The sequence below is a fragment of the Sebastes fasciatus genome, chromosome 19 (genome assembly GCF_043250625.1).
Source record: "Sebastes fasciatus isolate fSebFas1 chromosome 19, fSebFas1.pri, whole genome shotgun sequence".
NCBI lineage: Eukaryota > Metazoa > Chordata > Actinopteri > Perciformes > Sebastidae > Sebastes > Sebastes fasciatus.
Window position 1 is genome coordinate 9232188 of NC_133813.1, and position 144179 is coordinate 9376366.

At 41.7% G+C, this 144179-nt stretch overlaps 1 protein-coding gene across 2 annotated transcripts; it reads right to left on the reverse strand.

The window, feature by feature from the left end:
• Positions 1-262: 262 nt before the first annotated feature.
• On the reverse strand, positions 263-78895 carry LOC141757221 (ephrin-A5b-like). Of its 2 annotated transcripts, XM_074617566.1 has the most exons (5): positions 78077-78895; positions 10443-10735; positions 3592-3657; positions 3382-3462; positions 263-2648 (listed from the first exon to the last, which is right to left on the reverse strand). In XM_074617566.1, exons 1-5 carry the CDS (start codon positions 78199-78201, stop codon positions 2524-2526), a joined length of 690 nt encoding a protein of 229 aa, XP_074473667.1. In that variant the 5' UTR covers positions 78202-78895; the 3' UTR covers positions 263-2523. The 2 variants fall into 2 exon arrangements, with proteins under 2 accessions (XP_074473667.1, XP_074473669.1); XM_074617568.1 differs by lacking the exon at positions 3382-3462.
• Positions 78896-144179: the final 65284 nt, after the last annotated feature.

Sequence of the window (144179 nt, forward strand, 5' to 3'; positions counted from 1 at the left end):
GAAAATCTTCAAGATTGCCACTTTAATATCGGCAGGAATAAAACAATTGGTGGTGGTCTCTTCAATCGTCGAGCTGTTCGCTAGTCAGCACAAGAAAATATATGTTTACCGCTTGGAAAACTCGACTATTGATCTCAGCAGGAGCACTACGAAGCTTCACATCTCACTCTTTCCCCTCTCAGGTCCTCCAGTGCAGAGTTTCAGTTTGCCCCGAGAGAACAGGACACCTCGCTCTGTTTATACCATCTCCGCTGGAGGTCGATTTCTTTTTTTTTCATTCCAGAAATAACCGGTACGAGGGTGCCCCCGGTGTATTTTCTGTACGGACGCCACTTTACACGACATCAAAGAGGGCTGAACTGACTCACGCACCACTCCCTGCCCTACACATACTACTACCACCTGCTCTGGAACTCGGTCACTGTCTCACTGAAACATCTTTAGCCACGGAAAACTTGTGCTGCTTGAGTCGAGGAAGAGTAACCCTCCTGATTAAAAAAACAAAAAACATATTTTTTTTACCTCCTGTTAGGCATGGACACATCCCTGAACTTTGTAGGAAATTTGTCTCTATATACAATAGTTGTGTTATGACAGTGATTCACGAAAGCAATAGTGTAATAGTAAATCTACATTTGTGACATTTTTAATGACAAAATCGAAACACAAATATTCTACGATTTCTACACCCTGATAGCACATCAGACTTCTTTTTTTTTTTTTCTTCCTGGACTTTGTTAAAAACAATTAAAAGACCATCATCTGCGATCAATCCAAACAGATACATAAACCGTTCTCAGTGTTTTCAACCCGATCTCACAGGAAGGTGTATAAATACCACGACATTACGTGGACATTCCACGTGTCATGAGAACGCATTTTTGCCTTTTTTGCGTGTCATTTGTACGCCACAGTTAGGTTCAGGCAAGAAAACCACTTAGTTAGGGTAAGGGAAAACGTCATGGTTGGGCATGGTTGAGTAAATTAAGTAAAAGTACGGAAACAACTAGGGCTGTCAATCGATTAAAAATATTTAATTTTGATTAATTGCACATTTTTATCTCTTCAAAATGTACCTTAAAGAGAGATTTGTCAAGTATTTAATACCCTTAGCAACATGGGAATGGGTAAATATGTTTTCTTTATGCAAATGTATGTGTATATCTATTATTTGAAATCAATTAACAATACAAAACAATGACAAATATTGTCCAGAAACCCTCACAGGTACTGCATTTAGCGTAAAAAAAGATAAGAAAGCGTTAAAGAAATTATTGGCGTTAAAACGAATGTGAATCATGTGACAAACGTCGCTAACGTAACTTAAAAAACAAAATAACGGTCTCCTGGTTAAAAGCTCCGCCCATAAGTGGTCTTTCTTGCTGTTTATACTACGCCACTAACTCTTACCGTAGCATTTATACGTGGATGCGTTTACATTGCATCAGTACAGGATACACGGCGTACAAATGACACGCTGAAATCAAGAACATTGCATGCTAAACGCTTTGCACATTATCGTGGCATTTATACACCTTTTTGAGCGAACGGGCTGGTGTTTTTGTATGATTGTATCGAAAAAGACGGTGTAATATGAACTAACTTAATGGGTAAGTGTATTGTTTTTTTATTGCCTTTCTACTGTACTAAAACCAGAACAGAAAAAAACACAAGGACTTCACACAATAAATAGGAAAATACATTTTGCCTGGCAAAATTACCATATCCACTTCTACGCTCAGTTCAAATATTTTACTGTACACCCGTGTTGGCTGCTACAATTGAATTAGGTGACTTATTAAAAAAACAAACACATTAATCGATCATTAATTCGGCCCTATCCAAACACTAAAAGATGAGTGCCTCTTCAAATTTGTGTTACTCAACAAGGTTCCTCCACAGTCTGAGACGATGCATCCGACTCCTTTTTATCCTGAGAGGAAGGTTAAGTCCAAGGCCAACGCCCTTGGCAACCGTCTCCTAGCGACAACATCCTTTTCGAATTCCTTTCCGTTCTAACCACTTTGATGTGAGATATAATCATGTTACATGTCGGGGGGTTACGTGATGTTTTCCTGAACATAAAAAAAAAAAAATGTAAAAAGTCTGTAAACTTTTGAGGGATCCTGCTGTGCTTCTTTGCCATTCAAGCTGAAGAGTGTACTGATTGTGTAGTTTGTGTTCTGCATGTGTTTGAAAAGCATGTATGTGTGCTTGTCTTTAATATCTGCATACTGTGAACGGTAGCGAGGCGAACAGGGTGAGAGACTACACCTCTTTCACCTCGGGGCGCCTCGACCATCGGCACCCACCAGAAAGTCACTCTATAGTTGGCAAGTCACAAAACAACGAAGGCTTCGGCGTCGAAGTCCCTTCCTCTCTCTTTTCATCTGGAGAGATTGTCAGTGTTTTTTTTATTTTATTTTTAAAAAAAGTGCTCCTTGAGGGGGAGGGATTGTAGGGGAGGGCGGCCTGTGGTCCAATCAGGACAGTCCATTCCTGGGGGAATCCTCAGACTGGGCGCTATAAAGATAGGATGGCAGCCAGGAGTATGAGGGCGGAGCTGAGCAGGAGGACTGAAGTCTGGCGCCGACCGACGGAGTTCACGTCCCTCCGAGCCGGCTCTGGCGACTCGTGACCGATGCCGTCTGAAGGTAGAGAGATGAAAATGATCATTAATGGTTAGCTTAGCTATTTTTACAAAACATGTTTGAATAATTTGTCTGCATTTTAAAATAACTGTTCTATTGGAGTTCATGATTATGCTAATAATATTGCACCTGATTTCACTGTGGTCAGGCATTTAAACAGGCATTATCAGTCGCTATAAGCCCCATAGATGTGGGTCAATAGGGGCCTACTACACCCATTAGTAGGTTTTATCATCTATTCACATGGTAGGTCACCGAAAGAAGGTATGAAAGAAGACGACAGCGACCTTTAGTGACCGTAGCAATTTTGACAGGAGCAGAAGCAGAAGTCAGGCGCTGTAGTATAGACAGTGTGAAACTCAAGAAGGGGTGGAGGTAGGGGACGATGTATGACACACTAAACACAGGGATTTCACCAAGGAGACTGGAGTTTGCATCCTGTGTGAAACCAACAACCTGTAGTTGTCTTTGTAGCAACAGTTTAACGTGTTGCTTTTAAGTTTCACTTTCACTTTTTCAACTTGGTAGGCGTAGTAGGCCCCTATTGACCCACATCTATGAGGCTTATAGCGACTGATAACGCCTATTTAATGGCCCGATAACAGTCAATGTGGTCTATACTAAATGTCATGTCAATTCAAGAATCATGATGAAAGAAAGTTCTAAAAATAAAAGAATAATACCAGCAGACATAACACACAAACACCATGTACTGTATATTCCCACCAACCTCTGGGTTCTAGGGAGTTTTGACTGTTGTCGTCAAAATCGACCCCTTCCTGCACGGTCCCAGAGTTTTTCACACAATTGTCTTTAGAAAACAAAGAGGAGAGAGGATATATGGAGATTAGAGATCTCGGACGTCACTCGTCCACAGCCTGATCACAAGCTGGTGCACAACAGAATGGGCAGAGTGTAGACTCAACAATCTGTGACTCACTTTGAGGCCTGACGTAGACTTTGAGTCGGAGGCAGCTCCTCCTTCCCTTTTCGTCGGTGATGGAGGCTGTGGAGACATCGCGCAGGAGTTGAGATCAAAATGCTTTAAACACATTACCCACACTTTTCCATTTCAAAATACCTTCCTTCATCTTTCTTGAGTGGATAATAAAGGAGAAAAAGTATGGATGCTTGCGTTCAGACATTTAAGATTTTAGAACTTTGGCTACTTTTGTTAAATAAAATGGTATCAATACCAAAACTCAGATATTGTATTTCAAAAAATTACACCCAGTTTCAACCAAGATGTACTCAAACTTCTTTTTGCAACCAGAGGAGTCGCCCTCTGCTGGCTATTAGAAAGAATGCAAGTTTAAGGCACTTCCGCATTGGCTTCACTTTTCAGATCCGGAGGTCGCTGCCTGGTCTCTAGGCCAAGTCACGACCCCATGATCATCTGATCTGCATCTCCAAAGGCAATAATATTGCGTAGTCTGATTCCAGCCTAAGTTTTGTGGTCCTACAGTTCTGCAAACCTCACTCAATATTCTTCATTCACTTCACAACTTCACCTGAGGCCTCTTCACTCTCTAAAATCTACCTTCATTCATAAACATCGGCTAAACCGTAGAAGCGAACAATCTGACAAGGTCGATTGTTTCTCCATCAGAGGTATTCCACACTTATCCCCTTTTAAATACAGTCTGAAGAGCTTTATCTCGCCTTCTGAACTCCCCTCTCATCCCGATGTGAAAGCCTTTCTGCTCCATATTTCATGATATGAAACAACTCAATGTCACCCTCATATTTCCAAGTCTAATTTGGCCAGGGGCAGTCATTTCTGCAGATGAGTGGCATGCTGTTATGCTCACCTGCAAAATCTAATTTCCTCTTGTTTCCCGATTTTTGAAAGGCAAAGATTAAAAACTTTTTTTTTTTTTTTCGTGGGGTTTGCTGTGATTGTTTTGCGGAGTTTACAAAACTAATTAGTTTTCAAGTAGTGCAGGGGACCGAGTCGCCAACTGGGCGCTGAGGGTGTCTCCAGCTGTGACGAATTACTTCGACTTCTGTGTGCACTTTTGTCAAGAACATTTTTATGTTTTTGTCTGACCTTACATTCATACCACTATAGATTTTCTCTTTTCTTTTTCAGATTTTTCCTCATGGGCCTCGGTACTCTGACCTCTGTCATTTCCGGCTGCCTGCCATGCTCTCAAACTGCTCTTAATCTGACCACACACACAACCTGGAGTGTGTTTGGATGTCCGTGTTATGTATGTAGACGTGGTTGCATCCGTGCACGACATGTCCATAGCTTGTCCACAGACACCCCTCGGTACTTTCCACCCAGACGCTCCGTGTGATGGATTCTGACCGTGCGGGGAATTCCTGATAAAAGTACACCCATGTCAGTGTTTCCACCGTCGCAGATGACTCTTATTTCAAAGGGCACTTTATCAGATGCCGAGCGGCTGCGAGAGGAGATAAAAATCATCTTTATAACTTCGCCATGAGAGGGATATTGGAAGTGAAGCAGCAGAGGGAGGAAATAAACGAGAGAGAATCGGTGTCAATCACGCCGCTTCTGTCTGTGTCAGCGGGTATCGAGTAACTTACCTCACACTCCGACGGTGGCTGGAACAGACGGGGAAACTCGCCGTCTCCCTCTCTGTCTCTGAACTCGACTGGTCAAAGCTCTGTCTTTGTCTTTTTCTTTATGCCTCTCGTGCTCCTTCTGTTTCCTTGGCTGTCATTATCACTCTATAACTTTCTGTGACTGCTATAAAAAGTGTTCTTCTGCACTCTTGCACGCATGTCTTGAGGGACTATAGTACAAGACAAAGCTCTGATCTAGGACGTTTCATCAATCTTATGAAATTATTCAGATTAGGGCTTCAACTAACAATGATTTTGGTTATCAAATAAAGTAGTAGGAGGAATGAGTCCTAAAACACGGAAATGAGTTCCCTCGTCTGGAAGTTAGTGTTTTTTTTTAATTGGTTTTTAGTTAGATGCTTGAAATAAGGTCTGTGGTTAACACATGCTTAAGAGATTTTAACTAGAGCTGTCAATCAATTAAAATATTTAACCACGATTAATCGCATGATTGTCTACAATTAATCATAATTAATTACACAATTCAAAATGTACCTTAAAGAGAGATTTGTCAAGTATTTACTGGAAATCAATTGACAACACAAAACAATGACAAATATTGTCCAGAAACCCTCACAGGTACTGCATTTAGCATAAAACAATATGCTCAAATCATAACATGGCAAACTGCAGCCCAACAGGCAACAACGGCTGTCAGTGTGTCAGTGTGCTGACTATGACTTGCCCCAAAACTGCATGTGATTATCACAAAGTGGGCATGTCTGTAAAGGGGAGACTCGTGGGTACCCATATAATCCATTTTCATTCACATATCTTGAGGTCAGAGGTCAAGGGACCCCTTTAAAAAAGGTTTTCCTCTCCAAAATGTAGCATAAATTTGGAGCATTATTTTAGCCTCCTTTATGACAAGTTAGTATCACATGGTTGGTACCAATGGATTCCTTGGGTTTTTCTAATTTCAAATGATACCAGTATCTTCACTCCTGGTGAGCCTGGTGCGTTTCATACAGACGCTAAAGAGTGAGTTAGTATCAGACGTCGAGGGGCATTGACCAAGCGGCAGTATTTCACTAGTTGGGAGTGAGAATGGGTTGACGTTTCAGTTATTTGGATTATTTGTCTCCTATATGACATGTTTTCTGGATCTGAGGATGATGCTCCATGCTTCAAAATGTTGTCTTGTCTGTTAATAAAATGTCCTAGTTGCAGCTCTGAACGCTGTGCAAAATGTTTTCCTCCTTCTCTCTCTGTTTTTCTATTACTCACTCTCGTTCTTTATCTTTCTCTGACATTGTGTCACACTGTCTTTCCCATCCCTTCGCAGATTCCAACGCACACACACACGCAATTACCCAACTGTCTCTCTCATGTCTGCCACTGAGGTCAGAGTCTGGGTTCTCTATCCTCGAGCAACACAGCCGTGCTTCACCGTGACTGTAACTGCAGCTCTGCCTGCAACTCTAGACCCCAGCGTTAGTCAGGTCATCCGGCCGCCGCCTCACCATGACAACGGTAAACCTCTCGGTCACACGCTCAGACACATGTTACACATTCAATCATGTGCTGCGGGGACTTGTGATCGTCGCGATCGCACATTTCGGGACTGGCAACACATATCACAGCTCACTAAACAGGCTGGGATGCCGGTGCGAGGCCAGGCTTTGGTGTGACTGTGAGGTGAATTAGACAGATCCTGATTTAAATACTGTGGGATCGGATGTATTTCTTGTGATGATTGGTTTATCTTGGGAGAACAAAGCCCTTTGTCTTTGCTTCAGCCGCGAGAAGCTGAAGGGGAACTGTCGGGGCACTGTGCTGGCGGGGTTCATGTCATTATCGATGTAGATCTGCGCTGGCTGTACAGAGCGGGACCCGGGCGTTTGAAGCGCGAGGGCTTTACAGGGAGACAGTCCTCTCTCTCACACAGGGAGAGCCAGACTCTCAACTGTCTCCTCTGAAAATTGGATTTCTATCCCCTGAGATTAGGATCAGGCTTTCCCCGCTCCACTGAGGCTCTATTAGAAAAACACGCCGCCCTCTGAGGCCACGAGGAGCTCGCAGCGCAGACCCCGTCGTCATCTCGGTGACCTTTGACCTTCTGGGACTAGCCGCAATACTGATCCCACACCGGGGCCGGTTTCCTCGGGGTGTTTGTCTGTCTGCTAGACGGGCAGGCCCTTAGCCAACCGCAGGTGTCGTGTATTTGACGTCTCTCCTCCCCCTGCCTGGGGCGAACGATGATCACCACGCAGGAGGACAAAGGAGTGTCTGTCTCCACTGAGACACGTAGACATGATCCCCCCTTCAATGTGTCATTTACATGCCCACTTAACAGATTCCAAAACCATATTATATGTACGACACTGGTATTAACTATCAGCTATTGTTAGGCTTTGTTAGAGCAAGACACAGTCAACACGGGATTTGACACCAGCAGCTGATAAAACAGAGTTTACTGTAACGCAACCGGCATTTCTGAAATTGGATGATGAAGAAAAAACAAGGATCCATCTGGAAAAATATGTTTTTCATGTGTGACAGCAATACTTATTTTCTCACTGACGCCAATATAAGCTTCAAAGCTCCAAGAAAGACTCATTTTTGCAGAGACATTGTTAGGCTTGCAACTGTATTTGTTTTTCAGTTTTTTTATCATTTTTATTTTATTTTTTATTTATTTACTTTTTTGTTATTTTATTTCATTTTCTATTTATTTACTTTTTTAATTATTATTATTATTATTATTATTATTTTTTTATTCTATTGAGGTTTTCGAATGAAGCTTTGAATGTCTGTCATCTTTATAACATCATCACCTTAAAAAAAAAATCCTCAATTTGAATAACCCATTAATTGGATTAAGTTAGTCATTTTTTTATTAAATAAATGTTCTTTAATGATTATAACGCAATGTGTCTGTAAGTTATTAATGACTTACTCCGAACGCTACTTCGTTGCCTGACCCGTGCATCTCTACTACGCAGCCCCCACTGGAATCTAATCTTACAAATAGTATAATAATATTAGTGTAGCCATGTGTAGAAACACAGCAGTTATTATTAAAAGAAAACTTTCAGACGGGAATTTATTTGGCCTATACATAATACCGGAAGCATCTCTTCTTTCCGACCACGCAACTCTATACAATGTGAGGACAAATCTGGGTATTATGTGAAATGTTCTGACAACAAGGCTTTGGTATTTTCCCGGAGGTGTCTTTTGTTATTTCATCTCGTGCTCAGATCATGTGTTCTCAGAGGGAAAACAAGTGTCTTTAGTGAACAAGGATCTGATGGATGAGTCATGAATCTGAGTCAGCGAGAGATATGGTCCATATGGCCTGAAACTGCTCGAAGCCATATGGACTGTCTCTCTGCCTTTCTCTCTCTTCCTCTCTCTGAATGATCAATCATCATCAAAGTCTACAAGAACATCGTCTTCACTCAGTTTCACATCACCCAGAGCCAACGCAACAAGTGAAGCAAGAATTAGACAATCTATGATTTTTCTTATCGACATCCAAAAAATGGCAACAACATCAACAATGCTCTGGCACGGCGAGCAGCAGACCACAATTTCCCTAAACAATACAGACGTATTTATGCAACGGAGACGAGTAGACTAGCCAATGGATACAGAAATCCAACAGAAACATCTAGTGAAGGGTAATACATCACGATGCAAAATACTGCAACAAAAATACAGCTCTTGTATTTGTTTTAACTCACATGAGGAACATCTTGATGATCGTGTGATCCCAGATGCTCGCTTGTAGCGGCGTCCAAGATCAGTGAGACGAAATGTGTTGAAAGACGTGAGGAGAACAGAGTGTCCAGTGATGGATATTTTATATCAACCTCACTACTTCCTTGTGATCTTAAACTCCACTGAGCTTCATTACAAACCAGAGACTGTATATAAAGATGGACGACATGACAGCTCCCCAAAAGTGAAGCCAAAACATTTTATATAACTATAAATAGTTTTTCCCGAAGATGGTTTCTGTCATTTTAGGTAGTTCTTATCATGCTGATGTATGTTCAAGAGTATTATGGTTAGCTACCATGGTGCAAACTAGGTGCCAAATTCCAAGAAGGCGACGGCCAAAATGGTGAATTCAAGGCTTCAAAACCGCAATCCACAAATCAATGGGTGACTACATCCACTTCTTATATACAGTTTATGGAGCAGACTCTGGCTCCAAGTGATGTCAAAATCTCGAGATGGCAGATGTAAAGATGGAATTACGGGGGAAACCAAGCTGGTCACTAACGGATACCAAATCCTGATTTGAATTTCAACAAAAAAGCATCTTCTGAGATTAATCAGATGAGCCAAATTAAGAGTTTTAGGCATCTTCAAGAAACCTCCGTTCTGGGTCTGGAAGCAAGGCTGTAAAGTTACATTAAAAACCAGACCAACTTTCTCCATACTTCCCCTATCCCGTCACCAGTCTCTTTGGATTTGATATCTTTATTTTGTACTGTATTGTAATGTCAAGGTTGTGCTCTCTTTGCACTGACTTTTAAAGTATATATAAAGTTCCTCTGACTGGTGCCAGCGAAATACCTCAAAATCAACCATGGAGAGCACTGTATCTCTTTTAGTCCATCTCTTCTACCCCTGCAGGGCACTGACTTCACTTATGAAAACACGATTTCCCAGCTGTTTGTTTTCCCCGAGTCTTCTCACGAGGAGGAGAAAGCTGAGCTCAGCCAGTCAGCAACAAAAGACACTTCAGACGAGACCTCAACGGTAGAGATGTTTTGCTCCCTCTGGCTTGTATTTTGGCTTGGCCCTCATTCCAAGGACTTTGCAAAACACAACCCGAACATTGCTGCTGTCTTTTTTGCAAGATTCCAACATGAAACTGATATCGATCTTTTGATATAACTTCCATTTTAAAGCTGGGTATCATTGTAAACCTTACTTTGCTTGTGCTGGTATCTGAGTTTCAGTACTGACACTAAAACAATACTTTTAGGGCAATTTAGTTTGAGAAATATGAACATGTTTCATTAACAAAAGAAGCCAAAGTTCAGGTAAAATTGGCATAATTTTTGTTCAAATCAGTAATTATCTAATTAAACAAAAAGTAAATAATTACAAATCTGACCAAATATTGATTGCCAAGTTTTAGTACATGACAGTTTTTGATACTATGGTATGGACACATCTCGTACAAAAAGTACAATCATTTCAGTAAATAATACAGGGAGGTAAGTTCATACTCACAGATATAATAATACTCTCTGCCAGGGCGAAACTCAAAGCCTAAGGAGAAGGGAGTAAAGAGCTGGAACTTCTCTGAGAACTTCAGCGGTCCGTTCGGCGACAGAGGTCTGTTGCACTCCCAGCGTTTGAAGCCCTTGGCGGTGTGGTCGCAGGAGCTGTAGCCGTCGTAGTTCACCATGTAGAGGATGTAGCGCTCGGCCCGATCGTCAGAGACCGGGCCTACGTAGTGCGGACAGTAGACGTCAAGGTAGTCGTTGATGCAGACGTCGATGTGGTAATCGCTCCGGTAAAACCTGGAGGAGAGACAGAGATAGAAGAAAGGAATGTGAGTATGTTGTTTGTGCAGAAAAACATGATATCTGTGTAAAAATACCAAAAGTTTTTAAGTATTTGGGGGTTAATGTGTCATATCTTCATAAACAAATTACAGTCTTTCGGGTCTGTGAATGTTAAAAAGACATTTCAACATTCAACAAACACATTTCACGTTTGTTAAACCTCAAGGATCTCACACAACACTTATAGTAAACAGAACAGACAAACCAAACACCGGCTCTAGATAGCACCATTTGCATTTTCACACACGGGAGAAGTTTCAGTTGGTTGCAATCTGCAACCTCATCGCTAGATGCTGCAAGATCCTACACACTGCACCTTTAAGTCCACAGCTCTTAAAGGTACATTAATAAAATCATGTTTAAGAAGCATGTGAGCACTTATGCTTACATGACTGGATTTAATTGTGTACAAAATCCACAGTGAGGACGGTTTTCTGTAGCTCAGCAATAACACTAATAAGATTAATCTGTTATCGGCGAGGTGGTTGTTCTATAGGTTTATGTATGCAACGATAATTCCCACAATAACATCATGCGATCTCTGATCTTGACCTTTTAATGATTTATTTACCCAATGAAAATATGCTGAGTGTGCATGTTCTCTCGGCTGCAGCCTCCTTTGTGTTTTGGACACGTTGAACATTCAGATCCTTTTGAAGCAGTGCTTTTTTTTTTTTTGCTCAAGGGTACATCAGTAGCAGCTGTTTAAGTGGGAGGATAGTTACTCATTGATTTGTTTGGGGAGTCTCTCGCCATCATGCTTCTTGATGATGCGTCCTCCAAAGAGTTATAAGTGCTCCAAACACCTGATGATAAGATACTTCGGGTGTCTTGGCGAGGCCACTGCAGCTGAAGGAAAAAGTTCCCACAGGTGCTGGGAGACTGGGGCCGGACTGTGAAAGAGACATTCTGCAGCTCTGGTTTTGTTTACAGGATCTCATCATGTCAGTCTCAATCACGCCGAGCCTCTTGTGAGACTCGACCGAATTCCCCCTGCAACACACCCGCCCCGGCAGACACCTCTTACGACACACGCTAGTCAGTCCTAAGCCATATATCAATGTTGGTGCTCGTCTGCGATGACTTATGCTGGTGCTGAAATTAAAGTCCCCTAGCGTCACAGGGCTAATCCCCTGGTTAGCATGTGCCTTGAGCAGCTTTAAGAGGATCCCTCTGTAGAATGAGATTTTCATTAGCCCAATATGACAGCTTGATGTAGGAGCCCCTTGTGGAATCTCCGAGTCTGGGAAAAACGAGGGCCTGCTCTCGAGCCTCGCCTTGAAGCAGCCCCAAGATTTTTCGCCTGGTGTTTACTGTAAGCTGAGTGGACGCAGAAGGAGGGGGGGAAAAAAGTGCAACGGCGAGATATGCCAGGTATTCATTCCTGAGGAGAGCGATTGGAAACACATATTCCCATAGGCGCCGTATAAGGTTGCGTTTTGAGGCTTTTAGCGGAGACAGATTATGCTTGGACGGCCGGCTGGTCGTGTCTCTATAGCTGCTAATGGCCCGCGGTTCAGTATCACTGACATACTGCGGATGTCTTCAATACTCCACCTCTGTTCATTGACACAGTGAGCGCCGTCAGGGGAGACGGGCCAGAGACCGTGTTGGAGCATGCAGCAGGCTGATACGGGTGAGCCATGACGTTTCACCGGGCCTCGCTGGCCGCGGATCAGATATTACGCATACTCCTGCTCCTCGCCGAGGGAATAGGAGCACCAATCAGCTGATATGTGGCAGAGTTGCCAAGTCTGCTTATTATAAGCGTCTTTGGGCTTGTTTTCCTTAAAAAGAAAACACTTTTACCAAATATTGATAGTCGCAGGTTGCGTTTTTTGGGCTTGTTTCTAAAGTGTAGTTGCTTTTTTGGGCTTGCTCCCTTTTCTCTTTTCTATACATGTCTAGTTCGTCCTGTTGCTGAATCCGTACACAACCCCGATCTAAATCTAGATCTAATCTTGTAAAATTACAAGCTAAAAATTGATGTAAAAATGACATGAAACGTTCAACTTTAAGTTTATAACAGGAAAAAGGTAAAGTTACAAGCTAAAAATGGATGCAAAAATGCAATGAAATGCATGCTCTCTCTCATATTGTGGTAGGCAGGTAAGATCACTTGTTTGGGGCTTTTTTTGGGGGGAGAGTTGCTTCTTTTGGGCTTGTTTCTAGAGACCTGGTTGCTTGTTTCTCTCGCGAGATCTGGCAACACTGATCTGAGGCCAGGTGAGACAGGGAGGGAGTTATTGAGTCGCAGCTGCTGCCGCTGACACGCACATGTTGGGGTTTCGGGAGGAGCGAGTAGCATAAAGGGAGGTGTGTGCTTGCCGCGGCCTGCTGGGGGTATCATGTTGTCGTTACACAGATTGTAAATGCGCTGCAGGATTAGTGGCCGTCCTACCGGGTTCGCCGCAAATGAGCGGATGTGTGTACGTGTGATAGCGGGGCATCAGCAGCCATATTCTAATCTTTTTCTCTGTCTAATTATAGTCTGAGCAAACGTGAAACCAAAGCCCTTGTTTTCTCTCCCACTATTTCCCCCCCCACTCCCCCTTCAGCACCAGCTGAGCGCTGTGGCTCCAGGCAGGCACAGCATGGCCTCCCTTAGCCTCTGGTTTCAGAGCTGCTTGCTGATATTATGACTACCAGGGGTCAACCGACTCCACAGTATCATGTCCTCAGCCAGAAGCACCGTGGGGTAGCCTGCTTTGTCCTCCCGTGTCTTTACTAAGCCTCAAATGTTAGCTTCAACCCTGCGAGTGTCAGCGGCTGTCAATCAAATGTGACCCAGGAGCAACAGTTAAGATTAGTCAGGATTATGAAGAGTTTGTAACTAAAGTCTTTGTGAGAGAGAGAGGTGGGAAAAGGTTTGTGAAAGTGATGATGAACGCTGTTCAGACCTGGATACTTGTGTTTAGATACATCCAGATGTTGGACAGCGTTTACTCCTGGCATCAACATGCATCTCAGAATCAGTCTCCAGTGACCACTCCTGATTGGATTTCATTCTCCGCCTCAGAGCAGAGATTTGGTTGTCATAATTTTGTTGTTCTAGCCAAATGAAACTACTTTCTTCCAAAGAAATAGGCCCCCTTCAGTCCTGGTATTAACATGCGTCCTGGGTGATCCAATCACAAGTGAACAGCTCTAAGTAAAAGTTTGAACGCACTCAAGATGCATTGAGATCCGATCGCTCAGACCACATTCAGAGGTGGTCTGGGCCAAATATGGCCACTAACTAAGTAGGTTTTGTCACGTAACTTTGACACTTAAGTTAAGTTACGCCACTTTTGGTGTTATTTTAACCCAAACCACAGTCTTTTCTTAAACCTAACTAAGTTGTTTTTTTCCATAACTTCCATACCTAAGTTATGCAACTTCCGGTGTCACGTGACCACTTCTGGTGTGGCGTAACTTAAGTACGATCTTTCTTAAACCTAATTAAGTGGTTTTCTTGCCTAAACCTCACAAAGCTGTTTCCTGTGAAGACGGAGCAGAATTTGACACTGGATATTTGTAGGAAAATGCACAAAAAATGAGGAATGACCTTTCGTAAGATATCATAAGAACCATTGTATGAGAATACGTTGCCGAGGGCGACGTGTCTCGGTGTAGAATCAGTGTTTCCCTGTCTGCCTGCAAATGTAGTTTAGCCGATCAGTTTCTCATTCGTGCCTTGGGAGCACATTTATTTTTTCCTCCCCATTTATGATCACTTCACCAGAAAGGGATTTGGATGGCAGTTCTGAGGAGGGTCAAATGTGGCTAAACATATGTGCAACCTAAATCTAAAATATGGGCCGTAGGTGTTTGTTACAAAAGACGATAAAATGCACAGTGGGAGTAGCGAGATGATCCAGATGTTTGCCAGATGGGGGCTGTAGGGGAAGTTTCTGAGTGGAATGAATGAAATATATTGATAAGACACAGGAGCCATAAACACGCAGCCTGACTCAAGATGTGGTCGAATAAGACTTTTTATCTCTGTGTCTTTGGGTTTCTTCTTTTGAAGAGCTAGACTTTCCCTTGCTGATCTCTACTGTGATCTCTACTAAAGCCGTGTTTCCACCAAAAGTTACTGGGACTTTTTAGTCCCTTGAACTACTTTTAAGGAAGTAAAAAGTTCCTTCAGCCCACTGTTGTGTGCTGTGTGTGTGTTTCACCAATCAGCGACGGTCATCCCTTTCAGAAAGTACTACCCCGACCATTTCCTTATCTGTACCCTGAGACTCTGAGACTCTTACCCCACCCTACCGTGGGCTAAACTGAAGCGTGAGAAACCTCCGTTCATTTACTGAGCTATAAACCGTCGGCAGTATTCACAATCTTAAGCATCAGAGTTTCTTCATTTCCATTACGAGCAAGATTTATTCATCTGTTCTTCTAAATGGCTTTGTTGTTACAGGCTATTTAGTGAGTCATTAAGCCTTCACAGGGCTGATCGAGGCAATTTCAACAGTTGTGCTTTCCTCTTGGCACCGTTCCGAGCAGCAGGACGCACTGAAGGTTGATCGAGGGGTTCGGGGGGGCTTTTGATGGCAGGAAGTAGAAATAACAGGAGCACGGTTCAGCAGTTCTGTGTCAGTTATAAATGTGTCATAATGAGCCATTAACAAAATAAAAGCACCTAAATCCTAAATCCATTTGTCTTGGGGATTAATGATCCCTGATTGGCTGAGTTACTCACGGCCAGTTGGAGCGGGCTTATCAATGAATCAGAAACCGGAGCTCTTAACAAAGCACACATCTATGGATAATCCCTCTTTTCAACTGAGCTCCCACGCTTGTTTGCTTTCTTTATCCCCTTCTGTTGTGTTATTGTCACTCTGTGGCCTGGCACAGGTAAGCTATAGGCAGAGCCAGTACTGTATGGAGAGGGACGCACAAAGTGGAAAGAGGAGAGCAATGGGAGGGAGAGAGTGGGAGTAAGTAGAGGAGAGGAAAGGAGAGAGGAATTGTGAATACAATCGGCAGAAGTAAAAAGCTATAACGTTAGGCTATAAACGTACTACACCACGGTCACGCGAGTATACACAATGAGGCTGTAAAGTCTCTTAAGCTTGTGTTAACCACAGACCTTATTTCAGACATCTAACTAAAAACCCATTCAGAAAACCCATCGACTTCAAGACGAGGGAACTGGAAGTGCTAAAATGAGAACTCATTTCCGGGTTTTAGGACTAATTTCTGTAGCACTCTATTCAAACAGCCATTAACATTTACATTAAAGCATGTCAACTTGTTCTAGTAGAAACCCGAAGTACAAGAATGAACCTGAAAATGAGCATATTATGTCACCTTTAAATTCTGGTGTAGAAAAATGAAATTCTCTGTGTATTTAAAAAAATTTAAATAAAAGATAAAGATGAAACACAGCCACACAGTCTCTCTTACAACTGGTTACTTTATATGTTTACGAAATGCTCCTGCTCAACCTAAATCAGGCACGAGATGAAGTTGTGCGTCACATTTAAATGTTTTGAGTCTAAAAATATTGGAATCAGCCAAAAATATTTAGGTAAAACTGTAGAATGTACAGTAAATCCCTCATGCACGGTCTGCTGAAAACCCCAAATTTCCCAGAAAAATTACAGCGGACTTGACCACAAGTGTGGTCAATGACAGCTACAGTACGTCCATGAATGGTAGAAGAAGAAGGAGAGGAGCAAAAAGAGAATACAAGGGAGTAGAATGGGGAAGAAGAGGGGACCAAGGGAAAGGAGGAGAAAAGAGGACGAATGTAGGTGACAAGATGGTAGAGGAAAGTTAGTAAGAGATCAGAGGAATGAGAAGAAGAGGAAAGAAAAGAGAATAGTAGAGGGGCAAAAAGAAGCGAGGAGGAGAGGAGAAAGCAGAGAAAGACGAAAGAAGATAGGACAGAACAGAGAGGAGAGGAGAAGTGAGAAAAGGAGCAAAAAAAGAGACAGAAGAAGAAGAATGCAGACACAACAAGAGGGCAGAGGAAAGTAAAAGGAAGGAGGAGGAGGAGGAGAGGATAAAGCCCTCCCGTTGTTTTCCTTATGAACACAGTTGGGTCAGATACGGGGCAGCTTCCCAGGGTTATTCCACAAAGAGAGAGAAGAGGAGATGCTCTCAGCCCACAGAAACACATGAAGCTCCTGTCTTAATGTCTGCACTGAAAGACAAGAGAGCGCGCAAACCACAGACCTCACGCTGCTGCTGCTACTACAGCTACAGTCCCTCAGTTCACTCCTCCACAAACCCATGAGCACCACCATCGCAAATCTGTAGCTCCTGATTAGAGCCTCCAGGGGGAGCTCTTTACGGGGCCCTGGTCATGTGACGTGATGTCACCAGATGGGGTCCGTCCATCCCGTTGCCCTCGGGGTTGGGAGGTCTCGCTCTACCCTCCCTCCACCTGTCCCATCATTCATAGCTTTTCCGCCGCTGGGAAGTGAGAGCCATTATTACTTAGTTGGCTAATTATATACACACATCTGTCCGTGGACTCCCAAACACACACATAGAATGTATTTAATGTGTCTGCCAGGGGGGCTCGGTGCGACCGGGCGCTGACAGCAGAGAGATGAGGGGGAAAATGGAGCCCGTAAAGTAGAGACGGTTCTGTGTTTTTTTCCTGCTGGGAACACAACCAGGGGAGGTGAATAATTGACCTCAGATTGAAAACACATTGCTGCTTGTGGGAAGGCACCTCGGATAGTTAGAAAATAAAACAGAGGCTGGAGTGAGTGAGAGAGAGAGAGAGAGAGAGAGAGAGGCAGGGTGAATGAGAGCGGACGGTCTTGTTTATGGATCCTGGTGGTCCTGACTGTGCCAATCGCTAACTCGTCCTTCAGTGCAGCTGCAGCCGCGCTGTGTGCCAGGCTTAGAGACTCCACGCAGACAGAGAGTCTTATGTAAAGCTTCATGTATATTCTAATCTCTTGCAAATTAGGCCTTGTTGTCTTTGTTGCCTTCGCTGTGAGAAAACTGGAAAGTGACAAAACAGTTTTTTTTTTCAATACCGTATACGTCGAGAAATATTAAAGAGCATACTTTTTTTTTTTTTCATTAAAAAAAAAGAAGCCAAATGTTAAATGTTGTCTTAACACAAGCACTCTAGGTAAGGCTTTTGTTTTTGGTTTCTGAACAAGTTTCCTGGAAAGAACTATAATTTAATTCCATTAATTTTAAATAACAAATAACAGTCTTGACCTAAAGTAGAAGGAAAAAAAGGGCAAAAAAACCAAAGAGCCCTTGCACTTACTTTACGACTATAAAACCACTGAGACGTTACCTCCCACTGAACTAATATTGTCAGCTGACCACTGTGTCTGTTTCCACAAAAACATAGCAGGCAATCAGAGCGCGAGTTGCTTGATTTGAGTGACGTGGCCCTTTTAAGATGAAGATTTCTGACGGAGTGCGACAAGACATTCTCCTTCTGTCTTACATGAATGAGGCAGGTTAATTACTGACAACGCTATTCTGGTGTCAAAAAGGTCAAAGCAGCAACAGCAGCATGGGGTTAGTGTCAGTCAACACACACACACACACACGGCAGGGCTCCGTCATTCAGTCAGTGTAAAACCCCAAGGGGCCGACAGAGCGAGTCATAAACCCCCTCTGCCGTTCAGGTTGCCACGACGGCAGTTTACAACAACACAATGTTCCCAACCACAGAATCTGCGCTTTTGACAAACACATAGCGTCCATACCTGTAGGTGTATACATGCAGGCACGCATATGAAACACACCTCGAGCACCCCCGATGCCACATAACTCCAGGAGGCCCAGAGCGGCTCCTGTTAAAATAACCCCACTGAAATATGTCCCATCAGCACCTGCTGGACATTCTGCACGACGTTACAGATATCTGTTCTCACACATATAGTGATAATGATAATGATTTTTTTTAATTTCACTTCATGTGGACGCTCCTGCAGAGTCGGTGTAACCTCTGAGAGCGTCTGGCAGAACATCCCAGGACGCCTCCCGTCACACGAGAAGCTCGACGCGCTCGCTCGGCTGATATCGATCTGACACTTTAGACTCTGAGCTGAGGTCAGGGGTTAGTGACAGCCCCATTATTCAGCCTGAGAGCCAGTGTTTGGCCAGTGTCTGAGCCCAGGTGATGGGCTGACCTCGCTGTCATCCATCTTAGGAGCTGCTGAGGGACGGAAGGTGAAGTTTAAAAAGTCTAAAAAAAAAACTCTGATTGATGCTTCATTCACGTCAATATCGTCTTCCTGTAAACTGGATCCCTGCTCTCTTCTTCTTCTTCCCTCTCTCTCTTCATCACATCCCCCACTTCTTGCTTATTTACAAAAAGTTGTCTGGCTGTATGGCAAAGTTGTAATATTAGGGCTGTCAAAATTAACGCGATAATAACGCGTTAACGCAAATTCGTTTTTTAATGCCACTAAATTCTTTAACGCAACTTAGGTTGTAGCGGGCTCAGTTGCCTTTTGGGGCAAGTCATAGTCAAGTCAGCACACTGACACACTGACAGCTGTTGTTGCCTGTTGGGATTGAGTTTGCCATGTTATGATTTGAGCATATTTTTTATGCTAAATGCAGTACCTGTGAGGGTTTCTGGACAATATTTTTCATTGTTTTGTGTTATTAATGATAAATATATACATGCATTTGCATAAAGTAAGTAGGGATGCACCAATACCGATACCAGATTGGATATCGGGCCGATACTGACTCAAACAGCTGGCATCGAGGCCGATCTATTAAATTCAATTAATTCTATGTTTATGTATATTACAGGAATTTTAATTCCTGTTGACGTTTTGACCAATTTGTTGCTGCATTAAAAAGGTTTGCCCTTGAATTATAATTCTTGTTAATTTTGAATATTTTTTACCAAGTTGTTGGTGTACGATTTTATTATTTTAATAATCAATAATTCAGTAAATTTATATGTATGTATTTATTTGTTACATTTTTTATTTTTCATAGTTAGGAAAGCAATGTTTAAGTCAAGCCTGATGTTGCCTTACACATACAAGAATGATCCCAGTCACACAGTGAGGCATACAGCTTATTAATGAAACACTGGTATCGGATCGGTTCTCTGTATCAGCCGATACCCAAAGCCCAGGTATCGCTATCAATATCAGGACTGAAAAAGTTGGATCGGTAAAAAAAAAGCAATTATATTTGTCCACTCCCGTGTTGATAAGAGTATTAAATACTTAACAAATCTGCCTTTAAAGTACATTTTGAACAGATAAAAAATGTGTGATTAATTTGCAATTCATTCTCTAACTATGGACAATCATGTAATTAATTGTGATTAAATATTCTAATTGATTGACAGTTTGTACTGCATTGTCTGTATAGGTGGACATGTTCACATGTGTGCAGTCGGTCTGCGTAGACACCCGTGGACGCGGGCTGATGATGTGCAAACGCAGAAAGTATCATTTGAGAAAGACGAGGAAAAAATTTAATTGTTACAGAAAAATAATACGAGGAGGAATACGTTAACTCAGAGGAACAACTAATGCACCCCCCGCACGCCCACACACACACACACACACACACACACACACACACACACACACACACACACACACACACACAGAAACACAGAAACACAGATGCAATCCAGCCTCAGCAGCAGTGAATTCTTCAGGAAGGCCCCACCTGAAGCGTGCTTGACTAACACGGCACCGATCCTCGCTCTGCAGGGCCGAGACTCCGACCCCTGACCTCCCTCCCCAGTGCCGACCAGAGCCCCCTGCGCTGCCATATCACTTTACTGCACCCCAGGGAGCCGTGGCCCCGCCCGCCCCGGGCCCAACACACTCTGAACCCACAACTAGGGGGGGCGGGAGGTGGGGGGGGACGGCGGTGAAGAGAGGAACCCACAACGTCTGGACTCAATCACCCGCCCATGACAAGCCTGCAAAGCTCTCACACACACCACCGCTGCATGCACACACACACGCACCAACACCAGCACTTATCCACCAGTGAGGTCTCACACACATCAAAGCGCGGTGGAGCTGACTTGGTTGAGTAATAGGCGTTCTGTGGGGAGATGGTGAAATGCTAAAAACTCCGGCTCGGAAAATGTGTTGTGTTCAAGGCTCTGAGAAGAGAGGGGGAGAGAGAGAAAGGGTGAGAGAGGATTAGACTCAAGGTTCGAAAGAGAGAGAGAGAGAGAAAGGGGGGAGGGGGGAAAGATTGACTAGTGAGAGAAATGTGAAAGAAGAAGCCAAAATGATGTGAGAAAATTTGAGGGATGCGAGAGAGGGGAGTGGGAAAAAGCACATCCTTGATTTAAAACTCCCATAGGTCCTGTATAAGAGCTAGGAGGTCTGTCTGTGCAGGCTTGGTTGGGAGAGTTTACATGTATGGCCCAATATTGCATTCTTAGTCTCAACGGGTTCTATCGGCACAACGTCTAAAAGAAGACAAACTCCTAGAGAAGACAGAAAAGAATGAAAAGTTTGGTGTCCATTCACACGGATGTGTCAGAAATACTTTTTCTAGGCATTTCAAGGGAAAAATGTAACTCATAAGTTTCGGGCAGCAGCACTCAGACATGGCAGCACAGCGGGGTGTTTGACAACAGGAAGTCTCTCAAGGAGCTGCTACCATATGCAGCTGAAGGCAGCTGCAGGTTACTTGTAATACTGTACAATATAAAGGCAATAAGTGGAGAAGTGGACATCCAAACTGTCATCAAAATCCAACATTTATAACTGCATCTCAGCAAAGGGAAAATAACACGTTACTCAGCTCTTCTAGCTCTATACTTTTTGGCTGGACCGCAGAGGGCCGTCCGACTCATGAAACTTGGACCAAGCTGTCATACTAGGAGATCTGGTTTTCTAAAATGAAACGAGATTCAGCAGTGGCATCGCTTATTTCTCGCTTTTCAGAAGTAGATTTTGGTGTATTTTTTAGCAGAAAACCAGGGACCAATCAGGTGTGTTCAACGATCGGGTACGTCACCGCTTGAACGGCCAGTTGAATGGAGCAGCACATCCCCTAGTGTCCTTGCCGGACCTGGTGGACATGTACCGCTGGATTTAACATTACAGACATGACCACTGACTATTTGTGAAACAATTTAGCCACAAATTCACAGACTGACCGTACGCGGTCCAGACATGTACTCGGTTTTGGAGTCTTGTTCTATGATTAGTGTGACTCTCATGTCATGGTTGTCCTTTGAGATTCTCCTGGTGAGAACACTTCACCTTTTTAGGAGAGTGTTGACCTCTTGTAAAATCGTCAGCTTAGTGACAAGAGATGAGAGAAAACCAAACTGTAGTCCCTACCTTCATTGTTTTTATTACCATCAGAGGAAACAACCACAACTTATTGCACTTGATGTAACTAAAATGGAAGGAGTCTGTCTGTCTGTCCTTTGACTTTCTCGAAAACCGTTCATCCGGTTGACTTCACACTTGATCTCGAGTGTCGGACTCATGTGTAGTGTATTGAGAGGGGACCTCTTAACTGTTACACCACCGAAAGGCAAGCAAGAACTCAAGTCAGGTGAAGTCTCGTTGTAAATGAAAATGAAATTGAATTAGCTTGAAATTAACAAAACTGTGTATTTTCATTAAGTCAATGATACATTTCAATATGACGTTTCACAGTGTAAATGTGACACTCAAGTACAGACTAATACTAATGTTATAGATCTAATAAAAGAAGTCTAAAGTGTCCATTGTAAAGGGCTAGAACCACTTAGAGGCACAGCTCTGCCCCCTCTACGCCCGACAGCAGGCCCAGAAAAAACAGCACATGTAACATCATGTAAGGGCTAAACATAGAAGCGCCCTCCGAGTGCCCCGCATGCCAGCGCCAAGCCGAACCACCTGGTCCGCTCAATCTGCCCCTGCAGGGCCCCCCATCACACCCCCCCAGCCCCCTTCCCCTTGACACAGAATGTCTGTCAAAGTCTCGTCCATCAGCTCGCAAACCGGACACTATCTCAGATCTGCACATACCGCCTTAAGAGAGGCCCAGCTCGGATTCACACGCGCCGCCTTTAGAAGTCCCGGGCCTCACATTCACGCGCTCCACCTTAAGATGCTGTATTTCATATTCACACCGGCTGTGGCATTCCAGTGTCAGCGAGCGCCGGCGGAGGCCATGTTCCTCATTCACATATTCAGCCCGGTGCGAGGGGTACAGTCGGTGAGGTAATGGCCCGTCTTTTGGGACCTCCAGTGGGCAAATTTCAATGCATATAAAACGGTTTCCCACTGCTACAGAGCATAAATGGACCTGAGAGGCGCACCAAAATTTCAAGCACATGTGAATATATACAGTGCCTGCAGACACACACACACAAACACAGAGGCAGCAGGAGCTAAAAGTTTGGGACTTATGACTGAGAAGTTGCAAGTTTGAATTCGTCCTTCAACAAACAAAACAATGACAAATATTGTCCAGAAACCCTCACAGGTACTGCATTTAGCATAGAAAATATGCTCAAATCCAAAACATGGCAAACTGCAGCCCAACAGGCAACAACAGCTGTCAGTGTGTCAGTGTGCTGACTTGACTATGACTTGCCCCAAACTGCATGTGATTATCACAACGTGGGCATGTCTGTAAAGGGGAGACTTGTGGGTACCCATAGAACACATTTACATTCACATATCTGGAGGTCAGAGGTCAAGGGACCCCTTTGAAAATGGCCATGCCAGTTTTTCCTCGCCAAAATTTAGTGTAGGTTTAGAGCGTTATTTAGCCTCCTCGCGACAAGCTATTGTAACATGTTTAGTACCAATGGATTCCTTCGATTTTCTAGTTATATCTGTAACAGTATCTTCACTCTAGCTTTAAAACTGAGCCCGTGACCATCTCTGAAATTGCAAGTTGCGTTAATTATTTAAAGAAATTAGTGGCGTTAAAGCTTTGACAGCCCTAATATTTTTGTTATTTGGGTGAACTGGCCCTTTAATGAATCAGTATATTTCACCAATTTGGAACTTAATCCAAAATAAATCCACCTCAGAACCCGACTAGCCACTTTACCATCTTTTAGACAGTCTATCTTTGTGAGCCTAAAGCAGGGCGTTGCCAACGAAAAAAACTCCCTGGATAAATAAAAGTTAAGAAAAAAAACACACACAAATCCATCCGCCCACGTGCACTTTGCCGACACAGCTCATATTATTGTGAGCAAAAGGCCACAGAGAGCTGCAGAAATCTGGCCCGGGACAAAACAGACCGGTCCGACAGGCCCAAACCAAATAGGACCAGCTGCTATCCAACAGCTGATCAGCATTAAACAAACCAAGCGCACTCACATACAGAAACACGCCCTTCAAATGTTTGAATAAACTCACATCCGCATCACATCCAAGAAGCATCATGTGCACGTCCTCCTCCGCATATGTTTTTGCAACACCTGACACTATCCACATAGTCTCTTATCCGCCGCTCTCTGACCCCAGATCGCCTATCAGTACGTTCCTCGCCAAGATGAGCGCCACCTCGGCTGAATCCAGGCCAGTTGTGAAATCATTTAGATGGGAACCACATGTCAGCAGCTACATGTCAGTTTGAGGAAGGATTTACTGCTTCGATGTGATGATGGAGAGGGCCATAAAGGAGAGATAGAGCCGCCGTTGATGGATCGCCTCACCGCCGGCCGGTTTCCATCTCTGAGAACACAAGCAGGCGGCTTCTTCGCCTCCACGCTTCGCCCAAGGGAAGGACACTTCACAAAGATGTGTATCTATTTTCTGATTGTCCTTTTTCTTTCCATTCACTGTCCGCCACTGTGTGTTTGTTTTTACACGTACAGCATGCGCCTGGGTTAAATTAAGCAATTCGAGGCAACCGAATCCTCCCCTCCGCCCGTCATTATCGCCGTGTTTTAGGGAGCAGACTGCAGCGATTAGCCCCAGCCGCTGAACCGTGGGCCACCTCATTTAACACACCACTTGATGTAATTGTTATTGGAGTGGAGATACTAGCCTGCTGTTCAAACTCCAACACTTCTCTCCTCTCTTTCTCACTCTGACAGTTGCTGGCGACGCCGTCGCCACCTGCCCTTGTTTGTGAGTCAGGAGATTAGAGGATGAAAAAAAAAGAAGAGAAATCCAGATTTGGCAAGCGAGCTCTAACAGCGAATGAAATGTATGAATGGAGGCCAAAAATGCCATGATTAAAAAAACACTGTTTACAGTTTTGAACATAAGTTTGTGGTTCTGCACACCGTTGCCATATTGTGACAGGCTGAATTAGGCTGCCATCAGTAAAATACCCATATTAAAGGAGACATATCATGCTCATTTTATTGGATACCAAATGTACATGCACAATTACTGAAAAAGTGATTTTTTTCATGATATGTCCCCTTTAATATGGTAAAATTATTGGTTTTATTACACTTGCAAATCACCAAATCAGTGCTTCCTGGATTTGGGACAGGGGGAGTTTCAAAGACAAAGAGACAAAGGCAGATATGAAGGTGAAAAAAGAGGGAAAAAAATGAAGGGAGAAAATTGAAAATAAAAGATTTAAAGAGGAAAGAGAGGAAGCTCAAAGAGGGATAGTAACATTCAGTGGGAGTCAGTGGAGACAGTGGGGTGGAGGATTGGATAAATATACTCCCCTTCACTGAATGACAGGCATTCCCATCTCTCATCTACCCCCTGGGGAGAGAGAGAGCAGAGCAGGGCTGGACCTGCCATCTTAACCCTTCCTCTCTGCTCATTTTACACCACCATCCCTTTCTTCATCTCTCCGCCAGCTCTTCTTCCCACTCGCGCTCAGGGCTGCCATCTTAACCCCCGCATTTCTAATCGTTTTAATACAACCCCTTACCCTCTGTCTCTCTCTGCCCTTTCACTGCTATTACTAAACTCTCTCTCGCTCTCTCATCCTAAATGGTATGTGACCGCCATTATCGCCTTGTGGAAAGAGCGGCGTCATCATGTGTGCCATAATTTTCATCCATAACCATTAGGAACGTTGTAAAAAGATACGACCACTCACACAGCCGTCTTCAAATAATGGAGCGTAGGCACACAGTTGGACCGGAGCTGCTCGCCAGCCTCAGCAGACGCTGTCATTACTTTTTACGACTTTGAGTACTTTGGCCCTTAATGTACATCCTTCCTGTCCTTTAGCGTCGGAACCCGAAGGGAGGGCAGATTAGCGGCGGGAGACACCGTCGGGTTATCAAAACAGCCACAGGTTCGATCTGTGCACCAATTAGCAGGGCTTCTGTGTTTGAGCTGAATCTGTGCAGACGTTATTTGACCGGGGCGTGGCAGCAATTCAATAAACTGGTGATCATGTTTCAGTAGAATCACATCATGATGTAGTGCTGGTGTCGACTCATGGTGCATGATGAAGCAGGAAAAATGCTGATACCGTACTGCGTTAATCGCGTTGTAAGAAGAGTCGTTATGAATCTTTTACTATAGTCATTGGGTGGAAGTTGGAAATTAAAAATGTGACTTAAAGATGGCATTAGCTGAAAAGTTACGTGACGACCAACGTTTGGCACCCGATTCAACTGTTATCAGGCCATTAAATGGGCGTTATCAGTCAGTATAAGCACCATAGACGTGGGTTAGTAGGGACCTACTACGCCTACTACATTGTGAAAGTGAAACTTAAAAGAAACACGTTCTAACATGTTGTAAAACTGAATGAAACGTCACATTTTGAAAACACACAAAAATACTTTTTTAGGTTTAGGCAATAAAACTACAACTTCTTTAGGTTAAGACAACAACACATTGTATTCCCGAAACCCTAATAATCCCGACAGCTCATTATCCTCAACAGAAGCACCTGGTTAATTATTATGCAAAATTACGTCATCAGACCTTACCGGTCTCAAAATTTTTTTTCCCTACCATGACTTAGCATGACTCAAAACCCAACTAATCTCACTCCTCATGCCTAAACCTAACCAACCAACCCAACCAACGAAGGCATTCAAGGCAACAAGACGGGAAGGTCCGATGATGATTTATTGATTCAAAATAAGGCAGAATAATAAACCAAAACACCTCAACAATTCCCTCAAACATCAGCCAGCACAGAGTAAAATCAACATGAGTGAATCACTAATTAATAAGAGAGTATATGAGAGATACCCTTGATGAGGAAACACCCAGCGAAGTCCTGGAGAACACTCAAACATATGGTATTCACTGGAAGTTGGCGTGAAAAGTCCAGAATATCTGTCGTTTTCCAAGGCTAACATATGAAAGCCGCAGTGTTTCTGCTGACATTCAGCTACCAAAAAACCACCAAGTGAACTACGACCACTGAAAGAAAACGTCTGTGCGCGTGAAAGAGACAGTTTAGGTAAGAGGGCCGGAGTTTAAAATCACTCTGAACCACCGTCAGTCAGCACACACACTGCTGAACACACAGTAGGCTACACACACTGCACTCAGCACTCACACGAACACTTCACAGGCTCAACACTTCTCAGATAGTGTTTACCCTCCGCACAACGGCCAATTACACAGACAGGGAGGCTTTGAGCGGTTAAACCAAAGCCGTTATAATCATTGAGATGCAAATGTTTGGACATATTTCATAGTATTCTACACAATACTGTCTGGGTTGAATTAAATAATATCAAAGAGAGCATAAGTCAGTGTAGGAATACTGTATATAGGCTACACTGTTGAAAACATTTTTCATCTGAGGCTTCCACACACTTAACTAAACATCCTGAACTCTGTCAGAGTTATTTATCAAATCTACAATTTTCTGTTATTTTTATACTATTTGAAAGGCACTCTGGTGAAAACTGTCACATCAACAAGAAGAATTATTTTGCCATGTACTGCCTGAGTCTCAATTGTTCACTATAACTGGTAACAAATAACATTTCTAGAAGCAATCTTAAAGGCCTTTACACACAAGGGCGTGGTGAATAAATGACACAAACATGCTATTCATACAGGCAGCTATGCAAATTTGCAACAGTTGCAACACTTTTTCAACAAAGGAACACTATTACTAATCATATGAATAGACTTGTGCAGGCAGAGGCTGAAAACCAGGATCCTATTGACCCAGAGCAGCGTCTGGCAGTCTGTCTGAGGTAAATTGTTGTATAGCCTAAACTACTGTAAGCTATGTTAGTTTCCTTTTAGCAAAATGCTCTGAGTGAATTTGCCTCTAATAAACAGTTACACAGTGTATATGCCTAGGGCTTTTATTGTGAAGAGAAAGAACAGAAGGAGAGGATCTGGTCTGCTCTGCCTTTGTCAAGGCTGAAAGGAGTAATTAAGTTTGCCATTTTGATTCTGACTAAAGAGCCTCTGTGTTGCATCTACACTTCGGAAATCATAAAAGTGATCATTTGTGAAGATTATCTTGCTGAAAACGTGTAAGCATCATAAACGTTTGTTTGGCAGAGAGTTTATTTTCTGCAATAATCCAATAAACCCAATGGAAAAATCACATTGGCTTTTTGTTGAGGGGACCCAGGGCGCTGCTAACTTCCTAGTTGGCCTACAATAATACATCATCCCTGGAGCACTGTATATTCGCTCATGACAAAAAAAATATATTGACGTGTGAATTAATCGCAGGAAGAAAAAAGAAGCCCCCAGTGTGTAAAGACCTTTAATAGTTACATACCAGTTCCTTTGTAGGAAACTCCGGGACCCTAAAATAAAGTGTTACCTCATGGCCTCTTTCACAGATCCATCTCTTCAAATCTAGTTTTCCTGTAATGACTATTGACTATTCCCTATAAAAAAGACCATTAAAAACGGCTAAAAGTTTCTTGGTCGAGTGAAGACCCTAATGACCAATTAGTATAGTAATCGACCGAGAGGCAGCCGCCCTTCAGTTCACTTTAAATGAACTACTTTATATTTTTTGCTTACATAGATAAACTACTGTTTTTACTTGTTATTGAACAAAGTAGTCTCTCCGTCACTGCATTCATATCAACTGCTGGGTGTTTGAGGTCACTCACATGGGAAAGCAGTTACGTGTCGAGAGTTGAGATGTCTCCTCGCACATTCAACCTGTCCGATGGCAGAGAAGAGGTCCCAGTTTAACACCTACAGGTCGCAGTGTGCACCTTTCCTCTGTCATTAGGCGCTAGCTGAGCCTAACCCAGGGAGTAACCCGAGTCCCGGCCTGCAGGCGGCTAATCCACCTCAACAAAGCCTCTCTGCCGCTCTGACAGCCTGAGCGATCATCAGTCAGGTAAAGCAAACTGCTTCGACCTGACCACTATTCACACAGGTGGCTTTGCTGACCGCACTGTGTTTGAGTAGGTGTGTATTTGTGTGTGTTGGGGTGGTATGAGGTCGCAGGAAACACATTTGGTAAACAGTTTGTCCCTCCCTGCCTGGTTGTATGTGTGTGTGTGTGTGTGACATGTTAGGTTTCATACGACATGAGACGATACGAGGCTGCAGCCGTCACTGCTAGACAGACTGATTAGGTCGCCTTTTCTCACGGCCTGTAAAGACTCAAATCCCCATAATCCCTCAAATGATTAAGCTCGAGACAGGAGTGACAGCACACACAGGTACTCCAGAGAGAAAAGAAAAAATTGCTTTTTAATGAAGCTTGACAGCTCATTCGTATAATAAGTAATAGAGATGGAAATTTCATTTAAATTAGCGTTTAGATTAACGTCACTTTTTTCTGATTAGTCGGCAGACGCCCATTAATATTGTATGCTATAGGGATGTTGATCAATAGTGTGTGATCATTATTTGAAAGAAACTGCTGTGGGCATGTCCAGGAGACCGTTCATCTTATCTGCTGTTTGAAAAAGTATTGATTGTCTGAACTCTCATTGTCTGCTGCTGCAAGACTACGATCGAAATAAGTCTGAGACTTCACCATTTGATCCCTGACAGGTATGATATGTTGGATCTTATAAATATAGTAGTATCTTGTCAATAATCCAAACCAAAATAGAAGGGTATTAAACTGCAGATATGGCAAAGATACTAATACTTCATGCTTTGTTATAAGTTACTACAGGTAGGCTGGTCTTATATGAAAAGACCACAACCAACAAGGTGCTATTAGCCCGTCTTGTGACACTTTCCTACTTCCCTACCATCTGTGATATTCAGCCCCAAACCCGGTGGTTTCTACTGAAGACGCAAGTCTAATAAAACAGCTCATAAATGTAAACTTTCATTTTAAAAAAGGACTCGGTAATTACCTAAAACACCTGGGCACTGTAGTTTTTAGCAAACATAACTCAAACAGGAGTAAATAGCACATTTATTAGGGACTATTTTCAAAAATCGTATTTAAATGTCTAGTGTTTTTGACATGAACTAGGGTGACACTAAACAACTATAAAATCCTAATAAATAATAATTAAGGTGCTTAAGGAGGAAAGGGCAACAGGACAACTGGTGTGACATAAAAAAGAAGTGAAAGGCTTCTTCAGCAGGCTGGTTGAGATTCTCGTCTGGTTAGCCGGAGGCGAACGAACTAAGAAAACAACAAGAACAGCCTTCAACAAGCTAGTGAGGGCAGTTCTTCCATTCTTAACTCGTACAGGGACTGGGAGAAACGCACACACACACACACACACACACACACATACACTTAACACACATACAGAGAGTGTGTGCTGCATTCCTGTGTGCCTCCTGGCTCCCGTCCCTCCACACTTGTCACCGGACAGCGCAGCAGGGCCCTGCAGTGTGTACCGGCCGGGCCTGAAGAGGCTCTCACAGGCCTGTTAGCATGCAGATGGTGTCAGGTGACAAAAGCCGGAGCTGGATGGAGGCTGGTGGCTGCTGCAGCCTGAACACTCAAGTCTGTTTCCAAAATGCTAAAGGGGAAAACACTTAAACTAACTTAAGCTCAACCTGCCACTTCCAGGGTGCAGGTCTGGTTTCTAATTGTTTAAAATTAAACGACAAAAGCCTTAATTGAACTTTTGCTCTTTACTAAATAACCTTTTTCTAAAATTGGGCTTCAAGAATTTTGCAATAAAAGTGTTGTAGCCAGAGGTGGAAAGTAATTGAGTACATTTATTCAAATTCTATATTATAACCTGGATTTTTGAGGCCAAACCTTATATTTGAGAGTTTAACAATTTTAAAATAATTTACCGGCCAATATTTGTTTTAAAAATAACAAAGACACTGTTTTGACATGGATTATCTACATTTTCTTATTGAAGAATAGTGACCAAAATATGTGCTGTGAGGGATATTTTACAGTCGAAATGCAGGTGAAATTGAATATTTTAAGAAAGTAAATTATTTTTTTTAAATATTAAATTATTTTTTATAATATATTCAATAATAATAATAATAATAAATGAAAAAAATAACAATTATAACAGATTTTAACTTTCAAAAAACAGTGAATGTTTTTGGTTGATAAGTCAGATTTGTGTCGGATATTTTCTAATTTTACACGTAGTATATAGTGCACCTTCAGAAACAAAATAAAAAACCTCAAGATAAAAAAGAAGCAATATTTTGAGCGAAATGTGGCAGTAATAATAAAATGTATTCACACAGTTTAATAACAGCACAGACAGACAGACGGTGACATCTGGGTGGACAAAGCCAACGCCAGACAGACGTACACACAGCAGTCAGTGGTGGTGGTGATGTGTGTGCGTTGGAGGGTCTTAATTGGATGGAACAACGTTGCTCTTTTCAGCTCAGCAGAAGACGTGAAGAAGGTTTTAGACAGACGGCACATGAGGGGAATGTAAATGACCTTTCTGACCTTTCTCACCTGTCAGACTGGGATCTCTGTCTCTCTGTTTTTTTTTATGGTACATCATTTCCTTTGAGAAAAATGGTATCAATATAGTCACTGTTTCTGTACCAGCACTGAATCTCAGGTATTCTACTGGCACCGATATGGTTCTCTATGGTATAAAAGTCATATCACATGCTGTATTTAAGAGAACAAACTTCCTAGGGTTGGGTATCATTTAAAAAATGACAATGCTAGTATCAATACCGGTACCCTTAAAGAGGCCCTATTATAATTATAAAAGCCCAGTCTGCTCTGATTGGTCAGCTTGCCTACTCTGTTGTGATTGGTCGACCTAACCAAACTCTTCAGACTCCGCTCCAGCTCCGCTCTAACTAGCTTTTTTCTAGATCTGGGCACCGGAAAAAATCGATTAAGGGTATTCTTTTTGACTAGAGAGGTTTTGATACTACTTGGTACTGGGTTATTTTTGTTGATACCTCAAAGGTACCTTGAGTACCTACACCTAAAAATGCTGGCACCTGCACACGAGTGTCGGCCTCCGTGTCCAAGTACTCGCTCTGAGACGGTACTCGCTCTGAGACGGTACTCTCAGCTTAGAGGAGGACGAAGAGGGGGATCCTACGAGGAGATGGAGACCCTACTGAAGGGTCACAAACAAGCTGTGCTCACTTGGCTTCATCACTTTGGAGAAGAACAAGGAGAGGGAGGAGAGACATTACCGGAGATAATAGACTTTTCAGAGGTTTAAGAGCGCAAACTCTTGTCAGTTCTTGTCAACTAAAATGTTTATACAAGCTATAATAAGCACGCTGTTGCAGAATATTGAATATTTATATGTAGCAGTGTATGTATAGTCTACCCTGCATGGTACAGTATGTCTTGCCATGTCTTTGTATATTGTATGCGGGGTCCCGTTTATATTTCACCATATGTTTCTGTATAAACTGTTGTCAGAAAGTCCCTGTGGCAGCGTCATTAAGACAAATTCTTTCCTATTTAATGTTTCCCGGTGATGAATCGACGCTTTAATCATAAAGCGCTCGCTTGTCAGGCGGTTTGTTTGCATTTGTTCTCAAATGGAACGCAAGACGGAAGATTGCGACGCAGTTGATTAAAACTATTGCATCTTAATAACGGCTAATGAATCTTTGAGAAGGTCTTTAATTGTGAAATTCTTCCCGGCGTTGTTTCATCCTGTGTTTGTCTTCATAAAGAGGAATTTCCCCTCTTTGGAATAAATATTCACCTCTCCGCTTCCTCTCTTTGAGGCGATGATCTGACACCGGAGATGAGAGCTCATGCTCGTACACACACACACACACACCTCCAGGCTGTTCTGCTTCTCATTAACACTGAAGTGAAGTTCACAGATGTATGCATACAAAGGCACACACACACACACACGCCGAGACATTTGCATGCACGCACACACACCGAAAGCTCGCGAGTTGCCAAATGAGGCGTCTTTCATCAGACTCAGTCAGCGTGCACATCGCTGATATTTGACACAATTCTTTGCTTCTGATACGCACATCACAGAAGGCTGCGTTCAATCACTCACTAAACCTACTCTCACAAACACTCCTGGGTTCTGCCAGCTCTGCCTCTGGGCCTCCCGTCTTGACTGAAGCACTCACTGCCTCGCCGTGAATGGATGAGAGCGTCGGGGTGGCCCGGCGGTCAGCGAGACCGTCCCGCAAATGACTTGTCACAGATTTGGTGCCAACGGCGGCCGATATGCGCATCTGTGGCCGCGCTAAGTGGATGGTGTTGACAGTAAACGCCGCACAATGGGATGGCTTTACAGTCGATGAGCTTTTAAATGGCCCCGAGTGGATTTCTCAGCACAAGGCGTCAGAGTTTGTCCAAAAGGTTGCTACGACACCGCCGACGGTGGTGAAAGAAAGTGCATGCGCCTGAGAGGAAGGAATGAACTGAAGCAGTGATTCAATACCAAATGAATTCTGATATCAGTATTGATTTAAAGACATACTGAGCAGGTAATATGGAACAAGAACCGTGTGGTGCGTTTTGAGATTAGAGATGCTTTAAAGCTAGAGTCGGTTATCTTGAGAAGCCAGCAAGAGAAATTAAAAAGGATCCAACTTAAAACCCAGCCCAGTGTTGCCAACTCTTTTCCAATGGAAGTAGCTAGCAGCACTAGCTCCAAAAGTCCCTCAAGAGAAAGTCGCAAAGTCAGCAACACAGACAGTCCATCCCTTTAGGCCTTTGGGTGCAGCACGCACTGACAATATGCGCTGAACCTAGCGGCGAGCGCAGCTCAAACCGCGAGCATCTCTCTTCCCACAGGAAACGACAGTGGGTGTAGCTGTATTGTTGTCTGGGTGGAAACAGTAGGGGTTTTACACGCTGTACAGTGTCAGAAACAGGTGGAGATAACGAAAAGGAAAAAAAAAAAATGTGAATATTTGTGATAAATCGGGAGAAATATGACCCCCGGGGGGAAACCGGGAGATAGCAATGAAAAACGTGAGTCTCTCCTGGGAAAATTGGGTGGGTTGGCAAGTATGGCTATTGTTAGTACTCACAGCTGTCAAGCTAGCAGCTTGTGGAAGACTCCGATGATGCACAATGAGTGCACGGGCAGAGTGCACGTAGGTAGGTAGACAGGCAGAATTTAATTATTGAACGGGCTTATTCCAATCCTGCAACAGCCACAGATACCAGATTTTTTTTCTCAGCGCATTTGATTTATTGATTGCTGTCGGGATGTAATGAGAATTTCAACTACTATAACAAAGAAATGTTTCTAAAACCTTCACCAACACTATCTTTAAAATGCTGCTGAAGCATAGCATTTGATCAAGCTGTTTTTGAACTGACCCCCAGTATGATGTCACTAAAAGGTCTTGTTTTATCTGACAAACAGTCCAAAACCCAATGCTAACTGAGCAAAAATACAATGAGGGTCTTTCGGGGTCTTTTTTATAACCTATTTTGTTCACTTTTGGCCCACCCAAGGTGCAGGAAACTTGCTGAGCCATCTTTAATTTAAGCCACGATGTGCCAGCTTCAGTTTCCATTCAGCTGAATATCACCAGAATGCCAGGCACAAGGATTTTTTTTTTAGTGCGACAGCTGCGACTGTACCCCTGAGAGTAAAGAACGATGGCTGGTTGAAGGCAGAAGAGGAGGGAGGACTAGCTGAGAGGGTGGGAGTCACGAAGGAGGGGCTTCCTGGCCTTTCACTGAGGCTCTAATCCGCCCGGGCTCAGGAGAAGGTGTCGGCGTGGAGAGCGGGCCTGTCAGCACCCGGGAGCTCCATCCTCTCCCGTTTATCCCTTCATCCCTCTTTCCCTTGCCCTCCGTCCCTGGCCTCGCTGCATTCCCACATTCCTCAGATAGAACGGCAGGTAGAGAGAGGAAGAGGAGGGAGGGAGAGTTGAAGGGGCAGCTGTGGCTCGGGGCAGCGGAGGTGCGTTGGGTAAAGCCCTCCACTGAAGCCCTGATAAGCGTATCTCCCTCCCTCATGTGTGCCAGACAAAACCCATTTGTTTCTCATCTGTTCCCCTGATTTGGGCCTGACAGCTCGGGGTGAGCTGTGGAGGACCTGCGACAGAGTGATGGAGGAGGAAAAGGAGAGACAGAGGAGGAGAACATGCCTTCCATTTGCCATACCTTGTTGGTTGGCATCTACTCCGTCCATCACACTCAGTATCAGACACCACTGACAGGACTGGGATGGGGTAAAAGTGCATCTCATGGAGTGAAAGTTGAGTTGAGATTATTTTGTCACACCTTATTTACTCCTTTTTTTCTATCAAACCTGCGATAATGCGATAATAACACGTTAACGGAAATTTGTTTTTACGCCACTAATTTCTTTAACACGTTTATACAACTTGTGATGTTCAGTTTGTAGCGGGCTCAGTTTTAAAGCTACAGAGATACTGGCATCATATGAAGCTAGAAAACTTAAGGAATCCATTGGTACCAACCATGTCATACTAGCTTGTCATGAAGGAGGCTAAATAGCTCATTTTGGTGAAGGAAAAACTGGCATTGCCATTTTCAAAGGAGTCCCTTGACCTCTGACATCAAGATATGTGAATTAACTATACAATTAACAGTCAATTCATCACGATTAAATTTGGAGTCCTGTTTCTGGCCACCCAGTGAATGAGGGAAATATCATTTGATGCCAACAGAAATGTTATGAGCACTGTGAGGGTGAACTAAAACAGTAAAGTTAAGAGCTTGAAAACTTAAACAAGCTGAAAGACGCTATAAAGATCTCTAGAGCATCACTTTTAACACTATAGAGAGACCATCTGACACCAGCTGACGCAGCAACGCCAAATCGGACCTGGTGCCAATGGTCCCTTCCCCATTTCCTATCCCCCTACTTCTGGCGCATTTTGTGACAGCATCTTGCACGGTTGCGACGCTATTACGATGACAAAATCTGTCCACAGACAGAAATATAAACACCCGGCAAAGTGCTCAAAACCTCCTCTGTGGTAGTTCCCGCTACAGTAGGCGTCTCCAGGACCACATTCTTAAAAGTCTAAAACTCAGAAAAAACTGAATCTGTAGATGAAAGACCTGGTGCAACCGTGACCGAGGCAGCTGTCAGGAAAAGCAGGACATTGCTCTAATAATTTACAGGAGCGACTGCAGGGAAGAAGGCCTAACGAGGAGGAAAGAGGTGTGTGGTCCCGCATAGCTCAACTGGCGGAGCATGGCACCGCCTCCGCCAGGGTGGCAGTGTTGAGAGGGGGCTGGCGGCGCGGCTCCCAGCGGAACCACCAATGCTAAAAATGCATGCACGCCTGGTACGGTGAGGGACTTTGGATAAAAGCGCTCGCTTAATGGCGCAGGAGAACAAAAGAGACGAGGAGACAGGAGGAGAACATGCCTGCTGGAAGTAAATGGACTCTCTCTCCATCTCCGTGTTTCTTCCCTTCATCCTGTTTTGTGTGGATGTAGGTCTCTCATCCCTCATAATCCCTTCCCCAAACACCGATGAGTAAGTCCTGACACACAGCCGCACTGCCAGGCTCGGCCCTGCCGCTGGGGATTTACTACCTAAATAAACACTCCACACACACACTGAGAAACACACACGCATAAAAAATAAATTGAAGCAATAAATTCCCACTGTCATCTGTTACTAGGGCTGGGTGTCGTTGTAAACTTGCTGATTCTGGTGCCAATATGACACCTGAGAATCAGTGCCGATAGAAATACTTTTTGTAATTCCCCCACTTCAAAGGATATAAACTTCTTTTTCTACAAATTAATTTTTTCCAGTTAATTAAAGAAGCCTGAGTTCCTGAATGATAAATGTTGTCTGGATACCAGGATTTACTAAATCCTCATGCTAACAAATGTCTTATTGAACCTGTTATCTCTCCTGGCTCACAGAGAGTGATGCTGGCATTAGTTTTTCCGGTTAATATGATAAATATCACCGACAGCTGATTATATCAGCTGTAGCTAATTAACTTAAATTCCGTAACGGCTAAAATGCAACTTTGGCTGTTGTCTGCAGGATGCCTTAGCTGTTGTCACGGAAGGTGTGTTTATAACGCTCAACAAGACTGAACAAGTACCAACTCTTCACGAGAGCCTCCAGTTAAACTTTCATGCATATCATATCAATATTTTGAATTGGTCATGCTTGGTAGTTCTTAATTAGCTTAATTAGACCTCCAATATTTGGAAGAAGTAGCATCTCATATCTTCCTTTACTGTATCTACTGTACTGTAGCTACCGGTTGTGAACATTAATTAGGCAACCACTCAAAACTGCAGTGTTTCTGTGTTCTCAACCAACCAAAGCTGATAGGAGTCAATTTATTTATAGTTCCTTGCACATGTTAAAGGTAGGCTCCGTAATGCTGAGAAACTAGCAAGGTGTACACCAGATTAAAAAAATTATTCAACCAAAAAACCCAGCCCAGTGTTGCCGACTCTTTTTCAATGCTAGCAGCACTAGCTCCAAGTCCCTAAATCTAGCGAAACGTCGCCAAGTCAGCAACACAGCCCCTCCCTTCAGGCCTCCCTCCAAAGCCACGCCCCCCAAAATTGAAGCCACTCCCCCAAATTTGTCATAATGAATGTAAACAACAAAAACAGCTATTGTTAGTACTCACAGCTGTCAAGCTATAAGCTTGCGGAAGATTCTGGCGATGCGCAATGAGTGCATTCAGCCCAAATGAAATGATTGGACTGGCTTTACAGTCCTTCGACAGCCACAGATACCAGATTTTCTTCTTTTTTTGTCAGACCATTTGATTTATTAAATGCTGTCGGGATAAAGAGAATTTCGAACCAAAAATGTATTTGAACAGCACTACCAACCCTACCTCTAACAGCTAAACCTAATTAGATGTATTAAAAGTATTTGGATTCAGTGAGTGTAAATTGATACTGGATTTGATGAATGCAAACCTCAACCCTTCAAAGATGTAAACCAGATTACAAATCTGACTAGACTGTTTTGTACTTAACAGTTTTGGACAATCTGTGCTACACTGTTTACGGTACCAAACAAGCACAGAGGTTTAACACTATCCATTATTCTTACACATGAAATAGCTGTTGGCAGAAAACCGGCATCCACTCCAGCATCCCTCAGCACTTAGCAGTCTGCACCTGAGATGTCACACCGCCTGAAAGAATTTAATTAGCATCGGTCTCAGTGGAGATTTTTAGTGGTGCATCAGCTCGATGCTTGTCCAGAGGCCAACATTAATTCTGGGGGCGAGACCCGGTCTGAAACAAAGTTAAAATCTCATCTAAGACAATATAAAGTTTTATCTTCCTCCTAATGTGATACACAGAGCCGGAGAGACAAATGGCTCCCAGGAGGTTTAGGTTTCCCTCGCAGTTTTACTTCCTTCTTCCTCCCTCCCTCGCCCTCTTCCCTCTAATGGCCGTGCCGCTTGCTGGCACACGGCCCATGTCGATCCATAACCACCCATCTGGCATACGTGCTGTTCGCGTGGGTTTGTGATGAGCCTATGATGAATCTGAAGGTGCACATGAGGAGTGTATGAATGAATGTGTATGTTTGTCCGGCACACCTGCTCCACATACAAGCAGTGCACAGCCTGTTAGCTCCTCTCAACACTCGGTATTGTGCCGTTAGCCAGCGTGGCGTTGCTAATCCGCGGTGTTCGGGGGTTAGCTGGAGGCTACCGTGCCGCTGTCTTTACACTGGGAGAGGAATGCGACACAGATGTTCGCTGTGTGGACCTGGCTGTTGGACTGCATTCGCATTTGGCTCAGACATGGACTGTCAGTGTACTAACCTGTGTCACCATATTAAACAGTAATGGATTTTTTAACATGGTGTTGTTGTCCTTTTGTGCTGTGTATGAAGACATGATTTACTTGGTAGTTGCGTGTCAGGATTTACTGTTAAACAGCGATACTTAAATTAATTTCAACTAAGAAAAAAATATTATTTTGTTAGCATTCATCTGCATGATAGACCCTGACTTTACTTCTGTATTTTTTAACCTGGATATTGAGGGATAACACTAGAGCAGTCAGCCGCGAAACAGGCGGCAATGTAAGCACGCGGGGCAACTCCTGACCGCCAATGTACGTCCACTAAAAGTGCTTGCTTTTGCCACTGACAGGCTCAGATTGTTATTAGAAGTGTCTGACCACATTATGGAAAGGACCCTACAGAGAAAAAATAAGTTTTTCTCAGCCCGGTCTCACCAAATGGTGTATGAATGACACAGTAGTTTTAAGTCATTTTGCGTGCAATAACAACGCCTTTGTTGCTTTTGGTGTGCCATGTGTACGCAATGTGGTCTGTACTGACTGCAATGCAAACAATGCAAAATAAATGTGAGAAAGATCCACCAAACAAAGGTCCCACAGAGTTGTTGAGCTATTTTGAAGTTAAGTTAGTGGCATTTGCGACTTATGTTACGTTGTTTACTAAGTGGTTTTGTTGCCTAAATATAACTGTGGCCATTTCACGGTAACGATGTGGTGTTAAATGACACGCCAAAACACATGACACAATAAACGTTAAATTTCTCCATAGGGTCCTTTCCATAAAGTTGTCAGCCGGCTGCAGCGTTCTCCCTCAATACTGGACCAATTTAAAAAATTGTTGTCCCCATTAGTCACTTAAACACAAAAACATGGGGAAACAGGGTCCAGGTTGAAAAAATACCAAAGTTACCCTTTTAAGGGCAACATGCAGCAGCAGTGTGTGACATGAATCAGAACACCAGGGGCTGTTTTCTATGTAAGCCCACTCACCATCGGCTGTCATCTTGGGTTGACGTGCGACAATGTCAACAATTCGCATTGGGCACATGCTGCTGAACCTTGACTACATCTTCTGTCTTCACGGCATATTTGGGGTGTGCTACGGGCGCCACATGACATGACACAGCGCGACACGGCTGGTGTGTGTTGCCCTTTAGCTACTGGCATGTCGTGAAAGCCTTATGGGAGCTGGAGTTGCTGACTGCTAACAACATTATATACAGTATAAGGCTGTCAATCGATTAAAATATTTAATCGCATGATTGTCCATAGTATAATCACAAATTTTTTATGAGTACAAAATGTACTTTAAAGGGAGATTTGTCAAGTATTTAATGCTTTTATCAACATGGGAGTGGGCAAATATGCTTGCTTTATGCAAATGTATGTATATATTTATTATTGGAAATAAATTAACAACACAAAACAATGACAAATATTGTCAATATTAACAACAGCTGTCAGTGTGCTGACTTGACTATGACGTGCCCAAAACTGTATGTGATTATCATAAAGTGGACATAAAGTCTGTAAAGGGGAGAGTCGTGGGTATCCATAGAACCATTTTCATTATTTGGAGCGTTATTTAGCCTCCTTCACAACAAGCTAGTATGACATGGTTGGTACCAATGGATTCTTTAGGTTTTCTAGTTTCATATGATGTCAGTATCTTCACTCTAGCTTTAATACGGAGCACGCTACAACCTAAAAACTGCAAGTTGAGTTAATGCTTAATCATCGCATTGACTTTGACAGCCCTAATTATATATTTTTTTCTTGGTCAAAATGACATGGTGTGTAATTTCTTTTCATTCCAGTACAGTACTAGAACAATTTTGAACACCCAAGGAACACGTTTCAGTCGAAAGACCAATGAAAGAAGAGCGTGATTTGCATTATAAGTTGAACAAAGGCTAGCAGGGAGAGATTGTATAAAGAAGTAGTGTTAGTTTCTTCTTTGCATAACCCTCCAAAACACACACATTCCCACCAGATGATTATGTTACAGCCAGTTCTTCAGTGTCACTGTCTGGAATCAAACCACATGGTGTGACATTGAAGCCACAGACCGTCGGGCCATCCCAACACTCCTTACATGAGCATCAGACTCGCAGCTCCCACGACTTTCCAAGAAGAAAACTAAAACCACTTCAGCAGGAAGACAATGGGGCAATAACTCTTCCTCCCTCAAAGTGCGGTTATTATGACAGCAGGCCCATTAGCTAAATGGAGAAGGAGCATGTGCAGCATGTAGCTCCGGCTATATAAATCTGCATCCGTCACCCTGACCTCTAGCAGTCCCTCCCTTGGAGGAGTCAACCTGGGATAATTCAAGACACCCCTTGATGGCCTTGTCTGGGTCAGGTCACCGTAAATCTCAAGCTGATCAAGAACCAAGTGACACAAGGGAACGTCCCTTTTTCAGCGGCCACGAGGCATGTCAAGGACTTTGTCATGACCAAAAAGTGCTTAGCTGGTGGTCAGGAAGCGCAATGGAGTCACGTGTCCTCGCTTTTAGTTTTGCACTCAGGATATTTTATGTCTCTCTCGAGAAGGCCTTCAGCAAAGAGAGGGAATTAACTGTGGCTAATAGCCATGTTAGCTAACGAGTCACACGTGCGTAGGGGTTACAGGATGGCTTCCATCCCGCGCTTTAAAACAGATGAGGCCTGTGACCGCACAGTCGCACAGTAAATTAAGGCCTTCTCCTCTGGCGGAGGAGTGTTGGGGCAAAAAATGCCGGTCTTAAATCAAATGCTCCAGCAGGCTTCATCCAGCTCTGGGAAGCTATAGACCTCAGAAATCCACAAGTAATGGCACACATTCATACCAAAGACATGAGCTCCACATCCCAGAAGAGTGATGATGTGAGGCGATCATCTTTACGAGGGCGTCAGAGGGGAAAAAAGGCAGCGCTAACACGTGCTCTGACTTCTGTACATCTGATGTTTTTAATATATTAATTAGGCAGAAATCTTCAGATGTTCGCTGTGTGCTTTAGGGCACAGACACTTTGTGTTTGCTCAGTGAGAGTTGTAATTATTCACTGGAACCATTTAAAGTCTCCCAGCAAATATTTGATTAAACATTATACTCACAAAGAAAGTTCATTTGATAGAATATTTAGTTTGATATTTGTAAAAATAAAATGTATGTCATATATATACAAATGTATTGAAGCTAAACTGATTCACTAATGATAACAGCTTAGTTTGGTTTTATATGTCTGGGATGGAAGTTGAACTAAATAAAATCACATTCCTTATCCAGATGATTAATTCAAAGCAAAGCAAAGCAGCTCTCCATGAGGTGTAAGGTAAAATGAAGAAAGAGTAAAACAGCCTTTACGTCACCATTACAGTAAGCAGGTGATGAAACTAACAGTAAATTTGAATTAAAGCAAACTACAAAAATCCATTGAGTGAAATGTTATGCAATCCAACGTGATCGTGGCTGAGCTACAGTCTTCAGTTTTCAAGAAACATCAATGTGCAAACCATCCACTATCATCCACAGCAATACAACAGTAGTGTAAAGGAACAGTTTGTAACATTTGGGGGGGGATCTATTGGCAGAAATGGAATATAACATTAATATGTATTGTTTTCTTTAGTCTATAATCACCTGAAAATAAGAATCGTGTTTTCGATTGTGCCATTTATATCTACATACGGAGCGGGTCCTCATGTTTCTACAGTAGCCCAGAATGGGCTGAGATTTTTGATAAATAATCATCAATAATGCGGTTATAATGACTAAGTGGGTTCAGGCAAATAATAGAAGAGCTAGAACAGACTTGTATGTTCAGAATCACTCTACTGTAACGCAGCCTTTAAAACCAGGAAAAGATTTATGCCATATCACGATATTTCGATATCCAAAATCTAGGACAATATCTAGTCTCGATAATACCACAATATCAATACATTGCGTAGCCCTACTACACGTATGTACTACCCTGTGATGTTAACTGATCTTCCAGCATGCTTACTGTTGTTGTTGACAAAATGTAACATACCGTCAGTAAATGGAATATGACTTCAGATGAAAAAGTTTGTGTTCACCCCAACTCTCTCACCTCATTCTGCAGTCCAGTACTGACCTGTACGGGACCACAGAGCATACCCATGTGGCCTCTCTTCTCCTATAGTGACCACAGGTCAATGATGGGACCATCCCACTCCCGCCACCATATTGACGCCCACTGTTTTATCAATATCGGCTGTCTGGACGGGTCACCACACTGGCAGGAATCCTGTCCTTTCAAAGAGCGTCACTGACGGATGTATTGAGCTGTTTTGGAGCATTTCCTCTGATCTGCTTTGTTTAGGTGTTTTTCTATTGACGATCTCAAGAGCAGAAGGGGAGGACGGGGCGCAGGAGGAGGCAGAGGCCCCGTGATAAGGTCAGGCACCCTTACATCTCTGTGTGCTGATAAAGCCAGGCACACACTCACACACACTCACACACACTCACACACACTCAGACAGCCATACCAAAGCATCAAAGACTGATAGCACACCTCAGCATTATCTTCCTGTGGCTTTGTCTCCGGCTACAACACACATACTTTTTTTTTTGTTGTTTACCAGAGCAGGGCAGCGTGGGGCTTCAACAGGGCATCTCAAAGTGTTTCCAGGAGATCAAGATTTACTCTGATGAAACATTTTGCTCAAAAACACGATTTTTATCAACTGAAAAAAAGCTGAATGATATGGATCACTGACATCAAGAGCAGAACATTAAGGTGATGGTACTTTTTAAAGAAGTATAACTCCACCTCCCATTTAACTCCTTTGCTGCTGTCAGATATAGGGCTGGGCAATATATCGATATTATATCGATATCGTGATTAATTGCAAATTAATCACACATTCTTTATCCGTTCAAAATGTACCTTAAAGGGAGATTTGTCAAGTATTTAATGCTCTTATCAACATGGGAGTGGGCAAATATGCTTGTTTTATGCAAATGTATGTATATACAGTATATATTATTGGAAATCAATTAACAACACAAAACAATGACAAAAACTGCATAAGTGCAGTCTTTTCCTGGTTTTAAAGGCTGCATTACAGTAAAGGGATGTATGCTTCTGAACTTAGACTGTTCTAGTTGTTCTATTATTTGTCTTTACATTCATTATATCCACATTACTGATGATTATTTGTCTAAATATTGTTTAAATTGTCTAACTATTTTTGTAAAAGCACCAATGGTCATCCCTACAATATCATGACAATATCAATATTGAGGTATTTGGTCAAAAATATTGTGATGTTTGATTTTCTACATATCGACGGATACATCACCAAAAAGTTTTTTTTTTTTTGCATATAATGCTTCAATTTATCAGACACTGTAAAAAAAAAAAAACTACGAGATGCACGGTTTTATCTGTCAGTAATGCCTCATGTGGCAAAGTAAAACTGTTGCACTTTGGAGCCATTATATATTGGAAATAATGATTTTTTCACGACCCCTGCCAACTCTTAGTTTATTCCTAAATCTGTTCTGTTTTTATGCCTCATCATTAACCTCTCCTGTCATTTCAGAGCCTGCCACTCCTTCCTGCTGACAATCGCCTCATTCCCTTCACCTGGGTTTCCCTGACCGTCTCCTCACCTGCAGCTTGTTCCCTAATCAGTCCCTCAGCCCATATACCTATACCAGTGCCTGTCTTACTAAGTAAAAGTTTAATTTGCTGTTGAACTGCCTGCCTCCTTGTCTCCTTGCCAGTTTTGTTAGAAGCCTTACAGATGTTCTTCCCCTGTATTGGACATTTTGTTTGCAAATAAAACTCTTTCAATGCATCCTGTAATTAAAAACAGCAGCTGGTAAAAGATCTTCATTTGTAAACAGGAAATAAACTAAATAAATTCCAAGAAGTCAGACTGAGTGCCTCCGTGGCAACTAAAACGCCGACAAGGTTAACTGAAAATCTTTGGGCATTCTGACAAAAGCTCAATCCAGACAATAGTCTTATCCCTCATCCAGTACAAAGCCCATTCAGTCAGCTCTTTCATCTGCGCAAACAGGGCAGAGGGGGGGGGGGACAGAAAACATTTGATCAAGTCAAAGTTAATCTTCCAACAGTTTGAACTCGCCGAGCTTTGTTACAATGGGACCCTTACTAAAAGAAGAATGTCTTCTCGGTGTTGTTACCTGGTGTCCCTGGGTGTTGTTTAAGGCATTTTTTGGGCTGTTTCATATCAAAGTCTCATTATTTTTCTCTCCTTATCAACAGACACATCTTGCACTTGGGGGCTTGTATGAAAATTACACTTACTAAAACAATACAATAGATTTTAAAGTGATCTAACCCAGTGGTTCCCAAACTTTTTCACATCAAACACCCCTAATCTGACACAAATTGGACCACGGACCCCAATTTGATAAGATTTTGTCCCAGGGTCCAGCATCTAATAGGATTTTTAGATGTTTTATTACAGAAAGTGTATGAAAAATAGTCCTACATTTTGTCATTGTGTTAGTTATGGATGGAATTATAGTGAAAATAAATTAATCCCACTGATCTAACCATTGTCTCCCATCCACTTTAAAAACCTGCAGGTCTTTTTTTTAAATTTTAAATTAGGTTAATCGTCAAACAACCAAATTTCTAAGACAGAAGTTCAATAATTCTTTGAGTTTATTTTTGTGGTATAGTCACATATGTACAGTATGGAGCCTGCAGACTCTCCTCACACTGCACTCGGCGTATATGAGGACCTTCTTCGGTCCTCGGTTGTCAACACATCTCTGTAGAGGAAAGAAAAATGTGACAGCTAAAATGATTTATTTTATTCTATATTAAGTTTATACCTGTGAAAATAGCTTTCCTCAAACTTGTTTTTACACTTTTCTTGTCATCCTTGACTTAGAAAAGATTATCTTTAACCCCACTTAGATTGAAAAGAAAGAATAATCAGTGAAAATTGCATTTTTAAGTCTTTTGGGTAATACAAGCGTTATCTGAGTAACTCAAGCACTTTCTTGAATAAAAGTCAAGAGAGACCTTAAGATACCTTTGGGGAAACCCAATCCCCGAGCTGCATGATAAAAAACACACACTGGCACTGGACCAGTTGATGAAGTTTAAAGTTATTAAAGGGCATAAAGTAAACAACCGGGGCTGAACTCGACTCCTCGGGCTCCCCGGCTGGCACGCTGGGCAGCAGCGCCACCCGATCCCGGAGCCGCCGTAAATCAAGAGGCGTCCGAGACGCTGAGCTCGCGGGTGACACGAAGACGAGACCGCAACCAGACAGACAGGAATGCTGATGTGTGTCTCTGATAACACACACACACACACACACACAGATCTCTGCATTTCCCTCAGCGTTCCCACTCAGCTCACAATAGAGCCCCACAAACAGTCAAACAAGAGGAGATCACAGGACGACTGACATAGTTGTGTACACACTAATTAGGCACACTGGCACGACCACAATGGGCTTTTTCATAGCCCGCATGCACGAATCACACACTCTCTCACACACACACACACAGGATGGGTATCGGGGTTGGGATCTCTGCCATGTTTGCGATGATACCCTCTTTGATCTGGGGGTGAGAAGTTCTCTGGAACGAGACAACCGGGTTTTGGAGAAGGTGGCAGCGTTCGTTGGAGCGTATGACAGTCGCAGTGTGAACGGAGGATGCCGCGTTTTGTTCCGGCTTCTGTATGAACAGGCGTTTTGTTTGCCAGATGACGTTTAGACAATGGCTGCAGGACGGGAGGGAGGAGAGGGGGTGTGCGTGTGTTGTCAGCGGCGATCACATGAGCGACGTCTGATGCTCGGTTGAAGAACGGAGGGGTCAGCAGGTCAAGACCGAGTGACCTCTGCTGACATGAGGGCACCAAATAACATGCAGAGAAGGGAACCAATAACGCCTTGATGGTGGTTTTCCACCTAATGCCTCGTGATTTTATCGACATTATATTGTCATTGAATGTCTCAACAGTAAACAGTAAACCTGTTTCCAATCCTTGAGTTCAGCTAAGCTAGCGGCTAGTGGCTAGTAGCAGCTGTACACACATGGAAGTGGTAACAATCTTCTCAACTAACTCTAGGCAAGAAAGCTGATTAGCACATTCCCGAAAAGAATAGAATAAGAAGTGAACTTTAAGTGACGACATTGTGATTCTCATTTTATCTAGACACTCATCACACATCATCCATGCACGCCTCGAGTGTGCACAGGAGTCAGTCTACGGCTGTGTGTGTTGAGTGACTTCCTGCCGTCTGTTTGCCCTCTTATCTCTCAACCAGAGGCTGATTACGGTGATAAACACACACAGGGTCATTACACACGCATAAGCACACATATGCAAACATTCAGGTAACAATCAGGCCAGTTTTGTTGTGTCGCAGTTATTCGCCACAGGTGATGACTCAGGTAGGACTGCCGCTGATATCAAGAAAAGCACTTCAGAGTCCAATCATCCAACACACGCACACACACACACACACACATGCACAGACGCTGAGCAGTATGGGAGGAGTGGCGGCAGACGTGAGATTAGGTCTTGATTCGGTGCACATGGCGGGACGTCGGATTCTCTCCGCTGAGAGCGACTCAGCGTCTCAGCAGAGATGTTGACACAGAGATGAAGATCTGAGTGGATTCACTCTGATCTGCTGTCTCCAGGTGCTGCTCTACATGTGTCCGTCCCTCGTCTTCCTCTCCCCCACCATCCCTCTCCTTTCTCCTTCTCCATTTCCTCATGTTTCGATGCACGCAAAAAAAAAAAAGGCGGTCGGGAGAAATCGAAAAATTAAATAGACGCATGTTTGCATCGTCAGAGGGCTTATTGGATGGTCAGCTAACCAGATATACCTCCTCCCCCCCGCATTTTTCCAAAATCTTAATTTTGGGGAGAGGGGAGGGGAGGCTGGAGACGACAATTTCTCTAACGAAACCAACAATCCGACATTCACACCCACACCCACGTGCGAAGGTGAGAAAGCCCGCAGGGTTTGAACTCTCACTCTTTTCGTGTCTGCAACACAATGAACACCTTACAGGAGAGTCTGAAAAGGTGTGCCTTTATCCCCATATTCCAACGATTATCGCGTCTCATCCCTCTCAATGATGACCTGCTTTTTACCCCGTCTTATCAGCGAGTCTGTTCGGAATAACTGTAAACGCTTTTGCCGTCCACCGTCGTCGGAAAACACGTCGTACAAACTCGTTCTATTCTAGCATAACCCGGCTCTGTATTTACTTTTCAGACAGAATATTGGTTCAGGACATCAAATAATGTTAAATTCAAACAATTATTTGTATTATTTATTTCCTGATGTCCCGCATCAGTCCGATCATGCCCTTCGGACCTCTTATTTCAGTGCCGCAACGATTTAGAAAAATTAAGAAAAATAATCTGCAATTGCTTTGATAACGGATTCATGTTAAGTCATTTTGACGCAAAGATGCAACACATTTGATGGTTCCCCTTTCTCAAATGTGAGAATGTGTTGCTTTTTCTTGACCTACTTTACAGTAAATTGAGTTTGGGACTGTTGGACCGAAGAAAAAATAAATTTGATAGCATTACCTTGGGCTTAAGGGAATTATGATGTGCATTTTTCACTGTTTTTTTTGTATTTTATAGACCAAATGAAGTAATCGCCAAGTTAACCAATAAAGCAAATAATCCTTAGTTGTAGCTCTGTTTGAATGATTTCATTATTTTGGATAGAAGAAGAAGAAGCCACACTAGTGTCCCAAGTTGTACTGTCCCTGTCTGGATTCTTTGTCCCGCACATGTGCCCATGTAAAAACCCCACCCAATGGAGAAAAGTCAAACCCAGTCCATCAGGGGTACCAAGAGGCCATCAGCGAGCCCTAAGCTTGGCCTTTATCCCCCCCGATTTAAACACCTCATCAAGCCAGCCTTACACCTCCCCCAGAAATAGACGCTTTCCATAGATAGTAAATAAAATAAACAGTTGTGTCTCCGTCTGCCTCCACGGCTGCCTGGCCGGAGAGAAGGTTTCCGTGCTATCAGCTGCTCCGGGGCAGCGGTTAAAAGGAATCACATGTTTGGCCTGACATGAGAAAGCTCTGTCAGATGAGGAAAAAGAAAGATGTTGAGGAATAAGTGCGAGGGAAGAGGAGTGACTGGTTGCACTGGTTGCCTTCCAGCCCTACTTCAACTCCCATGCTCCGTAAGCTATGACCAGCTACGCGAGGTAAAGAGAACCAGATCTTTATGAGAGGTTTTACTGAGTGTAAAATATTGGGTGTTGATAAGGCGCCGTGCGGTTGAGAGCCTGAGAAAAGAGCAGAGAAGAAAAGAGCCTCGGTTTTATTTTTGGGATTAGTTTTCCCATCAATTCCACTCAAGTCTGTAAAAGGTCCATTAAGGCGAGTCGAGTAGAACAGCGACAGAGGGCAACCTGACATCCATCACCTCCGCCGCTTCAGAGCGCGGCCAACGCACACCCCAAAGAAAGCCGATGAAAGAGAGTTGGTGAAGTTGTGTGTGTTGGTGTGCGCACAAGCAAAGCGCCTTCTTTTGTGTACAATCCTATCAATGTCACAAAGGTTACGCTCCCTCAAGATAACCCGCCGAGATCGCCGTGGGCTCCGGCTGATTTTTTTTCGCCCCTCTTTTTGTGATTAGGTGTCAGCAGAATTTCCTTGGTGCGCAGACGACGGCTTTCATGTCGGGGGTTTCTCATGGGCTCACGGCCTATCGAGCGGCCCATTCAAACACCATGCAAAGCGGTTGCAGAGCAAAGTACACAATGTCTGTTTGTAGTCTGGTCACACAAGCGTGAATCCATATTTATCTGAGCGCAGTGACGTTCACTCCTGCACCTTCTGACACTTTCTGGCAAGAGGGAAACGGCTATTTAGGGGTCTGAAAATTCGAAAGTGCAAAAGGTATTTCAAACATACAGTAGTCACATAACTTGAGAAAGCTGAATTTAAGAGCATGAAAAACTCTGAGCTTGAATAGCTTGGAGAGGAATCTGATAAAATCATTGTCTTTTGAGCTCGAGATCCTCTGATTGGAAACATATCTACATATTTTGGAGCGAGGAATGTAGCATAAAAAAAAAGTTGAGTAGGCACAGATGTGGCAGAACTGGCAGAGTGCTGTTTGGCAATGACACCGAGTCTTTGGAAATGGGATTTGTTCCTCAGCCACCACTTGGGTGTACTGTGGTTTGGTGCGGTATGTACTTTCTTTTTGTACATAAACTTGTCATTTAGTGCAGTAAACATCTTGAAAAGACCGGTGGCTTGAGAAACTAGTCTCAGTATCCTTCAAGCCTCTGTCTGCACCGGTGATCCGAATCCCGGGTCTTGTTTCGAGAGTCTTTTTTCATTATCTGTGTACTTTAATGTGTTATTGTACACATGCTCACCAAATAAAGAACTGACAGATTTAAGAGTGTGTTGACAAGCAATATCCATCGAGATCAACCAGGATTTTTGTGTTTTATTGCAAATAAAAAAGAGAGTTGTTATTATTGAAATTGAAATGTAGTCTGCTTGGCGACAAGCTAGTATGACATTGGTTGGTAATCCAACGGATTCCTTAGGTTTTCTAGTTTCATATGATGCCAGTATCAGCTTACAACCTCCGAAAGGTCGATTGCTTTAAAGAAATTAGTGGAGTTAAAACAAATTTGAGTTAATGCGTTATCATCATTATTATTTGACAGCGCTGAATTAAAAACAAAAGCTGTTTATATTTTGTGTTGAATTTTTAATTCAAACATTGTCAAAGTTTAGACTTTTTTCATTTTGGCAAACCCTTGATTAGGATTTTTAATAATGGTTATATCTCTAAGTCTGTGCCCCTAATTAAGAATGGTCTTTGTCACTATGATTCATATTGCCCTTAGAAATCTTAGCTGTTAAAGTGATTTCTTAAAGTGGGAGAAGTTGGGATATGCAAACAAAACAAAATTCTGATGATTGATAATAAACATTTTGTGAATAAAACAAATGTCCCATGAAGTCCAAAATGTGTTTGTTTGTTTGTTTGTGAGCTCTATTCAAAAGTATTCTGTTCTGAAAGTTAATTACGAGAAATTAACGATTCTTAGAGTTGGTGTGCAAAATATAAAATGCCATGTTAATGACCAATTAGATGGCCTAATGGGTATTCTGATGTGTATTGTGAGAATAAGAAGTTTAGAAAGATAGATAGCGGAAATTTTTTTTTGGGAAAAATCCACCTGGTCACCTTTTTGGTACAGTTTATTAAATCTACCGTACGGTGAAATGTAGTCACTGAAATGCTCTTAAACAACAGTTATATGTCAACTGGACATCTAAATAAAGATTTCAAACAAAAGTAGCCACACTCTAACCTTGACGTCTAGAGATCTTTGATTTTTCCCATATTAATACTTATATACAGTATACACTCATGTTAACATCTATACTTCATAGGGTAAAACATACTGCTCCTTCATTTCAAATAATCAAGTGTTTGTCTAGTCTTGTATTAATTTTAGCAATCCGGAGACGTAAAGCTGCGTTCAGACTGCATCAAAAAACATCCTTAGCTTCCTCATTCATTTCAATGAGGCTACTGCGTTGGTGCAGTGGGACGCCGCAACAGCAAAGAACGCAGCGTCATCATCTGCAAAAAAGTTGAGCCTGGCTCAAGTTTGGTTGCGATGCTGTCCAGCATCATCTGCACACACACTGCTTTAACCCAGTCAGATTCAATAACACAAGTGCACATACAATACCTACATATATTTATAGGCATAGCCTGTATAGCATTGTATTACTTTTTTTTTTATCAAAGTCTTGATACTTCAACATTTACTGGTACTTCTTTTTTTTTTCTTTAAATGTTTTTTTCTTCTCATTTACATTTGTTTTTCTTCTATTTGTTGTTTTCTTATCTCGTAGCTGACTGGATTTGCAAGTGTAATCCTGTTGTCGGAGACAATGAGGCTCTCTTCTTGAATCATGAGCTAGTTCTACTATTTATCTCACCAACACCGAGAGGGCCGAGGAAATTACTGTTTCTTTCCAGAGTCGTAAAACCTTGCGTCAAAGGAATATAAACTGCTGTGAAGTGTGTTTGATATACCTTCAAACCGTACTTTCTGGTTTGTTTTTACACCAGTGCAAGCCGTTATGGTTTTTTAATGCAGTGCCATTAGTGGGTCTGAACACAGCCTCTCCCACAGTATGTGTTGCATTCTGGATGAGGCCTAAAATGTAAATGTGGATGTGATTTACCATGGGAACTTCATAGCATTCTACTTGTTTTGGAGGACTGTGAAAGGAGCCGGACTTGAGCCAGCTGAAAAGAACAGTGAGGTCTAACAGCCAAAGGAGCGGCTGCAGTGAAGCTAAATTGAGAACGCCATATAAATCTTGGCTTTTCGGCGAGCAAGATCAACACGCAATCACACACACACATGCATGCACAGCAGGCTCTGCAGCGACAACTGTTTACAGCTGATATGTTAATGGTTCAACCACGGCCGGTTTTAGTGCCAGGGCGCCCACACTGGCCTCCGAAAAGCTCCGGTTCAGATGAAGACGAGTTCACAAAACTCATTTGCACATCGGGGACAGAGCAGAAACACAGAAGGGTGCCCTGTAAATGAACACTAGCCTGCCAGATAGTCAGTGTGTGTGCGAGCATGTGTGAAATGTGTGTGCATGGCGAAAGAGAGAGGAGAGAGGTGGCGGTAGACGGCGAGAGACAATGAGTGAGAAAGAGAGCAAGTGTCAAGCCCAAACAGCCATTCAAGCGCTGATGCACACCTTGAAATGTCAGAGGAAAAAGGGGGAGGAAGGTGCACGGGTGAAGGATGTGGGAGAGCGTTAGGAGCAGTGCGCGAGTGAAAATGGACTGAGTGGGGTGAACAGATTTAACTAGCAGTGGAGGAGACGGCGGAGAGGGAGAGCAGCTCATCTCACGGCTGGAGGAGCATGGAGCAGTTGGTGTCGGGGACGTGAGAGAGAGCCAGCGGCTGATGTGAGGATGGAGGAAGATGAGAGGGGGGAGGGAGAAAAGGGGATTTCCTGGACTGTGATGTCACAGGGTGGAGGCCTCCACTACAAAGCTGACCCCTGGCTGCCCGGGCCTGCCTGATCCTTATCATGCAAGTGGTGCTACTACACTCTGATCCACACAGTCTCTCATACAGTGTGAGCTATACTTGAGCTGGTATTGGCAGGGGATTTATTCACAGATACGGGGAATATATTTTTTGAACCAAACCTGTTACCTGAGATAACCCGGTTTTTGACTACCAAACAAAGAGGAGTTGAATCTCACTCGGCTAAGATAACAAAAACAGGGATTTATTCATGTCGTATCGTGCCTGACTTTAGTGGATCATAACATATCAGGTAGGGAATTAATCTGCAGATGCTCCGGTTCAAAATGAGACCAAACATTTCTATCGATGTCAGTTTTTGAGCCACGACAAAGGTCAAAATTTGGCCTACATCAGTAGGACTAGTTTTTAGCCTAGCCGATTGCCGGAAACGCCTTTTGCTACTGAAGCAGTTGTTGATCACTTGTAGCCCCTACCATCTGGTTAATAGGAGCGAGGAGTCGGCAGCCATCGACGGTATAAAGTGCTACAGGAATAAGTCCTAAAACCCTGAAAAGAGTTAGCATTTTAGCACTTTCAGTTCCCTCGTTTTGAAGTCAATGGGTTTTTAGTTAGATGCCTGAAATAATGTCTGTGGTTAACACAAGCTTTAGAGATTTTAACGTTTTGTTTTACGACATAAAATACATCAATAAATACCCCACTCGTGAATTTTGAAGCCTTTACGTGTCTTAAAAACGGCGGTTTCTAAATGAGACTACTAAACATCATCACACTGACTCGTCCGCCTTTACAGCCTCGTTGTGTATACTCACGCTCATGCCACCGTGGTGTTTTATAGCCTAACGTTAGCTTTTTACTTCTGGCGATTGCATTTACACTTCAAAAGTCATACAAATGTTCATTTGTGGAGATTATCTTGCTGAACAAAACATGTAAGTAACATAAATGTTTTTTTGCCACAGATCTTATTTCCGGCAATAATCCAAAACCCAATGGAAAAATCTCATTGGCTTTTTGTCGAGGGAACCACGGGCGATGCTAACTTCCTGGTCATACCTTGAGTACTCTATAAAACAGTCAATAAAATATCTATTTATTTTATTTTTATTTTTTTTATTCTGAATCACCATAACCATCAGAGGTCTTTGAGCATACAGTCATAAATGAGTATGAGAAATATTAGGCTGAGGGTTCCAGTAGCATGTGAGATTAGCCGTGGACAGACAGACAGACACACACACACACGACTGAACACATGATCTCCCGACGGGTTTGCATCTGGCGGAGATAAAAAACAATGACAAAATCATAGTCCTATTATCGTGCCAGTTATTTCGTATGTCGTAATAGTATCGTAAATATGAGCAACTGAGTGACAAAAAACGTGGTAGCCATGGTAGGTTTTCCACTTCCAATGTCAACAAACTGGCCTAAATAAATTGATCAAATCCAATACTAACACTTCAAGTGCAGCACACCATCTTGGAATAATTTGTGAAAGCTCCCCGGTCATAACAACGTGATGTTATTTTACCATTTTCACGTTCTGCCAACATGGTGAGAGTTCAGCGTTCACAAAGAGGAAAAGTGGAAACCAACCAAACTATTAAGAGAATAAACCAAAGAACAGGCTCACGTACTTTTGGGGCTCATTAAAAAACTTTAATGTTCTTATACACCCATCATTAACATATTTCTGTGCTTAGTTCATCGGATCAGCAGCAGTGTGTGTCGGAGTCTTCCAGGCCGAGTTAATGGCCAAACACAAACATGTCAAACTCGGCTGCCACTTGTTTATTTATTTCCTTTTCTTGGGTTTTCCCTCCATGCCCCGGCCCAGTCAGCACATGCTAACTGTAGGCCAAGGCCAAACACCCGCAGGGAGCGACCCTGTCCTCGACACCGCTGCCCGACACTTCATGCGGCTTCTTTTCTGCCTCCCACTTAACCCTCACCACACACACACACACACACACACACACACACACACACATAAATATGCTTCCCGCTGCCCAAAGTCGCGAAATATGCCGAGACCAAATAAACATGCCGAGCTGGGGAGGAAATAAAAAGGCTGAGACGCGGAACAAAAAATTGTCCGAACGCAGAAGCTGGAGCAATGTTGGCGATGCACCAACACACTCACACACACACACACACACTTGGGTCTGCAGCAGAGCGAGGTGTCAGAGCCCGTTAGAGGCCTTTGGCTGGACACAGCTCCAGAACAAGCTGGACAAAAGCGTTGCCTGTCTCCCCTCATTAAGTGATTTAAGATCCCGTGTTCCCCCGACTCCTTTCATCGCCGTCCAAAGTGAACACACTCAAAAAGCCCAACAAGACTGCCAGAACCTGCTGACATGAATGGGGTGAAGAGGGGCAGGAAAGCCAAGTTCATGGCGGAGGACCAGGGTCTAAAGCTGAGCTACGCTAGCCATGCCTATTAGCCTGCACGCAGATGGAAGAGGGGGTGCATCTAGGTTGAATAAACCGGGGTACGGTGGAGGCTTGGCCCCCGGGTGGGGGAACAGCAGCCATTTAATCCATTAACAGTTCTTCCTCCGTAGGAGAAGCAACGTTTTTTCCCATGAAGGTTCAGTTTAGCAGAAATGTGCCGTTTCCACATTCCTGGCTAACAAGGCAGCGCTATCTGGGGAGGTGGGAGACGACGGAGAGACGGAGGAGCTGGATGGAACATCAGAGCCGCATCCAAAATCAACCTCATGAGAGCGCCGGTTTGGTCGAGTCGCGTCATAATTATGAGTGATTAAAGTGCGCTATCATATATCACACAGTTACCAGGATTTGCTATGAAAACTCCAATAGTGGCTGCGGGCCGGGTTGGGTCTGGATTTGTCAGCAGTGGAGGGGGGGAATGTACCAAAGGTTTTAGCAGCTGCTGCAAAACAAATCTCACTCTTTGCAAGCCATTTTGGTTTATTGTTGGACCTTGAGAGTTTTTGCTCCGTTAAAAGATGGAGTCTTGTTTTTTTTTAGCATTTTCCAGAAATGAGTGTCAGTATCTTGACACAAGAGAGAATAAGGCTGTTTTAAGACAGAACGTACCAAAGGATTGTGCAGCTATACTGCAAAAAAATCTCCATCTTATCAAGTTAATTTTGTATTTTAGGCTGTCAAAGTTAACGCGATAATAATGCATTAACGCAAATTTGTTTTAACACCACGAATTTCTTTAATGCATTAAGGCACCTTGCAATTTTTAGGTTGTAGCGGGCTCCGTTTTTAAGCAAGAGTGAAGATACTGGCATTATATGAAACTACAAAACCTAAGGAATCCATTGCTACCAACCATGTCATACTAGTTTGTTGTAAGGAGGGGGTATCCGTTGACCTCTGACCTTAAGATATGTGAATGAAAATGGGTTCTATGGGTACCCACGAGCATATTTGCCCACTCCCATGTTGATAAGAGTATTAAATAGTTGACAAATCTCTCTTTAAGGTACATTTTCAACAGCTGAAAAATGTGCGATTAATTTGCGATTGATCATGGATAATATTCATGCTATTAATCGCGATTAAATATTTGAATCGACTGATGGCCGTAGTTAAAAAATGTGCAAAGATCTTGTTTTTTTGAGGATTTTCTAGAATTGGGTGTCAGTATTCTGAAGCAAGACAGAATACGGCTGTTTCAGGACAGAACGTACCAAAGGATTGTGCAGCTACTGCAAAAAAGATCTCCATTTTATCAAGTTAATTTTATATTTTAAGCCCTAAAAGTTGAAACAAGTGAAAAAAAACAAGTTTCTAGAATATCAGTAGCTCAAAACAAGACAGACGGAGGCAGATTGCGGCACTAGAATTAAGGAAAATGATAATCGTATGTAGCAAATTCAGCTGATTTGTACATGAAACTAGTTTCTTTACTTGTTTTAACAAAATCAAGATTTCAAGGTGTTAATAATAGTAAAAAATCACTTGATAAAATAAAGATTTTTTTGAATCTGTGTGTGTAGGGGTGAATTTTGTATCCCAAAAACACACATAAACACATAGATATAAACATACCACACACACAGCTTCAATTAACACCTGAAAGGCAGCATGCTTTATGTCATTATGTCGTCTGTTAGCGTTCAGATTGAAGCTTTGAGAACGCCTCCTCAGATCCGTGATTTGCACTTATGGAGCGACTTTCTGCAGCCGTCTTTGAAATGTGTTTGATGTCGGTCAGCTCTTTGAGAGATGCGACAAGCAGAGGAGAGCCCTGACGTAGAGGAACCTGTAATTCCCACTCATCTGTTACTGCACAGCCCTGCCTGAAAGAAATCTTTAACATATCTGTTAAAAGAAAAGAGCCTAATTGGAGAGTGAGTGTGGTCTGAAGTGGACAGTACACAGAGAATGCAGAAAATGCACTATTTGGATTTGGGAGGGGGAAAAACAGATCCTGTGAGCAGCCAAGGTCCAATTAGTGCAGTATACGATGTGGGATCCAAACATTTGTTTACAACAGGCTGTGTTTTTTCCCCCTCAGCTCTCTCTCCGGGACAGGGAACCCTGGTCGGATTCCACGACGGCTCCACAACAGAGTGGGTGTGGCTACACCGCACAAACCTCGGGGCCTTTTGACATTACACTGCGCAACCATGAGGTCAGAGGAAGGCTCTTTCTTCCGAGGCACAAAGGAGTGATTTTTCACTCGCCCCGTGAGAACAGCGGCGAATAATGAACTCTCGGGCCCCTGGTATCACGTTCGGTTTCACACGCGTCAACTCCATTCTGGAGCGGAACAAAAGGGCAGTAGGAGAAACATTTGTGGGGAGGGAACGGCGTGCCCGGGGCATGCCATGCAGGGTGAGTTTGGAGCATTTTAATGGCATTTTAATGGCAATGATACTCATGAGATTAGTAGGAGGTTGTTTCTTTCAGACATATGGAGAAACATGCACAATCAAGGCAGAAACGCGTGCAGATATACTGCATGAAGGCGTTGTTGAACTGCAACTGCAACTAATGGCAGCGATACAGCATAAACAAAATCAAAGCTGCACAAGCTATAAGCATTTGTCCAACATGTCGCTCTAAGCAAATGTCCAAACTGCGACTTGACGCTCTGCCAGACGGGGGCGGCGTAAAATCACTGGACTCATGAAAACTCTGCCTGCACAGTTTTAATCTCCGTCGTTTTTACTGATTTTCTAACAAAGAATACGCAGATTTTTAATCGGAACAGATCAGATTTAACAGATTTTCGCATCCGATCTCAAACACACCAAATGTTATGTCTTCTACTTCAATAAGACGCCGTTTACAATAAACAACGCCCTCTTGCAGCAAGCATGGTACCGAATATCCTTCATGTCGTAGGAATCCGACGTCCAGTCGTATTTTTGTGGTATTTTCATCCATCTTTTAAAATTATGGCTGTCAATCGATTAAAATATTTAATCGCGACTGATCGCATGATTGTCCATAGTTCATCGTGATTAATTGTAAATAAATCGCACATTTATTTATCTATTCAAAATGTACCTTAAAGGGAGATTTGTCAAGTATTTAATACTCTTATCAACATGGGAGTGGGCAAATATACTTGCTTTATGCAAATGTATGTATATATTTATTATCGGAAATCAATTAACAACACAAAGCAATGACAAATATTGTACAGAAACCCTCACAGGTACTGCATTTAGCATGAAAAATATGCCTAAATCATAACATGGCATACTCAAGCACAACGGGAGACAACAGCTGTCAGTGTGTCAGTGTGCTGACTTGACTATGACTTGCCCCAAAACTGCATGTGATTATCATAAAGTGGGCATGTCTGTAAAGGGGAGACTCGTGGGTACCCATGGAACCCATTTTCATTCACATATCTTGAGGTCAGAGGCCAAGGGACCCCTTTGAAAATGGCCATGCCAGTTTTTCCTCGCCAAAATTTAGTGTAAGTTTGGAGCGTTATTTAACCTCCTTCGCGACAAACTAGTATGACATGGTTGGTACCAATGGATTCCTTAGGATTTCTAGTTTCATGTGATACCAGTATCTTCACCCAAGTTGCGTTAATGCGTTAAAGAAATTAGTGGCGTTAAAACGAATTTGCGTTACCTCATTATAGCGTTAACTTTGATAGACCTATTTAAAATTTGTCAATAAATTCCTGTATTTTTCTTAAAAAATAAAGGCAGAAGATAATGTTTTCTACCTAAAAGATAAACATAAAGAACAACAACTGAAAGCGCCGATTAACTGGAAAGGAGGGATCAAAGCTGAGCAAACATTTGGGCTATTAAAACTGACCAGCTTTCTGTAACCAACGAGACAAACTGCTAGTGACGCTAGCGATGTGTTGGCGCATTGACTGTAAATGTGGAGGAAACAAGCACCATATGGTAGCAAGATAGTGAGATAGATGATAAATGTGTCTTACAAACAGTTCCGTGACATCATCAGCCTAATCGATGACATTGACCAATCAGATGGCCCACCTGGTATTTATTAGCTCCTCTTGATGCTTCCAGAGTAAACAGGAAACACGCCTCAGCCTGTTTATGGAGTAACTCTACTCTTGTTTTTTTTCCCTGCTGCAAATCTTTTGAACCAACACACCTGAGATGGTTATTATAGACAAAAGAGAGTGAGATTCCTCACCTCTTCACCCAGCAGATGCTACCGAGAAATAGAATATCCTCCTGGATACACGTTTAATCGATGGAATTTATTGCGCTAAAGACACGGCTGGGACTAAATCCCGCGACTTTCCAGTTCTAAGACACTCTATAACCAGCACCAGCACCGAGCCACACCGCTCTGTGTCATCTGCTCCGCTAGACTATAAAGCATTTGGGAAAGGCCAGACGGATTAGGCTGCAGTTACCCTGACATGAAAAGCTGCACTTAATTCAAAAGCTCTCATGGCTGATTAATCACAAATTATGATCAAACAGCTGACTTACAGGATAAACATATGACACCCTTGCACACAAGTCTGCGTCTGCATCTGTGTGTGTGTATGTGCAGGCATGCCTGGCCTTTGTGTGTGTGTGTGTAAATGTGTGTGTGTGATCACGCTGTCTCCCCAAAGTCTGCAGACTCATTTTCCACAGCAGATTAAATGTGTGTCTGCACCCACAGAGCACACCGCCAAATTAAAGTCACCAACACGCTGACATTCATCTACGCAGCATCTGAACCTTTTTATGTACGGGAGCACAACCAAAACCATTTTCTCAAAAGAAGAAGAAGAAATGGTCCTCGCTCAGAAAAACAGGTCCAAACGACTTGGAACTTTAGTGACGTCTTGAGGCTGAACGCCCAGCGGCTGTATGGTGGACACATGGGGGAAGTGACTTCAACTCCAACCTGGCAGACAATGAAGGAGTCAGCTGACGTGGATTCTTTTTTTTGAGGGAGTAGAACAAAGCTGTGAAGTTTGAGACGCTTTAATCGGCCCTTCTCATATCTGATAGCAGAGCAGCAGGAGTCAGCAGCTGGATGAAAAACATCTGGACAGCGGGGGTTAACGGAGACGAATCATGAGGCAGCTCAGGCCAACGAGGGGGCCCTGAATGTGCAGAAAACGTGAACCGTTCCTGGGTTTCCCTGTTAATTGTTTGTCATTGATAAAATATCTAAAGATAATACGAAAGATATACGTCTTGATTTTGCTATAGCGTAGTAGCTTGATTTATTTTGGGAGTGCTCTCCTACATATTTGGATTTTCTGGTGCTATAAAAATGTTGGTTTTGTTCAAATGCCAAATTTTTTGAAGGACAAATACATTTTGGTTTAATACAATACGTGGGAGTCTGTGTTGCTATAACAAATTTATATTTTATAGACATTTTTATAAATGCATTTTTTTTTTTTAATTATAATGAATTTATTTTGAATGGAATTTGTGGTGCTATAACAAATTTAGTGACTATCAAACATTTTTGTGACACTATCCGAGGTATTTCTGTGCACTAAAACATATTTTTCGATCATGATGAGAAGATTTTGATGGCCCTACATACAACTTTTGTAATTATAAAAAAATGTTGGGCTGCTAAACCAAATGTTGGGATTCTGACACTGTAAAAAAAATGTTTTGACTATCACACTTAACAAATTTCAGGGACACTACACCAGATTTTAGGTTCTGGTGTAGTGCATCATAGTATATTTTGGGATAATGACAAGAATATTATGAGCCCTATAACACATTTTTGAGCTTCTAACAAATACATGTTGGTTTTTCTGTGCTAAATTTATGGATCTTGTTGTAACAAATTTCGCGGTTGTCCTACATGACACATTTTTGGGACAATTTTTGGAGATTTGCATGCACTATAACATATTGTTAAATCATGATACACATTTTTCACAGGCCCTACATGCAGATTTTGCAGCTGCTTCGCTAAATGTTGGGATTCTGATACGGTAACACATTTTGTGATTTTTTCAAATAACATCATTTTGAGATAATATAGCAAATTTGTGTGATTTGCATGCACTATAACATATTTCTGGATTATGCCAGTAATGTTTTAAGGGCCTTATAACAAATTTGTTGTACTGTATATAACAAATGTTGGGGGTATATTATACCACGTTAACAAAGTCTGATGCTTTGACAAGTTTTGGTAGTATCCCAAATAAAAATGACCTACTATGAAAATCAGTATTTAGGCTTTTTGGACAGCAAATTATGGGGACGATATAAAAACTTTAGTTTTAAAATGAAACAGTTTGGGGGGGCACAATAATAGAGTTGGGAAGAGTTGGGATATTGTGTTGTATGCGCTAAAACAAAATCAGGGACTGTATAGTTAACAGCCTATGTTTTGTACGTAATTGTTACGTATATATTAGTCATTTCTATTATAAAGAAACTGTACAGAACAGGTAGTGCTCAAGTTTACAGTTACTTGAGTGATTTTAATTGTCTCAGGTTTTGAATAGTTGTTGTGGGACAAAAATGTGTGAGCTTCCTTGAGAGGCAAGGAAAGGGAAAGACAGAGAAAGAGAGAGAGAGACATGAGAAGCTCTGGAAGAGCTAATGAGCAAGCAAGGGAGCACGAAGGAGAGAAAGCAAACTCAGCTCCCTGTAACCTTCTAACATTTACACTGTGGCGGACTCTGCATCAATGTGTGTGTGTGTGTGTGTGTGTCCTTGCCACGATGAATAGACACCATACAGATAGTGATTAATTCAGATAGTTGTTGGCATTTCAGTTTACAACCCCCAGAAAGCGGCGTGCTGCTGCAGCACGAATCCAACAAGCTGCATTAAGAGCTTTCCTTCCTTCAGGCGACAGGCATTCTGGGTTATTTCTACCCTGGTGTATCTGGCACAGTTTTGGTTATCTGTGCTCAACGGGGCCAATGAAAGCACAGCTGCTCCACGGCTCATTGGCTGCCGCAGGGTTACGGGTTAATCCTGATTGGTGACTTTCTGGGAGGACACACCCCCTGGTTTGCCTTCTTTTTTTGGAAGGGGGGGTGTGTGGGGTGGCTTGGAACAAATTTGCATATATATATCCATTTTCACTGTAGTGTGGAGGATTTGTAACCCAATTTTTGGAACATTTTGGGCTCCAAATTACAAAAGATGTACTGTAGTATCACCAAATGTTAAAAAAAAAGACCTCAGCTGGTGCACCATTCCTCAAACTCTTAATTCAACACGGGAATAATTACTCGAGCCATTTTAATCATCTCAACACAAACTTTATAGTCGCGCAAAGTCTTCGGTGTACTATTAGAAATAATCCGAAAATAATGCGATTTCTGATCGTAAAAGTCGAGAAGTGTGTCAAAGCGTTGGTGCTGCACCACAGCACCACACATCCCACTACGCTGCTGGGTTGCTGGGCAAAATTTAGAACGGGCCTGCCTCCGTACAGGAGTGGCTTGGTGGATGGTAAATGCGTGTGACGTCTTAGCCGGCGTGTTTCTCTAACCCCCCTGTGTATCGCGTGTCTAGACCTCACCAGCACTACTTCTGGAAGAACCATGTGACCCAGATGAGCAGTCACAGGACTTCAACATCTACACTTCAGGCCCATTTTTTTTCTTCTTCTTATTCGATCAATTCTTCCCCTTTAGTCTGGCCTATAATCAGACAGGCTCAAATAAGTGCAACTGACGGAAAGTGACATACGTGGAACCCGGCGGCGACGACACATGGCCGAATCAAAGCGAGGTTCAACCCTGCAAATACCAGCTCGCTTTTTCAGTTATTTAATACCAGTCATAAGACTTAATATCGGATTAATTTTCTAAACTATGGCTGCAACCGTGCAAAAATTTAATTTGATCAGAAATTCAAAATTAATTTAAAAAAAATTACGACAAATGAAAAATCAATACATTTACTGTGATTTTTTTTTCTTAATGTGAATATGCTGTTGAATTAATAAATAATTTTCATTTTAACAATATTCACGATCTAATTCATTTAGGGTTGAATTAAGTGTAACAGTAACGTCATATTACACACTGGAAAAGTTGTAGCAAACATTACAATATTACATTTTCATGCAAATTCATGAATGCATATGCAAACTATACACATTGTGATGAAAAAGAAACTATCATTTTGGTGTATTTTTATTACAAACAAAAATTATTGTCAGAAATTATAACGTTTATTCTAAAAAAAAATATTTAATTTAAACAATTTTCTAAATAATTTGCAATTTAAAAAATATTTACAAGTCACTATGAATACAACTAATATTGTTAGAAATTTTGGATAAGCCATTACGTGCGAACATAATAGAATATCTATGCAGATGCTGACAAAGATAATTTGATAATACTGATAAAAAAGCATACTTTGGGAGGATTTTCTTAATATTACTGATTTAAATATTTAGCTATAAATTTTAACAAATTCTTTTGCATTTGAATATGTTCTCCCTGCCATGTAGATATTTTAACAGCTGCCATAAAATCACACTATATAACATAAATTCCAAAGTCGCAGTCAAAAAAAAAAAAAAAAGTCCACTAACGAAAAGAAAAAATAATTAGTGAACTTTTGGTGACCGCGCTTTTGCTACTTACAAAAGTCCACTTAAACTTAATAGTCACCTCCATCCAGAGACAGAAATATGAGCACTGAGCCATAAAGACTTCTGATGGAAACCTAAGCAGCCGGCACACTCAGGAAACAAATAAAACATCTTTATGAGCAGGATTTTATGATCTTAATAGGTCCAGTCCCGGTCCAGTGGCCTCTAAGTGCTCTATACTGGACAGGTCTGTGTTTCAGACACCGGCTACTGTCTGCGCCGCCACACACCAAACTCTGCACAACTCACTGTTTTCATTACGCTGGCTGCTGGATAATTAAAAGAACACTTTCGCTGCCCGTGAAATTACAATAAATTCCCATTAGCTAGGTCTAATGTACAATGTGCATATTAAGACACCGAATATAAAACTAATGGGTACACAGCAAACACCGTATGTAGGAGTCGTATGGTCTGGGATAATAGGAGAGCAGACGCAATTTTTTCTCAGCACTTTTGTTTGGGTGTCTGGTGATTACTGTGCAAAAAGACAACACAATTTCCAATTTACATAATTCGAAAACTATATTTTCTAAAAAGGTAAGTTTATAATATTCTGCTAATGAGGTAAATTATTTCAGTTTCCAACAAATTAACATTTTTTTCTAGGTTAAAAAGTAATTTTCTTGATTTTCCATGACTTAATTCTGTGTTATTTTAATGAAACTGACTCTTATTTTGAAAGAAAATTCTTAAATGAAGTGAGCTTTTACTGAAAATAAGTTTGCAGTGTTGTAAGTTATAACAACTTACATACTTACTTACTGCTGAAAAGTGATAAATTCAATACCAGAGTAAAATTTGATTAATCTGGGTGCATTAAATATTACATATTTACTTAGAATATTAACTAATGAAGATTTTAGTTTCTTTTCAAATGCTTGTCTTTAATTTTCTTTTAACTTATCTTCCCATTCTCATGCAAAATATTTGCCATAAGTATATTTTTTGCAGTGATAAGTAAATACATTTCATGTATCTGTTGTTTTATCCTTGACATTATTCATTTCAGACATGCTTTGCTTTTTAAAAAAAAACTAACTTTATGACATTAAATCAGAGTGAAACTTTGGGCGAGGTTGGGGGGGGGGGGTGAAACCCGTCTCCTCTCCTGTTTTTCATTTGTTTCCTCGGAGTTGGTCAGTCTCTTTGAAGCAGGACGGGACAGGTCACCTTGTCTCTTTTGTTAAACAGACAATACAGGCTTGTTGGGCCATTAGTTTCTCTTTGTAGGCGCTCGTCTAGGTGTGATAACCACCCTGTCATTGCTGTAGACGACGTAAAATCCACTACAGGGACAAAGAAATCCTTCTGAGGACAAAAACACCCCGAGGTGATTTACAACATTCCTTTCCAGTCAAAGTGGAATCTCCAGTAAAATGTCATGACCTCATTTATTCATCAGAATCAGCTTTAAAACCGCAAACAAGAAGGAAACAGGAGCTCAGAGAAGCACTAATAACCGGAGAGTCTGATTCATGAGAACGTAGTACTCCACTCAAATGGAGGCGTCTGATTGGCGGGAAGAGGAGCGCTGCGATTGGCTGGGGCGGTGACATATTCTGTGTCGACTCAGCGCTGGGACCTGTTACGCCAGATGCCCTCCTCTCGTCCCCTGCAATGTTTGCAGCCCCACGCACGCGATCCCTCGCTCCGCTTGGCTGCACCCTCTCATCGCATTACTTCTGCTATTCTAACCCCTCCATCAATTATGCACTAGAATAACTCTGGGCCCTGATGGAGCCAAGACATAAAAGGGGATCATCAGCGCTAGCGCTCGCAGCGTCTGCCCAGCGTGTTCCCACCGTGCTGCTGCCGCCGCTGTGACCAGTGATATGAGCGAGCCAAGGTGCCAGCTCATATAGGGCAGCGGGGATGGCACACATCAACAGATACATCACGGCTTCATTATTGTGTTAGTAGGTCAATCACTGCAAAATGGCCGACTCAGCAAAATCATTATTCGAGGTTAATCACATTTTATTAGTTTTCTTATGCAAGATAAATAATCTTGTCACACAATATTTGCATCACATTATTGAGCTTGTTTCAAGGTAATTGATTTTTGATTGATTTGTTCACAAGAAACACAGCAGTTGTCTTGTTAACGTCTGAACTGAGCTGAATTAAAACACAATAGAGGCTGCGACCAAACTTCTCCTGGCGGGATAATGAAGTTTGACTAGTTTCACTAACCTTTATCTTAAATTCCTGAGATTTTAAATCAAGTATTTATTTATTTTTACCACTTTTACGTTGAGGAGTGGCCTGGCTTAGTTTCAAGAAAATCTAATCATTTTGTCTACCTCACTGTAGGGCTGGGCGATATGGAGAAAATCCAATGTCACAATATTTTTAACATTTTATCCACAGTATATTGCAACAATATTGTAGTTTTGACTATCGGTGCTTTCACAGAATATTTACACAATTAGATTTTTGATAAATAATCATCAGTAATGTGGATATAATGAAGTGGGTAAAGGCAAATAATAGAACAGCTAGAACAGTCCGGTAAGTTCAGAAAATTACATCACTTTACTGCAATGCAGCCTTTAAAACCAGGAAAAGACAACACGTTTGCCATATTACAATATCTAAAATCTAGTCTCATATCACGATATTGATATAATGTCAATTTATTGCCTAACCCTGCCTCACTAGTAGATTTCTTTTGTTAGATACTAGCAAACATCTGCAGAAAACTGAATATTTAGTTTGTTTTAGAGGTGGATTTTTCTCTTTTTTTGTGCAGTGCTGCTCCTGCTCCTCGCTTTGCCCAAACAAATAATGTTAAGTGATGAAATGAGGCTGTAGAGTTCGCCAAATCATATAATTTCATGCTAAAAAACCCACATTTTCTGTGACCGCAGAAAGAATTCTCCTACTAGGTTCCAACAGAAACAATAAAAGATTTTCGGAAAGTAGGGATGCACCAATCGGATATCGGGCCGATACTGATTCAAATAGCTGAATTGGGTATCGGTGACAAACGATCTTTTAAATTCAATTCAATGTTTATATACTATATACATTATATACTGGAATTTGGATTTCCTGTTTAAGTTTTGACCTATTTTATTGCTGCACTAACTTGAATTGTAATTTATGTTAATTTTGAAGATTATTTGCGGGTGTACGATTTATTATTTTAATAATAAAGAACAATTAAATAAATGTATATCTATGTATTTATTTGTTACATTTTGTTTTACAAAGTTAGGAACGTAATGTTCAAGTCACACATAAAAGAATGATCCCAGTCACGTCCGCACAGTGAGGCATACAGCTTATTAATTAAACACGGGTATCGGATCGGTACTCTGTATCGGCCGAAAGCCCGGGTATCGCTATCGGGACTGAAAAAGTCAGATCGGTGCATCCCTACTAAAAACACAAGTGAGAGCTTTCAGAACTAAAATAATTCACCAACTGGCTTGTAATAGAAATCAATAAAAAGTGTCAATATTTTCTGTAAATGAACATCCGTTGAGGCGAGTTAGTGATTTGTGATGTTGGGCTATTAAAATAAAAATGTACTCGCCTCTAAACTAGAAAAGAATTAAACAGGTCACGGCACTAGAATCAAGAAAAAACAATCAAGTGAGACGTGATGTTAGAAAAAACGTCAAATAAGCTGATCTGCACTGATAACAGTTGGACATATTTTAACTTCACTTCCAGACTTTGTCCCGTTTTAAGAAAATCAGACTTCAAGAACTCGATAACAGACATAAATGACTTCCTGTGGAGTCCTTCATGTCTGTAAAAGAAGGAGTTTTTTTTTCCGCAGTAGTTGAGTGCCGGATCAGAAAAGATCAGAAAACGCTCCAGTGACATCCCCCGGATTCGTAACCTACTTTTTTTTTACCCCTTGAAACAAAATGGAGTCGAATTTGGAAAATGGCTGCCTGTGCTCCCCGCTCCGCCACACACCACACTGAAAAAGGCGAAGAGGAGGAGAAGTCAGCCACGTCTATGGAAAGTGTACACATCTTGGCAGTCTAATACTTCAATTAATGACCCTGCAACTCAAGTTGTACGATGATAAAATACCGAAAAACTATTTAATCGCAGTAATTCGTCAGCAGGGCGACGCGCGCCAGGAAAAAGATATTCTGAAAAAGAAAAGGCGATATAATGTCGACCCCTCTGTTAAAATGTCCTGACCTGGATTTCTCCTGGTTGCGTGTGAAGGTTTGTCCAGCCTCTATCGTGAGATCACAAACAGTTTTTTTTAATATTTCATGTGTCCCAGAGCGCCAAGTGTGCTGAATTCCAACAGGAGGAAACACTTTGGGTCTCAACGGACCGTAGAGCCACACGAAAGGTCCCGCAAAGTCACACCAAGTTCATGCAACAACAACTGTTCTTCACACGCAGACACATAACAATTGTCTTTTCAATATGTTGCACCACGGGAGGCTGAGTACAAGCTTTTTTATCTGTTGTGGTTCGGCTGTAAACCATCATCAGATAAACCCTCATACTCAAATGATTACATGAGACATTTGAGCCAATGAAACAAAAACAATTAGACACCAGCGGTGTCTCCCACAAAAGCATATTTTGCTTCATCAGAGATGTTTTGGTCCGTCTGTGCGGCTGAAAGAAAAACTGTCTGCTATCGTACGTGCTCGTTCTGTGAATCACACATGATTCACAGAAACCCCTGACTGGAAAAGCAATGCGCTCACACGTCAGCTTTTGTCTAATTCCTTCCAAGATACACAAAAAGCGAAGAGTCAGCAGCCGTTTAAAATCAGGAAATATCGCCCCGACGAGGAGGTACACATACTTTTTACTTTCAGGCCTCCCTCCAAAGCCGCAGTGACCCGAGTGCACTTCCAGAAACATTTACTTGGAGGTTTGGCCCCCGCTGTCAAAATGATCACATCTGAGCCAGTTGACATTTCAGCTGTAATCGTATATGATTTCAATCTACCGATGCGCCAATTTTCTCATTACCTCCATTTGTCTTAAAGCGGAGGAGACAGCGAAGCCTTCCATGTACTGACATCACAGCTAACAAGTCAAAACCACAGACTTCTAACAGTTTTTAGTCCAAAATTAAGCTTAATAATCACTACAAGAGAGTTAATCACTTCTGAGTAATCCAAGGGAAACATGCCTATTCTGTTTTGCAAGAAGAAAAACATAAAATAAGGCCAACAGTTGAACTGGAATCAAGAAAACATGTAGAAAATGCTTCAAACAAGTCAAAACCACAGACTTATAAAAGTTGTTAGACCAAATTGAAGAGAGTTTATCACTTCTAAATGATACAAACATGTTTAGAGGAAACATGCAGATTCTGTTCTTTTCCACTCGTCCTTTATATTTACTCTACTTGGAGTACAAATGTACCTTTTAACTTCTACACTGTAAAAAATATCTCCTTATTATCAAGTCATTTTATCTACTATGACTCCTAAAAGTCTGGTGGAAAAAAATGTGCCATTATCTCAACCTGTCTGCAATACAGATCAACTTGTTTCAAAAGGAAACACATAAAATAAGGCAAACGGTTGCACTAGAATCAAGAAAGAAATGTAGAAAATGCTTGAAACAAGTCAAAACCACAGACGTATAACAGTTTTTAGTTGAAATTGATTCTTAGTAATCACTACAAGAGAGTTAATCACTTCTAAATAATCCAAAGAAAACATGCAGATTCTGTTCTTTTCCACTCGTCCTTTATAATTAATTTACTTGGAGTAGAAATGCACCTTTAACTTCTTCACTGCAAAGAAAATCTCTTTATTATCAAGTCATTATGACTGATAAAACTCTGGAGGAAAAAGTATACCATTATTTCAACCTGTCTCCAATATACAAATCAACTTGTGTCAAGAAGAAACACGTAAAATAAGGCCAATAGTTGCACTAGAATCAAGAAAACATGCAGAAAATACTTGAAACAAGTCAAAATAATCAAAGAAAATACGAATTTTAGCGTCAATACTACACAAAAACTTTATTTTTTTTTACAGTTCATACTACAGATCATAAGGAGCACGTTCTTGCAGCTGCAGTGTTTTCTGACAAACTTTCCTAGTTTCCACAAAAAGTCTTGACAAACTACAAAAACCTCCTGTTTGATGATTTTTTGTGCGTGTTGAGGAGACTATAAAGGGACTCGAGCATGGCCAAGCACCCACCCTGCGCTCTTTGATACTGTGTGATGCCCTACAAACAGCAGCAGCAGCGTTGGCCTGTCTGTTAGCAGCTTAGTGGCTCTTTAGGACCCTTTTAGAAGCAGTTTTTAGAAGCTTTACTGCAGTCATTAGGAGCTAAGGCTGATTAATGTGAATGGTCAGGCAGGGCCTGGCTTTCTGAGGGGAGAACAGAGAGGGGTGAAGGGTCCCACAGGAAGTGTTTTGTGTCTCCGCACAAAGGGAGGGCTGACCTCTTAAGCCCCTTAGAGCCTCTTTGCTAATACCCTCACCGGTGCCTACAAAGACACAGGGGATGCCATTTCACCACTCACATTTAAACAGCGTACATACAAAAAAAAGCCCCACTAAGATTAAAACGGCAGAAAAGTGAACCTCTGTGCAGCGGAGTGAGACTGTGAGATTAGGCCTGAAGAGTCCCCCCGCTAATCCATTGACTGTCGCGCATATCAAACACAGGATGCCAAACTCACACAGTATCTGATCTGGACACAATGAGTCTTATATCAAGTCATGTTTCTCATGAAAGTTTTATTTTCTTAAACAAGTGAAAAGAAATCTGCCAGTCGACATGTTTTGTGGATTGTCTAGATTCAAGTCACAATTTCCCTTCGTTTGCATCTTTTTTCGAGATAATAGCTCAGGATCAATTCTAGAAAAAATAGTGAAACAGGTTTATTATTGTAGTTAAAAGTTTGAAATATACGACTGATAGATTTTCTTCAGGTTTTCTAGATCAAGAAAGGACTCTCGTGCTGCAATTTACGTTATTCTGTCTTCTTTCAAGTAACTGAAACTCAATCATACTGGAAGATTTTTAAGATTTTTTAAGCTTATTATTATAGATACTCCAGAAAAGTATTGAAATAAATTGACTTGTATTCAAGATTTTGTGGGTGTTTTTTTCATTTTTTCAGTATGAGTAAGATTTTCCAGATTCAAAAGTGATTTTTCATGATTCTAGTGCAGCAATGTACCTTATTTTCTGCTTGACAATCAATTGTAGAAAATTCTTGAAGCAGTTTTTTATTGAACTGAAAACAGGTAGAAATCATTTTCAGGTTTTCTAGATCAAGAAATGATGCAATGTGCAATTTACCTTATTCTGTCTTCTGTCAGGATACTGGCACTTAATTCTAGAAAACTCTTGAAACAAGTTGATTTGTATCAGGAACTGGTTGAAATGATCACACTGCAGAGGATTTTCTTTTCCCTTATTTTAAGCTTATTTTCATTTTCTAGATAAAGAGGACACTCAGTTAAAGAAATTATTGATACAGCAGATTACCTTATTCGGTCTTCTTTCAAGATATGGACAATCAATTCTAGAAAATTCTTGAAACAAGTTGACGTCTTTTGGAAAGAAGTAATCTTGCTTCACTGGCAGATTTTTTTTCACATATTTTAAGTATAGTTTTCTTGATTAAAGTCTGATTTTTCTTGATTCGAGTGCTGTGATCTGCCGTATTCTTTCTTCTTTCAATATACTGACGCTCAGTTCTAAAAACAATTTTGAAGCAAGTTGATTTGTAATGGAAATGTGTTTAAGTTATCATGCTGCGTGGGCACACTTCTTTTAACTACATTGGATTTTGTGTGATTTTTCTTGATTCCAGTTCAGTGATTTACTTTATTCAGTCTTATTCAAGACACAGATGGACTCAGTTCCAGAAAAATTCTTGGAACAAGTCGATTTTTATCAGAAACTTGGTGAAAGATTACTACACGGGCAAATATTTCACGTCTAAGTTGAATTTTCTAAATTCAAGTTTGATTTTTCTTGATTCCGGTTCAGTGATTTACCTCATTCAGTCTTCAACATACTCAAACTATATTCAAGAAAATTCTTGAAACAATCTGACTTCTATTGGAATCCGGTTGTAGTAATCATCATGCTGCACTGGCAGATGTTTTTGCTCTTATTTTATGGAAACAAAAGTTTTGGGGCTCAAAAACTGACAACAAAAGACTTTGATGGAAATTCTTCTGATGAAAACAGAAAAATAGCAAAAGGAATTTTCTTTCCTTGCATCAAATTGCAACACGGTGAAATTGCTGTGCCAGAACTTGAGAGAAACGTTGCCCGTAAACCAATAAAGCAGTCGCACTTATTAGTAACCTCTTGTCACTAGTTCCTGTCAATCACCCGGCAGCCCGAAGGCCTCGCCTTATTAGTGGGAGCGTAAAGGGAGGGCTGGGGCAGCTTCTCTCTGCAGGCGGGGTCGTAGAGAGCACGGGGGAATGACGGGCGTCTCCACAGGACAACTGCTCTCCCTCGGTATGGAGCTCAGTCTTATTAAGTACATTCTGTAAGGTACGACTGATTAAAGTACACCGAGTGGTAGCAAACTGACATTATATGAGAAAGCGAAATGAGGGAGATTTCCTATCTGTGATGTGGCGCTCTTTCATTTCAGGCGCTGAGAGACTCAAGTGCTGCGAGGAGGCTTAATGCTCCTGCACTTTGTAATAAAATGGAAGGTAAACCTCAGATAAGAAGCTTCTCATCCTCTATTTATTGATAGTTTCTGAACCCTCTCTGCAGGAAATCACATTCAGTCAGCTCCCTTTGATGCCTTTTAGAGATTGACACTTCCTCAGGGTGGAAACATTGGTTCTGACCCCACCCCGGGACTCGGACGGCGTGGACACTGTTCCCCTGTCGTAGCCTCTGGCCTCTTATGAGGAAGTTTCTCTCACCCCCGCGACTGTATTGTCCCTCCTGCTCTAATCCCCCAGCCCCACCTCAGATAACATATGCACACTCTCCTCAACCACCTCTCCCGTCTCCTCCTTCTCCCAGTCTCTGCACAGCTAAAAGCCGGCTATGGGCCGCTGAGTACGAGCGGAACAATGGCGGCCTTTCAGGCGCTCTGTAGCGACGCTGGGAGAGGGCTGCGGTCCTGAGACCCAGTCAATATTTGGACGTGGTTTGCCTTTTTGTGTCCGTTTTTAATCCAAGCGGAACCGAGCGGCAGGGAGCCGGGGAAAGGGCTGAGAGGGGAAAGCGAGGGTAAACACTGGGAACAATGCGAACGGGGCAACTCACAATGCCACTGGGAAACTATCACAACATCGGCTCGCCACCAAGTGAAAAATGGAGTATTGTTTCTTTAAGTGGAGATTAAAAAGAGAGCAGAGCGAGGAAAGCAAATAGCGGAGGTTCGGAGAAATGTGCGCAAGTGTCAAGTCGGGGAGCTTACTCCCATTTCTGAGGTATTACCTCAACCAAAAACAATCATACGGAGAGGGAAAAGACAATTTAGATTTTTAAAGTCAACGAGCACGCTTATATCACACATGAAAACAGGCCACTGAAACAATTCTTGATTGTCTTATGGAGAAATATGTTGCATCTGCTGGGGGAAGCTTTGGATGGGCATTATCAGGGATTAAAGGAAGCCCCTGGGGTAACAGTGCTCTCCCTGAATGCTGGAATCCCTCTCTCCCCAGCTGTCAGGTCCTTAGTCCCACCCAATGAGGTTCTTTGATGACGAGGGGTATCAGTTTCCATGGCGTCGGAGACACAAACAGCTCGGGAGATTAGGGTCGGAACTCGGCCCTGATTCTCCGTTGATCCCACCTATCAGCAGCAAATAAACACCTTGGGCCGCGGCAACGCCTGCGTGCGGACCATATGGACCCGGGTGGGTTTTAATGAAGCAGCTAAATAGCTGGTGAGCAGGGAATTCACTAATAGCTCCTTGTCAGAGCAGCAGTAAATACCCCGCTCTTACTCTTTATGCCATCATTTGGTTTGCCGACACAGACGGCGAAGCTGACAAGGAACATCTGTGACTCATTTTTCTTACATGAGCTTTTCCACCGCGAAAGCGTTACAGTTTTTATTTTTACGGGGTTTGATTTCTCGTCTTTATTGGCGGGGGGGGGGGGGGTTCTGTCTTGGTGCCGCTTTCTCATAAAACCTACTTAATAAAGGCTTTATAAGCTGTAACTGATGACTTTATTAATGTTTAATAGCACTTTATTGATCACACAAAAAGGACAAATGTTTGGATTGCTTTAATCTAATCTGATAAGGAACACTATAAGGGATTTATTGATTGTTACTTATGGCTTTATTACTGGTTAATACAGCATTTGTTAACACTTCATGGAGCTTTAAAAAGCTATTAATAAGAATTGTGTCCATACTAAAATCCATCTATAAAACAACTTTTTACAATTTACAACTTTCTAATAAGGCATACTTTATAAAGGGTTTATTAATTGTAACTTATGGCTCTATGAGTGGGTAATACATAATTTGTTATGTAATTTGTAATACATAATTTGTTAATACTTTACAAAGCTCTAATAAGCTATTAATAAGGATTGTATCCGTACTAAAATCCATTTACTAACAACTTTTTACAACTTTCTAATAAGGCATACTTTATAAAGCGTTTATAAGTTGTAATAATGGCTTTGTTAGTGGTTATTACATAATTTGTTAATACTTCATGGATCTTAAATAAGCTATTAATAAGAATTGTGTTCGTACTACTATCCATTTATTAACAACTTTTTAACATTTAACTTTAACTTAATAAAGCATACTTTATAAAGGGTTTATAAGTTACTAAGTAACTAATGTTTAATACATTATTAATGCTTCATAGATCAGACATTAGGAACTAGCTACACAACCTCTGATCTATTTCTAAATTACTTATTAACCATTTGTTACAACTTCACTTTATCCTACAGCTAACAGCAGTTATACATTCTTCATTATCACTATAAAGCCACACCATATCTACAACTAAGTATGTATTTTGCCACATGCACAATTTCCTGTTAAATTCCTAGTGTCTCACTTTTAATGAGCCATCCTGTCTGTATTTATAATATCAGTAAGTCATTAAAAAGGCTTCTTCCACCACAATAATCCATCAAGTCTGCCGCTGTAAATGCCAATAACTTTAAAAACTGTTTTTTGCCCTTTTACAGAAGGTAGGAGGTGTAGCTGTCCGTTGCAGGGGGTTTTTCACAAAAAAAGTTGTTCTGATAAATGGCTTACTGATCTATAAACATGAATAAGTATTTTAGTAACATGAATAAATCCATTTGTAATAACTTTGAAATACTTACAATGCATAAACTTTGTAGATCCTGCTAACAATACCTTAGTGTGGCTGCTACGCATAACAATACAATGTGAACCCATTCTGGGTCTATGACTAGAAGGAGTCACAACAGTGTCTTGCCACGTACTCTTTTTACATTTTTGTCTAAATTGTACATTCTATCTAAATTAGGAGCATTCCCAGACTTTTCCAAACCTGCATATCAACTATGTGTGCAACTATGAAAGCACAGCAAACACGGACCTACGTTTATCTAAATTACAGAAAGGTTCCTCTCAGACCCCTTAGAAACAATAGCAAAACATGAAAATGTCATCGCATTTCCATTTTTCACGACTCACTTCCCATTTCAATTCCAGAGCTCCTGTAGGGGGATTTCATGAATGGCTGAGTATGGACTGCTGCTCCGGATGCCATTTTTCCCCACTTTGGTCAAATATGCAGCAGAGAAGGCAGAAGAGGGGGGTAGGAGAGCTCATCTGGAAGTTGGGACTGTACCACAGCAGGTTCCCAGGGCTCCAATACTGAGTATGGTTACATTAAACAGCAGGGATGCGGGGCCCGCGAGCATGTATGGAATACTGTTAGGTTCTGCTGCAGGTCAGGGTTGGGGGGGCCTCCAGGCTTTAAGCACGGCCCTCTCTTACATTATACAGCCGGGGTCAGGTTTAGATTAAAGTCATGAATGAGAAAAGGAGACAGTCATTTAGAGTTACTCATTTATTTAGCCTCCATTCTGCAGAGACAAAGCCCAGGCGGGGTGCCGTGCCGGGGCCGTCACCGGGCCCCATGGCCGGCGGTACTGCCCCGGTTTTGACCCTGACAACGGTCCCCTCTGTGCTGCTTAACCCCGCAACTCGCCTGGTTACTACCAAGTGTGTGACCTCAGCATGTGTGGATCTCTCACAAGACCAAGCGCCACGCTGTGCCTTGGCCGCAGCTGAAATACCCCTGTGTACCCCCTTATTGTCTGCCTCAGCGTGGGCCAGGAGGGGGGTACAGGGGGCGGGGGTGGAGGGGGGTGGGACACTTGGATGGGGGAGCATGGCAACCAAGAAACCAGACTTGGGAACTGGGAACTGTTTGGAGGCCAAGAGAAAGAAAAAAAAAACAGAACAACCTGCAGCCTGTGAGTGGGACAGAAAGCTGTTATCAGACTCTGATATCTGTCTGTTAGCCGGAGCCTTTTCATGTCACCAGCACATTTGCATTTGTCAGTTCAACTCCTCTGAAGCAGCAACAGACCAGTTCCTTGTTCCTGTGCAAATGTTGATATACATTTCTTTTCTTTTTTTGTGTGTGTGTTTTTTGACTCAGGCCCGAAACTGCAGCCAGCTTACTGCCCGAGCGTAGTGAAAGTATTCCAACTGAAACAAAGTGACACACACTCATTATATCACTACGTGCTCATCCAGTGCCCAGAGTGAGGCACTGAGTCACCCAGGGAGGTGCCCTGACACACTCAGGAGGGAGTTTAGGACGAGAAATGTCACTTTAGTGTTTGGATCTGGGCTCATGTGAACAGACAATTATTTGGGGAAAACTTGTATAATGAAGAAGCAACTTTCACTGCAGGTTTTTTTAGTCTCCCAACACAACAAAAAACACTTTATCAGCACTTTCTGAGCAAAAGCACATTCACTCTAACTTGACAAATATCTGTAAGGTCTCACAGGATGAACCTCCATTTGGCACAAAAACTATTCTGTCAATTCTAATCCATGGCAGCAGACTGGAGGAGACTTTTCAGCGCATTTCAACGCAGCTCAGCTCCAATGCATCTCTGCCTGCTCTTGCAGAGCTCCTCGTCTATTTCATTTTCAACCTGAACGTGCAGCGAACACCGAACATAAATGCGCAATAGCGCGTGATGGTGCGTAATAGCGGACAGGGTGTGTGTGGAGATGACTCCTTGATCCTTTGTCAGGTGTGATTCATGCTGCACAGTGTTGATTATAAAAATAAACATGTATATGACTCAGATATGGATGATTAATAAACTGTAATCACAGCAGCAACCCATCAGTGAGGAAAACACAGAAAGGTTGGAGTTGGAGTTGGAGTTGGAGTGCAACCTATCAAGCATTCATCTGATCAACCTTGTGTGTGCCGAATAAGAGTTCATACTGGTGGTGATGCAAAGCAAATGTTATATCATGATATGCATTGTTACAAATTGGTGTAATAACAGGTTAGTTGTTAAATTGCAAATATATAAAGTGAGGTTTTGTTTCTCAGATATGGATGATTATTAAACTGTAATCACCACAACAACCCATATCAGTGAGGAAAACAGAGAAAGGTTGGAGTTGGAGTGCAACCTAACATCTGATCAACCTTGTGTGTGCCGAATAAGAGTTCATACTAGTAGTGATGCAATGCAAATGTTATATCATAATATGCATTGTTACAAATTGGTGCAATAACAAGTTAGTTATTAAATTGTGAGGGAAAACAGAAAGGTTGTAGTTGGAGTTGGAGTGCAACCTAACAAACACTCAACTGATCAACCTTATGTGTGCCGAATAAGAGTTCATACTGGTGGTGATGCAATGCAAATGTTATATCATGATATGCATTGTTAAAAATTGGTGTAATAACAAGTTAGTTATTAAATTGTGAGGAAAACACAGAAATGTTGGAGTTGGAGTGCAACCTAACAGACACTCATCTGATCAACCTTGTGTGTGCCGAATAAGAGTTCATACCGGTGGTGATGCAAAGCAAATGTTGTATCATAATATGCATTGTTACAAATTGGTGTAATAACAGGTTAATTGTTAAATTGCACATATATAAAGTGAGGTTTTGTTTTCTCTAAGTGGGTTTCTTGTGACGGCTCAGATGCACACACTACACATGCATTCACTCAACAATTAAACTACTGTAACCCGGTTAGAGTGCATCTTCAACCGGGCAACATCACCGGTGAGTTCCGCCGGTGTGCCGGTGCGTTCCTGCGGGAGGAGAGCGTCAGTCGGCCGGGTTAGAGCTACTTACTTTGGGTTGGTCCGGTTCCAGTAGACGGCGTAGCGGTCGGACACCACCTTGGACGCCGGGTCCTGGCCGTACACACACATCACAATGATGAGGATGAGGAAGAGGAGCATTTCCACCTGCGGCATATTGTTGCTTTACAGTCCCTCTCTCTTTCCTCTTGGTTCAGGGATTCTTGATGTGGATGTGCTGGTGAAAAGAGTCACGCGTTTTTTTTTAATTCCCGCACAGATGATGTGTAGCTCCCTCCTCGGTTAGGACTTTAAAATGTCTTTGCTTGACAGTCAGATCAATGACTTTGCACCAAACAAAACGCTCACACGGAATGAAAAAGCAGTTCAAAATCCACAATGTTTCTGCAATCTGCAACTCTCCGCACAGTTTCTCCAACTCGCCTCAGCGAGAGAGGAGATATACGCAGTGGAAAGAAAAAAAAATCTATAAAACTAGAGAATGAATGTTCCACAATAAGAAAAAAGATAAAGAGAAGCAGGAGCGCAGTCCTTGTGCCTCTCCAGCTCCAGGATCTCTTCTCCTCCTGTTCGGTGCGGATCAACCAAGAAGAACAAGCAGAGAAAAGACTGAAATGCTCCGGCTGACTCCGCAGCTGCTCTGCGCGCTTCTTCTTCTTCTTCTTCTGCCTTGTAGAACAACAACAACGCACGCAGTGAATCAAACCTCTCTCCTCGAGCGGCTCCGCAACATCACCGAGAGGAGAGCGCACCAGAAGGAGCGGCTGTTCTCAATGTGGAGGAAGAACCAAACCAAGTCTGCAGTTCTCTGGATCCTGCAGCCATGCTCTCCAGGACCAACCCCCCTCCTACAGACCCTACACCCCACCAACCCCCTCTCTCTCTCTCTCTCTCTCTCTCTCTCTCTCTCGCAGAGCTGTCCACGCTGAAAGTATGGAGGACGAAACCTGCCTATATAAAAATAATTAAATATATATCTATACAATAAAAATAGATAATATAATAATAATAAAAGGGGAAATTAAACACAAGAGTGAATAAATAAGGGAAATACAAAGGGAAAATCATGCATAAATAAATATAAAATAAGTAAAAGAATAAGTGCAAAATAAATAAATATAAAATAAGTAAAAATGAAGTGCAAAATAAATAAAAAATAATGCAAAAATAAATGAATAAATAAAAAATGAATGCCAAAATTAATTAATTAATTTAAAGATTAATTAAAAATAAACTCATTCATAAATAAAAGGGAAAATTAAACAGAAGAGTGAATACAAAAGGGAATTAATACAAAGACAAATAAATAATGAAGCAAATTAAAATAGACATTTCAATGTATGTCACATTTTATCAATTAAGCAATGGCTACATTTATTTTTAATATTATTTCTGCTAGATTTATTTATTTGTTCATTTATTTATCTTTTGAAATGCAAAGGGAAAATTGTGCATAAATAAATATAAAATAAGTAAAAAAAATAGTGCAAAATAAATTAATTAATTACAAATTATGCAAAAATAATTGAATAAATAAAAAATAAATGCAAAAATGAATTAATTAATTAAAGATTAATACAAAATAAATACATGAATAAATAAAAGGGAAATTAAACAGAAAAGTGAATAAATAAGGGAATTAATACAAAGATAAATAAATAAAGAAGCAAATTAAAACAGACATATCAATGTATGTCACATTTGATCAATTAAGCAATGGCTACATTTTTTTATATTATTTCTATATATTCAATAAACATGTATTTATTTATTTATTCATTTATTTTTTGAAATGCAAAGGGAAAATTATGCATAAATAAATATAAAATAAAACAAGTGAAAAAATAAGTACAAATTTAATTAATTAAAAATAATGCAAAAATAAATTAATTAATTCAAAAATTAATAAAAAATAAAGTCATGAATAAATAAAAGGGAAAATTAAACAGAAGAGTAATTAAATAAGGGAATGTGGAGGAACAACCAAACCAAGTCTGCAGCGCTCTGGTTCCTGCAGCCATGCTCTCCATGACCAACCCCCCTCCTACAGACCCTCCACACCCCCAACCCAACCCCCTCTCTCTCTCTCTCTGTCTCTCTCTCTCTCTGTCTCTCTCTCTCTCTCTCTCTCTCTCTCTCTCTGTCTCTCTCTCTCTCTGTCTCTCTCTCTCTCTCTCTCTCTTCCTACTGTGCCAGCCGGGTCACGCTGCAAAAAATGCTCTTTTTTTTTTTTTGCAATTGAGGCGTTAAATCTCAGAGACTGTTGAATCTTCTGGAGGCAAATGAAATAAAGTACAATGCAAATGATTCTCGTTCCACTTTGCGATGCTTCAGCTCTTCACAGGCTACAAAAAACCTTCCAAAGCAGAGCAGTCCACGATGAAAGTATGGAAGACGAAACCTGCCTAAATAAATAAAAAATAATAATAAAAATAATAAATAAATAAATGAAAGGGAAAATTAAACAGAAGAGTGAATAAATAAGGGAATTGATACAAAGATAAATAAATAAGCAAATTAAAACAGAAATATGAATTTATGTCACATTTTATCAATTAAGCAATGGCTACATTTATTTTTAATATTATTTCTGCTAAAATTATGTATTATTTATTTAATTATTTATTCATTCATTTATTTATTCCTTCATTCATTTATTTATTTTTTCATTATTTTTTTTATTTTGGCCATACTATGGAAGATGGAACCTGTGTAGAGGTTGAAATGCAAAGGGGAAATCATGCATAAATAAATATAAAATAAGTAAAAAATATTAATAAAATAAATTAATTAATCAAAAATAATGCAAAAAATAAATGAATAAATAGAAGATAAATAAATGCAAAAATAATTAAATACATTTATAAATAAATAAAAGGGAAAATTAAACAGAAGAGTAAATAAATAAGGGAATTAATACAAATACAAATAAATAAAGAAGCAAATTATCACAGACATATCAATTTATGTCACATTTTGTCAATTAAGTAATGGCTACATTATTTATCGTTATTATTATTGTTGCTACATGTAATGGTTTATTTATTTATTTATTGAGTCATTGAGTCATTTATTTATTCAATTATTTTTTATTTTGGCAGGTTCAGTCTTCCTCAGAAATCTCACCAAGCTGTGTACAATTGGATACTCAGCGCACGGAGAGGCTGTCATGATCAACTCCATCCATCTGGGATATTGAGTGCAGCCGCTGTGTGTAGCTGCAGATATTTCTTGCAGTGTACAGCTTTACAGTTGCTCGCAGTCTCATTGGCTTGGAGGTTTTTGAATGACGGATGTTTCGTTTATAAAAACAACACCCCTCCTCCTGGGGGGGTATCTGGGTATCTGCAGCTTCCCAGGCCTGCAGACACATCCCAGATCATTTCATAAACATGCTGCAAGACAAGCTCCTTTCACCGGATACACTTTATTTTCAGTCGTGGTCTCAGTCTTTTCAAGTTTTCTCCATAAAGTTGATTTTATTCAAATGTGACAGAACCAAAGTTCAGCTGTTTTCAATACTACAATTTAACTCCTTTTGTGCATTTACTGACATTTATTGTGATGTCAGTAAATGTAGTGCTCTCCCAGTGTTCCGTCCCGCCACAAGAAATGGTTTCCAACTGGTCTCCAGACAGTCCTTTAACTGGCAACACTGCCTCGAAACCAGTAACTCAGCTGGCATGAGTTTTCACTTGTTTTGGGGGGAAAACAAAATTTCCATTCTGCACTAACTGACCACACCAGCCACATGTTTCATTATCGGCTCAAAAGCAAAACTGCTTTCATTTCCTCTAGTTTGCTTCTTTGTAATTTTGAAGAATTTTTATTGGCCACACATTTGTCTCACGGACATTTAGTCTCCCTCAGGTTTCAAGGCTGTGTGGATCTACAGTGTGACTTCATGACTCATTGCGCCATGTAGTGGCAGTCATGGGAAAGGCATCATGACTCTGTCTGAGGATGCACAGAGTCTCAACACACTGCTCATTAAAGAAGAGAACATTTTAACTACGTCTCTGTTTGGGTGGGATTTTTTTTTAGACGACGTAAACATCACCAGGTGGAGTTTGGAGATTGTCCATTAGTGAGTCAGAGCAGTCTGGTATAGCCGAACTAATCCTCCTCATAACAACAGTACCAGCAAGGGAGCTCGTCCGGGCTCAAAGGGAGGATTGTAAACTTTAACTGAGACACTGAGCAGTCCTCAAACTGTGGCTCCTGTTCACAAACAGCCTGATTTATTCCACCTGAGCAGACGCGTTGAACTCCATCCCGCCTGGTTCAGAGTTGCCCTCCATCTGTTATTTCAAAACCGTTGGGTTTCTCAGAGCACCAAATCAAATGGCTTCTATAGAGGCAACCCTTACTTTTTCAAATCACAAGTTTTTTTTTATTTTACCAGGACGCAAGCTCTGGGGTGATCACCTGCAAAATGAAGTGAAATAGAAAGGGCATATCACATCAAATGCTTTATATATATCATATCAGAGGCTTTATTGGCTGTGACTGAGTGGCCCAGTGGATAAGTGGTTCACACTGCTGCCTCGGAGCAAGAGAACCTCGGTTGGTTTGGATCCAACGAGGGCCTCTATAGTTAAAATGTTAATCTTTATGTATGTTTATCTCCGAGTGTTTAGCTCTTTAGATGCTATGTGTTTGCAGCCCAGCCGCACAGCAGTTTGTGAAATAGTCACGAAATTGAATGTATTGATTCGTGTACATAGACACAAATTTCACGTTTTTTCATCACAGCACTTCCAGAGTTATTTTAACCCAAAAGTTTGTTGCCTAAGCCTGACCAAGTTAATCTATTCCTAAACATAACTGAGTAGTTTTATTTTGAAAACACTGTAGCAGAAATCAACATGTTCGTCACGTGTTGCTGGACATTCGTAGGAAAACGCATGAAAATGATGTTGTTGAAAGTCGTGCTGAGCGTCACAAAAACAAGGGGAAATTTGTGTCTATGTACATGAATCAGTAACACATGAGGTCACCACTTCTGATGGTTGTAGTCTGAAAATCTTGACTTAGCGTGCAAATAATATAGAAACATGCATATCCATATTTGACATACATTGGCATTTATGCACAAGCAGACAGTCAGGTGGCAAACTGACTCACGGTCAGCAGTAAAGAGGAAACATCAGGGATGAACTTTGGCGAAAACACTGCATTTAAGTCTGACAGATTGTATCACTGGTTAAACCTGAAGTGATGCTCAGCCTAACAACTAATTTAGACCAGGCTAGTCTGGAGGGATTAGTTTCCAATGTAATTTAGGTCAGACTTATTTCAACCTCCTTCATAACATTGTCCTGAAAAAAGGCCTGATAGACTGACATAAAACCATGTAAACCACAGCAACATGCACGTGCTGTACGCCATGAACCAGCGTATTACTGGTGGGTGAGCTGAACCCGAACTGGTCGGCAGCACACTCATCTTCCTGTGGGCTTTGTTTACAGTAAATCCACCTCACACTGTGTTTGTTTGGGTGCGGTTGTGTGTGCGTGCGTGTGTGTGTCCTGTAAATGCATGAATGTGTATACACAAATCTGCAGGTCTGAGTGTATTGCACGTGCACACACACACACATTTTGTGCATTTGTATGTGTGTGTGTGTCGGGCTGATCATCCACCTCACCCAGGCAGACTAATCCATGAGCTATAATCACCTCATCTCCCCAGCTAAAGTGCCTGTCCTACTTCATTTACGCCTGATATACGTCTGTGTTGGCCAAGACAATGGAGTCATTATAAATTAGGGTCAGTGGGGCTGCCAGCACAGCGGTGCATCCTAATGTTTCTCATGGCCTCATGAGTCGACTGTCACATGCATGGGGGAATGAGATCTCTATATGAAGCGTATATATCACAGACGCAGGACGCTGGATCACACATGTGCTCCGAACGGAGTGAGGGCACCGACGACGAGAGCTGCAGATTTTTTTCTTTCTTTTTTTTTTTTCTGTTGTTTATGAATGCAATCTGTAATAAACCAGTGCCATCAAAGTGCCACTGAGTGTTTATGTTGTGACACAGGCATTACAGCCCCTCAGTCCTCTTCCATTAGCAGCTGGTAAACACACTGTAATCACGTTTGGCTCAGCAAAGAAAAATCCATTTCAATATTCCTATCTCGTACTGAGAAGTAAATAAATTGTTAATGTTAAATATCTTCTGTAATCACTTGAGTTGTTTATATTTTGTTGATTAATTTGAGTTTTGTAAAGATTTCACTGCAGATCTTTTATAATTTTTGTATAAAGACCTTGTACAGACGATGATTAGAGCCATGTGGCCAAAAAAAGAGTAATAAATCGAAGGATATTTCTGAGAACACATCGCTTTCCTTTCAATTGTGATTTTTTTTTCACTCAGGATTATTGTTTTCTTCCCTGAAAAAGTTTGTTAAAGGAGTTGGGACCTGAATGGCTTAAAATGTTTCCACGGCAACCATGGATGGATTACTGAACGGGCCTACTGGGCAGTGTCAGTAGCCCTTCACCTACAACCTGTCGCTCAAAGACACCTGTACAAACCAGGAAGAAACTCGAAATGACCACAACGAAACATAAAACAATTACAAAGAGACATCAAAATCCTACAATGAGACCAAAACAACTACAAAGTGCCTCAAAATAGCCCCAAAGAGACATAAAACAACAACAAAGAGACACAAATGGACTATAAAGAGACAAAACAACTACAAAGCGCCTCAAAATGGCCACAAAGAGACACGAAACAACTACAAAGAGATTATCTACGTCAACCAGTTACATAAAAGTTACTACGTGTATGCATATACATTTGGCTGAATGTCACCAGATAACACGTGTCACTTGTTAAACGGAAACACCTGTACATTGAGGAACAGAAGCCTGAGGAGCAGGAGGAAGAAGTTCAGCCATCGTTCTCAACCGTATATTGAAATGTGTTTGTGTTTTGTTTGAGAGTGAGTGTCTGTCCGTCTTGTGAGGATCTTTGTGTGGCTGTGTTTAGTGTGAGAGTGGGTGTCTCTGTCTGGTGAGGATATTTGTTTCCCCATCAAGGTGCTCTCTCTCTAATTAGCTGGAGGTGTGAGACGGTCTGGGGTGTGTCGGCTGCTGAATGGTCCAACAATCATCTCTGCAGTTTAAAATGTTCAGGTGGTCTGACAGCAGCCTTGTTCTGTCCTCGGCCTCCAAACCTTTGTGTTAAAGCTGTGATCTACAGTTGAATTAGTAGCCTTAGTGCCGTAGTTGGCTTCCTAAATGTGTAACTTGTTGGAGGTTTTCTTTGTTGCTGAAGATAGCACTTCAGTGGTCAGGGTGAACCGCCATCTTTTCTCCTGTTTCTGCTGTATCCTAGGGAGCCAGATTAAGGAACTGTCATTGTGTTTGCTTGTTTATTTTGTTCAGGGTTAGTCAGATAATTTGGCCTTTGTTCAGCCTGAGTTATATTGTTTCATTTATTGTTTGTTAACTTTGATTTTTAGTAATAAATATTTTTTAGTAAACTTCATCACCCTACTGTACCCATAACAAGGCCTTCTGGTGAAAGACTCTGGCATCAGGGCATCACATCAGACTGAACTCTTTGTCCCTGCTCACCTTTGAAAGGGACTATGAAATCATTTCAGTGTTCAACACCAAGAAGCCCCGTCGTCTCCTGCTGGAAACATCAAAAGTAAGATCATTTACAATTATGGACTAATGGCCTATTTTATTATTATTGTTTATTGGGTATAGTTTATGTTCGGTGTACAAGTTGGATTTCATGCTGATGTTGCTGCCAGCTGTGTGTGTGAATATATGGCCACTGTGCCATGCTATGCTATGCTGTTTCTCTTTGTCTTGTTGGATCAGAATCAGCTTGATTGTCCAGGTATGAGTAGACCTACACACATAATGTAGGCTACCAGGAATTTGACTCTGGTTATTTTGCTCACATTGTACGACGGAAATAGAAATGCAGCTAAAAACAAGGTCAACAAATCTGAACAAGAGTGAAGAGAGAAGATAAATATACATGTCAGGTGCCTGTAATATTACCTCTGATGATGATGATGATGATGATGTATAAGGCTTGTAGGATTAAACCGTGGTGCATGGCCTATTTTGGTTAACATGCCTTTCAGAATCTTAATAGTAGATGTTTGGTCTTGGACGGGACAGACCCACCTGGTTTTCTCTGTGCCCACCCTCACTGTGATTTTTGCCTTTACCACTGCAATGGACTACAAAGAGACAAAATAGCTACAAAGCACCTCAAAATGGCCACAAAGAGACACAAAACAACTATAAAGAGACATAAATGGACTACAAAGAGACCCAAAACAACAACAAAAAGAAGCTAGACAACTATAAAGTCTGTAAGTCTTGCTCCAGGGAGGTCACTTAACATTCTACAAGCCCTTCTCTGCTAGTTTTCAGGAGGATTTTAGAAAAACTAGAAATTTCGCCTCATCAGTCAAGTTGCAGGTTACAGCCATGTCAGTACAAAATGTCATCACTTCATCCTATTAGACATTTGTGTAAAATTGTCATAATTAGCATATGAATCCTTGAGTTACGGCCCAAAACGTGTTTTGTGAGGTCACAGTGACCTTTGACCCCATCCTTGCCATTGTTATTGAAATATATATTGTGCGTTGGATACAGATTGATGAGTCATGTACTTCCCTTTCTATCTATCTCTTCTACTCTCACTGTCTCATGTGACTTCCGTTTACTTTCACCTCTTTTCTCTTTCCCTCGTTTCCCTCCTGCTCGTAATGCTATCGACATCTCCTCATGGAAAAGTAAATGTTTATCTCTCCCCCAAGGGAGCGGGTTATCCCTCTGTCTCTCCTTCTTCATCGCTCTGTCTGAAACTCCAGTGTGAACCTTCACAGCTGGCCTTGCACGCAGCCCCGTGCAGGGCGTAGATGTTGAAGTTAGACGAAGAGCAGCGCCGAATAAAAGATTTGGCCGTCGTGGTGAAAAATATACAAATTAAGGTGAAACAGGGGTTGAGAGAGGAGGGGTGTGAGGAAGATGCTCGATGACAGGCTGACTGAGAGCCAGAAAGACGTGGGAGGTCTGAGTTATTCCTGTTCAATCTGCACTTGTAGGTCTGTGTGTGGCACCTGGTTGAACTCTTTTTGTATACATGACCTCTGCAAACACAAATACACAAATGCACACTTGCACACAAAAGCCTGACAGAGTGTGTGAGCTCACACAAAGACAAGCACACACACACAGACAGACACAGACACACACACACACACACTTCACGTTTTTATGGAGGAAAAACTTCTCTCCATCATTGTTTTCATAGAGATGTTTCGCTGCATGTAGGTAAGTAATGTCTGTGACCCGTGGAGCCTGCCCTGCTTAAAGTCATTCAAACAGAGGGCTGCTGACACTGGAATGCTAGCTATGTTGATGGGGGGAGGTGCTCACCAGATTTATACATTTATACCAGTGGCGTGTAGAGAAGGTGCTGGTGGGGTGAAGTGCCCCTGTGTGATCACCAAAATGCCCCCTGTGGTCAACCACAGTGTCTCTATAGTTCATTTAAGTGCCCCAAAGTGCCTTTGTACATATGCTCTTTGTCCTCTTTGAGGGATAAGGCATCACTGATGTTCCTCCACCTATCACAGACTTTAGCAACTAGTTGTGCCTCCCCCCAAAAGAGACCCATCTCCAGCAGCTCAGCCTCCACTGTTCCTCTGGTCAACTATGAGCGCTTTCACAAGCCTTTGGCATTTGGCCAAATCAGAGTACGAAGAAGCAGGGCTCTACTGTGCACACAAATCCTTTCTCCTCCAGTTCATCTTGAATGACTTTATAAAAGTCACTATTTTTGTGGATTTTATTTTGCATGTTCTGTATGTTCTCTTTGGCCCAGATGTCAAACAAACATCGGACTTCTGCAGAAGTCTAAGTCAGTCCTTTCCCACTCATGTCAACCTGTCGCTTACCTGTATCCATCTCAACAAATGCCCACACAGGCAGCCTGCGTTTTGGTTCGCTTCCTGCAGTTGGGTCGGATTATGTTCTCAGTGCGATCGAACCACACTGGGTTCACTTGGAAATGGTCCAAGTACACCTCTGGCAAGCGGTCTCAGGCCGGTTGTTTTGGTCTGCACCAGAGTACGATTACTGGGTTCACAATTGCCCAAACGAACCACGCCAGGGTTTGAACTGCACCAGAGTTTGATTACAACTGACTACGAGTTGGCTAGTGCAAGCGCCCTAAGATGCCTCTCTGGTTGAATAAAGTGCTGCTGTGGTCAACCAAACCAAAGTGCCTGATGCGCCTCAATAAGCCCACATGCCCCTGTGGTCAAACGAGTTGCCCTCCTAGTCAGCCAAAGTGCCCCTCTGGTTAGTCAACACGTGCCCTCTAGTCAGCCCACCCTCTGGTCAACCCAAGTTGCACCTCTAGTCAGTCCAAGAGCCTTTGTAGTCAAACAAGTTGCACCTCTAGTCAGCCTAAGTGGCCATCTGGTTGACCAAAGTGCTCCAGGTGCCCTTGTTGCAGAACAGCGTCCTTCTGGTTGACCCAAGTGCCATGCTGGTCGACCAACAGGCCCCTCTGGTTGACCAAAATCCTCATGTGGTAGTGCCCCCAGGTGCCCTGGTGGTCAGCTCAAATGCCCCTTTGGTCTATCGACATGCCATGAGTTGGTTGAATTAAGTGTCCCTCTGTACACCTTCTAAACCACCCAAATGCCCTCTGACCAACCCAAGTGCTCCTGTGGTCAACCAAAATGGCCCCAGGTGCTCCTCTGGCCAGTCCAAGTGTCCGTTTTAGTCAGCCCAAACACCCCTCTGGTTGACCAACATTTCCCCCAAATGCCCCTCTGGTAAACCCAAGTTGTCTCTCGTCAGCCCCCATTGACCAGTGCCCCTAGTCAGTGTCCCCGTAATCAGGCCAAGTATGGTAATCTCAAATACCTTATTCATGTGACCGTGGGATGAATAAAAAACCCAAACTTCTGCGAGGAGAGAAAGAGGTGCCCCTTTTTCATTCTCCCCTCGGCCCGGATCAGATCTCTGCAATCTCAATTGAGAGCTAGGAAGAGTCACAGCTGTGGGTGACTAAATGAGAGGGTGTTATCCAAATCGAAGCCAAACCTGCCTCGGGGAGTCCCACACTGTGGAGCTGAAGGTCCAGCGCTCATCTGCTCATTGATCGGCCCTTATTGCCCTTTCAATCAATCCCCTAACTCCCATTCTCATAACACAATTTCGTCAGCCTGAAATTAGCTTATTTCTAAAACCGTAGGAGTCGAGATTAGATTTGGGGAGAGGAATAAAGACAGAATGGAAAATTGCTAAGAAATTTACATATATTGAGTATTTTGTAGCCAGTGCCCAGGTCTTAGCCCCCCCCCCCCCCTCTTGGAAAACGTCCTGTACAGTATGTGGGACCTGTAAACAAAAGCAGAAAGCTAGGCAAGAAATGACCATTTGAAGTAGCTCTTCGGGTTAATCTCCATCAAAGTGATTAATTATGCACACAGCACTTACTCTTTTGAGTTCTCCGAATGAAAAGGTCTGTAAATTAGCTTAGCCAGCTTTTATTCATTAGCCTTTTATCTGAGGCATTTTAAGCTGAAGTGGGCACTTGATCATACCAGGAAATCTGGAGCTGTGGATCAGACTGTGGTAAAATCAAATCACTCCAAGCACGGTAAAATTGATCTGATGCCAGTGATCGAAAAGGACTCATCAGCTCATGTGTGCCTGCCGGATAAATGAGGCAGGGGGGATCACGCGTTGGTGATCTCGACCTGACAGGGTCGTGGAAGGGGAGGGTGGACGGGGACTGTGGCGGGGCAAGAGGGAATACATTGTCTGGCTCTGCTTCCGACAGATATCTGATCCCCCTCTGGGAAGATCTGTGTGAAAATGAAACAGACACTTTTCAATAAAGCTGGTGGCCTTTTGAAAATAAATGACTAGTGCTGCGGTCAGCCTGTGGAAGGGCCCCCAAAATCAAAATAGAAACATCTAATAACTTGAAGAGCGATTTCAGGGTAGAGCATGCAAAGACACACAGTAAAACAAATAAACTATTGAGATACGGAGTATTGAAGTATGTGATACGTTTCATGTAAGTGACTTTAGATTCAAACATAAGCAGAGCAACAATTTGGAAACAAACCGATCTCCCCTACAAGACTGGCAACTAATGATTATTTCCATTATCAATTCAGCTAATGAGTATTAGTTTTGTCTATGAAATTCCAGAATATTGTGATAAAGTGCCCATAATAATACCGTAAAGCTCAAGCTGACATAACCAAACAACTTGCTTTGTTTGACTAACAGTTGAAAACCCAAAGATATTTGGTTTATTATCATAAAAAACTAAGAAATCTACATTTGCCAAATATACGTCATCAAGAATCTAAAGCAAGTCTAGTTGCCTTTGACTTAGTACACCAGGATACAGCAAATATTCACATTTGAGAAGCTGGAACCTGCTGAAAAATGACTTAAACGATGATTAATTGATTTGATTAAGAAAATTGTTGAAAAATTAATTAATAAACTGATCGCCCAAGGCATACAATATAAAATATAATATAAATGTGTAGTTTGTGATCCATTAATTTAGGGCTCAAGATTTTCTACATGTGTTTAAAGGGGAACTACGCCCATTTTCAAAATTCATACACGTTATTCCCATGGTCTAAGACAGTCCAAATACTGGTAAACATGAACAACTCTCTCCCAAATCCAAAAACTAGAGTGCTAAAACTCAAACTAGTGAGTCGTAGTTCCATTTTAATTGTGAAATGTGTAATTTGTCTTTAGAAAAGATTGTTATACACAACAACGTCTGAGCCTTTTTCTCAAATATCCCTGGTGTAAATCTTTACTACAAAATAAAACGCATTCTAAATGAAATTTACTTTTTGTGAATATATAATTTGGGCTTTTGTGGTTTGCAGACCAAGTCCACATTTTTGGCATGTGTTTTATTTAATACATCTTGTGAAAAACTCACTACACACAGATACCTAAGACTCATATTGTGGAGGAGGGCATGGTTGGCATTCAGCTGCAGGAGAGAGAGAAAGAGAGAGAGAGAGATAGAGAGGTGTGGGGAGGCTCATGAGAGCAGTGCCAGGTGAGTTGATTGGCACAGCTGCTGTGCATTGTCTAATCACAGTCTCCCTTTAAATGCAGTAGTGTGCTGGAGCTCGGATGGCTGACTTTCACACACAAAGGAGACGGTCATGCTGGCTGTCAGTTATCGTGGATTTGAGAATGGAAAATATTGTTTTGCTTAACTATGAGTTTGGAAGCAACTGGACCTTATGTGCCAGAAAATCCGGGCAACCAGAGTTGTCCAAAGACTGTATATTTGTGTTAAAAGTGCGTGTGATCAGTCATAGAATAAAAGTGTTATTGTTCACAGCAGTCCGTCGGCAGCGGTCTCGCTACACATATATCATCTATTTTTTTGTTTTGTTTTGTTTTATGGCAAGAATTCACACTATGAAAACACATTATATGGACTGCTTTCCGTGATTTGGGCCCCTTAGTTTCAATGAGGTGAAATTTGTATAGTCGGCCGAAACAATGATATTTTAGACAACAGTGTGTTTCTAATTTGGCATCAGTTTGCGGAAGACCCCTTCCTGTTCTTTCCTGTTTCGACATGCACCTGAACACAAAGCCAAGTCCATAAAGATATGGTTTTCCCAGCTTGGTGTTGAAGAACTTGACTGGCCTTGACCCCATCCAACACCTTTGGGATGAACTGGAATGCAGCCTATGAGCCAGACCTTATAACCCAACATGGGAGCAATAAGAGCAAATCCCTGCAGCCAGCTTCCAAAATCATCTGGTGAGGAGTCTTCCCAGAAGAGTGGAGGCTCTTACAGCAGCAGAGTGAAGCCCATGGTTAAGGAATGTTCAACAAGCACATATGGGTGTAAAGTCAACCCGTTCTCACTCCCAACTCATCAAATACCAACGCTTGGTCAGTGCCCTTCGGCATCTGATACCAATGCATGTAGGCACCCTCAACTAACTCCAATGTAAACCCATCCGTCAGTATTAGACGGTCTGAGCAACTGACAAAGTATAAAAGCCAGAAAGTCTGCTTAAGCCGTGTTTCCTTTGCATTGTATAGCTATGCTTGACTCGACACACTTTTGGTACCAGCACTTTTCTCTATGCTGTGTTTCCACTGCGGCTAGTACCCCCTCAGCGTAGGCTGGATTCTCAGCTGATTGCCGTAGCGACAGCACATGAAACTGCCGCGACATCATGGTCAACGGTAACTAAATAGAGGATCTGCACTTCGTCAATTGTATGCCGTAGTGTACATAGTGTGTACGCTGTAGTGTAATTTTGCAAGCTGCCATTTTTTAAAATCTGGGCCGTGTTAATTAAAAATTGGGGTCGCTATTGACGACAGCTTGGCTATTTAAAAACGGCGGGTTTGTGCAGGATGTCCCGTGTCGCGCTAGTGGTCTGCAGTGTTTTAACTCCACCTTCTAGTGTCGGCTCAGCTCGCTTGGAACCTCGACCGAGGTGGTACTGAGAATGGAGCCGTTCTATTGGTACCACCCACAACTTTTGATAATGTCTAACAAACAGAACTGGACTGCTTGGTGGAAACATGCCATTAGAGCAGGTGGGAGGCGTGAGACACAGTCAACGTTGACTTATTTTACCTTAGTTCTGTTACGTATAACTTCCATTCTCTACTAATGCCAGTTGCATGACAAACGTAGTTATTTTACGTAACAAACATACTTATTTTAAACCAAATCCACTGTTTTTTCCTAAACCTAATAGCAAGTAGTTTTACTGCGGAAGTTAATCTAAAAACTAAATAAACCTGCTTTGGAAGTATATTTTGAAACGACACAGTATTCATGTAACGAGCGGAAACTGACACGCTGTCATTGACACGTCCAAAGCTGACGCTAGAGGGGTTCCTAGAGCATCATAGTTTGAAGCGTAGGGCCAAGCGTCGGTATTTGAATAATTGGGAGTGAGAACGTGTTGGCAAAGTTCACACGTCCACATATATTCGGCCATGCTGTATGAAATGCAGCCCTCGAGCAGTAATGATTCCTACAGAGAGAACACAATCTGATACCGGAGCTGCAGAATGGCCACACAATCTACTTGAGGATGTCAGGAGCCCGGTCACATACGTCACTAAAGCTCTTATCAAACAGAAGCCGACCAAGGATCCAGTTTATCCTGAACTTCATCTACATTATTCGTAAATAAATCAATGTTTAGAATTGTTTCTGTAAATCTTGCTCAGTTGCTAAATCCATCACTGCTCTACCTCTGAGTGCTGGATGTTGGTAAATGAACAGAACTGCTTGCAGCTCGTATTTTTCTCCCAGGATTTTATTGAATTACAACATTTAGACCTGACAAATGCGGATTGAGATAGGGTTTAATCAGATCCGAAGAGCACCAAATTTAAGTTGGCAGCCCTAGTCTTCCTCATTTGTATATCTGTGGCTTTCAAAGTTTGGCTCAGGGCCAATAATTCTGGCTCACGGCATCCTACGAGCAACCAAATCATCATGAAACTGTCAAACAGCCAACAGGAACCAGCTGCCAGGCGTAGCACCAGTGGCATTTCAGCGACTGGTGGGACAAGTGGCAACGCCGGCATGTGGGCGACACGGACGATGTCGCTCCGACGATCACCTGAAAGCAGTCATCAACATTTACTGACATTTCTCTGCACTGAGAGGAAAAATAAATGGATGTCTGGCAGGTGGTTTGTCGAGATGTACCCATAAAATAACAGCTTCGCAGTGTTGATTTGAACTTAAAAAAAGAAATATGTGTTTTTGTCTTATACCTGATGTTGCTTGGACCCCCCAAAAACGGAACATCATGTCCTTAATTTTCAGCTCATGTTATCTCCTGGATTAAACTTTCACATTTGATTTTAATTTTGTGCTTTTTCCAGTGGAAGTTGTCTCATTTCAGGACAAAACTTTTGATATAACGGCATATTTAAACATCCTCTCACTGAGCTAAATCTAAAATATCACTGCTCCATGTTGGGCACGCATGCATAACTTGTAGATGTTATTACACCGCAGCTACTTCACAACTCTCTGCTTCTCCTAATTAGCAGACGGCCTGCGGAGAAGTGCGGGGCTGAGGTGACTCTGCATTGCCTGTGGCTGGTAATGATGGATCACAGGCGTCTGTGCCAGCCCAGCAGAGCGGCACAGCCAGGACTCAGTGGAGAGAGAGAGAGAGGCAAAATATCTGCATGTTAGCCGCTGATTCCATCTTGTAGTGACTAAAAGAATCTCTGTTATCATTTTCTGAAAAAGAAAAATCATTAAATACAAGCAACAGTACAACAATATGAGATGAAACAATGCAGAATTTTATTGTTTCCCATTCAAATATTTTTGATTTGCCTTGAATAGAGTGATGGAAGTTTGATCTGGGTGATGATCAACACCACAATTTAACAAAAAAAAAGTAGCATATTAGCCATTCCTTGGATGAGATTGACACGTTTTCTATCAACGTTTTGAAGTCTTATTTTTTTGTCATAAATCGGCCTCTCCATCCGAATCCAATTTAAAGCCCTTGTCTCACCAGAAAGTGGTTCAGGGATGTTAATCTGCATGTTCTTTTGAAACAGGTTTTTATAGAAGCTTGGTGACGGAGTGATATGATATGATACTAGTATCTTCACACTAGCTCTAAAACTGAACCTGCTACAGCCTCTGAAAGACAGTAAAGTCAGTTGGTATCGCGGGTCTCAGAGGATTAAATCATTAGAGTTGAAAAATGCATTATGGCAGGACAGAGATCAGGTAGGCTGGGTTAAAGGAAATGCTATTACGCATGCTCTATGGGCCCAATAGATGCGGAAGATCGCTAGAAGATCCGGGTAATTTTAGACTCAGAATTCAAACTTTTTTGCTTCATGCACCACTGAGCAACTTTCATAGGAATGAACGGTCTCCCGCCTCCGACGCTGCATCCAGTTCTCTTTATACATCCATGCAAATACCACTTCAGCTAGCCGGGGACATACTAGTGCCAGTCAGTCATATAGCTCTCCAAAGGTAGCTGGCAAATTGCTTGCTCGTGATTGGCTTGCTACGTTTTGCAAATTTTTGACGTTGACATATTCCCAATGTGCTGTATACATGTCCAAAGACAACACATTCTCACTCCCAAGACCGACGCACAGGGTACCCCTCTTGCATTACTTTTGAACGCACCAGGTACGGTGTGTCAATGTATACTCCTTACATGCATAATGTCCTTTCAAAATAATCTGTTTTCACAGGAAGTTAGGTTTAGGCAACACAACCAATTAGTTAGAGATAGGAAACGGTTGTGGTTGACGTTAACTTCACTGACTAGTGACTACCGTGACTGACGATACCGACGAGTCACGTGACTAATGACTGACGTGACAAAATAAGTCAACGTTACTTTTAGTTTCACACGGGACACGAACAGCGCTCTCCTGGTTGAAAGTGTTGTTTGTTTGATCCCTCCCGCCAACCCTGAATGGACTCTCCCACTATTGATACTACGTCATTTACTTTGACTGTCGAATAACGCCATGAATGGGTTTACATTGGAGTTAGTTGAAAGCCTCGTTCGTCACATACTGTCGTTAAAGGGTGCCTCCGCACGTCCGTTTCCGATGCCGAGGGGCACTGACCAAACGGCGGTATTTGACGAGTTGGGAGTGAGAACAGGTTGCCAAAGAATGCTCCTAAAACCTGAATAATACCGGCATATCCCACGTCTTAAACACAAAATACTCCATTCGGAATGAAATATCCAAACGGAATATGCTGTTTACATGACCCGTATCAAATTCAAAATATTGTCATATTCTGAATAATAGTGGAATATTGATGTGCATGTAAACGTAGTCAGTGTCACCTTGCTATCTGGGAAGGGTTTTAAAATCCCTGCATCCAAAGGCTATTCTACAACATATGGTGTAGATGCCGCTGTGAACGCCGTGACGCCACCAGCACAGCTTGTTATGTGTTTTTTGGGCCTTCTTCCTACACAAATGTTCAGTTTTGAAAGTCACAAGTTATTATTGAGGAAGCCCAGTGAGGTCTGAAGTCAATTAGGGATGAGTTGTGAGTCGTGTCTGAAGTCTATTATTTGGAGTTTTCATCAAGGTTATAATTATAAAATGTCAGTGTTGTTCTTGTACACTATAGAAACTTTTGAACAGGCACATTATTTCGGCTCCTCTGGACATTTTCTACAATGTAATGTTACATTGTATAATTATAATAAGCAAGCATTAAGTGCCCTTATTAGCGCCCTAGCACTAATGGCACTAATTTTCAATTTTCTCCAACAGTGGCTGAGACCAAATCCAAGGACTATGAGATTTCTTGTAGCCTTTAAATGCTTGTAATTAACCCCCTCACCAATGCAGTTGCCAAGCAGAATATAGTTCGCTGAGAAAGAAATGACAAAAGCAGGCACGGAAAGACTTTACTGCCAGTACCTGAGGCCTCCAAAAGAGCCCAGAAAAAAGAATTATGTGCTGAAGTTTTAAACTCAAAGTTATGCCTCCAAATATTTCAAGAACGGAATTGCCCCGTTAAGACAAAAGCAGTCGATTCCAGCTTACTGTACACCTGTGAAGTACCCTTCAAAGGCAGATCAATATGACACATGATGGCAGAGCTTCTTCTAACAGTTTCTGCGACAGAAATGAAACACATTTATCTGAGTGAGACATAGAAAAGATGAGGGAATCGCAAAGCAAATTGCGAAACCTCCCGAAGGAAACATCTTTGGTTTTCTCTACAGTCAACTGTGCTGGAAAAAAAAAGGTGACTGCCTGTGAAAGGATGTGATACAAGAAGGTGTGATTGTGAAAAGAAATAAGGAGAGAAAGCGGGGACAATAGAAGGTAAGGAAGCCCAGGTAGCTGTTTGCCTTCAGCCTCCAAATTATGAACTCAGCTCCTGTCAGAAAGGAAGGGCTTCTGGCTGTAGCTTCACATTTAACGGACAAATATGAGAGCGGTATTGATCTTCTCTGCCCAAAAGCGAATAAGCTTATTTCCCAAAATGTCAAACTTTTGCTCCAAGTCTTCAACAGGAAAATAAGTTTTTATATAGACATTCAGCTTGTGTGAGAACCGATACCCTTTTTTTCCTTCAACATATTCTCACTCCCAACTCGTCAAATACCGATGTTCCAGGGACCCAACGCTTCAAACTATGATGCTCTACCTCTCCAGTGTCAGTTTTGGATGTGTCAGGGACGTCGTGTCAGTTTCCACGCGTTAAATGCTTACAGTGTCTTTTCAAAATAAATGTTTGTGTTCACAGGAAACATACAGTTTACACTTGTTACATGCAAACAGTATCTTTTCAAAATAAACTTCCATGTTCACAAGGAACGTACAGTTTCCACTTGTTACATACAGTGTCTTTTCAAAATAAACTTCCAACGTAGCTTTACTTAGTTTTTAGGTTTACATACGCAACAAAACTACTTTGTTAGGTTTAAAGCTTTTACACACTGGGGGTGGTTTTATGTGAGAACTGATTACACTCTTTTTCCTTCAACACATTCTCACTCCCAACTCATCAAAATACCGATGCTTAGCCGGTGACCCTACGCTTCAAACTATGAGGTACCCCTCTATTTTCAGTTTTGGACGTGTCAGGGACGGCGTGTCAGCTTTCGCTTGTTACATGCATACAGTGTCTTTTCAAATTAGACTTCCATTTTCACAGGAAACGTACAGTTTACGCTCCTTACATACATTTTCAAAATAAACTACCAATGTAGTTTTTTTTTTTTTTTTCGGTTTACTTATGCAACATAACTACTTTGTTTGGTTTAGGCAACAATAGTACCTGGTGGTTTGGATTAAAATAACTGCGTTTCTTATGTTAAAAAAAAGTGTTTGTTATGTAACTGGCGTTAGTAAAGAATGGGAGTAACATAACAAAACTACGGTAAAATTGTTGACTTGATTTCACATGGGACGTGAACAGCAGTCTTCTGGGTGAAAGTCCTATGTTTGTTTAATCCATCCAACCTCCTACTTTCCAGCAGAGCTCCTGCTTCCTGTCAAGCACCAGGTGGCAGATATGGTGCCAGTATTGTGGCTCTTCTCTTTGTTTTCAGAAGTTGAATAGCACTTTGCAAAGCTAAATAAAGACTTTATTTTTATGTATTGTTCAATAAAGGTCATGCATACCAGAGGAGGGGGAGGCTCCTGGCAGCAAATCACAGCTTTTTTCAGCTATTGCTCAAGGACACTTCAACAGTGAGTGACACATTGATTGCTGTAAAGATGAAATGTGTGATTTCCAAGTCACAGGATGCCCTCAGCAGCTATCAGATCACCCTGCTGTCACAAACGGACACCTTGGTCTCATTCATTGCCTTTATTTCCCTGCACAGAGGCTCATCCCTCACCAGTCTCCTTGAAGACAGATTTAGCCTCTAAAGGTGATGTATTTGTTTAGTTAATCTCCTTTACAATCCCGAAAGCCCTCGCTGGCTGAATTGTCAGCAAGGTTTATTGGGTAAGTCTGCCAGGGGCTGCCTGGAGTGGAGCAGGGGTCAGGAGAGGTCTCTGAACTAAAATCTGTTGTTTTATCTTTCATGTTTCAGCTGAATGATTGCAGTCAAGAGTTAAAGAAATCTTCGCCACCTTTGGGCTCAAAAAGCGAATCATTGATTTGAAAATAAAACATTTTCATGTTCCCGCAGACACTGACACTTGACACTGACATTGACATTTACCTGACAGCAGGAATATACAAAATGTGCAAATTCCTCTCCGTCCCTGGTTTGTGTCACACAATGGAAGCGGCTGACGTGATTCATAGGAAGGTTGAATGGGAGCTGGCAGTGATAGCTCAAGGTAATCAGCGTTGCACAGCATTGGGGTGCCTGGTTATTGTAGCCTTGTCATGAAAAAACAATAGATTCCCATAATGGACTGAAGTGAGCTGGGTCATAGAGAGCAGAACTCAATCTATCCCAACTACAAAGGAAGCTTGGTTGTGTTAAAACATCGGAGCAGAAACATTTTCAAATCTATCTTCCAACGCTCTGTTTTGTGGAGCGATGAGGACAAGGTCAAGGTGCGATCCACCAGCGATGATGATGAATGATGATACCCATGGAATTAGTCTTTTATTATCACCTTTGTGGAAACAAAGGAGCAAATTAGTCATATTTTTGCAATTGCAATTCCCTTAAACCACATGTTGAAGCAACGTATCCTCGGTTCGTATGATATCTTTACAACAAACACAGGGCTTTGAGCAATATGTATGTAAGTTGACGCATGTAACATACTTAACTTACGTCACGTAACCTTAGTTAAAACAAACACAGGGCTTTGAGCGCTATGTACGTAAGTTGACTTACGTAATGTACTTAACTTACATCATGTAACCTAAGTTACAACAAACACAGGGCTTTGAGCGCTAGGTACGTAAGTTGACTTACGTAACGTACTTAACTTTCATCACGTAACCTAAGTTAAAACAAACACAGGACTTTGAGCGCTATGTACGTAAATTGACTTATGTAACGTACTTAACTTACATCACGTAACCTAAGTTACAACAAACACAGGACTTTCACCCAGGAGACCGCTGTTTGTGTCCTCCTGTGTCAAACCAAAAGTCAACATTGACTTATTTTAACTTACGCACGTAAGTTAACTTACACAATGTACGTAACTTGCGTCACGTAAAAAGTTGTGTTATGTAACAAACATACTTATTTTAATCCAAACCATGATTTTTTTTCTGAAACCTAACCAAGTAGTTTTGTTTCAGTTTCAATTCACAACGTTTTAAAACTGCGACATAATGTGAGCCTGTCGCTGGTACTCTCCAATGGTCATTGGACTGGATGTGTTGGATTAAAACTGTTGTCTCATTTCTATAATCTTTCGTACCGTGATTTCTTACGATGGTTCTGTATCAGAGCCAGCCTCATTTATATTGTGTGATTTAGACATCGCTGTTAAAGATAATATTCACTTCATTTACTTTCGAGGAGTTTAATTGGGATCCAAATGAAGAATAAGGGGGAAAAGCAGTTTGTAAAGCTCACGGTGTGTTCAGTCCCAGCCACTCAGCCACTAACTGATTGAAAGAAGCATTCTGCGATCAATGTCTCTCATCAGTATGGAGCAGGTGATCTCTGCCTCTCCGTCCCATTCTCTACACTTCTCATTATCTCCCATCCAAACACATATGGACACAGAGATGGGAAGTATTCACTCAGGAGCTACATGCTGCAGATTTATCCCACATATCTGAGTGTGTTGGTATGAGCATGTGATGTTGGTGAGAAATCCCCCACTGCGGTGTGTTTGTTTGTTTGCGTGTCACCGGACCCTGTCATTCGATTACAGGTCACACTAATCTAATCATCCAGCTGTGAGCTCAGTGTGCAGCCGTTTATGAAAGGCACTGTAGTGCTGGAGAGCACAGACCTCAGTCTGTCACCGCGTTACCTTTTGCTCAATGACAAACTGTGTCTGGGCCAAGTCTGATAGCCTGCAGCTGTTTCCCAGACTGATTACTGTGGGAGCGCGCGGCCTTTGCTTCAGTGTAGACACCCCAGCGGCTCCGGTAAGGCATGTACGTGTAAACAAGGGGTCACGTCAGGTCTCTCTGGAACCTGCGGGATGTCCAGGTGTGATGGAGGACAGAGGCGTCTCAGAGATAAAGCTGTTATCAGTGTGACTTACAGGACTGGACGGGACAAGCGACTCAGCTCTCCTCCCTGAAATCATATTGACAGGAAATGCGGCTCCCTCAGATGAACTCCGTCTGGGTTTATCATTCTCGGGGCCCGCTTGCGAGGGGTTGGCAGCTGATACAGATTTTCTCAGGCTCAATCGGCTGAGCGGCTTGAGGTAAAAGAGATCAATACTTTTCATTTTTAACACAGAGGCATTATCGACCGTCTGAAGCGGCCTCTTCAGTGGCCACGGAGAGGCTTTCTGCGTTGCGATAAGAGGCGTATTATTTTAATCATCATCATCTTTCATCCGCTCCCCTCTTATCTGTCGCCCTTACACAGGAAGATGGTTGCGGAGAGGGTGGCAAGGTGGAGGGTCACAGAGGCAAAAAAAAACAAAATGATAGGCTGACTCATCTCTGATCTTTTTTTTTAATGCTCTTTGTTGAATTAAAGCCACAGCTAATAGGATGGCACGCTAATGTCAGGTTGTAAAAACATGCTGGAATTCATTTATGAACACCAAGCTGCACACAAGACACTAAGGGTCCTATTTAAAGGATCTATAGCGCATGGTCTAAAGTGCATGGCGCAAGTGCATTTAGGGCGTGTCCAACTCCACTTTTGCTAGTTAAGCGTTGCGTAAACTGGGCGCAAAATAAAGTGCAAAGGGCAAAGGAGTGTATTTAGTCTCTTAATTAATCATAGGTGTGTTTTGGGCGTAACAGGAATTAAACCAATCAGAGTGTCATCTCCCATTCTCTTTGGTGCTTTGCTATTTAAAAAGCGGATTCCGCAAATTGGAGAAGTGAGCAGTTTTCTGCTGAGGAAACGGATCTGCTAGTGCGCGAAGTGAAAGATGAAGATGAAGTGGTGCTTGGCTGGTGGACTCTCTGCCTCCGCCATCTCCCAATCTCCTGTCCCATCAACAACTCCATTGAACTGCATATGAGCAAAATGCACCGATAACTTATTTATCCGGTGCAGGCGGCAAAATTCATTATATGATAATAAGCACTAGGCTAAATATGATAAACATGTATTAATAAATAATGAAAACTGTATTGATTTACGATGCAACCCATCGGGGGCTCGGACTGGCTGAGCGGGATCCTTTGGAGAGGCGTTACGCACGGGTGAACAGCCAGGCACTGCTGGAGAGGCGGTGCGTAACACGCGGATCGGCGCTGTTTAGGGGGAGAAGGCCCGTAAACTTTGAAGTAGCCAACATATACACTTGCACACACAAAGGGATGATGAGAGGAGATGCCACAGAGGCGTGTGCACCGTGAGCCCTCCAGTCACGCCAGTGACTGGAGGGGTCACGGTGCACGCCAGTGACTGGAGGAGCGCTGAGGGCGTGCTGCAGGTTGAGCGATACAGAATGCCCCGAGAGCGTCTCTTCATTATATTCCGTTATATTCTGAATTATCACCTGTCGCCTGAATTGTATGTTTTCCTTGACATAAATAAAAATGTTGTTCTAGAGTCGACACTGTTTAACTGAGGAGGAGGAGCGCTGCTGTGCATCCCTGTGTGTGTAACAAGCAGAGTCTACGTGTGTTGTGAACCTGCCTGTGTAGACGCATCTTACTATATGAATAATGTGCCCTTTAAATAGCAGAAAAATAGACTTTAGACCAGGTTTTTGTTGTTCAACAAAGCACCTGACAACACTTAATTTTGAGAACACGCCCATGGGCGCACAGATGGGCAGATCTGTTGAAACACAGCTAGGTGTCCTGCTTCCATATTTAAGGCCCCTGTAAGAAACCCACCTGGCACGGTGCCATTTAGCAAGGCACTGAATCCCCACTAGGTGCCGAGCTGCTGACTTGCAAGTGGATGAGGGCAAGTGAAGAGTAATGTCAGTGTCACCATCAGCTGTAATAACAGAGAGATGGCGGAGCCACGGAACAACGTAACGGTCTTATTAACATGAGAAAAACATAAATGTATGTATTCATGACCACATCCACACCCACACTGTGATGAAGCCATAATGTTAGAGAATACATCATGTGATCATGTACACTGATGGAGATCAGAACAGCCGAATTCCATCACACAGAAACAAACAAACAAACGGGATATTGTAATTTTATTCATTGACCAAATTGGCAGATGAAATACAAACCATATTCATAAAGTGGCAATAAGAGGCCGAGGCAATAGAAAGCTAATGGCTGTGCTGGCGCAGCAGGGTTTATTGTTTCACTGCAGTAATAGACTCTCAAGGACAAACTATTGTTCAGAACTGGCCTTAATGTTTGCAGAGAATCACAATAATTATTCTGAGAGATGAAATGATGTGAACTCCAGCCTGGGTAGTTTTGCATTTAAAGTTTTCACAGTCTTACAAGTACTGGATAAACACCAGAAGCCCATAAAATCTATTCAAAACTACTTGTCAAACATTATCTAGTTCCAGTTTCTGAAATGTGAGGATTTTCTGCTTTTTCCTCTCTTTTATATAAGGCTGTCAAAATTAACGGGATAATAACGCTTTAACGCAAATCCGTTTTAACACCACTAATTTCTTTAACGCATTCACGCAATCGATCTTTCGGAGGTTGTAGCGGGCTCAGTTTTAATGGCATGGCCATTTTCAAAGAGGTCTCTTGACCTCTTCGAGATATGTGAATGAAAATGGGTTCTATGGGCACCCACGAGTCTCCCCTTTACAGATAAATCATAAATTTCTAAATTTATGATAATCGCATGCAATTTGGGGCATGTCATAGTCAAGTTAGCACACTGACACACTGACAGCTGTTGTTGCCCGTTGACCTTGAGTTTACCATTTTATGATTTGAGCATATTTTTATGCTAAATGCAGTACCTGTGAGGGTTTCTGGACAATATTTGTCATTGTTTTGTGTTGTTATTTGATTTCTAATAATAAATATTTATACACACATTTGCATAAAGTAGCATATTTTTAACTCTCATGTTGATAATAGTATTAAATACTTGACAAATCTTCCTTTAAGGTACATTTTGAACAGTTCTTTTATGCTCCATTATTAAGTGTCAAAAAATAATAAAAAGATCAGATGAACTACATTTAGGCTTATTACTTATATTTACTTATTTTATTTATATATTATTGTTTTTATATTAAATATACAAAAATCCTATAAAAATAAATAAAATAATAAAATACAAAATTACTAAAACTAAAACTAAGACAAATAAATACATTTTATTTATTCATTTGTAGTCTTAGTAAATATTCCACTGAATTGAAAAATTGCACCGACGCATTTTTCACCTCTGATGGCAATTTGTGACAGGCTTAGTAAATATCCCCATCTGTTCTTAAGTAGGTGTCTGAAATAGACACTTAAATGATGATGGAGCGAGCCTTAATGTACGTTATCTAATTAAGTGGGAGAGAGAGGAGGAGGAAGAGGAGGAGAAGGAAACAGAGAAGCAGGAGATAGAGGAGAGCAGTTGTTGTGACTGGTGATGGAGGATGAGGAATGAAAGGAGAAGGAACAGCAAGAGGTGAGAGAGTAAGAGGAGGATGAGGGGGAGGGAGTGGGACGGAAATGGGTATGAAAAAGGTGGAGAAGGAGAAGATTGAATGTGTAAGAGGAGAAGGAGCAGAAGATGAGAAAGAAAGTGGTTTTGTGAAACTTGAGGAGAAATAAAAAGCAGGAGGACAAAGATGTAAGAGTGAGAGGAGAACGAGGAACACGAGAATGAGGAGAAAGAGATAAATGGCAGGAGAAAAGCACTCGAGTAGGAGGAGGCAAGGGAGAGAAGAAAAGAAGGATGAGGAGGAGACGAGTGACGAGGAGTAAGAGGAGTACTGGATTGGCACTGAGGCTCCAGGCTCCAGGCTGCAGGTCACGGAGGCCACAGCTGAATCCACAGATGCTCCTCACTCAGGAGGCTCTGACGGTGACCTCCTCCCTGAAAGAGGAGGTGATTTATCACAAAGGCCATAAATCAGTATGTCTGACCTCCCCTGCACAGAGCTCACGCCCTGAACTGTTTACTCTGCCGCCCTGGCTATCCATTGTGAGGCAACAGACGCAACAGCAGCAGATACACTGATGATACTCTGGTCAGAGTCGCCCGCGGCGCGGAGATGGACTGCTACATGATCACTGGATCAGCCAATCGTTTTTGGAAGTTGCATTACTGTATAAGCTGTATGGAGGTCCCCTGTGTGATTTTATGTGAAATACACCCGTATCTGGAAGGGCAGGGGATGCAAACCTGTTTCCTAAAAGTCACGTTAAATAAGGTTTTGACAAATATGTTTTGAAGGAAACATGCTGTGTGGATAATGTTCATTGGCAGCGTTTCCAGTACACCAGTACTTTCCAGTACACATCCAATTGCTATGTTCTTGTACCGCACACAATTAGTAGAGTGACGTTTATGCACCGCTTTTTGGGTGTCATTTGTAAACCACACAACAAAACTACTGTAACATCCACAGTTAGGTTGAGGCAACAAAACCACTTACTTAGCTTTGGGAAAACTGTCATGGTTGGGCTTAAAATAAGTATGTAACCCAAGTAAAATACATACGGAAACAACGTAATTTAAGTACAGAAAACATGTCACAAACTCCACTAAAAACCACATGACAAATATCAGCAACGTTACTTGCAAAACAAAACACCGGTCTCCTGGTTAAAAGTCCTGTGTTTGTTGGATCACAAAGCCCACCTAGCTTTTTATTCTATGTCACTAGTTCTGAGCATAACATATTTATACGGATGCGTTTACATTGCAATCAGTACAGACTACATGGCGTACAAATGACACGCCAAACGCAAGAAAAAGCGTTGTTATGCACATTAAATGCCTTGTGCATTATCGTGGCATTCATATGCTTGCGAACGGGCTGCATATTAGAAAATAAGTTATAACGAACAAGTCCGAGACTATGGTGGCGTGCAGCGACCCGACGTGCTGCTCGTGTCCTCCCCAATTTTTTGAGTCACCGGACGCCACCTATATATTATTAATTATTTTATTAGTATATTTATTATTAATAGTAATATTTATTTCAAGTGGTAAATCTTTATTTTTGTTACTGTCTTACTATGGTCATCCTGGTCAAACCTCCTGCTTGACTGGCCGCAGTAATTGTCTTGTGACTGTTTGTTTTGCCTAAAGGCGAGGGGGTGGGGGGGGTACTGTTGTCATCTTTTTGGCTCATTGCAGTTGTTTACATATCAGTACTAAGCCAAGCTTGTCAAGAGTTCAGTGCCGTCATATTTAGGTTTGTGAGTATTGTTCCATCCATAATCTCCCTCTTTGCTGTGTGAGCTCTCAACTAACAACAGAGGTCCATCAGTTTAAGGAGAGATGACATCATCATTGTCCTGCTACAGACCTCATAGGAAGATCCAGGCCCCCTATATGACCTGCAGCTCCTCCTAGTGCCAGACTGCCAGCAGCACAGGACGGTGTGAGTTCACAGGATAATGAGCTGTAATCAAATAATCACGATGAGATACTTGGAATCCACTTAGCTCATATCAGCACAGACAGTAGCCACTTTCAGATGGAGCAGATTAAGTCGTAACCACGCAGAGTTCTGCGGCGACACATGTGGGTGCGCTTAGTCACGCATGAACTCCCTCACACAAAATGCATTCGTTAAACAAAATAGGTTTCATGGCATTTTTCCTGTTATATTAAATCTCTTGAGCACAAAGTTGACATTTTGGCATTCGTCTTGGAGATAACTTGTCACAGGCCAAAACGTTGGTCAAAGATGATATCACTACAGGAAAGGTCAGAGGGTCACCATAAGCATCATCTAATGGGAAACATCCACACCAAATGTCATTAGCCAGTAGCTGTCAAGTTGTCTTTGTCTCAACATGATAGTATTACTCCTCACACTCCTTACTGCTGTTTGTAATGAGCTTCTGCATTCACTGCTAGTCCCACAATGTTGGCTGAATTCCTAAAAAGCAGCGTATTGTGTAATGTACTGTCACCTTGTCCCGCGTCACGAGAGCGTGCTGCACTAACTTCTCCCAGAGTCCACATTCCACAGGCCGAGCTCGCCTCGGACATCCAGACAGGGGTCCTCATTAGCAATGACCCCCCTGTTAATAGCTCTTAATTTCACATGAGTGCGGTGAACTTTAGCACACTATAGGGTCAGAGGTCGCGGCCTGGCTCTCGTTAGCTCCGTGAGAGGACACTGGTTACATTTTATATCCCGGTGATTGAACCCGAAGCTGTGGCTCATCCCAATTTCAAAAGAGCCTTTTCTCTCTGAGAGTTTACACGACCCTAACACTCAGCTCTGTTTAGAGCCATAGAACTTTCAGAGAGAAGGGCGTGACCCCACGCCTGAGCCGGACGCTTTAGAGAAGATGACGCACTGCTTTTTTTCCCCCTTTACTAATTCATTTATTCCCTCTATTAACCCTTTAACACCCAAACCCTTGGAGAAACCATACTTTAGCCCCGCTGGCTGTTCACGCTGTAGGGATGGCAGGGGTTTGATCAGGACTGAATCACCTTGACGACCATTGGATTGAGCGCGACCAGCGGCAGCAGAAACAAGCTCTAAACACAACATATTATTACCTTTTAAGTTGTTGACACATCCAGCAGATACAGAGTAGCAGTATTCATTCGGAGGCGTGTTTCTGGCCACCTGGCGAGTCTTAGGCTGCATTCACACCAAATCAGGCGTTAAGGCGAAAAGGCCAGTCTTCCCATTCATGTGAATGTGGGTGGTGCGTTTAGGCTGGGGAAAGGCCAAAGAATGCCGAAGAAAAATGCAGCAGCCTGCAGCAACAAGTTGAAATGATCAACGACCAGAAGACGCCCACAGGACGAAGAGCAGCATAAATGCATTGATCGTTCCTTATGTATTCAAATCTGAAAATTTTTTGGTCGAAGTACGTTTGTTTTAGCGTCAAAATGCGATTTTTCTATCCTTCTAAAACTTTTCCCACATGACCTGAGGTAGATTTCTGCATGATGACGCTGCTACATGATACAGTATATATACATCCCTATAGTCAATGTATTAACTAAGTCCAGTTGCTGCTGATTTAACCCTTACTCAGAGTGTATTAACGTTACATACAGTAACTTAGATGGCTGTCAGCATGCTTCCAGTTTGCAGAAGCAGACAGGAGTACTGGGACAGAAGCTAAGCAATGTAAGTGACATTCCCACAACAGCACACACCCCAGCGCTAATCGCTGCGACGCCTAATTTGTTGTGAATGCAGCCTAAGTCTAACATTCACTCCGCTTTTAGCTCTGTTTTTGGTCTCCTCCAACTCCTGAGGAAAATATCTCTCTTTAGCTGCTAAATACTCCACTATGTTCACCAGCTAGGTGCTAACTTTGACTCTCTGTAGTTTGTTGCTGGATGGATAGTGCACAGAGGGTTTTTTGGAGCCTGTTCTCTGGAAACAGCTATGAGGTGAGGGTGAACCAAAACAGTAAAGTTGCGGGGCAGAAAACTGAGCTGAAAGACGATTTACAGCTCTGAACAGAACATACAGAAACCCTATATTTGGCATAGAGAAAACAAAGATTTGCCAGCTTGGCTTGGCTCATCCTTACCCTCCATAAATGTCTACAGTCAGGAACGGATGTACATATTTAACCCCGAGGTGAACGTAGACGTAGACGGTGAGGTACAGTATGACATCTGAGGTCCTGCTTGTGCGTCGTGGACTTTTACGGTTATTTGGGAAGCTAGTTGGGGTTTTTCCACATGATGTCATCACATGGCTCATGGGTGTAACAGCAGAATCTGCAAAGGTGGAGATCAGGCCAAACACAGCTCTTCACATCCAAATAGTACAAAGAATGTAAAAGCAAAGATTGAGTTACTGAAAACAAGCAAGCAGCAGGGCACAGGGTTTTCTAAAATAAACCGTTCCTTGGAATTTATTAATGTTTCTGCTGTGATTTGATCAAATAAATGGTATATTAAGTTCAGTGGGGAAGGAGAAGACGAGAATGATGAGTCAAGTCAAGTTGAGTCAAACTTGATTATAACGCTCCTTTAACAAAGTGAGTTTGTCTTTAGACAGGACAAGAGACAAAAAGAGGATCTATGCTGCTTCATACCTCTACTCCACATTTCAGAGGGAAGTATTGGACTTTTTGCTCCACTACTTTTATTTTACAACTATAGTTGGTAATTACTTTGCAATAAAGATTTTACATAGAAAACATATGACCAGCTTGTAAAAAGCTTAATACATTTAAGTCTTTATTGTCCCACTTGGGAAATTTGGCTTGCAACACATTAAAACACTCATCCATTAGTAAAACAGAATAAAAATGATCACTTGTAAAAAAGTAATGGCAGTAAAAACTAATTAAAACAGGTAAAATGAACAATAAATATATTAAAAAAAGAAAAAAAAGAAGACAGGGACGATCTTGCTTGTAACTACGGAGGGTGCAATTTAATTGCTGGAGTGCAAATTAAGTGATTTTATTGCACATACTAAAAAGGGATGTTAGTATATATTGCACCTGACCCTGGGGAGTCGATACATCCACCCTGAAGGAAGCAGCTCAATGTACTCATCTAAATGGTGGTAGCTATAATAGTGGCAGTTAAGTTTGCCTTTTGCCAAACTTATCTATCAGAAATGTCAGAGTGTGGGCTCTTCTCACTCCCAACTCGTCAAATTCAGCAGCTTGGTCAGCGGCCCTACGCATCAAACTATGACGGTCTTTGTGGCTGTATGGCGGGAGTAAAGGAGGAAGTCAGGTTACGTAGGATAAAGAGAAATAAAGTCCACATAAGGAGGACGTCGGGGTGGATGGTTGGGTCCAGGAACACAGGACTTTCACCCAGGAAACCGCTGTTTAGTTAGTGGAGACCAAACCAGAGCTAAAAAAGTGTGAAACCAAAATGTCAACAATAAGGAGGATCTATTGGCAGAAATGGAATATAATATTAAAAAGTATGTTTTCTTTAGTCTATAATCACCTGATAATAAGAATCGATGTGTTTTCATTACCTTACGAGCCGTTTATATCCACATAGGGAGCGGGTCCTCTTCACGGAGTCCGTCATGTTGCACCGCCATGTTTCTACAGTAGCCCAGAACGGACAAACCAAACCAACTCTTCCTGCTTGGGCCGGAGTCGATAGCGTTACTCGCTCCCGTCGCCGCCGCTCTCTCTCTCTCTTGCTTCAGCACTCATACTTATTTAAAGTTTAAAAGTTTGGCATGCCCTCAAACAAAGCTTGTAAGGGTAGAGCTGAAACGGAGTCCGAAAAGTTAGGTTCGGTTGACCAATCACAACAGTAGGCCAGCTGACCAATCAGAGCAGACTAGGCTCAAATAGAGCGTTTCAGAGGGTGAAAACAGGTGTTGTAGCACAATCATATGAGAGGAAATAAAGCATTTTTTGAACATTAAAGCATGTAAACATGTTCTAGTAGAAACCCAAAATACAAGTATGCACCTGAAAATAAGCATTTATAGGTCCTCTTTAAATACGTTTCTCTTTATTAATTATAAAATAGAAAAAATAACTGAAAAGAAGAGAGACGGGGTTGGTAGATGATGTCTAACTACTAATGCACACACATACTAAAACAACATCACATGATCACCTCAGGGCCCATCAACAGCGATGTCAACCGGAGCAAACATATTGAGTTGTCTCCCAAGGCCTAATGATAAACAAAGGCTTACACACACACACACACACACACACACACACACACACACACACACACACACACACACACACACACACACACACACACACACACACACGGGGAGACTTCATCAGACTGGGAATTGATGCTGACAGTGGATGTGCATCTCAGCTGGTGGCGTGAGGAGAGACAACACACTGTTCAAAGACTGATAGAGAGCATGGTTTTGCATACACACTGCTGATATTAGCCGGCTCCTGCTAACACCTCAGCACAGCAGGCAAATAAAACCACTAATGATTTTTGCAAATGCAAGTGGCAAAATCATTAAATATTGTGACAAACAATGTTTGTTCTATTTAATGTGTATGCATCAGATATTATCTCATTGTTATTTTCTTTTCGTTCGTCTCAAACTGTTTTCGGGATGAGAAAGATAATAGGATCAGATGTTGTAATTAATGAGATGGCAATAGCAGTTAAATATATGGGATTGGTGATATCAGGCTGATAGTAGTGATTCATTTGTAACATGTAACAAATATGGGGACGCTATTGTCTTGGATTAAACCATAGACTGTTTATAAGAAGTGGACGTCGTCACCATGATGTCACCCATTGGTTTGTGGACTACGTTTTTGAAGCCTCGAGTTCGGCATTTCATCCATTGCCACCTTGGTTTTTGGCCGTCTAAGTACAACCAAACGCTGAATAAGACATTTTTATGTGACCAAAATGTCCCAATTAACTTCCCTGACCGGACTGAAAACACACTGTGAAAGGATTAAAGTTACAAAGACAAGACAAGACAGGTCTATTTGACTCTAAATGGGACCATCATTTACTACATGAACATCATGCTGTATTGAAGAAGACTTGAAACTAGCAATTGAGACCAGAAACTCATGTTTACAATGTTTACTGAGGTAATAAATTAAGTGAGAAGTAGGGTCATTTTCTCATAGACTTCTATACAATCAGACTTCTTTTTGCAACCAGAGGAGTCGCCCCCTGCTGGCCATTAGAAAGAAAGCATTGGCTTCACTTTTCAGACCCGGAGGTAGCCCACTGGTCTTTTTACACATTCAGCAGACAAAGAGCAACATTACCATCGCATTGGAGTCTTGTTTGTGTCCACCTGATGAAAGTCCCATATTCCACCATGTAAATATAAAACAATATTGTTTTGTGGAGTTTTAAGTAAAAAATAAGCAATTAAAAAACCTACATTCCTGGAGCTGAAATGTGAGGTTGTAGCTGGTGTGCACAAGGGTGGGTGCACTCTAGGGATCATGGGGTGTAAACACATACCCACCCTGGTTTACATGCAAGCTAGCCTGAGGATACTCCCAAGCACGAGGCATGTGAGCAACATCGGAACGGACTTAACAAAGCCTGCTCCAAATCCTTGCGCACCTGCACACAGGGGCCCGCGGAGAAACAGCAGGATTATCAATAAGAAAAATATGCTGACAGCCGTGAGGTGGAGGTCATTCATTACACATGTGCAGACACATGGATCTGCACACTCAGGTATATCTATGCATGTTTTCTGCAGCCAGAGGGGAGTGTGATGTACCTGTAGCCCCCTGCTCATTAGTCTTACATACATTATGTACGTGAAATAGCTCATTAATTTACACTGTGATGATGCCGCTTGTGACAGGCAGGTGAGCGAACACACAACAGTTTGAGAAGTTTTGCACAAGCACGTAATAAACCACTCACCGTGTACGCATTCTCTCCTCATAAATCATTCATTTCCATTATACATTGTTATAAAACATTTTGTTCTCTGGAGGGATCTTATACCTGTTCACCAGAAGTGGTGCAAATATATTCTTTTCTATGTTGCACCTTGTAGTACTGACAAGCAAAGCAGTTCAGTGTACTGAGTCACTCATTAAAAAGATTCGTTAACCGAATCGTTCAGTTCAATCGTTCAAATTTGGTCGTGAACTGAGAGCTGAGAACGCTGTTCATGAAGGATAAGCCAGTGAGCTGAGAATTTAGTTGAATAACGAGACCGTTTGCAAACGAATGACTTGAATCATGGTACGTGTCCACATGGGCGTTTCTGGACGCAAAGGATCGCCTTGCTTGCCAGCATTGGACACCTGATGGGCTGCTGATGGACTACTACTAGGCACCTGATTGGACCAACGCTTTCACTCGTGGGCTGCTACTGCTGCCAGCTTTCAAACCGGAACCAACATGGCGGCTTGTTTGGAAACTTCTTTCTCTTATATTACGAAAATAGTTCAGCTAAACATGTTTCTGAAAGTTGCTGAATCTGTCTTCATTTTAGATCAACAGTTAGTTTAAAAGTTTTTCAGGAGTTTCAAGAGGTGGCGAGTCGTGCCGGACGCCCCTCAATTGCTTAAAGTAGCTTAGACCTCAACTTTATGCAAATGAGGAGGGGGAAAACTGACGGTCCGTCTCTCGAAACACAACGGTACGCTACCAGAATGCATTGCACAGCTGTTTACATAGACAATGAATTGGAAGCGAGGAACGGACGGATCCTGCGGACAAGTCGATCAGTGAGTCCCTGCATGTTCGCTCGCAGCTGACTGAGAGCTCAACTGAACTGAGAAATGAACGGATCTTTTCAGGGAGTGATTCAGTTCAGTTCGTTCATCCAAATGATGCATTCTTCTGAACGAATCGCTGGCGAACTACCTTGTAGCCTTTTACAGTAACCTCCCGCACTCCCCCTATTCCCAAACATGACAGTATATGGGTGTTTTCTCTATTGTGCAAACAGTGATGGCGCCTTAAGAACAAGAGGTGGTTATGGACGGCCAAAGAAGGAGTTCACCAAATAAAGACAAAAATATCACCCAAAATTAATTTATATTTTACTCGATACATAAACCATCAGTTTGACAAATATACAGGGTTTACTCACATTTTTGTTTTACTATTTCATAAGTCCAATTTTTATTGCATTTCACTCTGAGTGTTTTTTTTACACCAACATTTTGCATTGTAGTTTAGGTTTACTATGACAACCTTGATACTGTACATGAACTATCAAAATGAGTGCAGGCTCTGTTTGACTTCCCGTAGATTGATCAATAAGGTCTGATTAGTTGTGTGTGCATGTGTGTTTTCAATGTGCCCATGTGGCTTGTGGCTCGGTCTGCCGGCTTTCTAAAGCCTCTACAGTGTTGACTTCACATAGTTAAATATCAGCTGATTTATAGTACAAGCAAATTAAATGATCCAATGTCATTACCATTGTTCCACTTCACTTATAAAATGGTTTGAACCCAAACCATGTTGAATACCTCATAAAGAAGCGTATATTTGCAGTGGTGTTTTGTGCCCACAGTCAATCCCAAAGCCTTTGTTCTACTTCTGAAAGAATTCCTGAGCTCATGTGCTTTTATGCTTTCCTTTCCCCCAAAGTCATATGATGTTATTACTTCCTTTTAAAGACCGCACTGACATTATTTTGCATAATGGTTGGAAATACTTACAAAGAGGAGAAACGATGTTTTATTTTGTTACCGAGAGATGCAGGGTAATTTTAACCATTAGGCCTATAACACAATGGTGGGTAAATGTTCTCATTGGTCTCAGATGAAAATCATTTACTTATTTAGTTCCATTTCCTTCATGTCTTGTTTTTACATTATTGTTTTTGTTTTGTTTTTGATTGTTTTCCTGTTGTACAATCATCATTTAGTCAAGTTAAGTTAGAATTGATATGTCATTTCAACCATAAAAAAACCAGCTGAAGGGAATATCTTCTCTCAGGGTATAAAAATAGACAAAACATCAAGATAAAACATAATATTGTATAAGTGTATGGACGCATCAAAAAACAAAACACAACTGAGACAGAAGAGTTAAGTGAATGAAATCCTACACTTATGTACCACACAAAAGTTGTAAGGAGGTGGTCGGCAACAGGGGGATTTTGGTTAAGGTTAAAGGGAAATATCGTGGTTTTGGTTAAATATTATTAAACACGTCATGTGTTGTGCTTCCAGTCACTGCTGCTCTCTGGTTAAAGTCAATGCTGTTTCTCACCAGTGTGATGCGGAAATGCGGTGCGGGAATATACAGTAGTTCTGGTGCGAATTATCCGCATTGCCATGTTCCATTTCATCAATGAGGCCCAATGAGTTTCCTCCTAAATAGTGCTTGTGTCTACTCCACACAACAAAAACCTATCCAGAGAATGTCTAAGGGGCTAACGTTAACTACACAATACATAAACTAATCAGACCCCAAATTCGATACTAGCGTTGTGGCTAGCCCCGTTCCGTGACCAACATATAACATTAGCAAGTGCATATCAGCTAAATTACCATCGTATCCCAGCTGCTGGGTGATCTCAAGCCATATATTGTCCTTTATTTGGTTGTTGCGGTTGTAGTGTTTTGTTGTACATTATTGGATGTTGAGAAGGGGACGGCCCATTGTTATTCCGAAACACCAATAATCCCAAAAATGTCCCATTGGATCGAAAAAAGACCATTTTTCCAACAGTCCATTACCATTAAAGTATACACTCCCTGTGCAACAAACAGATGGCTAATTATTTTGCAGAATGACAATGATCAGTTGGAACAAGGGATTTTAATTGGTCAAACATATATTTCCGCAGGCAGAAAGTCTAAATCCGCGATTAACTATTTAAATCGATTGCCAGCCCTAGAATAAATAAGATAAAACAATAATTAAATTAAGTTAAAAATAACATTTAATGTTTATATCATAGCAATGTGCAAAGGGTTTTAAAATTGTAGACCATGACTGAGACAGCGAATATAATTGCATGGTTAAAATTAATAAAGAAAATATGAAAAAATAAAGTAAAAGAAAATGTATTAGGGGTGGCGTTGCATTGGGGAGATCTGAACTTTGTCCTCAGCATTTCTAACATCCTTTGGCCCTGCATGTCATTAGTCACTATTGAAATCACGTGTTACTTATGCAGGTTTCTTTACTTTTCAGACAAAGTTAGTGGTAAATATGTACTGACAAGTGTTTCTATTATTTTGTCCACCCCATTTATATCAATGAGGATAGCCTAAATAACGGGACTACATTTTCCAAAATGATCATACGGCTTTAACAACAACAAATGAATGCTAATATTCAAAGAAAATTGTTTCCTAACATGTTGGCTGTAACAGTGTTTTCAGGTCTGTTGTGGCCAAAGAATAATGAAATAAAAGAATGCAGCTTTAAATACAGCGTCTTCTTTCTATCTATCATATCCTGTGGTAGTATCAGGCACTCATCACAATTTCCCCCACAGCTGCAAATGCACTGCTCACCACCCAACACAAACACTGTACAGATGTATATATTTAGACAGTCTGTGGATCATAAATTTATCCCGCTCTGCCCTTTTGCACCGTGATATCCTGTTGTCCTTCTACCTTGTGTGTCATTATTATATTCTGTGAAGCCCTATTATGTTTCGGGTCCCTGCCAATACAAACTCTTGAGCAGTTATTGGTGGCTGAAGCGATTCTGATCATCATAATATCATGTTCCCTGAGGGGAAACAAAGAGAACTTGATCTTTCATTTATGGCCTCTTTGTTTTATTATCAGGGGCTCTATTCATTTTTTAGAGGCGCTGACTGTTAAAACACACACTGTGTACTGAAAGCGATATGTTGGTTAGGGAATATTACTTTTGTCCTACAGACCCAGAGTCAGACTACAGACAGCCTTTTCTTGTTTCTGCATTTGGTTTAAAGCAATCAGCTGGATGTGTGTAGGCTTGGATAGCTGCTCATCTGCTCAAAAATAGTGGGAAGATATATGGCTGTATGGATGTTCTAACTAAATTACAAAGTTTCTCATTTCAATGGTATGAAGAAATGTGAATATATTTAAAGACTAATCCACTTTCTTTACATAGTGGGACAGCAGGTCAAGATGAGAAGATAATTACTACAATTTATTGTGGGTGAAACATTTGTTGTTACCGCTCAACATGCCCTCAAACTGCATGCAGAGACATCCCACGGTGCATGTATCTTTTTTACCAAGTTTGCATTGGTAGGCAACAGTGTTGTATTGTAACGAAGTAATAATACATTGTTACGGTACTTAAAGGACCAGTGTGTAGCATTTCGGGGGATCTATTGGCAGAAATGGAATATAATATTAATAAGTATGTTTTCTTTAGTGGATAATCACCTGGTAATAAGAATCATGCTTTTGTTACCTTAGAATGAGCTGTTCATATCTACATAGGGAGTGGTCGTCTTCACGGAGTCCACCATGTTGCACCGCCATGTTTCTACAGTAGCCCAGAGTGGACAAACCAAACTCTGTTAACTTTTCCTCCTTGGGCTGGAGTCGATAACGTTACTCGCTGCTCGCCACTCTCTCTCTCTTGCTTCACCACTCACTTCCTACATACATACACACTTTTGTACTCTACAACAACTGGCTCTAGAGAGGGACATTCGCATGTTTGCGTCGGCCACCGTAGCTCTCCTACACGCTTTAAGTATTTTTTGGGAGTATCTGTACTTAAGTTGTGAAGACCTCGTTTTTCTTCTAGTGTAACATAGCCTCCATTTTTAAGGTGGTCTACATATTAAGAGGAATAAACTTCATAAATCTCAAAATCTTTGCTTTTTATTAACAGCTTTTACTTGTACTTTTACTTTCAAGTACATTTAATATCAGAAAATTACTTTGATAAGACTTTTACTCAAGTAATATTCTCATAGGTGACTTCTACGAAAGCCATTTTCTGGTTTGATATCTGTACTTTTACAATAAGCGTGGCTTTCGGGTACTTCATCAACTACTTGTAGTCAATATAATAAAACTTCCCCAACAATCAAACTCTAGGCCCTTCAGGTCACATAAGAGGCCTTTTACAAGGTGATGGATAACCCATCAGAAGCAGACAAATAGCACGACACCACCTCCACCATTTCTCACTAGTCACTGTGACAAACATAATAAACGCTGTAGCAAACACTATAAATAAGCAACCTACAACTTAATGCATGACTTTTCCTTTATTTTCTTTGGCAAATCATTACAAAACGTTCAGGAAAATCTTGGTCCTCATTTGCGTAAATGTAATTATATTCAACTATCAACACCCCCCCTCATCACTGCTATCCTACAATGCCGTAAGAGGCAATTCACTCACATCACACATAAAATGAAGTGTGCTAAATGTCGCTTTGCATCACACTCCTGTTAGTAGGGCTTCACCCTTAATGGGCATTAAGCCATAAAAAGGTAAGGGGCTGAGGGAGTGTTGTTTTACGTACGAGTAAGACATATGAAATATGATCCAGGAGCCAGTTTGAGTGATAGATTTATGAGTTTGAAGGTTTATCAGACATCAGGGCACTGCACTACAGCATCAGTCTTTTAACACTAGGACCGCAGGCTCTTTGGGGGTACTCTTTTCTCCAAATCCCACGCCAAAGACGTCTGTATGCTTTTGTTTCCCGCTGATGGGCCATCAAGGCATCATCGCTGTGAGAGAGACAGAGAGAGAGAGAAGGTGGACTGCACACAATGTTTCTGTAAGTTATTAATAATAATAATAATAATTCAAATGTCAGCGTTATGAATGAAGCCTCAAATAGAAGCCTGCACTGAATCTTTGACCGCATCCCTCTATTATCAACAGGCTATAAGCTATAAGTAACTAGCAAAATGCAGAAGCTGAACACTTCAGACTCACTGAAAATAATTAGTAAAAGGTCTGCTCTGCTGCCAGAAATGTGACAGTCTATCCCTTTCAGACCTCATTCAATACACCCTCTACCTCATTATACTCCAGTGGTGTGAGCTCACATGGTTGGTTATTCTGCAATTCTGCAGAGCCACAGAATCAGCGTCTCGCTCAAGGACACTGACAAAGACAGAGTCAACACTGTGATTTTGGAGCGATGGGACGCTCTCTCAAACTACCAGGACACCCTCCTGCACATTTTTGGCAGCCAAGGGCCGATTCTCCGCTGCTGCCACTGTGTTCTTGACCCCATGGTCACGTCCTTGTTGATGTTCAATGTGAGGCGTGTTTGGCCCTATACAGCATCCCATACAGCCTTTTTTTTTTACCTCTTTATTCTCCCTCGGGTGCCCCTCCTCTAAATTGTGACTCCGTTGGCCTCGCATCCCAGAAGCCCATGCGAGGAAGGCAATCTAACCCTGCACAGGAAACCAGGCAGCCTGTTATTGCTGGCAGCCAATGGAGCGGCTGTGTTTTAATATTTATCCACCAAACCCCTCGTACCACATAAATCGGGGGGGGGCAGAGGGGCAATACTAGGTCTTTACCTACTGTTACAAAAACCACAAACGTCCTTCGACAGGAAGAAAAGGTAAATAGTCGAGCAGATTGGCAGAGAGGAAGGGATCAGCAGTGCCAACATAGGAATTGAGCTGCTGCATCGCTAAATGAGAGAGAAATGTAGAACTTTCCTGTGCGAGGGAAGTGAAAAGAAAGATGTGCTGTCCTTGATTTAGACTAATCAAAATCACATTTACTTTAAGGATAATAAATTACAACAGTTTTCCTTCATGGCGTAGACATACGGACAGCTGACTATGCATATACTGTACGTCACTGTTCAACGTATTCTCATACAACGGTTCATATGATAACTTATGAAAAAGTTATTCCTCCTTTTTCGTTTGTTTTCTTACGAATGTTCAGGAACACGTGTCAACACAGTCTTTTCAAAATAAACTTCCGTTTTCACGGGAAACAGCTTCCTTAGGTTTAGGCAAGAAAGCTACTTAGTTAGGTTTAGGAAAAGAACAATTTGGTCAGGATTAGGCACACAAACTACTTAGTTAGGTTTAGCAAAAGATTGACTTGGTTAGGATTAGGTAACAAAACTGCTTTGCTAGGTTAAGGCAAGAAAACTACTTAGGTTTAGGAAAAGATTAATTTGGTTAGGTTTAGGTAACAATACTACTTAGTTAGGTTTAGGAAAAGATTGACTTGGTTAGGATTAGGTAAAAAAAACTGTTTTGCTAGGTTAAGGCAACAAAAACACTTAGTTAGGTTTAGGAAATGATTGTGGTTTGGCTTTACATAACTCTGTAAGTGGCGTTACTTAAGTATGTAAGTTTCGTAACAAATAAATCAACGTTGACTTCCGGTTTCACACGGGACATCAACGCCGGGATCCTTGGTGAAAATCCAGTATTTCTGACCGACCCATCCATCCCAACCTCCTCCCTATGCAGCGTTCGCCGCTATTTATATTTCCTGATTCACGATTACGTTAATTACACACAAATAGATTTTGTGGGATATACACAAATTACAATGCATTACTTTTTTGTAGGTATAGCTGCGATCATTGTATGAGACCAGTCTGCACAATTCAACATAACATCTGTCAGTATGTGAGTATTTCCTGATTCGTCAGGCTGAGAAGAAAAAATGGTTTTCCTTGGAAGTACTTCTATTCTATTCATTTATTTTGGGGGTTTTATAGCATTTCAGTTGTCATATGACACACAGCATAGCTAATGTGGTTCTGTGTAATTCCCTCTTGTGAGCCTTACATAGTGTACTGTATATAATCACATTTCAACAGACGGGCCAGACTGAAAAGAAAGCCAGGAGCAACATTCCCGAAGGAGGCTCGGGATTCAGCCTTTAGTTCTCGGAAACTTTGGCTGTCGTTGGATTCAAACCGGTGAATTTTGGGGTTTTGCAGCGCAGAAGTTGCAGTGGAATATAGCTTGATTAATTACTCCTGAATCGATAGCTGTGATGCATCCTCACTCGACTCCACATCACCATCATCACACTCCCTGGCTAGAAAGTGACTGCTGGATTCTGTCCGTCGCTTCCACAGCAACGGCCAAAATCCACAGCACGGGCGTAGTTAATCCTACTGGGCTAACAAATTGGCTCTTATCTCTCCTCCGAGGAATCAACTTGTCAGATCTCGCAGATAGTGCTTGTGCAATGAAATGGTACAGTGCACACTGTTTAAATACATAAAGCCATTAGCGTGTCGTGTTGGAACTTTGCAGGTCCCTGGGTCCTATAAACCCAGTTTCAGCCGGGCGTAGGGATCAGCAACCTTGGAAGCGTAAACCGGGGCCCCAACATGGATCCTGTCACCAGCTAATATGTCAGTCGTGGTTTTTTTAATCCCGTGCTTAACAGGAGGGAAAACACTCAAGACATTCAGCTCTCACAGACCCTCTAGAAAGTCAGAAACAGCCAGACCTCCAGTTCAGAATAAGGCCAGCATATCGGAGAATCCCCAGAAGCATACAAATATTGCATTACGCCTTGTAATTGAGGCTTTATATGTTTTTAGTTTTGCTCCTACATACATCTTAATTTTGTTTAGGAGCAAGGGCAAAGGTGTGGGGAAACTCGGTGGACGATTCCCTCATAAACTCTGAGCTGGATTAACACCGAGGCACTCTTCTCAGCCAATGAAAAAGCACAAAAGCTGTTTCTAGGTGTCCTTAAGGCTCGCTGTCACAGGGAGTATCTGGTGTCAGGTATGCTACACATGCTCAGCCCTCCTCCCTTTTATAGAAAGCCCAGATGTTTATTAGATGATTTATAAGCAGCTGAGTCGCGGTCTGAAGCGAACGCTGTGTAGCAGACCGTACGGCTCTCAGCCTGGCACTCTGTTATTGCAGGTTGCTAATTCTTTCAGGAGTTTGAAGAGGAAGTAGATGGAGCTGAGAAAAGTAACAGCACGCACGGGGCTGATAATGTCAAAAGCAGCCTTGATCAAACCTGCACCGAGACACCGAGAGGCTTTTTTTCTTGCTGTTTGTTCTGAAGTAGGCACATGAGGTGTGGAATATGCTGCTAGTTTGTTCATCTGCTTGTGAACAAGCACCCTCTCGAGTACTTTTATCCGTGTAATTTTGTTAGCGAATGCAGGGAGGAGAGCGAGAGATAGAAAAAGAGGAGGGGAGAAATACGGAGATGAAGTGGTACAAGCTGAATCTGAACATTATAAACATAAAGTATTCTAATCTAATGTTCTTCATCTATATATATACCTCCATATAAACCACACAGTATTGTAAAAGATGAGAAAAAGATAGGACCAGAGGGAACTGTATGTGTCCCATGTGAATTTATCATATAAGTTCTATTTCATGTCATAAATAAACATGAAATGTTTGTCTCTTTAAAAAAAGATTAATTCCACCAAGATGCACTACAGAGCGCCACAGGAAGTCATTCCTGCTTTTGGCCAACAAACTTTATAACTCCTCCCTCTGAGTGTCACACACTCTGGACCTGGACTTATTTTACCCAACAGCTGCTATATACAATACTGACTTAACTATATTGTAATAATTCAAATAACTTAACTGTACTGTAATAATTTGTGCAATAATTCCACTGTGCAATACTGTCATTAATGCTGCATTTAAACTGTACATTCAAGAAATATTCATATTATATTTTTATTTATACCATTCTGACATTTATATTTAAAACACTTAATAGATCCCACTTCTCAGCATTTTGTACTTACGTATTTGCACCATGGTTATTTGTTATATATTGCACGTCTTAATGAAAATATTTGTACATATTTCATATATTCTCATTTTCTTATTTTAAATTTTACTACTTACTTATATTTCTTAAAACATATTGTGTTTATATTGTAGCATTATGTACATAATTTACATGTTACAGTACTCCTTTATTTCTATTTGCTTACATTTTCAATTAATTATTTCAGATTCTGAAAACACGTTTGAAAGTTATGTTTTCACATTTGTTACATTTGAAATGTCCGAAAACTACATGTTCATATATAAATTCACTTCATGTCAAATTATTCTCCCTGTGATGAGTTCATATTAGCTATTTTGTAAAGGTTATATGTCTATATATACATCTATTCAGTATCAAATAGAGTACCTAATCTGTACTATAAAGAACAAAAAGATGGAGGATAGAGAAGAGATAAAGAAGGAGATAGTAGGGAAGGGAGAGGGAAAAAAAGAGCAACTGGAGGAAGACAGAAGAGTCATCCTCGCCCCGGGCATATCTGCCCAGATAATGACTAGGTGAGGAGAATGTGTCACCGGGTGGCGTGGCTGGCAGCGGCAGAAGTTGACTCTCATGGACCAGCTGGACAGTAAAAAGGACAAACAGACAGCCACTTAATTCCATTACTGCTAATGTTGAATGTATTCTCCCTCCATGTCTATAATAATAATAATAATAATAATAATAATAATAATACATTTATATTGATGGCGCCTTTCTTGGCACTCAAGGTCACCTTGCAGCACATAACATCAGTAACAAGCAACAAGCACTATCAATAAAATCAACACATTCAATAGGTAATAGAGGATAACTCATCAGTAAATTATAATCCGTAAATATAGGATGCAGATTGTTGCAGTTAAAATGAATATGCTCGTGTAAAAAGATGTGATTCAAGAGCAGTTTTGAATTCTGTAATGTCTTTCCATCTTTGCTTCATAAGAACCACAACAGAGATAAATCCGTGAGTCAGTCGTGAAATCTCCACATAAATCCAATCGAGTGAAACTAGCAGAGAGAAACACAGACTTAGATTGTTTGATCTCTTGTGATGGTGAAGTGAGAAAACTGTCAAAAGAATGTGACAGAAAAACAAGACACATGCAGACAAACAGACCAAGAGATAGACAGGCAGCCTGATTGACGATGACTTACTCTGTATTATCCCTCAGTCATGTCACAGTTAAAGGAGAAAACAGGGCAGGATGAATGTGACTATTATTTTTATATCCGTGAAAAGGATATGATCCTAATCTAATCTCCTCATAGCCAGGGGTAAAAGAACAAGTAGAGACGTGTGACGTAATACATCTCTTGCCCACCCCTCCAGTAAATGTGAAGGTGCACAACGAGAGCGCTGCCAGACACTTGGTCATTTGATATAAACCTGTAGCACCATAACAGTTAAATGATGAATGGGGAGAATGAGTTTATGATTTATGAGTTTGGGCAGTATGGAAACACTATCAGACAAAAGTTACAAACTTGTGTGTTCAGTTCTCTCTATTGTTCCTTTTGCCTTTGTGAAACTGAGCAGGCTGGTTTCATACACTGTTTGTAGCTTTACCTACAAAACGTAATGCAGAGTAATTTGTATATATCCCACGAAATCAATTAGTGTGTAATTCAGGTAATCGTGAACCAGGAAATATGAAGAGCGGCGAACATCGCATAGGGGGGAGGTCGGGGTCAATGGGTGGGTCAAAAAATACCAGACTTTCACCGGGAGACCAGCGTCCGTGTCCCGTGTGAAGCCAGAAGTCAACGTTGATTTATTTGTCACCTAATTTACGTACTTAAGTAACGCGACTTCCGGAGTTATTTTAAGCTAAACCACAATCTTTTCCTAAACCTAACTAAGTAGTTTTGTTGTCTATTCCTAACCAAATCAATCTTTTCCTAAACCTAACTAAGCAATTTTGTTGCCTAATACTAACCAAATCGATCTTTTCCTAAACCTAACTAAGTAGTTTTGTTGCCTAATCCTAACCAAGTCGATCTTTTCCTAAGCCTAACTAAGAAGTTTTGTAGCCTAAACCTAACCAAGTTGATCTTTTCCTAAACCTAACTAAGTAGTTTTGTTGCCTAATCCTAACCAAGTCGATCTTTTCCTAAGCCTAACTAAGAAGTTTTGTAGCCGAATCCTAACCAAGTTGATCTTTTCCTAAACCTAAGTAGTTTTGTTACCTAAACATAACTACGTAGTTTTGTTGCCTAATCCTAACCGAATAGATTTTTTCCTAAGCCTAAGTAGTTCTGTTGCCTAATCATAACCTAGTCAATCTTTTCCTAAACCTAACTAAGTACTTTTGTTGCCTTATCCTAACCTACTCAATATTTTCCTAAACCTAAACCTAATAATCAAGTATCAAAGGTAAAACAGAGTTATCTAAGGCCTGTTTAGTATCGGATGCTTTCCTGCAATACCTCTTCACTAACAGACTCTGGATATTTCAATGCCAAGTGGCCATGTACCGCGCTCCATGTCTCCAGTACGTAACAATCAAACCATTTTTCTTTAGTCCTTGTACTTTGTCACTTCTTTGTCACCAACTGAAACCGCTTCTAACAGCTTTATTTTTTGTCTGATTGATTCACACCACGGCTCTTTGCCCTGCCTTGCCCTCCAGTCTCCATTCGTATTCCCCTTTTACCTTCTCCACACCCTGTCCGAAGAGTTGCATTTCCCCTATCCCATTATCAAAACCATTTCACCATTCAGAAGCTGCTTCCTCCCCGAGACGAAGAACCTGCCTTTCATAGAAAAGTGCTCTCTCTGCCATGAATACGTCGTATTAATAGCATCTAGCATGCAGCTTTCACTGCAGTCTCACAAATGGAAATGTTTTGTAGGAAGGTGTGCATCTCACATTTCTCACAAAAGGAGTTAGAAGAGTAAGTGCCATGTCACTGGCACTATTATGATTTTTTTTTTACCCAGGCTATGGCTGAATTATTGATCACATTAGTTTAAAAGACTGGCAGCTCACTGATCAATAGCAGCCCCTTAAGGTTCCATTAGCTCTATTGTTCAATAATGACTGGTTCTTTTGCAATGCATCTAACTGGCAGTAATGCCTCATCAAAAGCTATATTCCCCATTAACTCTATTCAACCTATATGAGCTCTTGTCCAACATAGAGGCATGACATATGGCACAACAGCTTCTAACAGAACATTGCATTTCAACTTTATTGATTCGACATGGTATATTGGTTTAAATGGCCAAAAGAAAAAAACAGTTGACAGACACACAGCCCTGACATATTATCACAATATAAAGGTGCTATGGCTGACATGTTGCCAAAAATGTACTTATTTTATTTGGTTATCCAGTCAGGAGCACAATGAATCCAACTCTTTGGAGGAGGCCCTGTTTCAAAATTCAACACGAACAGTTTTAGCTCATTATGAAGATAGTCATATTATTATAAAACATCATATCGCTCTGGGTGACAGAGAGTCCCACTCAATATATTCATTTAGTCTGTCTGAATTAAGCTTGTGTCAAATCTCAAAAAAATTAGAGGGGGAGTGACACCTTTGCATCCATTCATTTTTCTGTCCACCTGCAGAATTTAAAGGAGAACTGAAATTTGTATTCTCCTCCAATTTGTGTAAGGGCATATAAACTAGAATGACATCATTAAAGCTACTGTACATAGATTTCCATTATTCAAAATAAGACAAAATCGTGTTTGACACATCTTTGTAAACAGCGTCTAAGCATGAGGTGGGTCGTTTCCAATGGCATCGGCTGACTGACAAGTGAGAGCCATCGTTGCTATGAGACGTGCTGTTACCTTCCGTGGTGCATACTGTCCGGAGAATGTCATATAGTATAAACTACGAACATTGATACAAGGCATGTGTTGTTGTTTTTTTCCTTTTCAACAAGTGCACCTATCCAAGTAGTTTTGGCACCTAAACCTAACCAAGTTGTTTTTCGCCAAAACTTAACCAAGTAGTTTTAGTGTTTAAACCTTACCAAGTAGTTTTTGCGCCTACACCTAACCAAGTAGTTTTTGGGCGTAAACCTAAACAAGTTGTTTTGGCACCCAAACCTATACAAGTTGTTTTTGTGCCTAACCCTAACCAAGTAGTTTTGGCATCTAAACCTAACCACATAGTTTTTGCGGCTACACCTAACCAAGTTGTTTTTGCGCCTAAACCTAACCAAGTAGTTTTGGTGCCTAAACCTAACCAAACTGTGGCGGATTTGAGGGCATGTCATGCAGTAGGCGTGTCCTGTAGAATCCTGTTTGTTTATTTTGGGACTTCAATATTATTAAGAGCCAAGCTGGATACATCAGAGCTTTAAGAAAAATCTCCCTGGTCGTAATTATGTCTTGGATTTTGACTTGAACAGTATTTACAAGTCAGAAACTGGTAATTATGGCATCTCCCGTATGGCATAAACACAGCATGGGCAGCACCAGTTCACAACTTTAAACCTCTAATTTTCACCTCTCTTCGTGCTTTAGTGAAAAATGCAGCGGTTTTCCAAGTGATAGGGATTGGTCTGTTGAATCTGGATAGTGGTCACATCTCTACTGGACATTATTTTATTACTTCTATTATTAGAATATGACCAGCAGGATATTCTCCGGTTACAGCGGGATCCTCATACAGTAGCTGCTGTGATTTACAGGAGGTTTCTAATTAAACTGCCAGGCCTGCCTCTGTCTGAGTGTGATCAGTGGTCTCGGCTCAGTTATGTGGCGAGCTGGCTGCGTCAACCTTTCTTCTTCTGGTCGGGAGTGCTTAATCAACTTCTACCTGTTCTTGTTTTTTAGTCCACGATATGCTCCTTTACATTGACAAATCTATTTATGGATATCTTTTCACATTGTCAACTTATTGTGCTTTTTAATATGACATTCCTGTAACACTCTGTAATAACATTTAATGGGCTGTGCTGATGTTTTATCTTGTATTTTAGTGATTTTCACAGCTGTAGTGTGTGTGTGTCAGTGCATGATTCTCAGAGGCGCTGTGTGCCATGAGTGTGCTCAGCAGGACCTCTTCAGCCTTTTCCTTGGACCACTGACTGTGACTATCACAGAGGCCGGATAATCTCCAGGCCTGCAATGAGCTAAAAACGAACAGAGTAGGGGCAGCAGATGTGGTGTCACCATGGTCCGCCGTTCCAGCTCAATCTCCAATTCAAATCCCTCAGTTCCAGCCATGGCATGTCTGGCTACTAAGCAGGTAATTTAGAACCACAACAGATGGGCATTGTCAAAAGAAAACCCAGAAACCTCAAATGTATGTAGCATTGGCCTAAACAGAATTTCTTGACCCATTTGTCCAATAATTTATCTTTTTTTTTGTGACTCTCTTCAGCTGGAGAATAATGAAATGGATTTGGAAGCTCAGGTGCCACAGCTGCACATTGACTCAAACACAAAGCATCAATCCAACAAGGCATTAGTACAGAATGCATCTCATTGTGTGTCATCTTACTTGCGTGGATGGATGACATTTTCTCCAAGAAAATGAAATCCCATTTTGATAGCCTACTGTGTATGCCTGGCATTTTTTCATTATACAATGTATTTACTTTCTGTAATAGAGTGCTACAGGAATGAGTCCTAAAACCCGGAAATATGTTAGCATTTTAGCACGAATTAGGGACACCAGTATGCAGAAATAATCAGATACACCATTTTAGAATAGGCGAAAATAACACATTTATACTGCATGCAAATAATTGCATGTTTTTTGCATGTGATTATCATAAAGTGGGCATGTCTGTAAAGGGGAGACTCGTGGGTACCCATAGAACCCATTTTCATTCACATATCTTCGGGTCAGAGGTTAAGGGACCCCTTTGAAAATGACCATGCCCAACTTTGGAGCGTTATTTAGCATCCTTCTAAACAAACTTGACATGGTTGGTACCAATGGATTCCTTAGGTTTTCTAGTTTCATATGATATCTATATCTTCACACTAACTCTCAAACTGAACCTGCTTGAGCCTCTGAAAGACAGTTAAGTCATTTGGCACCTGGAAATGAGCATAATATGTCCCATTTAAAATGACTGGAGTACACTTGAGCTTGAAAGTTCATTCTTGACCTTGGGACCAATGTGTATGACAAAATAATCTAAAGTCAAGGTAGCTTTGTCAGAGCTTTCAATCACATCGTACTGTCTTCATCAACGGGTAGAACTGGGTCATGTGATAAGTATATACGGGCCTGAACCAGTTCCATTGAAGACAGTGAGATGTGGGCAGGATCCCTTTATTTAAGGACCTCAGACGAGAAATAGGTGTTGGAATTGAGCAAACAAATATCAAATGCAGTATGAACAAAACACGTGGTAGTAAAACCATCCAGATCACGTGTGGTCTTTACTGATCGTGAGTATACCCACAGTGGCTCACAGTCTCTGCAAGTTTCAAAAACAAAATTCCCATTTGTTCAAGGCTGATTGAATATGATCACACGCCCCTCCAGCAGCAGGGGCGTGTGACCATATTAAATATCTATAGGCTGAAGGAATACGAGCAATAATTATGCTTGTATTTCAGCAGTAAAAAATGTCATAGAAGAGTAAGGACAGGTCACAGAGGAAGGGGACAAACTGGGGGAATAAAGGACAGAAGGGATGAAGGGTAGGGAGAAATGACGAGAACAAATAAACGAGTGAAGGTCATGTCTTAACGGAGGGCAGGAAACTCACTTTAAAACAAAGCCTGGGAGACAGAGCAGTTAAAAAGGTGTGTGTGTGTGTGCGTGTGTGTTGTGTGTGTGTGTGTGTTTGCGTGTGTGTGTGTGTGTGTGTGTGTGTGTTTGGTTCTCCCGGCCAGGCAGCAGGTGCTGGTTTGGTCCCTGCTCCAGTGAGCTGTGTCTGGGTGTCTGGGTGGCTCAACTCCCAGCTGGGGCACAACAAGTTCTGGAGTGTGTGTGCATGTGTGTGTGTGTGTGTGAGAGAGGTGAAAGGAGGTGAGCTGCCATGTGGACGAGGTGATTAGATTAGCAGCATCTGAGGCCTGGGCGCTCGGCCGGGTGTCTGTCGGAGGGTCAGGGCTCGTCTCTCCCCGTACATTCAGCTGCTCTGTGATTAGCCGCTGATGGGCGAAGTCACCCAAAACTTACACCGGAGCCAACTTTTCTTCTCGGCAAACAAGTAAACAAGGTGACCGTGTTCCGCATTTGCCAACATGTCTCTGCCAATCGAAAATTAATGAGCTCAGTTTTTTGGCTGATGGTGATATATCAGTTATGTGTACATAGAGAACGACGTGATGGTCAGCTGGCAATTTGTTCTGATTGGTCTGCTCGTTTCTCACGGTGGTTTTATTTTGTACTGATTATGAGCATTTTTGACCAAATACGCACTAAACTCATGACCTGAATCCAGAACTAAAAGAAAATTATTTTTTGTCTTAGGCAATTAGTCGATAACAATATAACAGTTTAGAAAGCTATGGCTCGGCTTGAAAGGAAGACGTGCAGAGGTGACAGGAACTGCGCAAGCTGCTTCACATTAAAAGCTTTCCACCAGTGAGCCAGCGGGAGCTCGGCTGTTATGTGACGCAATGCGGTGTAATTGTCATTTTGCAGAATGCTTAGTTAGTTAGTGGTGCTATTCTTTCATTAAAAATTGGTCAGCACAACAAATACTGGACATATTTGGTCCTGAATATTGCAGGGAGGAAAGGTAAAAGAAGATATAGCCACTGTGAGCTGTTAGATACATGCCACAAGCTCTTAATAATAATAATAATAATAATAATAATAGCTTGGATTTATATAGCGCCTTTCATGAAACCCAAGGACGCTTAACAAAGACATAAATAAACACAAACAAATGTAACAGAAGCTAGGGGCCATAGGCCTTGGTGAAGAGGTGGGTTTTGAGGAGTCTTTTGAAGGTGTCCAGAGATGGTGCGTTGCGGAGCTCTATGGGGAGAGAGTTCCAAAGTGTGGGGGCTGTCACACTGAAGGCTCTGTCCCCAAAAGTTCGCATTCTTGTGTGAGGGATGGAGAGCTGACCCGTGCCTGAGGATCTAAGGTTCCGGGGCTGTGTGTATGGGTGGAGGAGGTCAGATAAATACTGAGGAGCCAGGGCATTGAGGGATTTGTAGGTTACTGTGGTTTGTACGAACCAGCAGTACACCTCCAACATGTCACCATGGTAAACAACACCTTTTACCCTGGCTCAGCATGCACAAGACCACAATCAAAAAAGGGCAGCGTGACTCAAGGCAGTAATTGGGGGGGACCAGGCTGCAGCATCCGGTTCTAAAAAGTGAAGCCAATGCAGAAGTGCATTAACCTGCATTCTTTCTAATAGCCAGCAGGAGGCGACTCCTCTGGTTGCAAAAATAAGTCTGATTGTATAGAAGTCTATGAGAAAATGAGGCTACTTCTCACTTGATCTATTACCTCAGTAAACATTGTAAACATGAGTTTATGCTCTCAATCACTAGTTTCAAGTCTTCTTCAATACAGCATGATGTTCATTTAGTAAATTATGGTCCCATTTTGAGTCAAATAGACCATAAAGCAGGGTATGCTTTAGGGCGTGGCTACCTTGTGATTGACAGGTCACTACCACGGTGTCTGTGTTTTTCGTCTTACAACTTTAACCCTTTCACAGTGTGTTTTCAGTTCATGAAAGTTAATTGTAACATTTTGGTAGTCTAAAAATGTCTTATTCAGTATTCAGTTAGCACCACCCTCTCGTGTCGCTTTTGGTTGCAAAAAAATGAGATGGCGATGGCCAAAAGCCAAGATGACAACCAAAGAACGTATATTGCCAAGAAGTGAAAGTCAATTGTTCGTTCCATTGCAACATCAATGCCAAGCAGCAAAGCTACGCTTCTGCCATTTTGGACTGAAAGCGACTACCGGACACCAGTAAAACGTCCACTTAAAAATTGCCGTACAAAAGTAAAACAAAATGATTTCTATTCTATTGTCATAGTCAATAAGACAATAGACAATACAAATATTTAAAAATATTATAAATATAATGACCGTTTTCAGTCCAAACTGGCGGCAGCCGCGTGTCCAAGTGGTGTTGCTGTGCCATTATATTTTAAAATTTTGAATTGTAACCTGCCGCCTGAATTTTGTTTTCCTTTACAAAGAGACATTTCCACCATAAATAGGTGCATAAAAACTTGAGTTTGAGAACTTACCGTTATATATAGTATTTAATGTAATGGGTTTGTGTTTGTTGAACCCATCCACCTCCCCTCCTCTCTCTTTTCGCTCTTTAAACTACGTCACCACACTCCCGGCGCTCTTTCTCAGAGTGTTTACTGTTGCCGCGGATGAGTTTACATTATACTTAATGGAACGCCCGATGCGTTCATACCGGCACTAAAGGGTGCCTTGTGCAGTGATTTCGAATGCCGACGGCCGTGACAAAGCCTCGGTATTTAATGCCCTTGGAATGAGAACGGGCTGAGCTGACACTCCGCACCGTGTCCAGCTTTCTTAAAACATCCATACTCCACCCTGAAAGTTCCTGGTCCATCACAAAGTCCTAATAAACTGCAAAGTGTTATGTGTGTGTAGGAGAAAGTCCTACTTCAGGGGTAGGGTTTAAACTACAGCCAATGACCTAAAAGTGGAATTAGGTTTCTGCAAAATAGGCAAAAGAGATCCCATAAAGGTCCCTGGAAAAGATCTGCAATCAAAAAGTGCATTCAAAGAGTTTTTCCCAGACCTGAAATGCATTTGTGTGACAATGTGACAGGTGAAAAAAGTCAACTCTGAACCTTACTAGTCCCTTTTCGACTGCTGAGAGCTGTTGTAGAGCTATCTGCGTCTACCAATCACTAAGGCTTACCGACTAGATTTACAGAATATTCCTTTAATCCTACAATCTGCACCCAAAAGCTCAGCGGCTTCTGACTAAATTCCCTCCTCAAACAAACTTTTCACTTTTGTCCTTTTCCCGTCTTTGGTTTGTCGCCGCACGAGCATCGGCTGCAGATTGCCCCTTATTACGAAGGTTGCACCTTACGAGCTGCTTAAGTCTGACTGTCTGTCACGCATCCATATTCAATTCCATCTTGAATAATCTCTTTTGAATCTCTCTGTGTGAGTGACGCTCGTCTCTCTCGTCAGGATTGGCTGGCGTGGCTGGCAGCCGGGGTACCCAGGTGTGGTGCTGGAGGTACCCAGCTGTGAGGCCACCAGCCCAGGCATGACTCATAACAGCGTCCCCCTGTCATCCTGTCAGTCACGGCTGACAGAGGCCTCAGCAGGACACTAAGCGTAGAGGGTGGCAGAGTGTCTGATGGCAAGTTTGAAATGTGAGAGGCCACGTGATGTGTGTGTGTGTGTGGTACATTTAAGATGTCGTGTGCGTGACTCAGTCAAGAAGTGTAGCATCATCGCACGCAGAGGTGTGTGTGTGTGTTTCCAGACCTGCAGTGCATTATGGTTGTGAAGAACACAATTGATGCGTAACCAGGGATGGAGAGAAATTGCCTGGTCACTCTCAGCGTGAACCTTTCTCTCTCGTGCTCCTCGTCTCTCTGCAACAACAGAGCTCAGGCCTTTAGGAGGAAAAATTAAGTCGAGCTTCGGCAAATCTCAGGCCTCAGTTTTACTGCACTATACTGAATTTCGCTGCATTCGAACCTCCAGTTTGTCGTAACATAGCTGCGTTAGTAATCATCACATTAGTAAGGACTTTGCACACCAAGTCCGTATTTTTTGTCTGAAATTGTCGCACACTTAAAAATAAATACAACCTCACGTTTTGTCACGTTTACTAGGGCTTGGACGATACACCTATCTCCCGATTCAATACTATCATGATACTTGGGTGCCGATTCGATATGTATTGCTATTTTTAAGTATTGAGATTCAGTATTACGATTTATTGCGATTTTTGTGAACTTTTAGCACTTTAAAACTTGAATCATACATTTCTAGGGACTTTTATTATTGGAAAATACCTAAATTAATACAGTAAAAATGTTAATTTTTTAGCATGTATGAAGTCAAATATATCATTCATTGTTCAGGCATTATTCAATTTTTTCCAGCAACCCAAAAATCAAAGAATAAAGACATTTCCCTCACAAATTAGTTGTATTTCCTTTTTAATTTCTAAGGGACATGTAAAGTTTTATACTTCTGGTGAATATAATAGAATCAAACTTACTTCCATAAATGTATTTTGTATATACAGTTCTTATTGTTAACACTTTATTCTGAAAAACGGACGTAGTCACATGTGTATACTTCTGCTAACTTTGCCAAGTCCGTCTCTAGCTCTCCCGTCAGCTTCGTTCTCTTTATACATCCATGGTCAGCTCCATTGGGGTGGTTTGAATGCATTTAACATAAACGTCAGTTTATGGGTGCTCTACAGTTGTAGCATCGGACAGTTTGACCACAGAGATGCGAGTGACGGCTGGCTTTACCGCAACAAATGACACGCAAAAAGCGGTGTACAAATGACATACAAAAGGCTAAAATACATAGTCATGACACGTAAAATGTCTGTGTAATGTTTTGGTATTTCTACGCCTTTCCATGAGACCAGGTTGCCATATCACACCCTGTCCCTGTCTCATTCATTGTGTCCAGCCAAGTGGAAGAGATGATCTGAGCCCACCTCTGCCTCTGTACTGTGGGAATGACCCATTATTCCACAGTTGGGAAAGCAGCACGAGACGGTATGAATAAAAGACTTCCCCTGCTGACACCAGAGGTTCGCACCTCCTCTTCTCTTTCTCCCTTTTCATTCCCACTCCACCCAACCTTCTCACACTCCACCACTCTCCCAGAACAGTCACACACTCTTCATGTCACTCATGGTCATGAGTCTACACTTAAATGCAATTTCACCTAGCAAATTAAATAAGTCTATTCACTTTGCTCTGAGTGAGAGGAACTTGAAATGAGGTTCATTATTTCACTTAATGGTAAAAAAAAACTACTGGTTGCTCTGATTGCAGTTGAAAAGCACATAAAATCCAGATGTACGTTTTACTACATGCAGTAAAGATGTGATCATCCGGTCCAAAGCTACAGAGACAGTCAGTGTTTTTAGCTTCATTAACAGAAGTGATCTTTGGTGCACACATCCAACTAGGAAACAAAAGCAACATGCTGCTCAGTCAGCACTACTGTAGTAATGGATTTTCAGGAAAGTCATGTAGAGAGACGAGGACACTACCAATCTTTACTGATTTCCTGTTTTACTATATGTTTTATCATTAGGGCTGTCAAAGTTAAAGTTGTTTTATTGCCACTAATTTCTTTAACACATTAACGCAACTTGTTAAAAAGTAGCAAGCTCAGTTTTAAAGCCAGAGTGAAAATACTGGCATCATATGAAACTATAAAACCTAAGGAATCCATTGGTACCATCCAAGTCTACTAGCTTGTCGAGAAGGAGGCTCAGTAATACTGCGCTAAATTTAGGAAAGGAAAAACTGGCATGGCCATTTTCAAAGGGGTCCCTTGACCTCTGACCTCAAGATATGTGAATGAAAATGGGTTCTATGGGTACCCACGAATCTCCCCTTTACAGACATGCCCACTTTATGATAATCACATGCAGTTTTGGGACAAGTCATAGTCAAGTCAGCACACTGACACACTGACAGCTGTTGTTGCCTGTTGGGCTGCAGTTTCCCATGTTATGATTTGAGCATATTTTCCAAAGTCAAATGCAGTGCCTGTGAGGGTTAATTGATTGAAATGGAGTGACACTCTAAATTTTTGGGGGGAGGACCCCCAGACCACGCTTAATGTGTGTCAACCCCACCTCCCCAAATGTTGAAACAAAACCTACGCCCTTGACCGTGACCATGACCACATGGCACATTCTCATAAAGGTCCTAAAGGTCTGATCGATCGCCCCTGCTTTGAATTGCATTTGTTGAAGCCCATTGGCAAATGTATATGTGCACTCCGGACTAAATACATACAAAGATATTATCCTTGTTCATATTTCACTATTTCAAAAACAATTACTTGCACATATGCTCCTCATGAATTAAATTTATTCTTATACAGAAATAGATTTCACATGGGATGAACAGCACATAGTCACACCAGGGTATCTGAGATAGAAGGCACAGCCGCTGGTTGAGAGTACTGGCCCCGTTTTTGTTCCGTAAGCACTGACATCATAAACGCTGAGGAAATCTTGTTTTTCTTCATTAGTTTTTATTGCGGCGTGGTTTAACTTAATCTGGAGAGGACGGTTTGTAACAGGTGGAGGGAAGAGACAGGATGTCCGTGAGATGGAGGAAAATTGGCTGGAGAGGGAGCGTCAAGAAAAGACAGAGATGCTGAAAAACAGCTTCATTAGAGGAAAGGAGACGAAGATGATGATTTTTTACTGGCCTCACACATGCTCCTCAGACTGCAATTGATGTCTGATACAAGCCTCTTCCTTTCAAGCCCGACCTCTCAGACCAACGACCCTAATTCACTTGAGCAGAACATGAAAAATGAGTGATATATGCCTTCAACGACACATTAAAAAGACACAATCTTCTCAGGGCAGATAAATATAACATCATGGGCCGGCAGCAGACTCATAAATGATCTCACCCTGAATATTATAATTCACTACAACAAGCGATTACACAGGTCTGGGCTATTAGCACGAAATGTCAATCTAATTACGGTTGGGTACGGCCCATTATCTGCCAGGTAATCCATGAGCGAGCCTGATGCAGCGGGCGCCACAATGCATGATCAAATAAGGTTTCAAGAGGGTTCTTTGTCGGGCGCGGTGCTCGTTGCATCTGGAGAGGCTGTTTGGGAAAAGAAATTGCAATCCCGTGGTGGTTCTTGAGAATATGAATTTGCACGCAAGATACTTGTCCCCTCCTTTTTTTCTTTCTTCAAGCCTCATAGACAGGAAAAATTAATTACGAGTGAAAGGTTGAGCCAGCTCATTGTGCTTTGATTTTATTGTCCTGTAGAGCCTCATTACAGACAGACAGATGGAGTCTTGGATTTTGCAGATGGAAAAGAAGGTTTCCACATTCTGACACTAAAAAGAAAAAGAGACACACATCTGCTTCATTTTTTGGTTTCCACATTTTATAAAGTGAGAGTCTTTGTTTCTAATTTCCCTGTTTTATGTTTGTATTATATCTTCATTAGAAACCCTTTGACCGACACACCAACCCAACATCAAAAAACTAGCAGCGACTGTTGCGTAGCCTCACATCGCCTTGGTCCTGGCCGACAAGTTGCATTGGAAGACGTGGCAAAGAATACAGCCGGCGTTAGCACGTATGTCTGCGCCTGCATGAGATGAAATAACTCTCCACACCAGCAGGTGGCGGTAGTCTGTATTCCTCATTCAAAAAGTGAAACTGGAAGCCCGAGGACGGCGGATTATACAAGCCGTTGTTATGATACGTACATGAAACAAAGCGGCGTTTGCCGACCATTTTCACACCACTCTCACTCACCTCTTAGCTTCATTCCAGATGGCCATGTCGCTGTGAAAATATGTGTGTATTGGAATGATCAGATGAGATGAAGATGAAAAAGGAAAAGAGCCTTCTATGTGTGACCTCTTGACTTTGTTTGTTTGCTTGTTTTCCTCACTTTCGTTTCTCTTATGTGCTGATTCGTTTAAGCTAAACAGCCAATCAGAGTGATTTCTGTCACCAACGGGCTCCACCGCCCATTCAACATGCTGAATCGGCCAAAAAGCCTCCGACACGGGCAGACCAGATCTGACGGTACGGGACACACCGCAAAAATTAGGCCGACAGACGCTCATCAATGGCCCCAAACTGTCCGAAGGCCGACCGTTGGCTTTGGTGTGTCAGGGCCTTTAAGGAGCGAGCTCTTTACCGGCCCATGTTTGAATGTAATGACAGAGAGTGAGCGCAATTTGTCAGCTCAACCCAGAAGAAAGGCTCAGTATTGTCCCAAAATGGTGCCGACCCACCAAGCTTCCTCCCAACCCTCCTAACTACCATCCTTTTTTCTTGTTTAATTTAGTTTTCTTTTAGAAATAAATGAAACAATTGGAACAAAGGTATATAGCTCCGAGTAGTGCCAAGAGTGTGCTTGCTACATGTGCATTGCTCTCTATCCTCCAACCTTTTGTACTTTCCAATAGGAACAGCTGGGAATTCTCAGACGTGCTCATAGGTCCCTTTGTTAGAGCACCTTGCCTATTGCCTTTCCATGATGTATGCGTGAATAATGTTCCCTCAATAGCTCGGAAAGGTCACAGTTCCATACCTGCTGACATTCATGTTCTGCACGTCAGTTGTCATCTTCTTTAGCCGGAGCAATTACACCCAGATCTGTGGAAGTAGAGGGGGGCGAGGGGGTATAAAATAAGGTCAGGACAGGTGGATGTTTACTACGGACCTGAGGAGGCTAATCGTATATATCTCTCCTCCTGACACTGATGTGATCTCAACCAGGAATTCAATTCGATGCACTTAAGATGCATCTTAACCAACCGTTCAGTACCAGTGAATCCACATCTGCGTCAATGCGAAACCATGTGTGTGTGTGTGACAGTAAACCATGCAAATCCCCAGATGGAATCTTTACACAATAAATTAATTTATTTATATGTGAAACGATAACTTATGTTCTCCTCCTTTATCAGGCTAATTGGCTCATTCACGTTTGTTTACAATAAAAATGAATATCAGTCAACATAAAACAGTCGTTTCAAACTGGCTACTGATTATTAATAATGCCTTGGAGCTGTGTTTATACCTGTAACCGCTTTAGTCATCAATTTCAGTGCTGAAGTCGAGGATAACTGAGCATTTACTGACAATTGTTTTGTCCATGGCATGTTTAAAACCCCTTACCATTCCGCTCTCTTTTTTTAGAGGAGTAGGGGTGGGGGTGGGGGACAGGGGATGTTCAGGGGAAGATAAAAAGTCAGCAGTAGATGTCAGGTAGAAGTGGTGTATATCATCTGACATCTGGGAACCTGAAGATTAATTTGAGATGCAGCTCAGCACTGTGTGTCTAGTTGTTCTAGTCATTAATAAGAAATCAAAATGAATTATTTAATCAACTGAAATAAATTGTGAAAGTGTAAAAGGGCTTAGAACATTATGAAAGAAGTATATCATGGTCATTCCCATGCTCTATTATGTCTCTGTTGCAGCAATTTGGGGGTTCATACCATTTGTTACAAAGATTTAGTGCTAAATTTAAAAATTTTTACCACTCTAGAATTTATAAAAATTATCAACAATCCCTCCAAAATACCACATTAAGACACCAAGACCTTGAGGAACGCCATAGAAAAAGCCATGCTGTGATTTGGTTTCAAAAGCTTTTGACATTTGGAGATTTCTGCAAGAATTCGGCAATTGGATGGCGAGCACTTCTGTTCTGGAAACTGCTCAGAAACCCTTTTATTGTTAATGTACCTAGGAAAGCCATCCATCCTCTGAATGCTCTAGGTCTATAGTTTGTGGCTGTAACGTTTAATGAGGCTGTGATTATCCTAGAGGTCACCACAGGTCATTTTATACAGTGAGGTCAAGTTTCAAAAATGGTCTCTCTACAATGAAATGGCTACTATGGGGACTAACATTATCACACATGAATACGGTTGGGTTCATTGGATCCACAAGAGTCTCAGCTTTACAATGATACTCAATTTATGTAATTCTAAGACTATTTAGAGACCCCAGTATGCAGAAATACTCAAATACACCATTTTAGAATAGGCAAAAATAACACATTTGTACTGCATTGTTTTTGCCCCAAACTGCATGTGATTATCATAAAGTGGGCATGTCTGTAAAGGGGAAACTCGTGGGTACCTATAGAACCCATTTTCATTCACATATCTTGAGGTCAGAGGTCAAGGGACACCTTTGAAAATGACCATGCCAGTTTTCCCTCGCCAAAATTTAGCGTAACTTCGTAGCGTTATTTTGAAATGAATCAAAGGATTCCTAAGATTGTCTCATTTCATATGATACCAGTATCTTCATTCTCACCATCAGAGTTTTAAGGGGTTAACATTTCACCATTTCAGGTATTGTCTTCATAAAAAATCCAGGTCTAGAATTGGGTAACGGACCACACACAAGTTAATATGCTGTTGTGGAGGTTCCTTCATCACTTCATAAGTCTGACTGTGCTGTAGAAAAATACACATGGTAAATAATCTTATTCTGCTATAATAAAGCATTTGTGATTCAGAGAAACCTGCATCGATACTTCCTCCGTGACTCCTCACAGCTCTCGCCGCATTCAAGCGGTTTGAATCAATACAGCTTTATCTCAGCCTGGCGCATCGATTCAAATCACTGAATCGTTCCACTCCGAGATCATAGCATAACACAACAATGTCAGGATTAAAGCTCCATTTCCTTTTGGGTCCACCCATGCTAAACTTGATTGTACTCACGATACTGTAATGACAGACACTTAGGATTTACAGGCAGAATGCCTCAAGGCAAACGTCACTCAACAGCTAAAAAAAAGAAAATGTTTGTGAAGTGTGATGGCCCTCTGGCCTCTTAATACCAGTGTCTCCTCTCTCTTCTTTGTACAGTGTGGGAATACAACAGTGTGGGCCAGATCAACCTAGCATTAGCCAAAGTATAACCATATTTAGATTCAGCTGTTCGTTGATTTCTTAAACTTTAATAACAGCTCTGATGACATAGATAACGTCAGGATTTTTGGAAGAAGTCAATTTTGGAACCATGGAAATATTTTCTGTTTGCAGTCTTGGCCACATGACAGACGACTCTGTTAAAGTCAAGTTACTAGCTTTTTTCTGAGCTTTGAACCACATCTAATGGTCTTCTTCAGTGGATGGAAATTTGCTCAACTCAAGTATGGAGCTTCGGCAATTGAACTATCTCCATGACAACTGAGGAAGACCGTTCATTTAATTTATTTATTTATATATTGGATTTGGACAGAGCATGTTAATGAACGGTATAAACCGGTATAAATTACAGGATGTAATAGGACTTTCATAATGTAACACACTTATAGTATACAGAATATGAAGCACAGAGGGGTGGCACAATGTTCTGCCCTATTTTCGTTTAACACGAGACTGACCAGTGACACAAATAAAGGGAGAGCTCAAAAGTTAACTTTATGAAAGTGAGGGTAAAGTTCACCTGGAACTAGCTTGCAAGTGCTGACGCCCACAGCAACAAGCAAGGAAATGTGGACAAAGTATTTGCTTCCACTTGGTCTTTGCTGACACAGTTCAGTGTTTTTTTGTAATTAAAACATATTTCAAGTTATTTTGATGGCATTATTTTTGTTGTTGTTGCTGCCAGTTAAACTTGTTTCCAAGGTCAAAGGTGAACTTTCACACTCAAGAAGAAACTCCCTGACCTATGCTGGGGCCTCGGCCTCAGTACAGCTGAGGCTAAAAATGCTAAAAGGGACGACACCGTGAGCGTCTTATCTGACGTGTAGAAAATTGCAGACAGATTTGTAAGCTGTTCAACATGCTACAGTTGACAAGCTAATTAGCTATCAAACGAGTGCATATTTGCCCACTAAATGCTTGTTTGCTGGCTTGTCCAGTAACCCAAGGGGCATGTGTGCCCATGCCTGTACTGTAGATAAGAAGAAGGCTTTAGCTTGAATGCTAATGTGTACTGCAGTTCAGTCTGTGGCTCTTGTGTGTCAAATCACAGACTGGTATGTGCAAAAGAGAGGATGCGAGAGACATTCAAATAGAACATTTAGCAGGACATGTAGTGGAAAAACAAACATGCTATCTACTTTTTATTGGACTCCATTCTGTGGTCTGGATTGTCGTTCAGGTTAGCGAGGACTCATTTTGATTTTGCATGGTTGAATAATGAATCATATGGAGATGAGGGCGTTTGGGAGGTCTCTGTGACAGGGTGCAGTCTGTGTGTTCTCTCCCATCCACGATGGCACATGTTGTATCTGACAGGGACAGAAATCTGTTTGTTTGAAAAATCTGGTGGTGATCATAGTGTGTGGGAATTTTGGCAGAGATTTGGATTGCTAATGAAAGTCATCTGCTGGTCTGAGATAACCCGTCCAGATGTCTGTTGCTGCTTTTACATGAGAGAAACAGAGAGACGTGGTACGAGTGAGTGGACGACAAAGAGAGAAAAAAAAGACTTAATCCAGTTAAAATTCATGCCTTGAGCTGGAAATGCAGTGTCATGCAGCTCTGTGATTTGAGTCAGTGCTGACAATCTTTGTATGTTTGCCATGCGCTCTACCCACAATGTTGTTCAGAATCACCAAATTACATTACTCCATTCACCACCGTGAGTATATACAAAAGTTAAAGTCCAAAACACATCACAGCGGCGCATATTATGACTTTCAAATTCCATCCTAGCAGATGACGCAAATAAGGGAGGTGCCAGATGCTGAAAGGATTACATTACTGTATGTGGAGATCATTATCGTGGTTTCGGGGATCTTTCTTCTGTTTCCCTTGCCTTCAAGATTACAGATAAAAAAAATAAACAGTGGCACAAGGTCATGTAAATTGTTGGAGAAAGTTGTTATTTATTTTTTGTTTAAACAAGCGAGCTACTCGCCCACAGCAACACATGAGAAGAGGCTGAGGTGATGCCAAATCATTTGTTTGCTTCGAGTGGGTGTTTAACATAAGTGTGGTCTTTTTTAAAGCAACTATATGTAGAATTTTCATAGTATTATAATGCCTTTCACATTATTAGAGAGGAAAGCAGTGCTGTCTGCCACAACATTTTCTTTATATGACCAGAAGTGTGACTTGTAGAGCACTTTATGCGACAACTTATCGAAGTTGAGAGTTTAGTGTGAAACTACCATAACAGGTAGTGACTTTAAGCCAATATACTTTCCGTGTCCGTGAGTAAGCAAGGTTCTGCTAGGGTCCACGTGACGTAAATATCGTCATCAAAAGGTATATGCGAAGGCTCTGTGCGGACATCCGTGTACTGCCAATTTGTTGTGACCACACGGACACTACACTACGTAGCGATCTACTGCGCATGCATGGAACACATCCTCCAAGCGCCAGAAAGTAGTATACGTAAACAGAACTACTACGTGTCTGCAGCTGTCCGTGTACGCGACCGCCTCAGAGTATAACCGAGGCTTTACCATCAAATTTATGACTAGAATTATGAATTATGAGAGCGAGTTCTCGTTTAATTCCTTTCTGCTCACAAGCTGCATGTAAAACATTTTGTTGGATATTAATTTATTCACACATGGCATGAATGAATAGAAGTGGTGTACATCATCTGGAAGCTGAGAACCTGAAGATTAATTTAAGATACAGCCCAGCACTGTGTGACAAGTTGTTCTATAGTCATAAATCAGAAATAAACATCCATCCATCCATCATCTGTAACCGCTTATCCCAGAAATAAACATGAATCAATTCATTAATAAAAATAAATCGTGTGAAAGTGTATGATGGCCATGGCCATCAATGAAATTTACTGAAACAAATGTGTATGTGACACAAAAAGGCAATTTATTGTTTTGGCCGGTAAGAAATGTGCTTGGCCGGTGTTTTTTGTCCCCTTGGACGGTGAGTCAAAAAGTTGATTTCGGGGACACTGGGCTGAAATGAAACACATAACCAGTGGTATACAGTAGATATAACAACAGAACACATCCTGAATGTGACCCAGGTCCCGCTCTTGACAATGGGAACCCGAGCCTGCATGCTGTCTGTTCATCATGTAACGGTTACCTTTTTTTAGTTTCGAGTGAGAAAAGTGGGACCAGGTGTGGCCGAGGATTGTCACTGTATGGAGCCAATTTCTGTCTCCTCTTGTGGCCTTTGCTCTGCTAGCTTTTTTCCTGACGCAGGTGCTTGTCCAGTCCACAAAACAGCTTCCTCTTCCCTTCTTTCTGTGTTCTAGCAAACGTAGGAGGATGTTCAGAAATCAATTTGTCCACCGCTGCTATCCTTCCCGTCCCCCCACAGTCCCCATTAAATCATGCTTTTACTGTAGAGCTGTTAATAGTAGTAATTAAAGTACAGTGTGAGCAAAGCCAAAACGACTATGGAATGGAGGTGCTATTTTAAAAAGGACCATGAAAAACGCTCATGCCAGGAAAAAAAAAAGTCTGCTTCACTGATTTGCATTTTGCGTTCTCTTGCATGTCACTATCTTTTGTTTCACTGCCTTAAGGTAATCTTTAAATAAGAAAATAAGCTACGAAATCATGGTGAGCTATTTCACATGCAGTATTCAGAGATTTTCAGGTTAGAGGAAAAGCCTTTGGCAAACATCTGGCTTTCTGCACGTATCTTTAAAGTTTAAAAGCATGGGGAGTTATTCAAATAAGACCTGCATTCTGTATTTCTGGCAGCGGAGAGAGAGAGAGAGAACGGAGGAGCGGCGTCCGTCTTTGTGCTGCGACCAAATGTGAGTCGCATTGTCATTAGAAAGCACTCTGCTGCACTCTCCTCCTCCTCCTCACCGGAGCCCCCACCCCTAGCCCCCGTAGCTGAGGGCGACTCATGGGTCCGTCGTTGACATTCCCGTGGATGCTCTGTGCCCCCGGTTCTCGAGGCAAGATTGACGAATAGTGGCAGTGAGGGGAAGTGCTGGGTGACATCAGAAGGAATTACTGAAGGGGAAGAGGCAGAGAGAAGGAGAGTGTCACCTTATTATAAGCTGACCTTAGGGCACCGGATTCCTACCAGCAAGAGCTCAGGAGCTGGTCATTTGTGTGATGTCACATCCACACACACACACATACATGAATATCTGATCATGTGTGGAAAATCAGGTTGGGTAAAGTGAATAGTTGAGCTGCCCTTAAGCAAGGCACTGAACTCCAAGCTGCTCTGTTGGAGCTGCTCAGAGGCACTGACAGTTAGAGGAAGGATTCAAACTGCTGTGAATGTATGTATGAATGACAATTCCCTGGTTAAAGCTGCGTTAATCCATTTTCAAAAAGAAGTCTGATTGTATAGAAGTCTAGGAGAAAATGAGGCTACTTCTCACCTGATTTATTACCTCAGTAAACATTGTAAACATGAGTTTACGGTCTCAGTCGCTCGTTTCAAGTCTTCTTCAATACAGCATGATGTTCATTTAGTAAATTATGGTCCCATTTAGAGTCAAATAGACCATAAAACAGGGTATGCTTTAGGGCGTGGCTACCATGTGATCCATGTGTCCGTGTTTTCTTCTGACAACTTAATCCTTTCATGGTGTGTTTTCAGTTCATGAAAGTGAATTATAACCGTTTTGGTTGCCTAAAATGTTTTATTAAGCTTATTGTGCTTAACTCCACCCT

Coding starts and splice junctions, on each gene's coding strand:
- LOC141757221 (XM_074617566.1), bottom strand. CDS start 78,201: ATGCCGCAGGTGGAAATGCTCCTCTTCCTCATCCTCATCATTGTGATG. Junction 10,736..78,076: donor TGGAACCGGACCAACCCAAA/GTAAGTAGCTCT, acceptor TCTCTCCTCCAG/GTTTTACCGGAGCGATTACC. Junction 3,658..10,442: donor CAGAGAGTATTATTATATCT/GTGAGTATGAAC, acceptor ATGTCTCCACAG/CCTCCATCACCGACGAAAAG.